This window comes from Lampetra planeri, chromosome 2 (assembly GCF_965212315.1).
Source record: "Lampetra planeri chromosome 2, kcLamPlan1.2.h2, whole genome shotgun sequence".
NCBI classification, from domain to species: domain Eukaryota; kingdom Metazoa; phylum Chordata; class Hyperoartia; order Petromyzontiformes; family Petromyzontidae; genus Lampetra; species Lampetra planeri.
Genome location: NC_136108.1, coordinates 9,193,690 through 9,315,659, shown reverse-complemented (window position 1 = coordinate 9,315,659; position 121,970 = coordinate 9,193,690). Strand labels below are relative to the sequence as shown.

General features: G+C 43.1%; 4 protein-coding genes across 11 annotated transcripts; 2 read left to right on the top strand and 2 right to left on the bottom strand.

Moving 5' to 3' along the window:
* Positions 1–11,774: 11,774 nt before the first annotated feature.
* Positions 11,775–23,773, bottom strand: LOC144727196 (speckle-type POZ protein). Of its 3 annotated transcripts, none has more exons than XM_078605871.1 (10): positions 23,591–23,773; positions 19,481–19,586; positions 18,764–18,885; positions 18,433–18,584; positions 16,645–16,772; positions 15,687–15,864; positions 14,441–14,496; positions 13,891–14,013; positions 12,327–12,469; positions 11,775–12,164 (listed from the first exon to the last, which is right to left on the bottom strand). In XM_078605871.1, exons 2-10 carry the CDS (start codon positions 19,556–19,558, stop codon positions 12,020–12,022), a joined length of 1,125 nt encoding a protein of 374 aa, XP_078461997.1. In that variant the 5' UTR covers positions 19,559–19,586; positions 23,591–23,773; the 3' UTR covers positions 11,775–12,019. The 3 variants fall into 3 exon arrangements, with proteins under 3 accessions (XP_078461997.1, XP_078461989.1, XP_078461980.1); XM_078605863.1 differs by having other exon boundaries at positions 23,657–23,743; XM_078605854.1 differs by lacking the exon at positions 23,591–23,773 and having other exon boundaries at positions 19,481–20,423.
* An 8,006-nt stretch (positions 23,774–31,779) lies between these two features.
* SHMT2 (serine hydroxymethyltransferase 2) lies at positions 31,780–44,564 on the top strand. The gene is given in 13 exon segments (XM_078605842.1): positions 31,780–31,803; positions 31,805–31,864; positions 39,074–39,271; positions 39,411–39,490; positions 39,871–40,071; positions 40,580–40,661; positions 40,791–40,913; positions 41,077–41,216; positions 41,608–41,773; positions 41,867–41,966; positions 42,233–42,388; positions 42,523–42,630; positions 43,380–44,564. Coding segments are annotated over 13 exon segments (1,566 nt in total). The 3' UTR covers positions 43,508–44,564.
* A 1,440-nt stretch (positions 44,565–46,004) lies between these two features.
* Positions 46,005–86,791, top strand: PHF14 (PHD finger protein 14). Of its 6 annotated transcripts, none has more exons than XM_078605836.1 (22): positions 46,005–46,355; positions 47,875–47,988; positions 48,391–48,638; positions 51,090–51,329; positions 52,082–52,345; positions 52,527–52,674; positions 54,076–54,235; positions 54,375–54,486; positions 56,443–56,580; positions 58,417–58,563; positions 58,891–59,161; positions 61,551–61,657; positions 63,063–63,158; positions 65,010–65,113; positions 65,417–65,548; positions 68,318–68,471; positions 70,160–70,219; positions 70,359–70,421; positions 71,250–71,365; positions 78,534–78,651; positions 82,220–82,264; positions 84,440–86,791. In XM_078605836.1, exons 1-22 carry the CDS (start codon positions 46,304–46,306, stop codon positions 84,533–84,535), a joined length of 2,985 nt encoding a protein of 994 aa, XP_078461962.1. In that variant the 5' UTR covers positions 46,005–46,303; the 3' UTR covers positions 84,536–86,791. The 6 variants fall into 6 exon arrangements, with proteins under 6 accessions (XP_078461962.1, XP_078461961.1, XP_078461965.1 ...); XM_078605835.1 differs by having other exon boundaries at positions 58,888–59,161; XM_078605838.1 differs by having other exon boundaries at positions 46,006–46,122; positions 58,888–59,161.
* On the bottom strand, positions 85,783–119,515 carry LOC144727170 (solute carrier family 35 member B1-like). Its single transcript, XM_078605841.1, has 10 exons — positions 119,263–119,515; positions 113,549–113,641; positions 103,347–103,441; positions 102,058–102,188; positions 100,592–100,622; positions 99,114–99,277; positions 96,618–96,744; positions 91,221–91,327; positions 87,632–87,785; positions 85,783–87,081 (listed from the first exon to the last, which is right to left on the bottom strand). Exons 1-10 carry the CDS (start codon positions 119,484–119,486, stop codon positions 87,035–87,037), a joined length of 1,173 nt encoding a protein of 390 aa, XP_078461967.1. The 5' UTR covers positions 119,487–119,515; the 3' UTR covers positions 85,783–87,034.
* Between the last annotated feature and the right edge of the window lie 2,455 nt (positions 119,516–121,970).

Below are 121,970 nucleotides of genomic sequence, written 5' to 3'. Positions count from 1 at the left end.
GGCCAAACATCCCGATGACTGCGCCTCCTGACAAAGAGTCCTGGAACCCTGAGGCTTTGCTGGATAAAGGACAATATTGTTATGCATACAGTACTACAATAATATACGATTCATGATTAAAAAAAAACTCATTGTTGAGTGTAGAGATATGCGTTTAATCTGCGAACGCATAAAAAGCCAATCGGGATCAACACAACTGATTAAAAGGTGTTTGGAATGCCACCAATTATCTCCGACCACCAAGAGGTTTGTAATAGAAGTCGAAACAAGGACAATACAGTGCAGCAATGGTGAAGGCACCTTGGAAGTTTAGCATTTGAAATAATCTCTTCTATCAACCACAATCTATCCACTGCTAGTTGAACGCATCCCCACATTGTTGTCATCCCCCCACCATCTTGCGATGCCACAACTCATCACATCACTCCATTCCCACAGCAGTCACCCTGCCGAGTGCGTTCTCTCCTTTTGTTGCTATTCCATCACCAGTTCCATCCATGAGCCATTGTACCTCTTGACAATGTGTCCTGCCCCAGCCCCCACTACCTTTCTCAGTCAACGCGAAGTCTTCAGCGTGCTTGCTTTTTGTGGATAGGTCATGGCTTGATATAATGTGTAGTGAGTTCAACTGAGTCGCAGACATACTCTTTGGAGGCCACACATTTATTGATACCAACACAAAGGAGTAACTGCCCCTTCACCAGATAACAACCTATGGTGGTGGAACACCAGGCTAACGACACTAAATACACTGGGAGTAGCTACAACGGACAGGACCCCAGCTTGGGTCCAGGTTCACGTGTTGGTGACTTCACGGACGTCGAACGTAGATCTTCAGCATAACGACAGCAACGCTGAACCCCGGTCCCTCTGGGGACCCGGCTTATATCCTCACTGGTCGTGGCTGGCCCCGCCCTTGGCCACGCCCACCTTCTCGAATCCTCGAGCAGGATCTCGCCCCGACACGTGACCACTCCTAGCCCCCCACTTGGTGCCCGTGTGTAGACTTTACCAGTCACGTGTCCTCCGGGGTCAACCAGAGTGCCATGGCCTATAGTAACCCGATTCCATGGCTGACACTCTCACACCCCATCCTGTAGGGGTCGGCAATGTAGGCTGAGCGTGGTGCCACTCAGCGCTATCCATCATCGCACGCCGTGCCTCTCTAGGGCCGGCATTGCAAAGACGTCCGCGATGTCACTACATCTGCATTCCTCTTTCCGTCCCTGAGTAACCCTCAGCATGCACCGCTCCACGATTTTTTTCCTTAAATACTTTTCAGCTTTTGTTCCGTGTTCTTGTTTGAGAATTCTTATTTATCACCAGCATCGCCAGTGCTATGGTAAAAGCGATGGGCCTCGTGTATTCTGTGCAACGGCATGGACCATAAATAGCTCGGCACACACCCGGCTTGTTGATGTCCAGTTGAACGATGCAATGCGGTAGCACTGGAACCTTAAAGCCGACCCAAAATCCTGGCTTCTCGAGTTGCCACACATCACTTCCCCATCCATTTGCCTCAATACTGCAACTGTCCGGGAAGCACAGCAAATCGTGGAAAAACGAACGTCTCCCCATCCACTCGGATCTCAATAAGTCCCTCGCCAGCACTCGAGTCGCGCAAGCCCTTTTGGACCCACGCGCTTAAAATTCAACAATGTAACTTCAAACGTGATATTCTTGGGTCTTTCGGTAAAGTCACGTAGATAGGATCAAAGAAAATAACAAAAAACTACGAAGTGTCGATCAGCCCTGATCTCAGAGAGAATAAGATTGCTCTCCTGATGACGATTGCTCGTGTTGCGATCGAAACGTCGTAGTTTTTTTGTTATTTTCTTTGAACCTATCTACGTGACTTTACCAAAAGACCCAAGAATATGAATTCCTGCAGTCACGAAAGCTTTAAGTCAACATTCAAACGTGATTCTTGGAAATCCGAATGAATTTCACAAGGCACAAACGCCTCATGAAAGACACGATGCAAAAGGGACCTGGATTCGATCTTCCGCAAAGCTTATGGGTGACCCTAAACAACATCCGGTCGATACACAAAAAATGAAAAAAAAACTCTCCAGTGTGCGAATGGGGTCACCCAGAACCATGGAACAAAGAACAATTCAATACCCAATTCACAAAAATAATGGAGGCATTAGTGATACAATCTGCTACAGCTGACGCAGTGATCCGGCTCTACCATCTAAAGAAACATTCTTGGAGTTGCTATACGTCTGCACATATGAATAAGAAGTTTGTGAAACTTGAATCGATGTGGTCATCTAACCTATATAATTCATTTTTTGTCTGTCCGTCCGTCCGTCCGTCCGTCTGCGTACGCTCCCTTGCGGGGGATGTAACTCTCGGACCGTGGGGTTCGGCGAGATTAAATTTTGCAGGTGGGCACGCCCCCGGCCCCGCGGTAAACTTAGGCATTTCCGATTTTTCGTCTCTAAACTTTAAATCGGACCGATTATCGATTTAGTGCGATTTCTATTTAGTTATTTATTTAACGCTTTATTTATTTATTTACTCTTGCCGGCCGGCGCGGACCACGGCGGTTGCCCCTGGCAACGGATAGCAACGCGTTCGCTGCGGGGTGGACGCCATTTTGAATTACCATAAAAAATATGCGCACGCATTAACACGCGATTCTGAGGTAAATTCATCAAAGTTTCACGCCCTCTTCACTCCCCCCCACCCCAATGTGTGCAATTACTATTATAGGGTCGGTAGATAATAAAATTATAGCGATTAGACAGTATTATTGTAGCGCGGGGGGGGGGGGGTTAACGGCCCCAGCACCCAGCCTCAGCCGGTTGGGCAATCTAGGCGAGGCCGGAGGCTCTGCACGGTACTAGGCCTCGACACGCAACTCTGTCATGCGTCGACTTTGTGGTATAAACTCGATATACCCAGCGTTGCCCAGGGGAAAAATACATTTAAAATCTTCTGAAAACTTTAAAACATAACATCCCAATGAAAATACAACTGTGTAATTAAAACTCTAAACCCGACCGCGCCAAGAATCGATTCTCTAAATCGCGAAAAGGTTGTAGATTCATTTAGAATCGCCTTATTTCCGTTTAATATTAGTTGGTTATAGAGTTGATATAAACTGCTACGAATGGGAAATATCCGGCGTTGACCGGGACTAAAATATAATTAAAAACTCCTGAAAACTTTAAAACATAACATAAGAATGAAAATAAAACTCTGTAATTAAAAATGGAAACCTCCTATGCGCCAGGAATCGATTCTTTGAATCGCGCAAAGGAATCATCGAAGGTTGTAGATTCCTTTAGGATCGCCCTTAACATGTGGTGAGGGGGAGAGTGGTGAGGGGAAGAGTGGTGGTGGTGAGGGGAAGAGTGGTGGTGGTGAGGGGAAGAGTGGTGGTGGTGAGGGGAAGAGTGGTGGTGGTGAGGGGAAGAGTGGTGGTGGTGAGGGGAAGAGTGGTGGTGGTGAGGGGAAGAGTGGTGGTGGTGAGGGGAAGAGTGGTGGTGGTGAGGGGAAGAGTGGTGGTGGTGAGGGGAAGAGTGGTGGTGGTGAGGGGGAGAGTGGTGGTGGTGTGGGGGAGAGTGGTGGTGGTGTGGGAGAGTGGTGGTGGTGTGGGAGAGTGGTGGTGGTGTGGGAGAGTGGTGGTGGTGTGGGAGAGTGGTGGTGGTGTGGGAGAGTGGTGGTGGTGAGGTTGAGTGGTGGTGGTGAGGTTGAGTGGTGAGGGTGAGGTTGAGTGGTGAGGGTGAGGTTGAGTGGTGAGGGTGAGGTTGAGTGGTGAGGGTGAGGTTGAGTGGTGAGGGTGAGGTTGAGTGGTGAGGGTGAGGTTGAGTGGTGAGGGTGAGGTTGAGTGGTGAGGGTGAGGTTGAGTGGTGAGGTTGAGTGGTGAGGGTGAGGTTGAGTGGTGAGGGTGAGGGTGAGTGGTGAGGGTGAGGGTGAGTGGGGAGGGTGAGTGGCGGTTGTTAGTGGTGATTAGTGAGGGGTGAGTGGTGAGGGTTAGTGGTGAGCATGAGTGGTGAGGGTGGGTGTTGAGCGTGAGTGGTGAGGGTCAGTGGTGATTGTTGAGGGTGTGATTGGTGAGGATGAGTGGTGAGTAGTGAGGGTGAGCGGTGAGGGTGAGTGGTGAGTGGTGAGGGTGAGTGGCGGTTGTGAGTGGTGATTAGTGAGGGGTGAGTGGTGAGGGTGAGCGTGAGTGGTTAGGGTGAGTGGTGAGGGTGAGCAGTGAGGGTGAGCAGTGAGGGTGAGTGGTGATTGGCAGAGGTGGGACAAAGTCATTGTTATGCAAGTCCAAGTCGAGTCGCAAGTCATCAAATTCATGACTCGAGTCTGACTCGAGTCCAAGTCACATGACTCGAGTCCACACCTCTGGTGATTGGTGAGGGTGTGATTGGTGAGGATGAGTGGTGAGTGGTCAGGGTGAGTGGTGAGGGTGAGTGGTGAGCGGTGAGGGTGAGTGTTGAGGGTGAGTGGTGAGTGGTTAGGGTGAGTAGTGAGGGTGAGTGGTGAGCGTGAGTGGTGAGTGGTGAGGGAGAGTGGTGAGGGAGAGTGGTGAGGGAGAGTGGTGAGGGAGAGTGGTGAGGGTGAGTGGTGATTGGTGAGGGTGAGTGGTGAGGGTGAGTGGGGAGGGTGAGTGGCGGTTGTTAGTGGTGATTAGTGAGGGGTGAGTGGTGAGGGTGAGCGTGAGTGGTGAGGTTGAGTGGTGAGCAGTGAGGGTGAGTGGTGATTGGTGAGGGTGTGATTGGTGAGGATGAGTGGTGAGTGGTCAGGGTGAGTGGTGAGCGGTGAGGGTGAGTGTTGAGGGTGAGTGGTGAGCGGTGAGGGTGAGTGTTGAGGGTGAGTGGTGAGTAGTGAGGGTGAGTGGTGAGCGTGACTGGTGAGTGGTGAGGGTGAGTGGTGAGGGAGAGTGGTGAGGGAAAGTGGTGAGGGTGAATGGTGAGGGTGAGTGGTGAGGGTGAATGGTGAGGGTGAATGGTGAATGGTGAGGGTGAGTGGTGATTGGTGAGGGTGAGTGGTGAGGGTGAGTGGGGAGGGTGAGTGGCAGTTGTGAGTGGTGATTAGTGAGAGGTGAGTGGTGAGGGTGAGCGTGAGTGGTGAGGGTGAGGTTGAGTGGTGAGCGGTGAGGGTGAGCAGTGAGGGTGAGTGGTGATTGGTGAGGGTGCGATTGGTGAGGATGAGTAGTGAGGGTGAGTGGTTGTTGTGAGGGTGAGTGGTGAGTGATGAGGGTGAGTGGTCAGGGTGAGTGGTGAGGGTGAGTGGTTGTTGTGAGGGTGAGTGGTGAGGATGAGTGGTGAGGGTGAGTGGCGGTTGTGAGTGGTGATGGGTGAGTGGTGAGCGGTGAGGGGTGAGTGGTGAGGGTGAGTGGTGAGGGTGAGTGGTGAGGGTGAGTGGTGAGGGTGAGTGCTGAGTGGTGAGGGTGAGTGGTGAGAGAGTGGTTAGTTTTGAGGGTGAGTGGTGAGGTTGAGTGGTGAGGGTTAGTGGAGAGTGGTGAGTGGTGATTGGTCAGTGGTGATTGGTGAGGATGAATGGTGAGTAGTGAGGGTGAAGTTGAGTGGTGAGGGTGAGTGGTGGTTGTGACGGTGAGTGGTGAGGGTGAATGGTGAGAGTGAGTGGTGAGTGGTGAGGGAGAGTGGTGAGTGAGAGTGGTGAGGGTTAATGGTGAGGGTTAGTGGTGAGAGTGAGTGGTGAGGGTGAGTGGTGATTGGTGAGTGGTGAGTGGTGAGGGTGAGTGGTGAGGGAGATTGGTGAGGGAGGTTGGTGAGTGGTGAGTTGTGAGGGTGAATGGTGAATAGTGAGTGGGAGTGGTGAGTGGTGAGGATGAGTGGTAAGGGTGAGTTGTGAGTGGTGAATGGTGAGGGTGAATGATGAGTACAGTCAATATGCACTGCTGTTATCATACCAGGTACAACCACCACAATATGTACTCCTCTCATCATAGCAGATACCACCACAGCAGTATGCACTGCTGTAATCATAGCAGGTTCCACCACAATATGCACTGCTGTCATCATAACAGGTACCAACACAGCAGTATGCACTGCTGTAGTGATAGCAGGTACGACCTCAGTCGGTATACACTGCTGTAGCGATAGTAGATACTGCTATCGAGTTGGTAGATACCGCTATAGTAAATACTAAAACAGTCAGTATATACCGCTACAGTCAGTCAATACTGCTACAGTCAGTATATACTACTATACAGTCAGTACATACTACCACGGTGAGTAGCTACTAGAGTCAGTAGATACTATTATAGAGTGAGTAGATACTGCTATAGATTTTGTAGTTACTACTATAGTCAGTGGATACAACTATAGTCAGCAGATACTATACAGTTAGTCGTTACGAGTATATAGTCGGTAGATACTACTGTAGGCCCAGTAAATACTACTATGGTCAGTAGTTATTACAGTCACTAAATACTACTACACAGGCAGTAGCTACTACTGGCTCAGTAGATACTACGGTACAGTCAGTAGATACTACTACAGAGTCAATAGATACCACTTCCTCTGTTGTATGTAAGGTGTTGTTAGTATATATACCTACGAGGGGTAAAGATATTTTTTGAGGGGGGGGGGAGACCACAATTTTCGGAAACCTTTTGACATCAACTATTTACCCCACACTTTCTACAACTTTTTGGACTTGTGAAAGCCTCTGATATATTTGTTGGTGGAGAAATGTACAAACAGCCCACCGGGCTTTGACAATACCTTAGTATCTGTGTATATATATGTAAGGTTTTTAAGAAATATATTTTTCACCCGGGCAAAGCCGGGTACTTCCGCTAGTGCGATATAAAGCTGCACTGGCTGAAATTGTCAGTTTGTATTTCTGCATGTTGTTGTTGCAACGCGTTTTCTCAGTGGTCCGTGAAAAGTACACGTCGTGTTGAGTGACCAGAACGACACGTACTGCCCCTTCGAGCTCAGTTGTTCCCCTAACTGATAAATGGAGGCTAATGAAAACACTGCTCGTACAGACGTGTCTAATGCCAGACAAGACATTGATGTATGGCACCATTTACTGCAAATGCGAGCTGTTACCTGAGCAAAATGTAACCGAGCAAAAAAAGTACCTTTAAAAGGAATAAATCCAACACTCAGTTCGGCAGAAAATACTGAACGTATGATCACCAAAAATAGAATGCGACTTATAATTACACAAATTAAACAGGATGTAATTTGCGTGGAGTGGTGGCACTAGGAAACTGACGAAGCAACCAGTTCAATTCCCAGCCACAGTTAACATCAGTGGGTGAAGTATGACCGACATGGTGTGTGGTGAGGCCTTCGTTTAAGCAGTGGGTTGACAAAACGCTGTAAATGATGAACAGTGAACACATTACAATTCTCAAGTGAACTGTTTATCAACACATGGTAAACATGCCTTTAAAAGTGGCAAGGAAATATACACTTTAAGTTTACCTTTGGCTCCAAAATACAATTTGTTCAAATGTTGCTGTTGGGTGTAAATTGAAATTTGACATATACACACATACCTGTAACATTGCCACAATAAAAAAGATATTACAACTTAAACTGGACATATTTCCAGGTACATTCATGTTTATTCAACTTTTAAATACACTGCAAAATAGATTCGAAGCTTTCGTGACTGCAGGAATTACTCGGTAAAGTCACGTAGTAATTTCTTTCTACGTGACTTTACCGAAAGAACCAAAGAGTAACACTGCAAAATGTCACAAATGAAAATATTAACATCAAATACAATTTTAATGAAAAAAAATGTGGAATGAGTGCTGCAGAGCTAGAAGCAGCTTTTTTTCTAATATCCAAATACTGGTTTCTAGAAGAGATCAGATAACGCCAATATATTTACCATATGAAAAGGGTTTATATTGCCATTTATAATGCAAATCAATTTAGAAAACACGTAATATACAAGAATGGTTCATTTTGCCATTCCAATCATCTGCTGACAATTCATTGTAAAAGGGCCTTACAAAACATTTATATTACATCCAGAACAGTATTATCTGTAATGGAAAAAGATAAAAGGTCAAACATTGGGGCACTATACCGCATTACTAGCTTCAAGTTTATATTTTTGTATTACAATTGTAGCAAAAAAACTTAAATTAAACCATTATAACATATTTTCATCTCTGAATATGCAAAAAAAAACTTGTGGGAAGAACTCAAAACTGTCTTGCATGCAATCACACTTTTTCAAAACACACACTTTTTACAAAGGCCATATTATTACTGCAATTATATATATTTTTTGGCAGTTACAGTATATCTATTTTCCAATAAACATTTACATTTGGCGCAAAGTATTTTCAATTTCGGAAATCATACAAGGCAACAATTTGAAGAGTACATTACCGGTCACTGCCCGATATATTTCAGGGGTCAATTAGTCCACCACACTCTTCTAAGAGTTTTTGTCACACTCACTCATGACAGCATAGACTTGCTGCAGATGAGAAACCCAATCAGATTTCAATGCTTTAACTCTCACACCATGGCAACAAAGAACTTCCCGGAATCACCTCATCCGTTTTTAAACGAATCGGTAGAGTGCACTGTACCATATACATCTTTAGCATATAATATATTTTAAGGACGAAACTAAAATATTAAACAAATACAAAATAAATAGACTGCTTACAACACTGGCTATCGTTAATTATGCATGTATTAACCAACTTGTTTTTGTACGTTTAACACGTAAAAAAAACTCCAACATTCTTGTCGTTTGCATTTGTTCATATCCCAAACACATACTTTGCATTAGATTGTAATATTCTTAAAATCGACTCAAATCCATGACACTGCTCATGTGTTGTACTTTCACATTTTATCCTGCAGCTTTGAATATGATTTAAATGGTGCTTCAAAATATGTGTGTCTAATCCTTCAAAGCTTATGCACTTTTATGTAAAATTAAATTTTTAATGGGAGGTTACATAAAACAGCGCTGATGCGAAAATTATGGTCCTTCCAATCACGTAAAACTCTGGGTTGACCTGATGCTACGAGTGGGTAATAAATGAGATTCATACTAAAAACAAATCATGACAATATAATACAAAACAATACTTAGAAAACAGCACGTCTTGTTTCTGTGAAAAAAAACTACAACATTGATGGAAATAAGATTTACTCTTGCTGTAAGCCAAACATCTCTGGGTCATACATGAAAGCCCATACAAGCAAAAAAGTGAAATGTTATGAACTGTGTAACATAGCCAAATTGATGCTCACTTGCCTTTTATTACACCGCGCACTTCATCCATGCTTTGTTATACGCAGGATGGACGACTGCAATATTATCTTTGTCAGTCTTCAAACTTAGCAATCATAGTAACTCCTGTCCTAGTCAATGCATAAGCTGTCTGTGCAATGAAAAATCAATCTGAAAAGTCTGCCTCTTGAATTAAGGCCTTATATGGCTTGGCACATTCTTATCTTTCAGAACTGGTTGTTCCCTATACCACTATCTGTAACCTTGAGTACACACACACTGGACGAATACTCATCTCGAGTGTTAAGGTAGACATTTCAGGGTTTTTAGACCGTTCTGTTTTTACTTAACTAAACAATTGAACAAAATTGTCCTGCCAATAGGGAGGGACAATCACATCGAACGTTTAATTTTACACTTTCTCAATTGGGATATGTCGTGGTGTTTATTAGGTTGTAGTTTTCCACTTTTTCTAAATATGTACTTTTCGATTTAAAGCTTTCGTGACTGCAGGGATTCATCTTCTTGGTTCTTTCGGTAAAGTCACGTAGAAGGGAAGTAATAAAATAATAGAAATAAAACATAATAAAACAATTCTCACGACGTTTCGGCCACAACGCAAGCAGCCATCCTCAGGCGAAGAATGAAACACCCCAAGCTTGGAGCGTATATTTAAGCTGGGTTAGAGGGGGGGGAGGTGGGAAGAAGAGCGCCTAAACAAAATAATTTGCATATCAAGAGGAATTCAGCATATGGAAAATGCGTAGGAGGTGGGCGGGGGGGGTTCCAAATCAATACTATGCCCGTGCATTATGCAGGATTAGCAGCATCAAAGGGGGGGGGGGAAGTGGGGGAGCATTAACAAAGGAAAGGAATGTTAATAGTATGTAGCTGTAGTTACTAAACAACCACGTAAAAAACTACAGTATAAACTGCATGACAAACTAAAGTATAAACTACATAGCATCATCAGTAAACTTACTATACTCTACAATAAGCTGAGTTACTAACAGTAAGTAATACATGAAAAATTCTACGTTGTAAAAAATTATATAATATGCTTCCATCTAAACTTTATTCTCTTACATCACACGCGTCTATACCGTACTATATACTTCCATAGGCAAAACCAACATTAAATTACATACTGTATTGCTATAAACCCACACGGATGCTTATCTAAAACCGGATTCCCACCACCATCCATCCCAGAAGAATTCCCTCATCAAGACTCTATATCATAGAGCCCAATGCATCTCCGACCATGAACACATTTCCAGTGAACTCAAACACGTACGCCAAGCTCTTAAGGCTAATGGTTACTCCGACTACACAATCCGCAAAGCCATCACTCCAACCACCAAGAAGGATCCTGTTGAGGAGCCTTTCAAGACCATCACCTTACCCTACATTGCTGGGGTCACAAAAAAGATCTCCAAAATCCTGATTAAACACAAGATCCAGGTCCGATTCAACACAGTACATAAAATCCGTGATCTGGTACCGTCTGTAAAAGATGTGGTTCCAGACATACAGTACCCTGGTGTCTACAAACTAAGTTGCCTCTGTGGTAGCAGTTACATTGGGGAAACCAAACGACATGTCTCGGACCGCATCCGTGAACATAAAGCTGACCTGAAACACTGTAGGACAAACACCTCAGCCGTGGCAGATCACTGTTACAACTCAGTGGGCTCACATGACATTGACTTCTCCAAGACAGAGGTTCTCTGCAAGCCATCTGGCTATCATGAGAGATTCGTACATGAGGCGATCCACATTTACAAACACAGAGACAATTTTAACCGAGAAGATGGATTCTGGCTTAGCAATCACTGGAAGGACGTAATAAACCATTTTGATACACATTAGGGTGGGTAGAATAATACATAGTGTTATATTAAAAATGTATAAGGTATAGGGTGGTTTATAGCAATACAGTATGTAATTTAATGTTGGTTTTGCCTATGGAAGTATATAGTACGGTATAGACGCGTGTGATGTAAGAGAATAAAGTTTAGATGGAAGCATATTATATAATTTTTTACAACGTAGAATTTTTCATGTATTACTTACTGTTAGTAACTCAGCTTATTGTAGAGTATAGTAAGTTTACTGATGATGCTATGTAGTTTATACTTTAGTTTGTCATGCAGTTTATACTGTAGTTTTTTACGTGGTTGTTTAGTAACTACAGCTACATACTATTAACATTCCTTTCCTTTGTTAATGCTCCCCCACTTCCCCCCCCCCCCTTTGATGCTGCTAATCCTGCATAATGCACGGGCATAGTATTGATTTGGAACCCCCCCCGCCCACCTCCTACGCATTTTCCATATGCTGAATTCCTCTTGATATGCAAATTATTTTGTTTAGGCGCTCTTCTTCCCACCTCCCCCCCCTCTAACCCAGCTTAAATATACGCTCCAAGCTTGGGGTGTTTCATTCTTCGCCTGAGGATGGCTGCTTGCGTTGTGGCCGAAACGTCGTGAGAATTGTTTTATTATGTTTTATTTCTATTATTTTATTACTTCCCTTCTACGTGACTTTACCGAAAGAACCAAGAAGAGAAATATGTACTTGTTTATAGAGTCGTAGTTGTATAGATGTAGCAATATATGACATGGTAAAGTGAATTTGGCCACCTTTCTGTGAAAGTAAACATATTTGCTTAAATTTACATGATTTTCAATGCAGAGGAAAGCTGGTAGTCTGATGCAAAGTCTTCACGGTTGTTTGCATGGAGGCCACAGGTAAATAACCGCACTGTGCAGCTCAAGTGTTCCTGGTCGTAGATGTTCTTTGCCTGCCACTGTTAAGTCTGCTTGAGACGCTTGCGTGGAGGTCCCAGCTGTGGAGACTGGGCCGTGGCCAAGGCGCGGAAAGCATCCGCAACCAGGTGAGGATGAGACAAAACCATGGACTTCCAGCCCGCCGTCTCCATTACGTCCGTCGCATGACTGCAAGTACAAGTCAGGGTTAAGTGAGCTCATAATAAGCAGTGTCTATAAGGATTGGGGCAAACGGTTAGTCTCCGTTAAAAGGGACTGTAATGCAAATTGCCATGTAAGCATCATCAATGTTATGCAGCTCAGTGACAGTCACACTCTCACGAGACTTGCCTGTTTATGAAGTCAATGGCCTGGGCCTTCAACTGCTCTGCACTGTGCAAATCGGCCAAGATCAAAGTCTCCGCAACATTTTCCACCGACAAGTTTGTGCATAGTGCCTCCTCGCACATCACCTTCAACCTCTCTAATGCATACTTGAGAAAAGTAAAAACAAAGTGCAATTTCAGTATTAAGAACACTATTTTCTCTACCTATTTCGCTTGTATAACATTCCCTCACCCCAACTACTTTGAAAACGCAGTATAGAGCAGTCAAATGTTTGAGAATTTTTTTAAAACATCATATTTAAGTTTTAAGTCACGCATTTGTTTCGATTTAAAGCTTTCGTGACTGCAGGGATTCATCTTCTTGGTTTTTTTCGGTAAAGTCACGTGACTTTACCGAAAAAACCAAGAACACGCATTTATTGATCTCTACTATAAATAGGGTCATTGTCCTAAACTTGATTATATTGGTTACAAAGTCATGCAAATTACAAAGGAGGTGAGGTGTTGTTTGCCAAGAGCTTAGTTTGGTTAAGCTGATAAACAATGCAACTGCAAGTCACTATATTTCAACTCAAGCAGAATATTAAACTTTAATGAACAAAGCTTCAACATGCGACTTTATACGATTTGTTTTCTTATTTCATTACAATTGCTTTAAGAACTATTGCATAGGATGCTCCAGAAGGGAGAGTAATGACCCTTAACTGATTATCTGGCAGATATTCAGGAACAGCAGGATATCCGTTTCCTTAATAAAATTATATTTGTTCCAATTTATTTCTATACAGCCATGCTACATCAAATAATATTTTAAAACACTTCCCTTTATTTTATTACTAATTGTATCAATTGTTAATGTGATTAACAAAAAACCCTCAATACAAGAACACATAGCCAAATGGTTGCACTTAGGATAAATATGCACTTCAATGCACACGTACTAGCCTCTAGCATGGATAAAGATCCCACGTATAGCCTTGACAGACTGTAGGGGCAAGTGCTGTTAGCGAGCACCTATGAAGGCCGGAACGGTACACGAGGGGGTGGGTGGCCAGCACCACGCCCGACCGCCTTTGTCTCCCTAGCGGTGATGTTTACACACCGCACCAGGTACTCATTTGAGGCTGAGTCGACCTAGGGGAGGCCCAGGACCGGTTCAGATAATCGTCACTGGTGTTTGCCGTGAGCGGGAATCGAACCTGGGTCGCCAAGTTCGTAGTGCAGCGCGCTAACCACTACACTACCGCTCCCCACAAGCATGGACTAATAACAGTTTGACATTCAATTCAATTGTGAAATTGCATGACAATTGAAATTTTTGTTGAAAATTCAATAATCTCCCAGGACATAAATTCCAAAACCTGAAAGCACAAATGTGAAGTCATCCTCGTAGCTTCTTGTTTGTATACATGAACATCCACATCATATACACTTGCTATTAATATCATTTGTGACATGGGCTTTATAAAATGCCTAAATGCTCTTTTAATATTCACTTGCGACCTACAACTGCATACGGATACATCACAAGGTGGTGCGATCTCGTGTTAATATTTTAAGCGTGTAACCTTGTCAGCAGCGGCCAGCAAGTCATCAGCCATCTTCTCGAGGTTTGGAGCCCGTCCCGTATAGACAAAACGCATCATTTCCTTGAACACGTCAGGCTCTACATCATTAATCTCCACTCGATTCTGCAAGGTAGCAACACAATATATTCAAATTAACTTCGGCATATATTGGGAGACAAAAAAATAGCATGAAATTAAATAAACATCCTTTATATCTACACAACACATGTAAAGTGGCTCCATTAAAGTTGTATTCAACTTGCCTATGACTGTATTTATTGTGCGTGATAAATCCATTCTTGACACACATGCAATGGCCTTCTGTGAAATGTTGTATGAAAGACAGCTATAAAATACAATCTTACATTCCCTCGGAATGAATACTTTTTGATAATAAATGTGCACCGCTCCAAAGTGTTACTAGGGTAATAGTTCAACATTTGGCACCACTCTCAAGAGATACTTATCAACCATCAATTGTGACAAATGCACCTTGGAAATGTATGATCGCAGTATTAATGTGCTGCATCAAGATTGCAATGAAAGTTACCTTTTTGCTCTCTTCCATTTCATGTTCAAACATAGCATTAAAAACGAGTGACCGACCTGAAAAAGGTAAAGCAACTGTTTGCAAATACAGTAAATTGGAGAAACACTGGAATGTGGTACAAACACATTTAGATGTTATATCTAGCAATCAAATAATCTAGATACAAACGAGGTAAAATACAGATCCATATTTTATTTCATATGGCATATCCATTACTGATTTGCCAAACATGGACACAAATAAATGTTGTCCAAATTAGAGGCTCAAAACCGACACCTTAACTGCATCGTGTAAAATGAATTCCTGCACAACGATATCTAGTGAAGTAAATAAAAGCGGAATTAAAACTTTAGTAACAGGATTATTAGATATGTTTATCTCTTACACAATACAATATTACATTTATACACATGTAGTGACATCGCGAATGTCACTGTGTAATGCCGGCTCTAGAGGCACGGCGTGCGATGTATTGCCATCGCGGGCACCACGTGTATGTGGGTGCAGTACTGGCCCGAGAGGGGCTCGGTGAGCGCTGACAGTGCCGAGTGGCACCACGCTCTGCGTGCAGTGCCGACCCTTACAGGATAATGTGTGAGAGTGCCGGCCATGGAAATGGGGTTGCCAAAGGCCATGGCACTTGACCCCGAAGGACGTGACCGGTAAAGTCTACACAGGGGCCCCAGGTGGGGGGCTAGGGATGGTCACGTGTCAGGGCCGGGAACATGCTAGAGGATTCTAGAAGGTGGTCGTGGCTAAGGGCGGAGCCAGCCACGCCACAAAGGATAAAAGCCGGGTCCCTGAGAGGGACCGGCTGCTGTTGTTCATCCTGAAGAATCTACGTTCTACGTCCTACAAGAGTCACCAACACGTGGACCAGGATCCAGGCCAGGGTCCGGTCCGTCGTAGCTAATTCCCGTGTAATTAGTGTAGTTAGCCTGGTGGTCCACCACCATAGGTTGTCAATGTGTTAAGGGGTAGTAACCCCATGTGTTGGTTGAATAAATGTGTTGCATCCAAGAAGCGCGGCTGCGACTCAGTTGAATTCACTACACACATTTACTGATGTATCCTTTAACAAAAAGCATTACAAATTGACATAAGCGTTTGCCAGTGTTAGTTAATAAAGTTCAGTGTAAAACAGGAAATGGCTGTAGTTGATTACCACAAATAAATTACAGTATCATTAATTATATGGTTCTATTGTACACTAAACGACGCATGTGTTGCTTGCTGTGGCACAGACCTGCCAATACGGCCTTGTGTGCTTTAAACTCCTGGCCACCAACACGAAGCAGGCAGTCTGTGAAGCGGGAATTGTCCCAGATCTCCCCGAAGTCAACTGCCAGCCGGCAATCTGGCACTTTCAATGTACTCATGCTGGATTGACCAGAGATGTTCACGGAATCTTGCACCACACTAACCTGCATTGACATCAACCAGCTTTTGAGAAGGCATTTTTTTTTTTTTTACAAAACCTCACTTAACTACACATTTTGCATGAAGATGTAGGCTTTTGTTCAATCAAGCAAGCAAATCTGCACAACATGGTATATCAGAACAAGCGTTGCGAATAATGCCAAAATAGTGGTCCGTGAAATGTTTTTAATATGAATAAATTTTCATTCTATATCTTTGTCAAGTTATTGGACACTGTATACACAGTTTCAACAGGTAGTGAGGCCCCTAATTATGGGTTCTGCACAACAACAGATGGAGTGAACAGCCCTTCTTGATGTGTTTCCTTTCATTATCAAAAATACTTGTATTTTGTAAAGGATTTTAAAGGAAAAAAATGTAAATCTGGCTGATTGAAAGGACCCCCCCAGGGGCAAGAAACATTTACATCAAACTGGCTGATGTCCGAGAATAAGAAAAGGAATTCATGTGGCGACATTTAAACAAAACACTTTTTGTAATACCTGACATTCTAGTGTATAAAAATGTATAGGTTTAAAAATAAACACTATCCAGAGGGAGAAAACCTAAAAAATTTACGCTTGATTATTTAATTGTTGTGCTATGTTAACTCTAGCACTAGTGGGGGGGAAAAGTGCTTGGAAAACTCATGTTAACAATGTCCTTGTATGGAACAGGGAAAGTAATTATGACAACCTTCAATTAAGTAGAATCTTGACTCCAACTGTGCAATTGTAATGAATAAAATAGAAAATTACACATTAGCTGCAGCATGTCATACTTACTTCACAAAAGAGTGTCAGTTTGTCATCTGGAAGCAAGCCATTAGATTCATCAAGCAAAAAATCTCTTCTAATGAATTTCTTAAATCCCCAGTCTTTTCCTTGGACAAAGCGGTATGCTCGCTGGCTCTCTGTAAAAAATACATTTCAAACAATATTCACCAGTTCTTACATTAAACTGTGGTAATTTCATGTAATGGGGAAAAAAAACCTGTGAATTATATTTTCAAAGTGTAAAGAGAGCAATGTATTCTTAAGCCCTGCACCACGGTGACAGTCAACTACCTCGCCTGGTATACAGGAGGTCGTGGGTTCGATCCCAACCCTGAGGCCTGTATATTTGTAGTTTGCATGTTCTCCTTGTGGTTGCATGGATTTTTCTCCAGGTCTTCCGGTTTTTCCCCTCCATATTTCTAAAAATCCATTGAGAGTATTTGGCTGCTATACATTTCCACACAAGCCATTGCGTTAAGTTATCGTTTGTGGCCAGGTCACTTCTGAATAAGAGCTATATAGCTCAGTGGGCCTTACCTGGTAAAATAAAAATAGTTCAGTTTAGCTTTTAACTTCAAGGTGGATGAAAATCAGACCTGGATTTAAGTGCATGAAGATATAGTTCATATAGATTAGGTGAATGTGTTTGTGTATTAATAATGCTTGTCTTTGAATGTTTGTGGACCACAATGTCACACCATGATAGCATATATATCTAATTTGTAAACTTGTTTGTGTGATGTGAGTTACATATCAACATTACCAAAGACAACAACCAAAGCAAATAATCAGAAAAAAATGCATGAAAGTTAAAAACAAAAAGATAGTTTTAAAAAATTGGAGCATTTAGATTAACTCTCAGAAAAATGTTAATAGCCTTAGCAAAGCACAGTAAATGTATGGATGTCACCACTTAAAATAGTTATCTAGCATTGAAAAAGTATCTTGAAAGTAATAAGGCAATTATAAAACAAACAATATGAAGTGTGAAATGGGATGAAGATGCCAACCTTTGTAAAACCACCATAAATTAATAAAAAAATGGATGAGAATACAAACAAAAATAATTAAGTTGTAATAAACAGTGAGTGCAAGCAGAAAACAGCAAGCTGTCACTTGATAAATTACAATGGAATAACACATGGTGAAGATTGTAAAACTAGAAAAAGAAATGTCCGTGAATGACGATGTCCAAGTACACTAAGCAAAATATAATTATTATTGGAGGGTCAATCATGGAAAACACAAAAATATGGAACAGGATCAAGAGCACTTTTGGAAAATGAATTTGATAATGAAAAGAAAAGTTCCAATGTGCTACAGGATGAAAGATTTCAATCAGTGCATATTACCTACTACGAAATACTGATTCCAAATAGAAACACTGACAAATGGAACAAAACTACAAAGTACATAAAGTGTGGCGAGAAGTATGTTGAGAATTACAGTGAGAAACTGAAAGAGGAACACGTTGGTCAAATCAAAACGGCAAATTAGAGACATCATATTGACTGTTGTAAGTATAGAATGGGCTTGGACAGGACACATCGCTAAATGGAATGATGGTTGATGGATGAGACTGGTGGTCGAATAGGAGGAAAAGTAGAGTACATGCCCAAGACGATGTCAAACGTAGACACGGGAATATTACATCAGCTCATGTGAAGGACGAGGGATGGTGTTCGTAAGGTTTATAAAATGTTTCAAGCAGTCGATAAATAATGGCTGATTATGACATAATCATGTTACCAAATACACACATGATGTGAATTGACACTTAAATACAAGTAGTTTTACCCATCGCCTTGGTTTCCTCTCCCTTGGCATTAAGAATAGAAAACTTGAACTTGGCACGGACTTCACTCTTGGGACAGCTGACCAATAACAAGTACAATGATAGGTAATCTTTACTCTCTTCGTCGAGACCCTTGGGGTTTACGCGTAGGCACCTGATTGCACATATAAACCGACATGTACATTAATTAGGTGTGTATGTACGCACAGACTAAATTACTAAAACAATATAGTATGAACTAAAACGTGTACTATGCAAAATTGTTCTAATAAATCACCTCCATGAGCATTGTGATTTTTTGTAATGTCATAAAATAGCCAGAATTTACTGTACCATTTCAATTTGTCATTGGTGCCTGCTGAAAATGTAGAACTCTTAAGAACTTCACCCATTTCTTCACGACAGAAGCTGAAATTGTTGATGGTCCACATATAAGAGAACTTTACGACCTTAACCTGAAAAACACAACGAGCACATAACAGGTATAAAGCTCACTCATTACCATAAATACATGACCATCGACAAACCCTCAAGTATTTCACCCACACATCTGAATATTGTGCTCAAAAACACAAACTGTCTATAAGGAAATAAACATTACTGTAAATGAAAGGGTCCTAGTGTTCTGGGATTACCTTGTATGTTCATTACCGCGCAGCGGTAACACAACAGGTCTCAACATGTCATAGATTAGATGGTGTAATAAAAGGCCATGCTATTTTTTTTTTTATAAAAACTGGTGTCCTTTTGTAAAAATACACCACCAGTCAAAATCAGAGACAATTAACTAGTATAATGCTGTTAGTGCAATTGTATGAACTTTGCAATCTGATGGACAAAAATAGCTTGTGCAATGGCAATCCATTATTGCACTTATACATAATTATGAAACCATTTTGGATGGCTTTGCAATGAACAAAAAATGTGTAAAAGTTAAATAAATTAGCTAATGGGGAACTGTCCGTATTTTAGAAAAACCCATGCGCAAACTTTTATCGGCACAAGATGGAGGGAGACCTGTTGAATGCGATTGGCCACAGGGAAACGTACCTGTGTGTAGCACCAGCTTTCTGCGATGGGCGCATTGGACATTTCAGACGGAGGTGGGGGGCTCGGGGCCCTGGACATGTTTGCATTGAATGTGAGGTCCCGATATCTACAAGGAACATCATAATCCCACAAATTGAAATACAGTATTAGATTTTGGCCAGCTAAGAAAAAGTAATCATCTTCATCAGCCATGTTCAATTCTCTGCTGGATGAAGGCCTCCCCGCACCATCGCCATCCCTCTTTCTTGCAATACCACAATCACAAGCAGATCTGTTCACTCGATTTTCTGCAGTGGTCACACTCTTGGGAGTGTTCTCTCCTTTGTCTGCCATTCCATCACCAGTCTTGTATTTAGTCCACACATCTTAATAATGTACCAATCATCCCTTCTTATAATCTCCCACCAAGTCCACTTACTTTCCTTAAGAGTCAATATTGGCTTTTTAATTTTCTATGTCTCTATTCCATGTGTTCCTCTTTCTCTCAATGTAAATCTAAGCATGTACCTCTTCATGCTTATTTGTATAGTTGTAAACATGTTTTTGGATCTGACCATGTTTTTTTGTTGAGATACATTAGTATGTTGCCTTTATCAAACTATAGTTTATCCAAAAACACTGCACGCTGTTGCCATCTGCTTCTTTATTAAATAATGTTGATTCCGATCAACATTCAATAACTGCACTAAACATTCTGTTCCAGATGTGTCCCTCTAACAACGATTTACTTTTATTTCACAATAAGATTACTTTACACAACTGCACATGTCATGAAAAAGATAACGAAACACATTCCGATTGGTGTTGGGGAATTTATTGCCAAATGCACTTCACTTGTACATTTCCTTTGCCCCAACAACCTGTTCAGGCTATACGGGGGGATCGTTGTAAACAAAGGACATATGTACCAATGTAACTACTTGAAATTAATCTTTATAATTATATTTATATTTATTAGACTACTGATGAGAAAATGTAATGTCAGAAAAGGAGGAAAACATGAAGAACAATATGAGAACGAAATGTCCAGGAGTCAGAAGTGAATGAATAGAGTAAGATGATGAATCTAAGTTAACAAATGAGAGTACACGATATAGAATATTTGTTTGAGGGAGGGCGCACTCCGTAACTTTTGTAATCACACAAAATTCCAAGCGACAAAATGTCAATAGCTTCCACGCATCCACACACACAAATCGACACTGTTTGCGATGTTTTCAACAGAAAAAAAACACAATAGCATCTCATTAACTAAATTAACCACCAACATTACCATTACCAACAACCGCAACTCCACAACCACCAACAAGGCCCTCGCCACTACCAGTAACACTACCAACAAGCACAATTACCAGCATTACTATCAATACCACTACCAACCATCAACACCAGGTAAATTTCAGCATCCACCAACAAAGCCCTCACCACCACTAACAGCACTACCACCATAATCCATACCATCACCAGAATATTCACCAACGCAACCTCCACCTTGATGCCAGGTGAAGAGTCGAAGACTCCATGGCAGGTGACAGGCCATGGGTTAACAGATGGCTGGTAGATGTTACCACATGTGCTCCCCACTGTGCCAACCTCCACCACTAAATCACTACCACTGCTAACAGCACCACCAACAACAACACGACAAGCAAGACTACAAGTAACCACTTATATTATCAACACCATCACAACCCCCATCATCACAATCGAAACCTCCACAAAGTATCACTCCTAACAACACCATAAGCCCCCATAGATGCTCCTGTAGCCTTAACAGACTGTAGGAGCGACCGCTGCTGTTGGCGAACACCGATGAAGGCCGGCAGGGCACACGAAGGGGGTGGTGGGTGGCCAACACCACGCCCGGCCGCCTGTCTCCCTAGTGGCGATGTTTACTACGCACCGCACCGGGTACTCGTTTGAGTCCGAGTCGACCTAGGGGAGGCCCAGGACCGGTTGAGATAATCGTCACCGGCGTTGGCCACGAGCGGGAATCTTTTCCCACAGATGTTCGTTCGGCGCGCTGACACCACCATCACCGCCAACCCACATCGTCATCACCTCCACAACCAACCACAATAACCACCACCAGCCAACCACGACCATCAAACACAATAACCACCACCAACCAACCACGACCACCAACCACAATAACCACCACCAACCAGCCACGACCACCAAACACAATAACCACCACTAACCAACCACAATAACCACCACCAGCCAACCACGACCACCAACCACAATAACCACCACCAGCCAACCACAATAACCACCACCAAACACAATAACCACCACCAACCAACCACCACCACCAACCACAATAACCACCACCAAACACAATAACCACCACCAGCCAACCACGACCATCAAACACAATAAGCACCACCAGCCAACCACGACCATCAACCACAATAACCACCACCAGCCAACCACGACCACCAACCACAATAACCACTACCAGCCAACCACAATAACCACCACCAAACACAATAACCACCACCAACCCAACCACAACCACCAAGCACAATAACCACCACCAACCAACCACGACCACCAACCACAATAATCACCACCAGCCAACCACGACCATCAACCATAATAACCACCACCAACCAACCACAATAACCACCACCAACCAACCACAATAACCACCACCAACCAACCACAATAACCACCACCAACCAACCACAACAACCACCACCAACCAACCACAATAACCACCACAAACCAACCACGACCACCAAACACAATAACCACCACCAACCAACCACAATAACCACCACCAAACAACCACAATAACCACCACAAACCAACCACGACCATCAAACACAATAACCACCACCAACCAACCACAATAACCACCAGCCAACCACGACCACCAAACACAATAACCACCACCAACCAACCACGACCATCAAACACAATAACCACCACCAACCAACCACAATAACCACCACCAGCCAACCACGACCATCAAACACAATAACCACCACCAACCAACCACAATAACCACCACCAACCAACCACAATAACCACCACCAACCAACCAACCACGACCACCAACCACAATAACCACTACCAGCCAACCACGACCATCAAACACAATAACCACCACCAACCAACCACGACCATCAAACACAATAACCACCACCAACCAACCACAATAACCACCACCAACCAACCACAATAACCACCACCAGCCAACCACGACCATCAAACACAATAACCACCACCAACCAACCACGACCATCAAACACAATAACCACCACCAACCAACCACAATAACCACCACCAACCAACCACGACCACCAACCACAATAACCACTACCAGCCAACCACGACCATCAAACACAATAACCACCACCAACCAACCACAATAACCACCACCAACCAACCACGACCACCAACCACAATAACCACCACCAGCCAACCACAATAACCACCACCAACCAACCACGACCACCAAACACAATAACCACCACTAACCAACCACAATAACCACCACCAGCCAACCACGACCACCAACCACAATAACCACCACCAGCCAACCACAATAACCACCACCAAACACAATAACCACCACCAACCAACCACGACCACCAACCACAATAACCACCACCAACCAACCACGACCACCAACCACAATAACCACCACCAAACACAATAACCACCACCAGCCAACCACGACCATCAAACACAATAAGCACCACCAGCCAACCACGACCACCAACCACAATAACCACTACCAGCCAACCACAATAACCACCACCAAACACAATAACCACCACCAACCCAACCACAACCACCAACCACAATAACCACCACCAACCAACCACGACCACCAACCACAATAATCACCACCAGCCAACCACGACCATCAACCATAATAACCACCACCAACCAACCACAATAACCACCACCAACCAACCACAATAACCACCACCAACCAACCACAATAACCACCACCAACCAACCACGACCACCAACCACAATAACCACGACCACCAGCCAATCAACCACGACCATCAACCACAATAAAACAAAACCCGCACCACCACGGGCCACGCGCAGCCAAGTCGGCGAGGTGACCGAGTGGCGGTAGCGTACGGGGGTGCGGGGGGGGTCGGCCGGGGGAGGCGGCGGCGGAGAGAGACGCCCGACCCGACCACGCACGCAGGGGCCCGGAGCTGTGCAGCAGCAGCGGCGGCGGCAGCAGCAGCAGCGGCGTTGGCGGCCTCCTCCACTTCAAGCAGCGGCCTCCGTGGCCCCTCTCGGCCCCCCGCCGTGACAACATCCGGGTCAGCGACAGTGGGGGTGGGTGGGGGGGGTGCTGTGTGTGACGTCACACCCGAGGGTCGATATTCATCGATTGAATTAGAATTCTTTATCTTCTTGGTTCTTTCGGTAAAGTCACGTGGAAGGGAAGTAATAAAATAATAAAAATAAAACATAATAAAATGAAATAATTCTCACGACGTTTCGGCTACAACGCAAGCAGCCGTCTTCAGGTGAAGAATGAGACACTACCAAGCTAGGAGCTTATATATATATAAACTGGGTTGGAGGTGGAAGAGCGCCTGAACAAAAATAATGTGCATATGAAAAGGAATTTAGCATATTCATGGAAAATGCGTAGGAGGTGGGCGGGGGGGTTTCAAAGTCATATTATGCCCATGCATTATGCAGGATCAGCAGCACCAAGGGGGGGTGCAGGGAGTAGCATTAACAAAGGAAAGGAATGTTAATGATATGTAGCTGCAGTTACTAAACAACCACGTAGAAAACTAAAGTATAAACTACATAAAAAAAACTAAAGTATAAACTGCATAGCACCATCAGTATACTTACTATACTCTACAATAAGCTGAGTTACTAACAGCAAGTAATACATTACAATTCTACGTCGTAAAAATATATAATATGCTTCCATCTAAACTTTATTCTCTTACATCACACGAGCATATACCGTACTATATACTGCCATAGATAAACCCAACATTAAATTATATACTGTATTGCTATAAACCACCCTATACCTTATACATTTCAACATAACACTATGTATTATTCTACCCACCCTAATGTGTATCGAAATGGTTTATTACGTCCTTCCAATGATTGCTAAGCCAGAATCCATCTTCTCGGTTAAAATTGTCTCTGTGTTTGTATATGTGGATCGCCTCATGAACGAATCTCTCATGATAGCCAGATGGCTTGCAGAGAACCTCTGTCTTGGAGAAGTCAATGTCATATGAGCCCACTGAGTTGTAACAGTGATCTGCCACGGCTGAGGTGTTTGTCCTACCGTGTTTCAGGTCAGCTTTATGTTCACGGATGCAGTCCGAGACATGTCGTTTGGTTTCCCCAATGTAACTGCTACCACAGAGGCAACTTAGTTTGTAGACACCAGGGTACTGTATGTCTGGAACCACATCTTTTACAGACGGTACCAGATCACGGATTTTATGTACTGTGTTGAATCGGACCTGGATCTTGTGTTTAATCAGGATTTTGGAGATCTTTTTTGTGACCCCAGCAATGTAGGGTAAGGTGATGGTCTTGAAAGGCTCCTCAACAGGATCCTTCTTGATGGTTGGAGTGATGGCTTTGCGGATTGTGTAGTCGGAGTAACCATTAGCCTTAAGAGCTTGGCGTACGTGTTTGAGTTCACTGGAAATGTGTTCATGGTCGGAGATGCATTGGGCTCTATGATATAGAGTCTTGATGAGGGAATTCTTCTGGGATGGATGGTGGTGGGAATCCGGTTTTAGGTAAGCATCCGTATGGGTGGCTTTCCTGTAGACAGAGTGGCTCATTGAACCATCAGGTCTCCTTTTGATTAGGACATCCAAAAAGGGTAGCTTGCCATCTTTTTCGACTTCCATGGTGAATCTGATGGCTGGGTGTATGGAATTGATGTGGTCGAGAAATTGGTCTAGAGCAGGCCGGCCATGTGGCCAGATGACAAAAGTGTCGTCTACGTACCTCTTCCATAAGGTCGGGCGTAGAGTGGCAGTCTGGATGGCGTCCGTCTCAAATTTCTCCATGAAGATGTTGGCTACAACCGGATATAGGGGGGAGCCCATTGGGGTGCCCTCAATTTGCTTGTAGAAAGTTTCATTCCAGGTGAAGTATGTATTGGTTAAGCAGTGTCTCACCAGGGGGGGTACCCCAGCATTCAGTCCTTGATGAACCAAGTCTTCAATGATTGCGATGGTGTCAGGTACAGGAACCTTGGTGAATAAGGAAACCACATCAAAACTGACAAGCAGGTCGTCTGGGGACAGGGCAATCCCCTTGATTGTCGATACCAGGTCAGTAGAGTTTAGTACCGCAGAGGTGTTTTTTCCAGTGAAAGGCCGTAGGATTTCAGACAAAAAACGAGCCAATTTATAGGTGGGGGAGTTGATAGTAGAGACAATGGGACGAAGAGGTGTATCTTCTTTATGTATCTTTGGTAAGCCGTATAATCTTGGTGGCCTGGCTGCAGAAGGTTTCAACGAGAACTGTTTGGTCTGATCAAATAATGCGGTTGAATCAGAAATGATTTTGTTGGTTTTAGTGACGAGGCTGTTGGTGGGGTCTCTTTTTATTTTTGTATAGCTGCCATCGTTGAGTAGTTCTTGAATTTTGTTGTTGTATTCTATTTTGTCCATGATGACAGTGGCATTGCCTTTGTCGGCTGAGAGGATGACAATGTCATCCCTCTTTTTTAATTGAGCTAATTCAAAACGCTCATCTTTGCTGATGTTGCTAGCTGGCATCTTAGCGTTTTTGAGGGTTGCAGAGATTTCGGATCTTGCTACGTCTGCAGCGATGTGACTCAAGCTAACTAAGTTGCCTCTGTGGTAGCAGTTACATTGGGGAAACCAAACGACATGTCTCGGACCACATCCGTGAACATGAAGCTGACCTGAAACACGGTAGGAAGGACAAACACCTCAGCCGTGGCAGATCACTGTTACAACTCAGTGGGCTCACATGACATTGACTTCTCCAAGACAGAGGTTCTCTGCAAGCCATCTGGCTATCATGAAAGATTCGTTCATGAGGCGATCCACATATACAAACACAGAGACAATTTTAACCGAGAAGATGGATTCTGGCTTAGCAATCATTGGAAGGACGTAATAAACCATTTCGATACACATTAGGGTGGGTAGAATAATACATAGTGTTATGTTGAAATGTATAAGGTATAGGGTGGTTTATAGCAATACAGTATATAATTTAATGTTGGGTTTATCTATGGCAGTATATAGTACGGTATATGCTCGTGTGATGTAAGAGAATAAAGTTTAGATGGAAGCATATTATATATTTTTACGACGTAGAATTGTAATGTATTACTTGCTGTTAGTAACTCAGCTTATTGTAGAGTATAGTAAGTATACTGATGGTGCTATGCAGTTTATACTTTAGTTTTTTTTTTATGTAGTTTATACTTTAGTTTTCTACGTGGTTGTTTAGTAACTGCAGCTACATATCATTAACATTCCTTTCCTTTGTTAATGCTACTCCCTGCACCCCCCCTTGGTGCTGCTAATCCTGCATAATGCATGGGCATAATATGACTTTGAAACCCCCCCGCCCACCTCCTACGCATTTTCCATGAATATGCTAAATTCCTCTTCATATGCACATTCTTTTTGTTAAGGCGCTCTTCCACCTCCAACCCAGTTTATATATAAGCTCCTAGCTTGGTAGTGTCTCATTCTTCACCTGAAGACGGCTGCTTGCGTTGTAGCCGAAATGTCGTGAGAATTATTTCATTTTATTATGTTTTATTTTTATTATTTTATTACTTCCCTTCTACGTGACTTTACCGAAAGAACCAAGAAGATGAATCCCTGCAGTCACGAAAGCTTTAAATCGAAATATAATTCTTTATTTACACCTCGAGGGAATCTGACGAGCTTGTGAAGCTCTTTTCACACAAATGTCCAGTAAGGGGGGGGGGGGGGGGTCATTGCCAGCGATCGCTGGGCAAATGTTGATTTACTTGCAGAGGGAGCCGGCCGTCGAGAAAATGTCAAGGAATTAATCGATGGCTATGGAGTAATTTGGGACGTAATCGACGGTTTGACATCGGGGAGGCGATGCCACGCCTGTCAAACTCTCCCCGTGCCCTTATAGGTCTCAACGTTCATCCTACAGAGTCCCCATCACAAGGGAGAAACACAAATGGACGAATGTTTATATTTTTTGTTGCCCGTATGGACCTGAAAACTCAATTTCCCTGTACAGTAATACGGGGCAAAACCGTGTGGGTTGACACGGTACGCGATTATTCTTTTGGTCTTTCGGTAAAGTCACTTAGATAGGTTCAAAGAAAATAACAAAAAATAACAAAAAACTACGACGTTTCGATCGCAACACAAGCAAGCGGTCGTCATCAGGAAAAGGGGGGTTAGCTTCTAAAGGCAAACAGTTTATAAAGGTTTTAAATGGGCGGAGCCCAAATGTCATCAGCCAATGTTAATGTGAGCGGTGGGCAGCGACGGCCATGGTGGTGGGGTTTCCACCAATCAAAGGGCTGCCAGGGAAAAATTAGCATGTTAATGTGAGAGATTAGCATGTTAATATGAGATATTAGCATGTTAATGTGATATATTAGCATGTTAATGTGTGAGATTAGCATGTTAATGTGAGATATTAGCATGTTAATGTGAGATATTAGCATGTTAATGGGAGATCACCGAGCAGCAACCTTGAGGATGGTGCACGAGGTGGCTGTGTTAGTGTGAGAAATTTAATCTGTTCATGTAAATAAACTGGCTGTGATGTTCCCACCCTACCACCTTCCGATGTTAGTTGTTATTTTCGGCTCTGATTTTCGGTATGCGATTCTATCAGTCACCGAGGACGATGAACAAAGTGGTTTACTAGCTTGTGCAGCGGTTGATTCGCTAAGACGATGTTATTGTTCGTGGAGATTCTATTTGTTTTTCAACATTGACGCTGTCGGGTTGGTTGACGGCACCGGTGGTTGTTGATGGTCATGAATGCGTCTCGATCGTCGACATGAGTGTGACTCCACGTGTCTGATTTCCAGATTCAGACTTTGCAAGCAGCGAGTATTGGTGACTACGGTATAGTCTACTGTGTTTGAACACATTCCTGCGGAGGGAGCTGGCAGGAACGTTGGGTTGCTCGGTCAATGGCCAGGGTCAACGGCGGCGTGGTGTATTCCGCAAATATGGCCGACTGTGAGGGCGGGCACAAGCCGGCGTGAGTAGGTTAAACGTTGAGTTTTATAAGGGCACCACGTGGTGACCAGCCCCTCCCCACCCAGCCCCACTCCTTCCACCCCCCACCCTCCCCACCCAGCCCCTCCCCACCCTCCCCTCCCCACCCAGACCCTCCCCACCCTCCCTTCTCCATCCAGCCCCACCCCTCCCATTTTTGGATGCACGACGGACGGACACAATAATCCCCTGTGGGCTGGTGGAACCAGATGGTTCCTACCAGTATGAGCCTCAATGTTCACGAAGCCGGGTCCACAGTTGCCCATCACTGTATCACCGCTGCTGTCAGTCACATTAATTTTCATGGTGACATAAAACAACACACATTAAAAAAAAGATTTTTCAAATGCCCCTACCAGAGATTGTGTTGCCTTCTTGCACATCCCTACTTTTGTATAGTTTAAACGTTTTCCGGCCTGCGCTATTACTCTGTAATGATGGTGGGGTGGGTAGGGTGTTCCTCCTCCTCCTCTTCAGTTTTAATTAACCTCTATTCTAATGTTTTAATCGCTTCCATCACGTCTCATGGCCATGCGGTGCATGCCAGGAGGCGTAGCTGGTGGGCGATGCGGGGGTGGGGCCTGGGGCGAGAGAGGGGAGGGGTCAAGTGGGGGGCGTGGTTTAGAATTCACGGCGTCAAAACGGAGCATCAAGTGATCCTTAGGGGCCGTCAATAAATGACGTCACGCGATTTTGGACGATTTTTGACCCCCCCCCTTCGTCACACGACTTCCCAAAAAGTCAGGCCCCCCTCAAATATGACGTCACAAAGCTCAGTCCCCCCCACCCGCCAAAAAATAAATCATGCTTCTAATCGCTTTAAACTATTGTCATTGTAGTGCGTATTTAATTTGGCGCTGCACTCTGATGTTGTAGGAGAAAACATTGCAAGGATTCATACTCTTAGGTTTTTTTTCGGTAAAGTCACGTAGGTAAAAAATAAAAATGAATGAAAATAAATAATAAATGAAAATAACTCAATTAAATCACGAAGCTTCAGAGGCAACACAAGTCTCCGTCTTCAGGTGGGACCGTCACAGCTAAATTTACTGTATCAAGTGAATCGTAAATTTAGCTGTGACGGTGCCACCTGAAGACTGAGACTTGTGTTGCCTCCGAAACGTCGTGATTTAATTGAGTTATTTGAATTTATTATTATTTTATTTTTTACCTACGTGACTTTACCGAAAAAAAAACCCCTAAGAGTATGTATTAAAAAGTATATTTCAATAAGTGCTGTCTATATTTATTTAAAGTTGCGCATTTTGATGTGACGTCACATTTCTCACCCCCCCCCCCCCCTAGGTGCGTGACGTCATTTATGGACGGCCCCTTACGGCGGTTCCCCGGGGTTACCAAATAATACAAAACTGGCCGAGGCAATGAAATATTTTATATCTGGGACACTATTTTTTTCCAGGGGTGTAGTTAACTTCCTCGACTGGGGTACCAATCGATCCGACATCGGTGCCACTCCGCGATGTGGAAACGCAGCGAGGACGATTGCGTTGAGACCCTGAAGGCTCTCGGTACGCACGTGGTGGTGGTGGTGCATCGTGTCCAGCTCCAATTTTGACTTAAGACTTTTGTGACTGCAGGAATTCATATTCTTGGTTCTTTCGGTAAAGTCACGTAGATAGAAAATAAAATACTATTTTTTTTATTGAAAATAACAAAAGCAAAAAACCCACGACGTTTCGATCGCAATAGAATTAAAATTGTATTGTAATTTGATTTTCTACCTACGTGACTTTACCGAAAGAACCAAGACTACGTGTATAGCTCGTCGAGATGAGTCGATTGACCCATCGCCGACCATCAACACAGACTAAAGGTAACTGCATCACGGACATCATGCGAGAGCCGGGGTACTATGATACTACCCCAGGGTACCGCCACACGGTTCAATTGGTGATGCACGCGTTGGTTAAGTGGCTGTAACAGCGCACAATTAATAACTCGAAACATTCAAGAACACCGCCTTGAAAGGAGAGAAAAAAAACATTTGTAATTTGGCGATATTTTGAGTAAGGGCCCTTCTCTGGGTTAACTGAGCGAATATGTTTGGGATCAACATCTTTGATCCACTGATCCAAGTTGTGTTTTTTGTATGGGGTGCTTTCTTCAAGTATTGTGTTATTGTGTGTTGTTACGATGTTGATGCGCGACCTTTTCCATTCGGAACGTGACGAAAGTACACTTATATATTTTTAATTGTTTTGTTCATAGAAATGTTTTGCTGCAACTAGATTTCCATTGTATGTACGTTGCACTTCTTTCGCACCGTACGTAGCCAACGCAACCAAATGGACATGTATTACCCAATGGGTTCTACCCGTGCCAAAATGAAACCAAACCTCATACATTGCACACACACACACACTTTGAAGTGCTCTGAAAAAGGACCATTCCCCGAACCGTCGCCTATCATATACGTGTCCATTTCAGGCCGCAGTGGTGTCGGCGAATTGGTGGAGTTGTGCCGTTATAATTAAACACAAACCGCCGGTAAGGAGGAGGATGAGCACTTGTCCACCAAGATAGATGATGGTGATGATGATACTCCTAGGTTTTTTCGGTAAAGTCACGTAGGTAAAAAATAAATAAAAATTAAATAAAAATAAATAATAAAAATGAGAAAAATGACAAGAAAAATAAATTAAGAAATCACGACGTTTCGGAGGCAACACAAGTCTCCGTCATCAGGTGGGACCGTCACAGCTAAATTTACTGTATCAAGTGAGGAAAAAATCCAAGAGGCAAGCTCTTAAATACAAATTAAGTGGGAGGGGGGAGGGGCTTATCTCAAACGTCGTGATTTATAATTTTATTTCTATTATCATTTTTATCATTTGTTTTTATTTTTCATTTTTACCTACGTGACTTTACCGAAAAAACCTAAAGAGTATGAATCATTGCAGTCACGAAAGCTTCAAATCTCGAAGGTGATGATGATGTTGTATAACTAGCGTAGGCGTGACCGGCTGGGAGGAGGAGGAGGAGGTGGGGGCGGGGCGAGGTTTATAACACGCGGAGCCTCGTGTGCGCATGCGCAGTGCCGTGCAGCACGAGCACGGGGAGGATGGTGCCGAGGAGCCGCGTGTCACGGCTGCTGCTGGGGCCGCTCTGCGCGGTGAGTGGTGGCCTGGGGTCGTGTCCATCATCATCATCACCACCACAACAACAACAACAACACCAACACAACCATACTGACAGTCTTACAAGAGCGGTGGTGTAGTGGTTAGCGCATTGCGCTACGAAACCCGGCCACACGGGTTCGATTCCCATTCGGTGACTATTATCTGAACCTGTCCTGGGCCTCCCCTAGGTTGGCTCGGCCTCAAATGAGTACCTGCTGCGGTGTGTCAAACATCAGCACTGGGGAAACAAAGGCGGTCGTGCGTGGTGCTGGCCACTCGTGTGCCGTGCCCGGCCTTAATAGGTGCTCGCTGACAGCACTTGCCCCAACAGTCTGCTCAGGCTATACTGGGGTATGTTGGGGGTGGTGTCTTTGGGTCTTTGGTGCTGCTGCTGTGGGTGGCAGCGAGGTGTTGTTTTCGCGTTTAACGTGGTCGTGCCTCGGGGGCAGCGAGTCGTGAAACGTGGTGGCGATGCTGCTGACGTCGGCGCGATGCGTGCGGTGAATGCTGAGTGGGTGGCCAGGGGTCGCAGCAAGATTGCCATCATCATCAAGAGTGAGATGGTGATTGTTATCAGCAGATCTTCTTCATCAACAGGCTAAACTACGGACCATCATCGTCGCTGCCAGCGGATCGTAATATTATAAATCATCAGGGTGATCTGGAAATGCCATTTTTATCATCAATAGCATCCCTTAATCTGTTTGTCATCTGTGCAAACATGAATGACAATCATAACGTGATTCACATCACCTATCTATCGTAAGCATGCAGCAGCATGTGGGACGATTGTCATGGTGGTGTGAGGGTCATTAGCTTAATCATACTGATCCCTAACTTAAGCATCCTAGCGCATTGTAGGATATCGTCATCGCTGTCCGGACCACGTTGACCGACGGGACACCACAAACTCTATCATCAACTTTTAACACAACTTAATCACCCCAACAGAGAACGAAGTTGCCATGTTCGCCACGTTATTGGACCATGTTGTGTAATTAGCACTGTTGTTTTGGCAATTGTCAATCTCAATGGCCCTTTCACTTAAAGTGAAATTAAACAATTGATTTTAGTTTATTCGTTATCAATATTACTATCGAATTGAAGCGGTCTACCTCTCAAAACGTTGCAATTTGTTGAAAGTTTTTATCTAAACGTTTGCAATTAATTAATCTTAACTCTTGGATCTAGAAGAGAAGTTCCATTGCCGTTTTAACAGACATTACCATTGTTCTAAACAGCACCTTAAACAAACTTGGCGCTGTGGAAATTTCCACCTGACGGCTTCCCTCTGTAGTCAGGTTCGTGGAATGTACGAAGATGACCCAGAGTAATGTAGAGGGGCCACACAATCCCAGTCCAGTACCAGTGACCCACGGGACCCCGAGGCGTTAGGCCAGGGAAAGCCGGCTTATGCAAGGCGAGCGGAGTTGCATCAGCCCACTTCCCCCCCCCACTCCGCCTTCCAGCCGCTCACCCACCACTTCCAAAAAGGGCCCTCCCCTCCCCGTCATGATTTCATACACATTGATTTCCACTTTTATTAGATTGTTATATTAAACCAGTTCTCGATCGATACCACAAGCTATTTCGGTTTTTCATTTTAAAAGGTGCTTGTGGTTTTTAGGCTTTTGGTTTGATTAAAATGTGTTCACACTTGAAATACATTTTCTATAAAACGTTAAGGTGTAGCCCGACATTGACTTGTTAGCACCACTGCCAACAATGGAGCTCTAGAAGGTATTTTATTTGGCCGATTCTTCCACACTGAACAAATGTCTTTGAAGAGACTAAAGTATCCAGATTTTACACAACCTCACATGGTCTGCCAATCCACTAAATGGTGTATCCATTTATTAAAGAAAGTTGGCCATTGATTTAGGTGCGCACCAGGAGATCGAACCAGTGACCTGGATTTTAAGTCGAGTGTGCTAAACATTAACTCACAGAAACATCCCGGGAAGTTTTCCCATACTGTATAATGCTGTATCCAAGGTTTTCTAATATTGTGTGAACAGGGTGTGGTGGTGCAGTGCACGATGAACCTGGCGATCTGAGTTTGATTCCAGGCCTCAGCGAATTATAGCACTTTCTGTAAATAGTGACAAACAGGAAAATGCATTTAGGCCGGAAAAAATATGAGAGTAATAGTGGCGAGTTTTATCTGGACTGGTCATGGGTCCCCACTGAATCAACCCGCACTGACCCAGCGTGTTGGAATAAGTCAATACAATTATCATGTTAACTGAACGGCTTTGGTTTATTGAAGGGCTATGAATGGTATGTATTTACGGGCAGTTTAGTACCGGAGTGCAAAGCACTGCACGGATATTTATGGTCTATAGAGCAAGGGTAGAAAATAGGTGTGATAATTGGGTAACGGTTGTTATTTATTCCTGAATGTCTTTGGCACATTCAGGACCCGAATAAACAGAAGTCAAAATCGTAATTAATTTATTTTTGGCGACTCCGTCCCACCGCGCACATAAATGTCGCGACCCACCTGGCGCGGATAATTCTGTTGTCACGTCGTTGCCAAAATTGCCGTAGTCATAAACAAAACTTTTTAACTTTGATTAGCGCATCGTGTAGAGCTCGTCGAGAGGAATAGATTGCCGTATCATTCACCTTCAACAGACATAAAATGACGTCACAACGTAGTTTATGTGAGAGGTTAAAACATTTAAACCTTATGGCAGGACCCCATAAGCCCCCGGCTCTCGCATAAACATTATATTATAATGTCAACCAAAACTTTGCTCTTTTTAAATCCTGTATATTAAGTTCACTTGCTTGCGCGCTTACAACCGTGCAAATCTTTCGGTCGTTTTTTAACCCACTTCCCGTTATCCAATCGAGCTGACATTTTGCACACACTCGTGTGTGACAATTTCTTTTCGTGAACATTTTTTTTTCCTAAATTTTACACTTTTTAGGTAAAAAAAAAATATATTTAATTACCAATTGCTTAATGGTGGCAGGCAATCATCTGACCCATAGGTGGCAGCCATCTCAAGCCAGAGGACGAGAGGACTCTAGCCGCCCGTTTCAAACACCAATGTGGGCTGGGTTGTGGCCCATTGAACACGCATATAAAGGATTTATAGTGAAAAACTTTGTTTTTACGGGTTAATTTTTTCACCAATGGGTTTGAAGGATGGTGGCAAGTGTTGTCTTGTTAAACTATGCCTTTAAAACTGAAAACTACTTAGCTGCAGTCAGGGCCGGATTAAGGCACGGGGGCTTTAGGGGCCGCAGCCCAGGGTCCTCCGCCAGCTGGAGGGCCTCCAGAGATTGAAGTGAAAAGTTATTTCATTTGTGAATGCTTGCATTTTTATTTGTTGTTAGCCTTGTAAAAAACAAATCGTATTTTTCTTTAAATTTATTTTCCTTTTGAAAATATTACTGGAGGCCTCACAGTACCTGAAGCCCAGGGGCCTACACAATCTTAATCCGGCCCTGCCTGCAGTACCTCTTTAAATACCTAATCGAAAACATAATTTACACCTGTCAATCATCGTGTTTCTCAGTGTAGATTTGTGAACACACTTTGTAAACAGTACATAAAATAGTACGCATTGTCAATGCGCTGTTCATATTGTAAAAAGCGTTTATACCAGTGTTACTCTACAGAGTAGTGGGTCGCCGCTCCTCTTATCTGCATTGATACGAGCGGTATGTGGGGACTATGGCTTCACCGCAACAAAAACCTATCTACACAGATGCATACGGACAAGAGACGTACTGTATTATCAAACAGGAGGAAGTAACGGTGCAACGCATCTCATCTGTTAAGTATCTGCAGGTGGTAATAGGATTGTTATCGATTGATTCTGGCTGCAGACATTGGTAGGTCGCAAATAATAATGAAGATAAGAGAGCAGTTTCACTCTTATGCATACCGCTATGACAAATAAACCTTATGGCGGTACCCCGGCTCTCGCATAATGTCCGTGATGCAGTAATTTTTTGTCTGTTGGTCGGCAATGCAGCAATCGACTCATCTCGACGAGCTGTACACGTTGCACGATGGTGCATACGAGCGTTCAGAGTTCCAGCGCAATCGTCCTCGCTGCATTTTGACATTGCGGAGTAGCACTGATTTTGGATTGATTGGTACCCCAGTCGCAGAGTGAACTACACCCCTGGAAAAAAGTGTCCCATAAATGACATTTAATTGCCTTGGCCATTTAGTATTTTGGTACCCTGGGGTACTGCCATAAGGTTAATTTGTGTCCTTGTTCATCACCCACGTGGCTGGTGGCACCACACCCTCCCCTCGAACCACCAATCACGAGTGCTCACTGGCCAAGCCCCCTGGGGATGATATGCATGCGTTTTGTGTTGCGATTTACGAAGTTTCCAATTGCCCTCTTACAAGTAGCATATATTACTCCATTTACATACACAAAATTATTGACAAAAATATTACATCTCTAACACTGCAGCGACATTCAGTGTTCTGTATGCTACTCCCCTGCATTCACCAGCCTGCCCTGAGCAGTGTGGTGAAGTATGGCCACATAACTCCTATGGTCCACAGGAGGGCCTCATCGAATAGTGGATTTATAAAAGGCCTGTATATGTACCTACTAAATGCATTCATATGAAAAAATAAACTTGTATGTGTAAATAATTGTCTGGCTCCAGAAGAGGATTTTTTTTGTATTGCTAATATAATGAGCCAAGAATGTCTGTGTGTAACGCACGTGACGTCACTCCATGTCGACCAGCCCCCCTCATTAATAATCATGAACAGGTGGGGTCCTCCACATGGACGCCCCCCCCCCTTCAATAATCATGAACGTGTGACTTCACTCCGCAGTATGCGATGACGATCAACAAGTCGCAGGGTCAGACTTTTGAAAATTTGGGTATTTATCTCAAAGAACCCGTTGTTTCCCATGGCCAGTTGTACGTGGCTCTGTCTAGATCAAAATATCGTCAGCGGATTAAAGTGTTCAACGATAGTCAACTACAGGGAAACCTTTTGAACAGTGATTAAAGATTCACACAAAATATCGTATACCGAGAAATCTTCCAAAGACCTTAATTTCATTTTATAAGTTAAGAAAAATGGCTTTACTTGCTACATTTACTAACAAAATTAAACAATCACAATAAAACGTTAATTTACATCTTTAATATTACAGCTTCCGTCCTAGGACGGGCTAACAAGCTAGTGTGATATAATTATCCTCTTGGCTTTATCAATGTTAAACTTTGAATCAACAGCACATGAGCTAGAAAGCAAATTTTAACTCCTTGATTTTATACTATATAGTTTAGAGTTTTGCAGATAGTCAGTAACCGACCGAGCTTTTTGTGCCACTTTGTTAGGATGTGCAGTGGTCAAGGGTTATGTAGATTGCACTATTTTGGCGTGCATGTGAAATGTGATGTTCTATTCAATTCACAAGTGCAGGCTCAGGAAAACAAATAACCTTATCTCAGTTTGAACTGTACCCAAATTCAGTGTTGACCATTCTGTTCATGGCATATGCTAATTGGTAACAGAAAAAAAACACCATTTAATAGGAAAAGGATGTTGAGAAAGATATATGCAATACCTCTGATGAATTGGTGTAAGTTTCATATGAGCAGAATGGTGCTATTGGTTTTTCAAACGTTAAGTACTGTATTTTACAAATTATAAGGGAAGTGTCAAAGTGCTTCACTGTCCTGTGAGAAGTTTGAAACGAAAATTGAAGGATTAAAATTCACCTTAATCTACTGAGCAGTAACTTGTGAGAAAATGTCAATTTCTAAATGCATCCTCATAACGAGTCTTATTGTGATTCACAACATGGATTATTTGATCAAACTAGTTGCTGTGCAGTTGCATTGCTTTCTTTACAGATAAGTTGACCTTTGACATTACCTTGAGCTTGATTTTATAGACAGATTATGCAGCAGTTTGTACTGGCCGCATAAACGTTGTGTAAAGTTATGTTGATAAGCGCTTGCTCTCTAAAGAACTTTTCTCCTGAATTGTGTTCTCCTATTGGGGCGAAAGAGCAACATCTTATCTATTGCAACAGAACAGTTTCTTACACATGACATGTATTGCCGTCATGATATGCCTAGTAATAAAATGTGCGTTTTAACAAAAGGTCTTTTTTGTAATAGATTAATGTATACATTGTATATATAGTGTTGAATAACATGTGGTGTCAAATTTTCCACACCTGTTTGGTGGTTTATTTATGCATTTTTTCACCTGTCAATTAGTACCTAAAACATGTAGAAAACAAGTTCAGATTTTAGCAGTCAAGTTGAAAACTATTTGTAGTCCATTCAGTGTTGATTAAGGATGCATCAGTTACATTGTGTAAGCATGCAGAATGTCTGTTAACTATTGTTTAAATCATGCGTTGATCTTATTCCCATGTTACTTGACTCTTAAACATAGTGTTAAGCAGTAATGCACATTTATAAGATACATCATGGGACCTCCAGTACCAAAATATGAGAATAGGTTTTCCCCTTTTTGGCAACAAAATGGGTGTTAGGATGTTAAAACACCAAACTTAAACCGTTTACAAGGAATCATATCTGCATTAACCACAATACTTGTGGTCAGAATGCAAACAAAAAAACACTGATAATATATGGCATTGTCTTGGAAACTGATTGGTCCACACCAGATACAGCTTTTGGCGTCTAGAGGATGCAAAAAGGCCTTTTGGCATTCTCTGGTCTCACACCGTTTTGAGACTAGGCTCAAAAGAAAGTTGTCTCTGGTGTGGACCAATCAGTTTCAAAGACAATGCATATATTATCAGTGTTTTTTTGTTTGCATTCTGACCACAAGTATTGTGGTTAATGCAGACATGGTTCCTTGTAAAAGGTTTCAGTTTGGTGTTTTAAAATCTTAACACCTGTTTTGTTGCCAGAAAAAAGGGGAAAACCTATTCTCATTCATAAGATGCTTAAGTAATGTTTTTTTTATCAAAGGAGCAGTTCTCATGGCTTTGAAAGCTGAGTGATTAATAATCTTAATTAGGTTTACATTTTTATAGTGTAGCAGTTAGCGAATTAAAAAGAAATGCAATGACTAGGATCCATGATCTAATTCACCTTCTTTTGATTAGCACCTTGGGAATGAAAATTAGTATTTCGTAATGAGAGTTTGTTCATGAACGCCACCAAATTTATATCTGGTAATTACAACCGTGTGCTGTACCGTCCACCTTCTGCAGCCAGTAAAAGAATGCTGCCGTACATCGCTGACATGGCTAGCATCACGTGGCCAGCACATACAGGCAAGGTCAAGCGTGGCCGAGGGGCCTGGCTGGACTGGCCAGGAAAGCCTGGTGGACAGCGATCCCGAGATGTGGGCACTCGTGCAAGCTGAGAAGGACCGCCAGTGCCGTGGACTGGAGCTCATTGCATCAGAGGTACTCGTGAGACTCCTGAGTTTGTGGGTGTGATGTTGGCTTGCACATGCTGAGGGCTCAACCTAGTTATGTTTAATGCATTCCAACAACCCAAAGGTTGATCACATATTCATATTTTTCATTGTTGTTGTATTTGCAGAATTTCTGCAGTAAGGCTGCACTGGAAGCTCTTGGCTCTTGCTTGAACAACAAGTACTCTGAGGGTTATCCAGGAAAGAGGTAAATTGAATGTTGTGTTGCCATATTTTTTGGTTGTTTTTATATAAACATTAAATGTTTAAGAAATAAGACCTATACTTATATATCATGTTATTTGGCTTGTACCACGTTTTTTGGCATAACGTACAACATTTTGTTCAATGTTTTGGGATCCTGTTTAGGAACTGTTGTGCGAAACAGACATCATGCCAAACAATACCCAGTAGAACTCGGAAACACTGAATAGCTTTCCAGCACAACTGCGATAGTAAATGCACGTACTTTACAGTGCGTCTTCTCTACATGTTACAAAATATCATTGAGGGATTTTTGGTTAGTTGGATATGCATGCCAGAATTGTTTGCACATTTTTTATGCACATCCATGTTGTCCAATTGTAGGTACTACGGCGGAGCGGAGGTAGTGGACAAGATTGAACTGCTGTGCCAGCGGAGGGCTCTAGACGCATACAGGCTGGACCCAGAGAAATGGGGTGTCAATGTGCAGCCTTACTCTGGCTCGCCGGCAAATTTCGCCGCCTACACGGCTCTTCTTCAGCCGCACGACCGCATCATGGGGTTGGACCTGCCCGATGGCGGACAGTACGAGATGCAGCTCTTTGCGGTGCACACCAATGTCGCGACATGTGCACATTAATCTGAATGCAGTGTCTGCCAAATAGTGTTTCAGAAGTCACTCCATATTGCCTCTGCTCTGATTACATTAATGCTTGGCTTGCTTTCAAATATTTAGACACTGTTACAGTGTAAACTTTGGCTTAAAACTTTCGTGACTGCAGGAATTCGTATTCTTGGTTCTTTCGGTAAAGTCACGTAGATAGGAAAAAAATATTAAAATAAAAAATGAAATAAAAGCAAAAAACCCACGACGTTTTGATCGCAACACAAGCGGTCTTCATCCGCCTGATGAAAACCGCTTGTGTTACGATCGAAACATCGTGGGTTTTTTGCTTTATTTTTATTTTCTATCTACGTGACTTTACCAAAAGAACCAAGCATATACTGTTACAGTGTGCCTCATAACGATATTTGAAAAATAATTACGGTACCAGTTTTGCAGATTGTATCTCAGCGATGTCTCTTATTTCAGCTTGACACATGGATACATGACGGATGCCAAGCGCATATCCGCGACTTCCATTTTCTTTGAGTCAATGCCGTATCGGCTCAACGTGAGTAGTGCATCGAACTATAGGATTTATCTAAATAATGCTGTGTTCTTTTTATTTGAAAATGTAACCTTGACTCCTAATTTGTAATGCAAGCCATGTGTACCATTTACAACCCTGCGTTTGTTACAGCCGGCCACAGGTCTGATTGATTACGATCGTCTAGAGGAGAATGCACGACTCTTTCGGCCACGGCTCGTCATCGCCGGGACCAGTGCATACGCACGCCTTATAGATTACGAGCGCATGCGCAAGGTGAGACAAAGGCCTGCAAGTTCCATCACTTCACCTCAACGGGACATATTATGCATTACTTTCACATTTTGAAGATTTTAGTTTTTGTTTAAAATTCTGAGCTGCACAAAGTGATTCCTAACCTTGCTGTTTTCTCAACCTGTTCCTGCTGTGATGCAATCAGATCTGTGATGGCTTGAAGGCATATTTGCTGGCAGATATGGCTCACATCAGTGGGCTGGTAGCATCTGGCGTTATCCCCTCCCCATTTGAGCATGCTGACGTGGTAACCACGACCACACACAAGACACTGCGTGGCGCTAGGTAATCGTGGTCTTGCAATTATAAATGTGCATGCACGTGTGTGTCCGGCTGCAGACCTCATTACAATTTTCACTCAACCATGGGCTCCGTGTGTCCCTGTGGTTAATTATATTAGCGATATTTAATTAATTTGAGTACTAAAGTCAACTAATTATCTCTACTGCGGGTGCTGAAGGTCAACTTCACCGTTATATTTATGACTCACTAGAATGAAATGTATCTATGAAAATAGCAGGGTGCTAGAATATAAAACGTGTCCTAATTAGAAACATCTCAAATTGATTGTTAGCACTTATAAATGGAAAATAATGCATTTTGTGAGTTTGACGCATATTAGCCATACCATTTAATTACCAAAACGGTCTTCTGATGTGTTTTTCCCCCTCCCCAGAGCTGGAATGATCTTCTTTCGAAAGGGAGTAAAGGAGGTTAACAAGAAGACTGGAAACCAGATTATGTACGATTTAGAAGACCGCATTAATTTTTCGGTCTTCCCATCACTTCAGGGTGGTCCCCATAACCATGCTATTGCTGCCGTGGCTGTAGCTCTAAAACAGGTGCGGCATCCAGACAACAGCATTACTCATCTGCACTGTCACAAGGAGTGCACATTTTTGAGAATAATTTTCAACATACCTATTGCTTTCTAGGCAGCGGAGCCCATGTTCCGGGAGTACCAGACACAAGTCTTGAAGAACGCCAAAGCTATGGCAGCAGCTCTGCTTCACAAAGGATATACATTGGTGTCAGGTTCGTTGGGTTTAACCTCATATTTTAAACATACCATTTTCATTTGAAGGGTTAAATGAACACTGCTTTTAATGCTGTTTTTGTATTTGGTCCTGTTATGTTTGTCTTTTCATATTCCACAAGATGGGAACTAGTTTTATTTGTGGCCTTGTATTACAATTTTTTTAGGTTTTGTTCAGTATCAAAAAGTCATAATTGACGTTGTTTAGTAGTGTTTAGGGAAGACCAGTCGATACTATTTAAATGAAAATGTTTTTTGTTTGCAGGAGGAACTGATAATCACTTGGTGCTGGTTGACCTGCGGCCAAAGCAGATGGACGGAGCACGGGCCGAGAGGGTGCTGGAGTTGGTCTCGATCACTGCCAATAAGAATACTTGCCCGGGTGACAAGAGTGCACTCACACCCGGTGGGCTGCGGCTGGGTAAGCCAAGTCATTTTTTAATGCAATGTGGACTCCGTTGGGTATCTAACACAGATATGTGGGAATACGTTTTATCGCTGTGGACCGGCTAGAATCTTGTGTAAAGTTGAAAACCGAAAATCCTTTCATTTTAGGTGCCCCTGCATTGACGTCTCGTCAGTTTAAGGAAGCGGACTTTGAAAAAGTGGTGGACTTCATTGACAAAGGAATTGCCATTGCCAGCGATGTGAAGAAAAAAACAGGTTTGTAAAAATAAACAAGTCCTATTTGCTTTGGAAACTCATAAACTGTTAGAAACCATTTGAAAAAAAGTGATTAAAATAGAAATCAGAATGCGATGGCATATGGCATCAATAAAGGGAGAAAACATTATTTAGTAAATTGGAAATGTGGCCCTCGGAGAACAAGATGGAATAATAACAAACACAAATTCGATATATTGGTAAGAAAAGGGAGTTTGGCAGGACACCGCGAGAAGGGATGATGGCCAATGGACGAGACTGATGGAATGGTAGCTAAAGAAGAGAGCACGCTCACGGAGGATGCCCAACACAGATGGAGTTGGTGAGATCAGCTCATGTGAAGGACAGTGATGAATGGTTTCACACTTGTCATCCAGCAGTGGATATATCAGGGCTGCTTATGACAGTATAACCCTGCTACCAAATGCACACATGACTTGAATTGACACGAGTAGATATAGTTTTCCCCTAGTCTTGTTTTCTTCTCCCTTGATATCGAGACTAGATATCGACCATTGTGGCGATGCAGCGATGACATCAGCTTATGCGCATGTGTGAGATGAATTATGACATCCCAAAATTGTGGGATGGTGACTGGGTGGGGGGGGGGCATTTATCCAGCAGTGGATTGAGCATAGCTGCCGATGATACTAATAAACTAAAACATCTAATGAATGTGTTTTTAATGATAAAGGAATTTTACCTGGTTGGCATTTGTACTGATAATTATTTGTGGGTTGCTCTTGCAGCAAACTTGAAGGAGTTTCGAGCCAACCTACTGTCTGACGGCGAGACCATGGCACGTGTCACAGAGCTGAAGGTGCAAGTGGAGAAGTTTGCACGCAGCTTTCCCATGCCAGGGTTTGATGACCATTGAGATCTGAAACAAGATAAGGGGGAGGATATGTTCACAGATGCTGCTTTATATCATGACAAATGAGCACAGTTCCCACTCATTTACCATAACCTACATTTACAATTCACATTTTTTTAAAGCTTGATGTTTGATATGCGTTTAACATCTATCACCAGCAAGTTTCAGAAACGGATTTAGATTTTGTAAGTGAAAGTGTTAGTAAGCTCACTTATAATTAAGCTCATGAGTGACGCTTATAAGAAATTGAAAATGCATTAACGTATTTGGGCATTACAGAGTTTATTTTTTAATGTAATTATAATGCAATAGAGAAGGTGATATTTTAAATTTGTCATAGCTCATTCATATTGACCATTACTGCTCCACAATAAAACACAATTACGTGGGTGAACAGAAATTGTTGCTGCATAACAAGCTTGGAACTAATAAGGTTGTAGGCATTTTCTTTAAGCTCATCAAGATAACTTACTGTATTAACAAAGACACGTGATAAAAACACGCATCCGAATGTAAAACACATTACGATTGATGGTTTTGTGTTCAAAGTGATCCATCCAGTGCTTTACTAAAAGTTGCAATTGTGTTATTGTTTCGTTCTTGGCTTGTGCTGATATTAAATTGCAGTTAGTATATAGACCTATGCAAACGTTCAATACATGTATGCACTTCCTATAATGTGCATACATGTTTAGAGATGCAGTTCCCATAGTAGCTTTGTAGTTTTCATCTTGAACCGTTGACTAAATCTGTCCCGTTCATGTATTGTAGTGCAATACATTAGCTGCTGGAATGTCAATGTAAAAATACATGTAATACAATCATGATTTCATGGACACAACACATTAAGACCAACATGCAAACATGGTTTTGTTTAAACGTTTGAATCCTCAAGTTTTAGGTGATACGGCGGTGGACAATTTTAGCCCAGCATCCATGACATGAGAACGAAACTCGCCTTACGAGCCAGATAAAAATACTGGCGACTTAGGTGATTGTCATTTGTACGTGTTTTAAATGCATATTGACGAATTCCATGCAAATAAAATTATGAAATGCGTCATTGTGTTGTTCTTATAAGAGACTAAACCTGGTGATGTTTGGTCAGATAAGAGAAGGGCTTCATCTAATAATATATTGACAACTGAAAATAGCAACGCATAATGGGTGATATTGCCTTAATGTGATAAATATGCACTTTTAAATCGTGTAACTGCATTTTACCATGGGAAGCCTAACTCGAGCATCTACTTTCTAATGAGGGTCTTGCTACAGTGGGGTGTTTGGCCAATTTCAATCGTGATTCGCTTCAGATGAGTGGAAACCTCTCGTACCCGGAATAAAAAACCAGGCAAGCTCCGCAGAGAGAGATTCAATAATCCATTGCTCTCCTGACATTGGCTAGCCCGCAGCCAGCCCCAACATACACCACCTGCTATTTCAAAGAAGTTTCTCATTCAATTACGAAGGAGGCTCAATCCTGGCAAATGTAAATTATTTTATCCAGGAGGGATACATTTATCCCCCCGGCCAGACCTAAAAGCACAGTTCCAGGGATAAAGGTAAGAAACTGGCCCACGTCAAATCGCACCCTGCGATTATGTTATGCGTTTTGAAACCTATTCGCATAAATATGCAACCACTAGAGGCGCTACATTCACAATCGCAAAAAAAATCGATTATAGAAAAAGAAAAGCGGGCTACCAATTGTAACAATTCATAGAATCGCTACGTGCATACCAAACCATCAAGGCCTTTGTGGAAGTGTATATCATTTCAACAGCATTGGTTTAATGCAGCCCACTGCACCAGTTTCGATATACAGTGTCTCATCAGCAGTTTAACACGTAGGCTTTCGAGACTAATATCCATAAGTTTTTTTTTGGATTGTCAACCAACACCGGGTAGAACGACAACTTGTACACCTATTGTTCTCTTTCAGCCCCGCCCACCCCCCAACACGTTCCATTCATTGGCTACCACATTCAGATAAGCCCCTCCCTCCTTAACTTGTATTTAAGAACTTGTCTCTTGGAATTTTGCCTCACTTGATACAGTAAATCTAGCTGTGACGGTCCCACCTGATGACGGAGACTGGTGTTGCCTCCGAAACGTCGTGGTTTATTATTTTATTTCTATTATTTGGATAATTTAGTTTTACCTACGTGACTTTACCGAAAAAACCTAAGAGTATGAATCCTTGCAGTTACGAAAGCTTCAAATCTAGAATGTATAATATAGTATGTATAATATAGTATGTGTAATATAGTAGGTAATGAGGAGCTTCACGCAACGCCGCCCTGCCCCCTATGACTTCACAGCTGAAGCCTGAGAATCCAAGGGAAGCCACGCCCTCCCACATTTCCTACTGCACATAGGCGCCGCTCGCTCCGCCCACTGCGCCGGCGCCTCGGAATCGCCGCCTTCCCATTGGTCAAACTCGCCTTCAAGCTCCGCCCCCCCCCTCCTCACTCATCCGCCGCCCGCCGCCGTCCAATCGCGGTTGAGATCCACGCCTAAGCGCGTTGGGAAATCGGAGCGCATGGCCCAGCCGGAGCCGAGTCCGACATTCCGGCTTTTGTGGCGGTAGCAACAACAACAATGAAAACAACCCCACAGTAATGCAGCCACCACCACAACTACTACTACGAACACCAACCAACGACTAGAATAGCGACCCGCACACGGACACACACGTGCTTATTTGCTTGCTACTTGTGGCGGACGCGAGAGCGCTGCGCCGCGCCGCCGAATCGCGGCCGGGGTTGGGTGGGGGGGGAGCTCCGCGGAGAGCGTCCAATGCCTGGCGGGGCCGACGGGGACGACGTCGCGTTCATGTTTAAAGCTATGCGTGAGTGGCCTCCCTCGGCCTCTTACACACACACACGCTGCCGGGTGTCACGCCACTGCTGGATGTGGACAGCCCTTTATTGTTGATGCCACTGTACTGGGAGGGAGGGAGGGATGGAGGAGGGCCTTCTCACGACCGCCGCCGTGGTTATTTGCAATGTTCACATTGGGAACGCCGGTCCCAGTGCGGGTCTGGATTGCAGGGCCGTAAAACGAACCGACTGCAGTACAGCTGGATTTTTCTGGCCTGTCCTGCCTTCTGTGGTCCACCGTATTGAAGCTGCAGCTCATCACTACCCGTGTGCGTGGTGGTGGTGGTGGTGGTCACCTATTCAAGCCCCTATGCGGTATAACGAGGCGAGGATCTGGCGAAATTGGGCGCATTCGGCGTGATGTGATCATAGGTCTGTCAGCTTGTGTTTCATGGGATTCCTGGGGTTGGGCACCATGGTGCATTGCCACTTGGGATTAAAATCACGTACAGGTGTACGCATCAGAGGCTACGGGCGAGTTCGTCCACGAATGCAGACAAAAGTGCAATGTGGCACCACACTCGTGTACTGTACTCGCAACCAAAGCCACGTGCACCCCGTTGGTGTACTCGGTTAAAAGTGTAGGCCACGCGAATGTACTCCTAGCTAAAGCCACGTGTTGTTATAAGCACACCCACGTCTGAGCGCCATGTGTACACTTAGTTTAGGTAATGTGCAGTCTTCCACATTACTGTATCGTTACCGAAGGATTTACACTTCACCCATTGGTTAAAAGTTAAGTGTAATTTGTTACACATCCGAGGCCATGCGCAAGTACTCCAATGTAAAATGTACAGATAAAGCCATGCCCATGTACTACAATGATGGACACATACCTAGACCTAGGGGTCATGTGTGAATACGTGGGAGCATGGTGAGGCCATCCAGCAGTGAATTGACCCATGGCTGATGATGGCAGCAAATCTAAATCCATTCGCAAGTCGAGCGTGGATGTAGCAATTCATTTTCAGTCACGTCAAGATATACTTTAAAGCACTTGCAACTGGCCCAGGCGTTTGTAAACACACCGGCCAAAATTCGTGCTATGGGCAATTGCTTTCATGAGTTGTGCGATAACAAACTGTATACAGTACGAGCTAGATTTGTGATGTTGGCGTATTAGCGTGGTTTTTGCCGTGCCATCTCATTGGCTCATTTGAGTTGCTCCAAAAAACAAATGGGCCGGTGAGGAAGAAGCTTTGGGGCTGCAAGATATGGGGCTTAATGCCAACTGAGAATGTAAATAAGCAAAGGAGCGTACACATAGGTGATAAAACATTTTTTTTACTCTGCTAACATTTGCAATTTCCCCACGCATACCAGCCCACAGGCCCTCGGAATGAACCAGGCCCACCAGGCATTTGCCTGGACTGCCCTTTGGCCAGTCCGGGCCTGATAATAGCCTTGTGCAAGTGCAGCATCTAATGTCGTCGACTAATACACAGTATTAACACGGGTCGTGTTTTTGATTTTGTAATTCTTTTGCAGTGGAGAGAGACCCGAACAAGCGGCGTGTCAAGCCAGTGCAGAACCAGCTGCTGGAGGCAGCATTTGGTTACGACAGCTCAGACGACAGCGATTTCAATGTCGATGAGGCGTCAGGTAAATAAAGACTGTGGTCTTGGATAACCTCAATTCACCTTCATGTTCATCTACAATGGAAAATACACATGTAAAGATCACCCCTCCACCACTTACATGTAAAGATCACCCCTCCACCACTTACATTGTTCCAATTTAAAGTCACAGGTCAATAACCTATTTGTATATTTTTTTAATGGCCCATTTGTTTTGTTTCTGGTTTGTTCAACATCATTTGTAGTTGTGTTTTCTGTGTTATCCTAAATATACCATGAGCACATCACGGGTGTAAATTGTAAATAATCGTTTCTGCACAATTGTATTTGTATCGTGTGCATAAATATTGATTTAAATTGAAGAATTTGTGCATTGGTACATGTCTGTTATGAACTGAATGCATATAAAATTAAATGTCTTGGTTAGGTTCTTCTGGTACAGATGGTAGCGATGCAGAAAGTAAAGCTTCTGAAAGCAAAGAAGAAAAAAAAAGCAAAGATTCTGAAAGTGAAGACAGCGAAGAAAATGGCCATGGGAAAGCAAAAGAAGCAGAGGAGGACAAATCCAGCTCCGATTCGGATCAGAAGGAAGTTTCAAGAAAACGTGAATCTGGAGCCAAGGGGAAAGAAAAGGGTGGACGGCAGCAATCGAAGGGGAGTGGTGACGCTGCAAAGGTATGTAATGGGGAAAACAAATTGCCTTGTGCCATCAGTGGTACTTAGCTCTTTTAGACAAGCCTGGAGGCCTAGGCTCTTAAGAGCTTATGGAAGCTACCAATAGAATATTTAGGCAACAATCAATAACGGACATTCGGTTTCAGTGTACGGTGTATGAACACAGAATGGGTTGTATACTGTGTGTTGTCCAACATGATGTCTGGCATTTCGTTCCATGTGCTGGGACCTTTTCCAGTAACGGAAGAACATTCAGTTCCCAAAGAAGCTCCCAGCACGAACTGTTAGCAATGCTGAACACGTAGTTCAGCCTGAAAAGGCAGAGTTATACAGCCCAACCCAAAACCTTACATAAGTATCAGTTTCTTCCATTATAGTAACAATGTATGATGGGATTTTGTATTGTTCTGTAAAAGCACATTCCCTGCATTTCCACGTTTAATCCATTTGAATTAAGTATGAAGCACATACATAATAAACTCACTTCTTGTGGGTGAGGGTGATTCTTGTTAACACTAAAGGACAATGTTCATAATCAACGATTTTTGGGTTTTTTGGGTTTGATTATGAACAATATTGGTCGCGAAAGCCTACGTGTTAAACTGACTAAAGGACAATAATGAGTACCATTGAAAAAGCTGCTCAACGCAAATATTCAACCTGTGGTAGCCATCTTTTTATACCCACAAACCGTTATTGCCAGGCATATTCTTTCACCTGGCTTTTTTAAAGTTGATTGGATGATTGCAAAACCTAACCTCCAGTTTTGGCAGCTTTAAGCCTACTTGTAATTTACCACCTGTGCGTCACGTGTTGTTACATGATTGCATACACAATTTAATTTCAATTCATTGTACTGGTAATTCTACAAGTTGTATTGGCTCAAATATGATTCACCTGAATTAGAAATCCCCAGCGCTGCAGGTGTGTAATTATTTACTGTCATTCTGTCATTTGCACAGCACTAGAGAGATGCTGTTATTTCCTTACAGAACATTTGAAATATTTAAACAATTCTTCCTGGGTTTAATACATGCTCACATACTAAGTGCATTTAAAATGTATGCAGTTTGTGCAAGTTGATATAAATACTCACCACATGTTTGAATTATTTCGGTTTTCAAATTATATTCTTATTGGGAAAATGCCATGGTTACTATGTTGTGAGTGTAATGCGAATTGAATACAGAGGGACAATAGCTGTTTAAGGCTGTGTATCACTGGTATTTAGGGATGAGAATCTTGATAATAATTAGCATATATACTGCATATCATGTGATCATGTTTCAAAAACCTTGCAAAGTGTGTTGGTTCAATTTAGTTTGTGGCTTCTATTTTACTAATAGCAGTCATGCCATCAGATACTGTGCTCAGCACAGCAGTAACCAAATTACATTGTATTATAAGGAAAGCACAAAGCATATTTTTGTTTTATGGGCACATTAAATGATTGTGAACAATTAATAGCAAAAAAATGATTTACACACACCGGGAAGATCTGTTTGAAATGCAATAAACCCTCGCCATGTATGTGGCTTCCCATTAGATTCACAGAAGGGCACCAACATTCTGATAACTGTGTCAGGGTTTGATGAATGCTAAATTGTTCATGCAAAGCAACTTTAATTCTGTAGCTGCAATGAACACTGTGGCTCACACACACACACTCTTAATAGTCTACGATGTTTCCAGATGCCATGTAAGAAGACAGGCCTACAGACAATACATATAAATTGTTCAGGACAGCCCTATATTTTAAAGGAAAACTTTTTATTTTCTAATCTTTTACATTTGAAGCAATGTACCTGTGTGTGAATAGTGTCTTCACAAACATAACAATGCAGTGTTTTTTGACATGGAGGTCACATCCTAACCTCTGAAAGGTATCGTAAACTATACATTTCTTCTTTTTGGTTCTTTCGGTAAAGTCACGTAGAAGGGAAATAATAAAATAATAAAAATAAACATAATAAAATACAATTCTCACGACGTTTCGGCCACAACGCAAGCAGCCGTCCTCAGGTGAAGAACAGGTCTGTCTTTCAGACGCTGTCTTTCTGAAAGAACCAAGAAGATGAATCCCTGCAGTCACGAAAGCTTTAAATCGAAATTTATACATTTCTTATGGATGTTGTTGACACTGCTTGCCTATTTCCATGGCCTTTGAAATGATAAAATAATTGATAACCGCTGCTGGTTCAGCAGTTTCACTGCTGGATTATTTTTTCCGCCTGAGGACGGTCGAAACAAAGAGTATGAATTCCTGCAGTCACGAAAGCTTCAAAGCAAGGTGGTAAACATTGTTTATTAAGACTATGATAGAAATTGTTCAGTGCAGGTACACGAGTTATTTATGAGAAGTTATATGAGTGTTGGTATTATATGGCACATTGTGAGATCGTTAGAGATTGTATTTGGGTATTTTCGATGTTTTTGTTCTTTTATTTTTAGAAGACCAGCTCTGGGGAGTCGGAAAGCAGTGACAGTGAGAGTGCACCTTCTGCCAAAAACTCGAATGATGATGCACAATCAGCCAAGGATCAAAAAAGAAAGTGGAACTTTCGCCGTAAGCGCAGTACGCCAGCCGTTGTGCTGACAGAGCAGGACCTGGGCAACATGGATGACTATGACAGCGAGGACGACAACGACTGGGACCCCGAGAAAGTTGGCAAACAAGGGGGTGGATCCGAGGTACTTGTACACACGGCTAATGCTAATACTGACATTAATCTATGGTTGTATGCATTGCTTTTAAAATAATATGTACAAAAACAGCCATGTTTCAATCCATTGCTTGATGAAGGCCTCCCCATGCCTTGTTGGTCATGGGGGTTGTTTGACAATTGACCACGCTGGTCAATTTGGGTTGATGAAGTGCAGGGGGGGGTTGGGCGCTTAGAACATGTTCTGATATCACTTGCCACTGATGTTAACCATGTACAGGAATTAAGCTCAGGTATGCAGGTATACAGCGCAGTGCGCTCATCACTGTAATATATAGAAATATTTTGATTTCCAATAGGGGATATCTTAAAAAAAAAGAGCAAACAGCCTCGGTTCTTCATTATGTGAAAAAGGTAAATACAATTATTTTACTTAACCTTTTGTTTATTGTCCAATATATAAGAACTAACCACAATTATTTAAAATATGGTTGTTGAATTAATTCATTGTCAAATTATACGACTGTATGGTAGCTGGGATATGAAGTTGTGAAATTGGTTTTATTGTTACAATGGCATAATATTGAATCCTATATGTTTAAAGCCATATATACCTTTCAGTATTATTTCTGTGTCGGTATAAAGTAAGGTGCATGTGCATTTTTTGGTTGAGTGTGTGAATGGATTTTTCTTGTGGTCGACCTGCAGCTTAGCTTTGACATTATAATAATAAATGTGTTTTATGCTCGAACATTTCAAACCCCCTGTGGAACTCTCCAGTCGGAGGGCTCGGACGGCAGTGATGAGAAAGGGCATGGCGGCAACGATGACAGTGAGAGCGGCAACAGCAGCGACAAGGACAGCAAAGGCAGTGATGATGGCAGCGATGACGAGGAGGATGAGGACGGTGATGAGAAGGAGAGTGCAAAGTCAGAAGAGCAGGAGAGTGGCGATGATGTGTCTGGTTCGGAGAGCACGGTGGATAAATCTGTTACCATCGGGGAGCTCATTGAGAAAGTAGCAAAGAAAAGGACCAAAGCTGAAGTAAGGAAATGTTTCCTCAGCAACTGCAGTGGTTGTTTAATTTATGAACCTGATAATATAACACAAATTAACCTATTTTATCTATTATAAAATGTATGAACTCATTAACATTCCCTATTTCAGTTTTTAAATATTTCAATCTGTGGAATGATGTTTTGTTACTGCTTTAATGTTTATGTAGGAGTCTGTGACATCCAGTAAGACCTCTGGAGGCAGGTCTTCACAGAAGATGCAGGAGGTGCTGATCTGCAGCGTGTGTCTTGGTGAGAATAGTGAAGACAGCAACGAGATTGTCCAGTGTGACAACTGTGGAGTCACAGTCCATGAAGGTACGTGTTATATACCAGCACCATGGTGGCCTATGTAAAGTGCCATTGAGTATGTAAAATGTATTTTTATCTTTTGAAGCATCGTGAATATTATCATGCTTACTCTTTGGTTCTTTTGGTAAAGTCACGTAGGTATAACATAAAATAAATAAATCACGATGTTTCGGGTGCAACACAAGCGTCCGTCATCAGGTGGGACAACCACAGCAAGAAACAATTGCTGAAGTGGGAAAAATGGGCTGCTTCAACAAGAGGCCATCTAGGGAAGATAAGGGGGGGAGGAGCCAGGGAGGAGAGACAGGGAGGGTCTCCCTTCCCCCCTTCTCTTGCCTATATGGCCTCTTGTTGCAGCAGCCCCTTTTGCCCACTTCAGCAATTGTTTCTTGCTGTGGTTGTCCCACCTGATGACGGACGCTTGTGTTGCGCCCAAAACGTCGTGATTTAATTTATTTTATGTTATACCTACGTGACTTTACCGAAAGAACCAAAGAGTATGGATCCCTGCAGTCACGAAAACTTCAAATTATTATGCTTGTTTACCCATGAAAGCCTCATATAGTCTCATGACTATTATTTAGGAGTCTTTCCAAGTTTTTGCAGGAGGGGCGATGATTGCTATGTATATTCCAATATATTCAATCAGTGTATTAGAATGAAAATAAGATGAAATGTTATCTCATTTTTATTTGGTATTTTCTCAGTTCTCATGATAGACATCCTGCGTAAGATATCTTTCCTAAAAATACCACTTTTAATATTTTAGATAAAGCTGCCATGCTGAACTTTCTTTGTTACATTTAAGGCATCCACACTGTCCAGCTTTTGGAAACTTTTTTGATTTTGTGCAAACAGGGTGATGTATGAAGCACATGAGCTTGCATGACAGTGATGAAGTGCTGTGCACTGCCGCCTGTTAGAGCATGCGCTGATAGTCACCCGGCCAAGCACACGCGCGCTCCACGTTGCCATGTTGTTGGTTTACTTCTCACTGCTTTAGATAAATCGCTGCACATCACACAACCCAGCACAAAGAATTCAGAAAAAAAATCCAGTTCACTCTTACAAACAAATAACCCCACTGGAATATAAATGTATATTATTCAACCACAATAATGTTTGCAGCTATGTGTGTAATGTGAAAATGAACATACAAGAAAATGACGGCAGTATTTTTAACTTATGATGTGGTGCAGTTTTTTTCACTCACTTTGTAAAAAAGCTAGTGCTTGCGAAACAAGTTAATAATTGATTTGCATGTGTAAAAAATGTAATTTTAAACACGAAGTTGTCATTTGTGTTTTTATAATTTTAGCAATTAAAATATTTTTGTATTTGTAAACACATCTGCCAGATTAGTCAGTGGATGGTGTCTGCTTTTGCGAACATTTCCCTTGTGTTCAGCTTGTTACGGTGTTGATGGCGAGAGCGAGTCCGTGATAAGCTCGACCTCGGATAACTCAACAGAGCCCTGGTTCTGTGATCCGTGCAAAGCCGGCGTTGTGCCCAGCTGTGAGCTCTGCCCTGCCATTGATGGCATCTTCAAGGAGACAGATGCTGGCCGGTGAGTCATGGGTAGTGTGTGGTTAATGAAAAGGGCCTTATGGCATCAGCTTTGAGTGATTTTGGAGAGCTAGCTATGAGTGCTATTGAATCAGTTTTTTTCACACTGTGCTATAATGCTACTTGTTTCCCCTTTTCAGATGGGTTCACGTGGTGTGTGCACTCTACGTTTCTGGCGTAGCATTTGAGGACGTGGAGAGGCTAAGGCCAGTGACTCTCACCGAGATGTCATATGCCAAGTACGGAGCCAAGGTACTGTTGTCATGTGGTATTTATGGTTATGTTGGATTTTTCATTTCTTCCAAATGCTTACAAAATTTACCTTGTATATTACATTTTGATCCACAGCAATCTGCATCTTTGTTGTGTATAATTTACTTAAATAATAACTTAAAATAAAAATACTTGATCAATCACATGTGTTTTTTTGTTTACAAGTTTATTTGTATGGATATATTTTTTTTATAGGTATGTTGAGCAACAAAGCAAATAACATTGTCTCATTGTAGCAGTGTGTTAGAATGAATACACTATCAGTAATGTTGAATGAACCTTGCTCAGGGATGTAGCTGTTTGTGTGTGTGCTCTGTAATTATTTTAAATTCCTCTATTCACTGAATTCTGATAAAAATGTTACAACAGCCCTTTTTTTAACCTTGCTCACTGATCATTGTGCATAAATAACCTTAAAATATAAAAAGCATAATCTGAACCAAAAAATGTTCGTTCTGGTGACATTTGTCGGCTTTCTGAAAGGCCATACCGTGTCTGCTCCAGTAGTTTGTAATATAATACCAGAAAATGCAATTCAAGGCCAAATTGAAAGCTTTCTGCAAAGTTGGGCATGTTTCATGGCTTTTGTGTCTGCTTCTACACATTCAATTTTGGGGCACAATTTTGAAATGACATTGTTCAGTAGCTCCCTGTCATCGCATGGATATCAAAACAGATGGGTTAGAAAAATATGAAGAAAATCACTTGTTCAGCCTAAAATGTCTACTACATTGGCTCCACATACAATCTGTGGTTTTATGCTTCAGTGAAGCAATCCTATCACAAGTGGAAACTGGGTTGTAAAAAATATATAACAGAATGTTAGAGTTAATGCTCCTAATAAAATCTGATGGAGGAAATGTTTTGGGTATTTATGCACAAAGTGCCTCTTTATGTTTGTGTGCAGTTTTTATGAAATTGTAATTTTAGTTCAGTGCTTTGGAGGTATATGTACTCATAGCATTATACAAACTTTCCCACCTTCAAATTGAATGCCAAATTATGAGTTTTCTCTTATTTAATAAACCTATTAAATGTACTGCATTAAGCATAAAACTAAATAAATGTTTTCAATATGGATAATGATAAGTAGACAATATGACTTCTTCACATCTATCCCTCCATGTAAAAAATTATGCAATTTATACGCATTATTAGCCACACGGCTTTCTGTGCATGTTAATCAGTATTGGTTCAACACAAACTGGACGGATTTTTACATTAAATTTCTCATCAGCAGAGTGAGGCTTGCTTGAAACAATGTTGTTGAACTGCGAGATGTTTATAGGAAAGACCTCTGTTAGACATGGGTCATAGTCAAATGCAAAACTATACAATACAAAATCATCTTTAAGCAGGTCTGTTAACCTACCTATTTTACCTTTAAGCTTACTTGAAAGCACTCTTGGCCTGAATTTCAATGTGGAATAACTGTTGTAATAACACAAGTATTAAACAGTGCAAATTATTTGTTATTATTTTCACATAATAGTTACTGCTTTCACTGCATTTCTATTTTATGATAAGGTTTTGAAATACATTTTTAAAATGTGTTGTATACTATTTGATGGTTTTATTACAGCTGTACATATTATTAAAAGTAATGTTTCTTTATGCACATGTAGCAGGCGAGTAACAATACATCCTGGATTATTATGACTCATCAAACCCAAGTATTTATCAAACACCAGTGCCCTCAATGAAAGGCACTGAGGACTTTTCTGTATCCACCAATCTGAGTTCACAAAACAGATCATGTATGTTTCATGTGTCTTTTGACTGGTTGATATGTGTGTAATTTGTGTGAATTGATGGGGTAGGGTTCATGTTCAAGTAAATTTTTTAGGTATAGCCCTGTGAGCTATTCGGCTCTTGAATGTGAAGGTACAAAGAGTGCCAGACATAACGTATACCGATGGGCTTGTGGCTGTGCAGGAGTGCATGCTGTGTGAGGAGCGCCTGTTTTCCCGTACCGGAGTGTGCATCAACTGTGATGCGGGGATGTGCCGGAGCTTCTTCCACGTGATGTGTGCCCAGCGCGAAGGTTTGTTGTCGGAGGCTGCTGCAGAAGAGGTGAGACTCATTTTGCTTAGAAACTCTTTACAAGGATGACCATGAGCAGTGGCGGCAATTTCAGGACATTGCAGAGAGGGAATGTGCAAACTAACAAGATAAAAAAAATATTGCATTTACTTGATTGTTGGCTGCTTTCCATGGTTATTAGCGCTGCCCAGTAGAAAAAACGGAGTGAATGTTGACTAATCGTCAATATAAAGCCTACCACTGTTGTATATATTTGCAAAAGAATGTGCGCACATAGTACGTGTATCCATGTAATTTAAATATGAATGTACATGTACATATATGAATACATTAAAATCACTCCGAATGTGTCCAATCTCAAAAGCTAAGCAGAATTTTGAGCCTGGGCTATCTTACAAATTGCAAGGCTACTTTGTAGGGAGGAGCAGCCAGTGGAGCAAAATGTACTGTTATGCTGTAATTCCATGATGCCTGCATTCACCAACCCACACTGACTAGCGGAGTGAAGCATGGTCAGATAAGCCACACGATCTGCTCGGACTGGAGAGGCACTCATCCAGCAGTGGATGCACATGCGCTGTTTATAATGTGCGAAACAAATTAGAAAATGAGAAGTCTACAACCACTTAGTATTTCTATCAGCACAATAAAAATATCACGTTTATTTCCTACTAGCCTTTTGCCGATCCTAGGATGGAAGCTGTAATATTTACGAAAACACTGAGCAGAGTATAATTGTATCTTGTGTAAATTTAATGGCAGTGAATCTTGGACGAAAGTATGTCATCAAACACTTCACTGCATTTCACTGTAGCACTGTATTAATGGCAGTGAATCTGGCACAAAATGAAGTAATAAAACACTTAATTTCATGTCACTGTAGCACTGTATATAGTTGACCTTAAATTTGTTCAAATTCACTGTTCTGATACTTTATTCTCTTCTGCTTTCGGTCGCTGGGGTTGAAATTAATTGGAAATCGATAAAATATCTGGAAAATTACCGAGAAATGTCTATTTTACCATAATGTAGAAGCATAAATTAGACTTACCTTTTGTGTCAAGTGCTGAAGAAATAAATAAAGACACCAAATCCACTTTGTTACTGCGTATAATTATTTATTAGATTCACTTTGAATAAAGAAACGTGACACTTAAAACGAATTTGCGAAGAAAAATAAATCTTCTGCGTGAGTGTAAAAATCCACCCGCTCATGAATATTAATGATGGGGGGAGGGGTGCGGAATGTGGAGTGACGTCAAGCACGTTGCACACAAACAGACATTCTTGGCTCATTATAGTAGTAATTGGGTAACAGTTGGAAATGATTAACATCACCACATACATTTCGAGAATAGATAAAGAGTGTAATCTTATCAATATAACCTCGCAGTGTCAAAAGCTGTGTCTATTAGGTAATTTGAGCATGAGCATTGTGCAGTACCATGATTATATGAAAATTTTTCGAATCATTGTAAAGATATTTGTTATTATAAGCTGACCTGCATGTTGTGGAAGATTGAGTTTATATTTTCAGAGATTACATTCACTTACTTTTCACGTATGTTTTTAGAACAATCGTGACTTTTTTACGTGTTAAACTTTTATGACTGCAAAGTTTTCATTTATATTGTTATTTGTGTATGTACTATGTTTGAATTTTCGATGAATAAAACCCTACAATATCAACATACAAATTTACAGTTTGTTTAAACTACTACATTTATCTAAACATTTGCTACATTAATTAATTCGATTAACAGAATTCCCTCCGCTTTCTGGTAGTTACACGGATTTATAAATACAGTACGTTAATGTAACTGCATGTTTGCTTTTACATTTAGCTGATTCGTAGTCTGCCCACAGGAAATTGCAGACCCATTTTTCGCTCACTGCAAGCAGCACGCCGACCGTATGGACAGGAAGTGGAAGAGAAAGAACTACCTGGCCCTGCAGTCCTTCAGCCGGCAGATCCGCGAGGAGAAGGGAAAGGCTCACCCGGGGGACATGCAGGTTAGTCAGCATTGAAATACGAGCTGCATTGATTCATGCATTGGGGTGTTTGCAGGTACGTTTGACGAATGCGGGGGTGGGATAGTGAGGATGATTGTAATAAGTCGTGATGAGGTCAACGTGGGTTTGCATACGACTACGGATATTTTCAAGGGATGTTTCAACAAGCTTAATATTCGTCAATTTTCTTAGACCTTTAACCGGAACTTTCAGCACACCTCCAATTCGCATCGTAAATGCTACGAGCTTTTTGCAATATTCGGCGCTTCCTTGAGCCGCGCGTTCAGTGCGCTGCTGTCGAACACACTGGTGTGCAATGTGCAGCAGGCACGCATAGATGCAAAGCTGCAGCTGTACCGGGCGCGCTTCGAGCTGGCGAAGGGAACGCGGCCCAGTCCTTGGGTTCCCCGCGAGAAACTGGCACGCCCACTCACCAGCAGCGCCTCGGCAGTGCGCGCGCTCCTGCACAAAGCACAGCTGGCGGGGGTGTCTACGGACATCATGCCGGCCGACACCACGGAGCCCGGCACTGGCGACGGCCGCAGGAAGCAGATCCGCCACCCCACGCTCACATCCGACTTTGTCACATACTACCTGGGTACCTGCACGCATATCAAACCACAATGCCTCTCTGCCTGATGTGTCCCCCAGTCCCTCGTGTTGGCAGTTATGACTCATTTGGTCCCTGGCCTTTGGCACAAAGACAAGTTTATTTTGTTACATTTCATTACCATCTCTCTACATGTAGCAGATGTGATTCGTTTCAAGATAGAATATCAAGGGAGAAAGACTGACCATACCAATATGTGTATTCGGTTTTCCTCTATTAACCACTCGGCAGACAGGGCTGTGCGGTTGAGTGATTGATGCAATACTGTTTTTTTATCATTGATAAATGTATCCTCAGAGCTGGGTAGGCTAAATTAAAAGTAACAATGGGTGTCTGGTGGATTAGAGGTCAGAGTGCTGAGCCTATACTCTTGAGAACCTGGGTTTGAATCCAGGAAGACGTATGAAGTTGAACTGGGTTTCCAAGTGAGTAGATGGTCTCAGTATTATCATCATTTACTGCATAAAAAAAAAGATAAATGAGTTTTTTTGCACTTGTGGATGAATCACAACTGCTAATATACACCATCAGTTTGATTGCCATGTCGCAGATATTACTCTGTAGCAGGTTAGATCGCGTTATTTATAAATGTGTCGTAACCCTCCACCACCCAACACGGCCAATCAGCAAAAAAGTGTCACGTTGACAAAAGACAAATAGTTTACTATTTTAGCCCACCGGTGTGTTGAAGAGTGAATCCACAACATTTACAGTTTTTGAGCACGACGTTTCGCTGGTAATTACATCCAGCATCATCGGGCAATTCGCCAGAATTTTGTTTTGGATTCACTCTTCAACACACGGTGGGCTGAAGTAGTAAATTATTCGGCTTTTGTCAACATGACACTTTTTTGCTGATTGGGCGTGTCGGGTGGTGGAGGGTTACGATACATTCATAAATAACGCGATCTAACCCAAAAACGTTTATTATGAATAATATTGGTCGCGAAAGCCTACGTGTTAAACTGACTCTGTAGCAGGTTGAGTGCAAAAGTGCTCCACCCTCATTTGGATAAAAGGGTCACTTGAAAGGATCCTCCTGTAGTTCTGTGATATCCACTTCTGCAGACTACCTTCTGTTATGAGGGGTTGCACTTTCCTGAGGGAGTACCGATTGTATTCTTTATCTCATGGCAGTATGCCAGTATCACTCTTGAGATAAAATTGTGGTAAAGACGAAAAATTTGCAAGTATAGAATTATTTATTTATGTAAGCATTGATGATTAACCTGTGACCAATAACTTTGCTGCTCATGATAATCATTATTTGAAGTGGTTACCAAGGAAATAGATCCAGAACCTCAGAATGTTTACTCAATACATCTTGGGTTTTTATATGTGCATTTAATTTGTTTTGCTATCTTTGCTGAAGTCGCTTAGATTTGCATCTGCCAGTTGTCATCAAGTGATACATTTGAGCTTGGGATTTTGTATCAGGTGTGGAACAGGAATCTTGGTAGAACAGTGCTTTAAATACAAATCCACATCCTGGAATGGAATAAACATGTTGTACGAATAAAGCCATTAGCATTAATCAATCACATCATACATAAGCAATTTGTCTACGTTTTACTATCTTATATTTTATATAATGCACATTCAGAGTGCTGTATCAGCAAGTGCAAAATAAGCAGGCAAAGAATTAAATGCCGCATATCTTTTAATTATGTTTCTGCAGCCTTTACCGGAAAATATACACTTTCACATCTGCACATCTTGGTGACTTTTATCTGTGCACGTCTGCCTTTCTCATGTCTAGACTTCACTATTATAGTCAACTGCACTGTTTTTTTTACCTTCAAAGTAGGTGCACTTAAACCTCTCACTCAGGCTATACTGGATGAGCAGCCACGATAAACAGTGAGAGATTGGGGAAGCTTGCTATCTGTTTAATCGCTCTAGACCACTGACACCCGTACAGAGTTGATAAATGAAGCAATTAATAGAGTTTGTTTCACTCTGAAGTTATCTTCTTCCTGCACTACACAATATGATCATCCATTACGATGGGCTACTTTATTTATCTCTGGTCATTTTTTATAGACTGCTTGAAATTCTGCTCCCTCCTGTGGGCCTTTTCATTTTGTGTCTCAAAAATATAAACACTATATTACACATGCGCTCAGCGTTATTTTGGAAGGTATTGCAATGCGCATCACGATTTTCACTCTTGTTAATATGGATTATTGAACAAATGTAATGTCAGTTTCCTGCCAGAATGTCAACAAAAAATGTTGTATATTACGATAACTTCTGGAGAAATGTTGAGTTACATTATACAATAGAGTTTAGCAGTTGGCGTTTAAAAAGTAATTATTTTTTGGACTGCATTATTTGCATATTTTTCTACATGTACGTATATCTCTTTCTCCATCAGAGCGGAACATGCAAATGATGCAGATCCAAGAGAATATTTGTGACCAGCGGAAGCTGAAGAATGAGCTGCAGAAGCAAGAGAAATCTCTGCGGACCAGCTATGGTGGGGTACGTCATACAATGCTGCTGCTCTTAGCTCGCAGCATAGAGAAGAACTGTTAAACAATTGATTCACTGTCCTTTTCATAACAATCACGTGTTCATTAGATACTGATAGCTATCATTTGAAATGTAATGCTCTCGTGGTATTTGTTCTGTCAAATGTAGTAATTTGGTTAATTTATTTAAATCCCATTGCGAGTGTATTTGTGAATGTTTTGGTGTCCTCCTACTTCGCAAATTCCACATCGGATCTCTGAACAAAGGAGATGGTTTACTACGTAAATAGTTTTCTCTGGGTATTTAAGCCAATTGTCTCATTGAAGTGGATGTTACATACCCTGTAGCATCATTTAACATCATTTGTGTGTAGGCCATTTAAGGTTTAATCCTAATTTTTTTATATAAAAAAATACTCTACTGTTAAATAAAAACACTGCTGCTAAATAACTATACTAACCCAATTTTCTACTTGTAAAATAATTAATTGCAGTGTATTCTCACGTTGTGAAATAAATCATAATTTTTAAAGATATAATATGCCAAGTAAGTCTACCAATGTGTATCTGCCCTGGGTATTGTTTCCATCAAATGTGTCTAGGCTATTGTAGTGTTGGGCAGTGTGGGAATTTGTTACCATGTGCATTTGACTCAATTTATCCGAGAACATTATTTGATTAAGGCCATGATTATATGCAGTGTGAGACTGCAAAGACACCTTACAAATGCAAGTGTCAGCTCTTTTTGCTGCTTGTAAAGTACATAGGCTTACTTTGTGTGATATCTACACAATATAAAGAACATATGTCCTGCATAGTGTTTTGCAAACATTTAATTTTGAAAACCAGCTGTCTTAAACTCATGTTCTGTTATATTTAGATTGTAATATATCAATATGCTGTATATTAGACTTCCCTGTAATTGTAATTTTTTAAATCCTTAAAAAAATTTTGTGGTGTCCCCTAATTTTTCGTAAGTTGTGCTCTCAGTGTCATCTCATTAGACGAAGAATCCATTTGGATCTCTTCCACAGCAGTGCAGCGCCATGTTACAGAATAGCTGAAGCAAATTGATTTCACAGAGCTACCACTTTAAAAGACCTCTGGTCCACACTGTAGGGGGCAGCGCTTTCCCCATCCACACTGCCACAAAGGGTAATGTTCAGCACATGACAGTCAAATCAATATTTGTCATTCTAAGAGCTGTAATTTAGCAAAGTAAAGTGCAAAAACAAATGAAATCGTTTATTTTTGTGTATGCAGTCATTGGTGCCCGGGCTGAGACTTTTGACTCATTACAGTTGAGAACCTGGTTTAATCACAGGTGGCTCTCTGGATTCGAACAAAATGATTTCTGCAGTACCAGCTCACATCTGAGCCACCCAAAAAAAACCTCTTCACTTTTTCTCTTACAGCTTATGGAGACCTTGGACACCTTGAAGAGTCTGAACAATAAACTCCAGCGAGAAGGGCATACCTTGTGGAGCACCCTAGGGCAGATCACTGGACAGGTTTGCCTAATTAAGCTTAAACACTGGGTGGCTTCTTGTTGTATTGTTCTTGATGAATTCCGGGAGAAACTGTAAGTACCTTGTGTATACAGCATAACTACAATAACCCCCCCCCCCTCAAATCGTTGCACCTGATGAGTTAATGATGACGTCACCCTGCTGCTGCTGCTCTATATAAGAACGGGAGACAGAGCAGAGCCTCACCATTCTGGCGAATTGCCCGATGATGCTGGATGCAATTACCAGCGAAACGTCGTACTCAAATTGTAAATGTTGTGGTTTCACGCTTCAACACACCGGTGGGCTAAAGCAGTGAACTATTTGTCTTTTGTCAACGTGACACTTTTTTACTGATTGGCTGTGTCGGGTGGTGGAGGGTTACGACACATTTATAAATAACGCGATCTAAACCCAAAAACGTTGATTATGAATAATATTGGTCGCGAAAGCCTACGTGTTAAAATAACTACCTTTTGGCAACCTTTTTAAAATGTGTACATTTAAACACTGCTGAGTGGAAACCATGGTGTGAATTATAAAAATCACAAATATTCCAAATAAAGGGAGGCAAACAATGTTAGACTGGACATATTTACATTCATAGTAATACCTTCGGCAGCATAGTGAATCTATACATTTTTTTATGCCGTTGAAAAGTAATGAAGATCACCGTGAGGACATAAAAATCCATCCCAGAGAATGCGAGCAAAATGAGATGTGCCGGTGATGTATAGGACAGTATCCGTATCTTTAAAGGGAGCCCTTTGTGTTGCCGACCAAGGCCGAATTCAAACAAAAGCTGCTCTGCATGCGGCGTGTGCGCACGTCCCGGATGGCTGAGCAGCTGCGCCCACGTGGGACGCCTCTCGATGCGACTGTGATGGATGTGCCCGCCGAGCCAGCGAGATCGGGTGCAGATTAGCCCTGGTAGCCTGGAGCCTGGCCAAATAAGATAATTTTTCTAATTAACCTTCAGAGTCCACAAGCTTGGCCAGCGTTACCATGCTCGACTCAAAACCACTAACATTCATCTTGTGCAGTGCAGGCTCCAGCCCTTAGGAAATCTATCATGGGTTCAGATAAGGCAGAATGGAGCACACTCACAGTTTTACTTTCGCGATTCATGAAAACTTTGCTCAGATTTCCCTCACCAGAAGTGCGTAGTCAAGATTAATTAGTAACAAAAACTTTTGTCAGTGCAGAATGCAAATGAGAAGGGCTTTACAATTAAGTGGCAGCTTTGAATTTGATCCCACTTTTATGGGATTTTGTTTTGTCATAAATACTTTAAATTTATTATTCAAGTTAATTAATCAAAACCTTGGTGCCCCAGTGTAAAGTACATTATTTGTAAATGTCCTAACAATATATTTATTATATATACATATCTGCAGAAATCCAAGCACTGAATTATTTTCTTACATATCAAACCAATTCTGATAAATGGTAAAAGATGTCACATTCATCAGAATAATTCAAAGCATTAAAATTGGAAATTGTAAGCCATCATTGTGATTGATCATACATTGCATTGTGATATCATTCCTAAAGGACTCCACTTCCATGCGTATGCATGGTCAGTTTACTTGAGTGATAGGTTTGCATTAATACGTCTACTGCTACACATTGAAATGTGGCACAAAATATTGCATTGTAGGCAGCGGTTGAGTGTTGTACACCCAATTTGCATATGTATTCCCAGCTGAGTGCCTTATCTGAAAAATCTTTATAAGAAAGTGATACTAGACAATTCTGTCAAAATGGCAAGTAGTTAAGACGATTCTAAGCTTTTGTATGTTGCTGTTCACAGTTGCGTAGTGTTTAATGTGTCATCGCATTTTTTACTTGCAGAAACTGACGCAGCCTTTAGTACTGCGAGTACTGAGGGAGCAGAAAAGCAGCCTCATGAAATCGGGTCAAGAAGCATCTGTGTCCCTCCCTCAGATTCTGCACAGGTACCTAATATCACAACACTGGAAATAGCCCTTGAGGGTCAGAGAGCTTTCGTGCACCTTGATTTTATATACGTGTTAATCGGCACAGTGAAAATTAGTTCTTGGATTAAATGCACTTGCTACATCTAAACCAAGCAGTTTTCAGAATTAATTATTTTTTCAAGTTACATATTCAACATGTTGCATCGATTTACAAGTTGATGGATAAATACTGTTACAGGTTTTTTTGGTGAAAAATGTATTTACTTTGGAATTGAAACAGTAAATGTATGTGTTGCCTGCATGTGCTACCACCTGCCCCAGCTGTGGCATTTGCCAGGAGAGCAGTGACCAGCACCTGCTCACACAGTGTGACACCTGCCAACGCTACTACCATCTGGGCTGCCTGGACCCCCCTCTTACCCGCATGCCACGCCGCAGCAAGAACAGCTACTGGTCAGACAGTGGGACACACTGGCATTCACATTTCTACGATGTTGAAAGAGCTTCTGCTTTTTGCTCCTACATAGAGCTGAGAGAGGCCTTTGCCCCAGCAGTATAAAGTTACAGGCTGATAACAACAAATCCCGTTGTGCCAAATTGCTACACGGCTATGTTTTGACCAATGGCTAATAATAATAACAATAATTGTTTGTGGTTGCTTTGTGAATATAATCCAGTGGCATTATTTTCATGTCTCGTTCAGCACGATGCGAAAGGGTCGGCACGTTCATGCATTATCTCTGATCAGGATGTGACACTTTATAATAAATAACTGCCCAACCACTTAAATTGGAAATCCTTATTCTTTCTAAAGCAAAACATGGTATATAGTTGGGCATCAGGGTGGTGCATATTTTATAAAGAGTAAAAGTGTTTATGCATTATAGGTTGGCAGGGTGGCGCAGTAGCAACACTTGTGCCTCACAGCAAAAATAGCTGACTCCGGCGCCTGTGTGTGGAGTTTGTGTGTTCTCCCCCTGTTCTGGAAAGATTGAATTCGGCCTCTCCGGTTTCCCCCTGAAGGTAAAAAAAACCCCATACAATGTAACTGAAATTGGCCGAATGATTACCTACTAATAACCTAATTGGGATTACGCATAATTACATTGCCCCTACTTAAAAAAAAACTTGGCAGGATCCGCATGAAAATAAGTCTTATGACTCAGTGAGGCCTTTCCTGGGTGAACTATCATAAGAATAAATAGTTACGTCTGTCAAGATGATCTAGTATGAACAAAACTTTAATATAATATAATGTATTGTTTCTATCGGGACTGACTCAATAGAAAAAGTTGACAATTTGTTTAAAGGGTTACACAAAATCTAGAGACCCACTTTAGTGCTAAGAGGGCCAGGCTTGGTGTCCCAGGCTTGGTGTCCCACCCAGCCTTGCCAGGTGAGGTGCTCTGTCCCTAGCAGAGTGACTAAGTGACTGTCCGAGCCCCGCAGTCTCATCGCTGTCTTAAGTTGTACGGCTTCCTCGACTGACCCAAAGGGCTGTGGATTATAATGGCTTCTGCCTTGTTAAACTTCGTTTATTTTTTTGGCTCCGTAAAATAATTTGTACCAACTTGTCCTCTATCTGTTTAATGCCACAATAGTACGTTGGCGCATAACAATTATGCTGTTGGCTGACAATCTGCACAAGTCAGGAAACATTAACGTTTGCAATTATTGAGCATTCGTCTTATCAGAATATAATACCTAATAATTGTTAAAAATACAAAATGTATTAATCACAATTATGACAATATATGTTATTTCCCTTTGCCTCAGGCAATACTAAGCAGAACAATGCTGTAATGTCCTATTTATGATGTTGCAATCATCAATGACACTTGTATTTATTTGACGCACCACAAAATATCACCGAATGTTTTGTATTTTTCATCTTGCGAAGAATGTTTGTTGGACTTTAAATGTCAGCGCATGTGCTTTCACTTTTCTCAATACAGTAGTTTACTCATGCAAACAATTCTCATTAGGGCGGATCTTGACCAGGCTCTTAAAGTGTTAATTAATTTATATTTGTCCTGCCACTTGGAGTCAGTTTGATTGATTATTATTATGGCTTCTTCATAATTGGAAGCACATAGTTTGTGCTAATTATTATTAAATTACATTTTAGCAACCCTACATCAACTCTCTAAGCCAGTGAACTGTAAAAATTTGTGTTACAGATCATGACGTTATGTAAAAATACTTTCCAAATTAATTAAAATATTTTCATACTTGAGTTGATTTTTCTTTATAATATTTGAGTTTTTATGCTCTTTGGTTTTTTCGGTAAAGTCACGTCGGGCGCAACACCAGCGTCCATCATCAGGTGGGAAAGCATGGTCTGCTGCTGAGGCAGACTGTTTAAAAGGTTTGAAATGGGTGTAGCTCAAGGGTGACAAAGAAGTGGCCAGGGCTAGTGATGTTAATGTGAGAAATTAGTATGTAACTGTAAGATAGGAGAGCGGCCTCATCGACGAGGGCATGGAAGTGGCTATGTTAATGTGAGAGATTAGCATGATGTTAATGTGAGAGATTAGCATGTAACTCGGCCTCCTCGACGAGGGAGTGCAACCCAACGGGTGTAATCCGAAGGGCCTGTGGGTATGAGAGTGCAATCCAAAAGACATGTGAGCATGAGAGTGCAGTCCGAAGGCAAGAGAGTGCAATGCAACGGACATGTGAGCATGAGAGATCTAAGAGAGAGGCACAGAGAGAGACACAGAGAGTCGAAATAACAGCTGACATATGCAGGTTGGATGGAAATATCACAGTCAGTTAAGACTTTACCTGGTTAATAACGTCCTTCCAATGATTGCTCAGTTTGTACCCATCCTCTCGGTTGAAGTTGTGTCTGTGTTTATATATCTGGATGGCTTCATGAACAAATCTCCGAAGGTAGCCGGTAGGTTTGCAGAGTACCTCCGTCTTGGAAAAATCTATTTCGTGTGAGCCCACAGCGTTAAAACAATGATCGGCAACGGCAGAGGTATTGGTCCCTCCGTGTTTCAGATCTGCTTTGTGTTCACGGACGCGGTCCGACTACTTTGAAGGCACGTAGTCAAAGGCTCCTCGGAGCGACTGAGGTGTGTGTTAATGAGTGTATCACTCAATGTATATGGAAGTGTCGTTTGTCTCTCGCTAAAGGAAATGGTTCTCCCACCCGTTTACTACACGGAGATGTGAAGGTTTCTTGCATGTCGCCATGTGAACGTGGGCACGCAGGCAGTGCTCGGAGTGTGACAGGTCGGGTAGTAGCTCGTCGGATGGTGACGCCACCGCGGAGACGCTGCTGGACAGCATGAAGCGCTCTCGGCGACAGGTGAGGGAGCCCATCAAGTTTACGCAGCTCCCCGACTCCCCGTCCGAGGACAAGAAAGTAAGTCTCTCAGCTGCATGCATCGCAACCTCGCGTGTGCGCTTGACAGGAGTGTGCTACAGCACGTTTATAAAAAAGAATTCTGCGTGAGTGCATTGTTGAAAACTTTTAAACATAACTTTATTAATTGCAGGGTTCTTAAAAAAAGTCTGCATATAAATACGTGCAGAATCTAATGATGGGACAAATAATGAGCCGATTACATCACTGCAACAGAGCCTGTTTCCAAATGTCTCTTGTTTAAAATAAAAAAAAATATTCTTAATGACATTAAGCACAGCTTGAAAATCAGTTGCATCATGCAAATGGAAAGTATTGTTTCAGATGATGAAGCTTAATATGTAGATGCCTTAATAAGTTAATATAATTTAATTACACAAATGAACACTGCCTTGTTATAATGTTGAATTTGTCGTGTCATTTTATCTTTCTTTTTCATCTCTTCATGTAATTGATGTTGATATTCTTAAACTTTGGAATAGCACTGGCATTTATTTTGTTTGATGTACACATTTGTGTGCAAACCAAATATCTACACTAACATAAAATAATATTTTGCTTGCCAAACGCAAAACTGGATTTTAAGTCTCTACTCAATGACCGAACGTACTTTGTACACGAGTGTGAATAGTTTCTGCCGCTAACAAATGCAGAGACATAGGTCAGTGAGCTGCCATTTTTGGGGGATGTTGTTACATTTGCAGTGAATGTTAGTCTTTCTCGGCACGGTGCCACCAGACTATCGTCGCGAAGTTATTTTTGTTAAATATTAAAATATAGTTCTCCGTATGCATCTACAGTTTTCTAGGTTTTCGTTGCAAAACATCGTTATGCATCTCAGTAAGCTCTCGCTTAAGTCAACAACACGAATTGAAAACAATATAAGTTCTAAAATGTTTATTTTTGGCATTTGTTAGCATAATTTGAAATATCAATCTTGTTAAGTCTTTCAAGATAGATTTGAAGCTTTCGTGACTGCATGGATTCATATTCTTAGGTTTTTTTTTTTTCGGTAAAGTCACTTGATGCAGCTAATCTGGCTGTGACGGTCCCACCTGATGACGGAGATTTGTGTTGCCTCCGAAACGTCGTGATCTTTATTTTATTTTAATTTATTTTTTTATTAATTTTGATGTTTTACCTACGTGACTTTACCGAAAAAAAAAAAACCTAAGAATATCTTTCAAGATACACTATATTTTACAAATCCTCAAGGCTAGCCTGCAGTACAGACATTCACTATTTATGTGATTAACGGAGACCTCAATTATTAATATTGCCTGGTAGGAGCAACTGCATGTTTTTAAATACTAAATTTTCTCAAATTCTTAACTAATAGCTATATTGTTTGCACAGGAAGCATGTTATATACAGTATATATAATGTAATAGCCATGCAAGTAGTATATCTCGATTTCCCCTGTACGTTTACCAGGTCTGTTTTGCAAATTCTATTAGAATGCAGATATGATCCTTACTCCTGCTGTGCCATTTATTTTGTTCTTGCAAATGGACCATCTTTTCGGCATGGTATATTTAATGCACGATTTGCATTTGTCTTGGGTTTCCCTCATTTCTACCCTTATTATTTCGGCACTTACTTTGATTACCTTGAGTTATTGGCTTATCTATTGAATCCTTCAAATCCTAAGAATCTTACGCTCTCTGCTTTTTTGTATAACATAACAGCATCTACAGAAGCAGCAGCGGTCAACAATGTGCCCTAAAAAAAGGTGTGCGATTGGAAAGGTAGGTTGTGTTGCTCATAGATATGTGTTGTGCACTGAAATATTTTCAGTAATGCAACGAATGCTTTCTGTGTTATTGCATCATGCCATTGCTCACTCCGAAAGCTCACAGGCATCTTCACTTTCATTTACTTTTCAAGAGACGGAAAAGAGGACGGAAGAGAAAAGCAAAGGAAGAAGAAATTGAAGAAGAGAAACCCAAGGTATGATGGTGCATAGAAGAGTAATGCACCACGGGTGTCGTTTATTGGTTTACACTTAAAATGTGTCTTGTGAACATGACAATACATTTTGATTTAAAGCTTTCGTGACTGCAGGGAGTCATATTCTTGGTTCTTTCGGTAAAGTCACGTAGAAGGGAAATAATAAAATAATAAAAATATAAAACAAAAAAAATTATCACGACGTTTCGACTGCAACACAAGCAATCGTCATCAGGTGTGAAATCCACAGCAAGTCGAAACGTCGTGAGAATTTTTATTGTTTTATATTTCTATTATTGTATTATTTACCTTCTCCGTGACTTTACCGAAAGAACCAAGAATATGACAATCCATTGTTTGCATGCATCTCAATTGCATATCAATAGGAAAAGGACAGCACAGGGAAAATGTACGAAAAACATTCCAAAAAGATCCTCCGTCTTCCTTTAAAATGAAGTACAGTAAAGTGGTTTACTAAGCATACCGTTTGTAAAGTCTCTTATTATATGAGAAAACAAGGTTGTATGTGTAACTGTTTTCTTTATGTAAATAAATACACCTGAAAGGTGCCCATGAAAGAGAGTAGTGCAGTATAAGAATGTGAATCATGTTGCTCTTAGCTAACACATTGACATGAATATTCGCATGAATAACTGCATTGGATAATGTGTTTGAGCATATGCAGTTTTCACGCTGAATAATGTTGTAGTGGGTCACCCTGGGGCTGGGCCACAGTTTCTAGAAATCTACGTAACTGACGCCAAATGAATTGCCACGCACCACGTGTGTTTGTCTGTGTATCTGCCAAATCCCCTCATCCCCCTGAAGGTTTGTCCCAAGCCAAGAGAGCCCAGGCATTTCGGTGCAAAAAAACCAAAGGCAGAAGAGCAGCAAATACAGTGCACGACATGTGGCACCTCGGGGAGCAGCGACACCACAGTGAGGTGCTTTGCCCGTCGCATTGCGTTCTTCACTCTTCAACATGCCTGGCATCGCTTACCCAGAGCCACACTCACAACTAACACGTTTATTCCGATTTTCAGTGTACCCCAACTTATTTTTTTTTGCTCCCATACTCAAATTCAGTTGTCCAAAAGCACTCTTCTCTTATTTTCATCCATCTCTTCATTTAATAGTTTTAATCCTGATCCACCTTCAAGGATTGTTGTAGGTATCTGAATTCTGTTGTTTTCCAACTGTGTCCCTCCAACAGTTTCTCTTGTGTAGTGAACTTGTACGTGATTGCTAATATTTATCTTGGGCTCTGCTTTGCAGCCTTCCTTATTGAGTTTCGAAATAATTTCCTGTAGCTTGTTTGCACTGGCTGTGCTATCAGAAAATCTGAGACGTAATTTTGCAATTTTCGTTTAATGCCTTAATTTTCTCATCGGAAAATATATATTCTCATGTTTGTATGATAACTTTGGCAGAAGTGTGTCTTCTGGTCTTTATCCCCATCTCATTTGTATTCGTTACTGTCTTCATGCAGTCTCAGTGTAAGTTTTAGTTTTGTAAATGGATTTATTATTTGAAAATATTTAGTTTTATACCTGGTGTTGTTCATACCTTGGATAATTGTCTCAATTTCCACTGGGTCATTTGCCTTTTTATAGTCTACAGAAGTTAGACATTGGTATTTTATAATCTTTATTCTTTTCCATCTTATAGATAGTATGTGTTGTGGTTTTTGGTAGAGAAACCATTCCTAAACTCAGCTTGCGTATGTGTTTGGGTGGCCTGTGCATTGTTTTTTTGTCTTCCCGATAATCTTTGCGAACAACTTGGATACGTGTGATACGTTCCTGCACGCTACCGATTACGTGTTACAACTTTTATTCTCGTGAACAATTTTCCCAGTGTAATTTATTGGTATCTCGAGTGTTTTTTTACATGTCCGTTAGATTGACAATACTTCAATTACGTACCATTATAATACACTTATTGTGAATATTCCAGGTAGTAAGCCCCACGGGCAGAGAGGGGGTGGGGGGGGCTGGTGGCACTCGAATCGTCTTCACAAGAAATTGAAGCAGGCTGCGTGCCGACTCGGGCTGGTTACAGTTGTACAGACTTAAGTGCTACACGCGGCATTGCGTTTTCTCCCAAGCTCATCCCATTATATCAGACAAGATGGTGTCGGGCCGCGGACCATGAACTAATTTCTGAGAGGTTATTGGTGCTGAAAGGGCTGCTGAAGGGAGCGGCTATTTTGCTGTTGGATGATCGCATTAAATATCAGCGCACTTTGAGCAGCCATGTGCATAATGCAGTATCCGGCATCAAGTTTGGTACATGTGTAATTATTCGCTTTCGAAATGATATATGGGGATTTAATGCAAGATTCATAAAAGAACACAAGTTTGCATGAATAGCGAAGCGGACGCCTCACAAAATAGAATTGAGTCTGTGTGATGGATAGCTGTGTGACAGCCACAGGTTTTCAGAGATCTCTCCGTCAAGTGCTTTCTGTAAAGAGTATGCAAGAAATGTGGGGACCAGGCACACATTAAATTTACCGGGAGACACAGCACTGCATTATGATGAACACTTTATGTGAATTACATTTTTGCACAAGTCATCTTAAAGTTTTCTGCTGGTCATGCTTTATGCATTTTTGTATCATTATGTTTATTGTCACGTCCTTTTTATCTGTATTGTTTAAAATTTATAGCACATAATGTCTTGTGAACATGGTACTAAAACTGTTGATGTAATTCTATAGTAATGTACTTTGCTTTTTTTTTTATTGGTGGGAGAGTTGAGACAGGAGGTCGAAACAGCAGAGGCTGTTGGGAGAGGGAGAATAAATTTCGATTTAAAGCTTTCGTGACTGCAGGGATTCATCTTCTTGGTTCTTTCGGTAAAGTCACGTAGAAGGGAAATAATAAAATAATAAAAATAAAACATAAAAAAATTCAATTCTCACGACGTTTCGGCCACAATGCAAGCAGCCATCCTCAGGTGAAGAACAGGGCTGTCGGAAAGACAGCGTCCGAATGAACACCACCAAGCTTGGCAGCGTATATTTAAGCAGGGGTTAGAGGAGGAGAATACGTTATCTCAGAACTCATCAGTGTGTGTGTCGCACACTCTGTGGTCTCTTCACAACAGCTTTTAGCTAACCATTGAACAAAGACGGTCACCGCATCACACACTTTCAGATGCGCCTATGCGGCCATCTGCAACGCTCTTCCTTCTGATATTAGGAAGCCACTGGAGCTATGCACTTTAAAATCTAGATTGGAAACAATTTCTCTAGAACTGCTTTTTATGTTTAGTTTGTTGTCCTTCCCCCGCACCTCCAATAAGCACGGTTGTCGACGTACGGTGCGAAATAAGTTCAACATACAAGGACTGTGATCACATGACCACTTCCTTGGGCTCGATGATGCGTGGTGGTAGCAGCACGGTGTTCATGAATGAGTCTGCATGTATTCATACATGCGGGCCAGTGACTCCTCTTTTGAGTACGGTAATCAGCAATGCAGTTGGCATATATACAGCATGACATAAGTTCCTGAATGTGCCTCATGATTAAAAGGGCAGCAACGTAAGTTACAGATGATATCACAATTTAACCTCTTGCAGCCGGACTAATGTTGGGAGAGAGCCTCTCCAGTTGTGGGGGATTTCTGGCATTTTGACTCAAAGCTTTCGTGTCTTCAGGAATTCATACTCTTTGGGTCTTTCGGTAAAGTCACGTAGATAGGTTCAAAGAGTATAATTTAACTACAATTAAATTAACTTTGCACACATGTAACATCTAACACGTTTCATTAACACTCAATAGCTTGCTAACAATTAACTTATCATTTAGAGTATAACATTTACAATTTAAAAAACACTTAAGTCACTACAATTTAAAATGAGTCGCATCATAATGACACTTAGGTAAGGAGCCGAAGTTCACTGGATGTGGAAAGTTCCATTTCTTATCGTGTGTTCATTAAATAATAATTACAAAATTAGATTTGTTAATACAGTAAAAAAAACACAAGTGATATCTTGCGGATAACGTGGATAGCCGACATCTCTTGAGAGTACGGCTTCACAAATTGACACGGTGTGCACGATAGCACACACTCAATTATTTTTACGTGCATTTTCAAAGTGAATTAAATTCTTGTTTTAGTCAAACATGCATAATAGCAAAATAAATGTATTTAATTTGTGTGCATAATGTGCAAATTGAAAGTGGAACGTCATCATTAGTTGCCCCTGTTATAGGATGATATGTGAGGATTGACTGCAGAAGGCCGAATGGCTTGCCACGCGCAGCTTAATTAATTAGCATGGGAGCAACGATCCAGTCAGTTTTTTGGTTTCTTTAATACTTGAAAACGATTATTAAATAATTTTCTGGGAACCCCTATGGCTTACCCAAATTTCTGGCTTACCCGAGTCCAGATTTTGCGAGGTTTTACTGTGAACTAAACTTAAAAGTTTCGAGTGAGGTTTTACAATTAAAATCGCATTGGAGAATGCTGCATAATTAATGTCCTCTGCTTTCCAGATTAGCGAAAGCTCACTGAAATGCACGGTTTAAAAACGCGAAATATCGACAAAATCCCCAGCCCTTTCAGATCACATGAACCCAGTGGCCGTTTAGAGAGCAGACAGCGTCACGGCAGGAGGCCTCAGACAAATGGCCGATGGGCCGTAAGTGATTAGGCAATGGGATGTGTTTGAAGAGAAATCCGTCAAAGTGGCGTTAAAGTCGTCTAGACATAATTGGATTTGTTAGGAGAGCGTTGGGGGATTAATGTTGCAGAGCGGTGGCTGGCTTCATACTTGGAGCCATACTGAAACACACGCGGTTTTTAATTCTTTACTAAATGAATGCAGAACAATATTTTGTGCCGCATTACGCCACTACAAATCACTTTGTGGGCAACTGAAGCAAAGGGTACGTGCTGGTTTAATTTCACTGTCTAAAAGATGCTGCTCACTGCAGCTCAGGCTTCATGAAGACTTGATTTGGCAGTATTTTATTTTGCCATGTCACGTCTAATTGCGTTGTTTGTGCTGGGCCAATAATTTTAATGTATTACAGCACTTTCCATTGCTTTACATAAATCTGCTGTCATGGTAATTTCCTGTATTTCAGTTTCTTTGGAAAGGAAACCCCTCTTTTCACATAATTTACCTGTTTGAGATTTTTCTCAAGTAAATATTGATAGAACTTAAGGAAGTAGGGCTGTTATTTCTAATACAATAACATATATTGGCTTGAAGTAAATTACATTTACGGATGTATATTTGCTTTAAATATTGATTGCAGTGAACATAATATGAGGAGGTGTTGAAGTTATACATTACAAAACAATTCCCCCAGTTTGATGACATAATAGTATTGTTCTTTCAGTTACATGGACGTACATTTTTTGAAGTGAGACGTGACAATTAATAACAAATCATATTGAGCAATGAATTATACACTTCAATACAAATGCAGGTTAGGGAATAGTTTTCAGGCATGTGGAGAGTTTGTCTAAAGAATGAAAGGCTCACATTTTGGACAGCAGTTAATCTTTTGCATTTTATGTTCACCCAGGAAAGTGTGGGATTGAAAGCTTGACCTTGTGAAGAGTTCCCCTTTCCCCGGTTAGCAGCGGTGCTCGGCTGAGTGATTTAACAGCGAGTTGAGCGCTGATATTCACGCCTGTGCGTTTATCCCCCTGGCTGGAGCCATCTGTCCCCAAAACGTTGGTCCTAAATCAGCCCTACAAATGCAGGCAGCCCCAAACGCCATGCCACTACATCGCATTAGATGTATTAAATAACTACGGCTCAATGCATTTCAATTTTGAATTAATGTAGCAAATGAATGTTTTACAGTGGCATTGTGTGTATGATGAAATGTTAATGGTTTGGTAAAATATTGTTACTGCGGCGGCAGCTGCCATGAAGTGATTCAGTGGTGCTCACTTTGTTATATTCCTGGGCATCAGATGTTTATCCTGTCCGGATTTACAATTCAAGCCCTTTTAGATTCATTGTGCGACCGGGATGTCCAAATGTGATTGCGAATAAGGAGAAGGCTTGTTTTTTAAATGAACTCTGAGTTATTACTGGAATTGTCAGAGCTTAAATCAATATCAAGGTATTCTATGGTTCTTTCGGTAAAGTCACGTAGATAGAAAATAAAGTAAAAGTTTAAAAAATATAAAAAACTCAGGACGTTTCCATCGCAACACAAGCGGTCGTCATCAGGCGGAGAGAAAAAGGGGGGGCAAGCCTCTAACTGCAACTGCTTATAAAGGTCTAAAATGGGTGCAAGAGCAGTGGAGTAGCATGAATGGACGAGCCAAAGTTGCGAGTGGGCGGGGCACAAGAGTCGTGGTGCCGTGCTCGTTCGGCATAGTCCAAGTGTGTCAGCAGCATGGGCGGGGCAGCAAATGTTAATGTGGGAGAAGACGGGTAGAGAGAAGGGGCAGAGGTAGGGGGTAGAGAGAGGGGGTAGAGATAGGGGGAGAGAGGGGGTAGAGATAGTAGAGATAGGTGGTGAGAGAGGGGGAGAGATAAGGGGAGAGAGAGGGGGTAGAGATAGGTGGCGAGAGAGGGGGAGAGATAGGGGGGAGAGAGAAGGGGGGTAGAGATAGGGGGAGAGAGAGGGGGAGAGAGATAGGGGAGAGAAGGGGGTAGTGATAGGGGGAGAGAGAGGGGATACAGATGGGGGGGGGGAGGGGTAGAGATGGGGGGGGGGATAGAGATGGGGGGAGGGGCATCGCACCTCGCTCCACACATCCACACGGCTGATGGTGGAGGTTGACAAAAAATTACTATCAGTACTTGCAAAAATGTAACGACATGTTTCGGACCGCGTTTGTGAACATAAGGCAGATTTGAAACACGGTAGGACCAATACTTCTGCCGTAACTGATCATTATTTTAATGCGGCTGGCTCACGAAATTGATTTCTCTAAAACGATGGTACTTTGCAAGCCTCCTGGCTATCAACAAAGATTCGTTCATGAAGGCATCCACATATATAGACACAGAGACAATTCCAACCGAGAAGACGGTTATAAACTCAGCAATCATTGGAAAGATGTCATCAACCACTTTGGATCATGACTTGATTTGTAAGTTCTTGTCAACTTCCACCATCAGCAGGGTGGATGTGTGGAGCGAGGTGCGATGCCCCCCCCTCCCATCTCTACCCCCCCTCCCATCTCTACCCCCCCTCTCTCTCCCCCTATCTCTTTCCCCCTATCACTACCCCCCTATCTCTCCCCCTCTCTCTCCTCCTACCTCTGCCCCTTCTCTCTCCCCCTGTCTTCTCCCACATTAACATTTGCTACCCCCGCCCATGCTGCTGACACACTTGGACTATGCCGAACGAGCACGGCACCACGACTCTTGTACCCCGCCCACTCGCAACTTTAGCTCGTCCATTCATGCTACGCCACTGCTCTTGCGCCCATTTTAGACCTTTATTAGCTGTTGCAGTTAGAGGCTTGCCCCCCTTTTTCTCTCCGCCTGATGACGACCGCTTGTGTTGCGACCGAAACGTCGTCAGTTTTGGGTTTTTTATATAAAATTTTTTATTTTATTTTCTATCTATGTGACTTTACCGAAAGAACCATAGAATATGAATTCCTGCAGTCACTAAAGTTTTAAGTCAAAATTTAAATATTAAGGATTATATAATTAATCAGTAAGCACATTGCTTGTGTAATAATTTAAATAAAAAAATGTAACTGATGAAAATGAGAATGGATCAAGGTATAGAATGTATTTTTACCATATGGAATACACAATCACGCAATTTCTTATCTTTAAACATATATAACTAGCATTGAAATAAAAAATTGTGCATTTCCTCACCATGTCTGCTGTTTTATAATTGGAAGAAAAGCTAAAATAACCAGTTTTTTCTCTTGAAATTGCATATCTTGTGGAACTTTTTGGACTAAAAAATCTAATAAAAAAAATATTTCTTTGGTGCATCATACATTTCCATTAAACAGTTTATAGACAATAATGAAAGGCGGAATGTTATTGCTGAAGATCTAACCACAAACCCTTGAATGGTAATACAATGAAATGCTGAGTAGAAACATGATCGCTGCGTGTTGTGCGTGTTTCTTGTTTGTACTTCTGTTGCAGGTGTGATCAGTGCACCCTGAATTACCACTTTGGCTGCCTCAACCCACCCCTTAAGAAGTCGCCTAAGCAGTTCGGTTATGGTTGGATATGTCAAGATTGCGACTCCACGCCATCAGAGGTGAGACCTTAATTTGGATCCCTTGCCAGGAGCAGTGCTGCTTTCTTTGTACCTGTTACATGGTCATCCTGACATCAGCCACCGCTCCACTGCATTTTTTATCAGTACTTGCAAAAATGTATTTGTAAACTCACTGCAGCATCAGTGATTGCAAATTGTAAACGCGCCTGCGTCATTGTGTAAATGAAAGCATCCGTTTTTTAAAACCAGGTCATGCAGAAACATGTGACTAAGGCTGTGAATTAGTTATACATTACTACATTCATGGAAACTTTAAAATAAATGTTTTGTACACAATGGTTTTGATAGAAATGATGCAGGATGAATTTATTTTTCTAAAAGACAATTGAACAATTTCTTTGACATTGACCATTACTAACATATCATTACTAACATGTTTAAAACAAAATCTGAGACTACTAGGTTTCTTTGGGAGTTTTTATGTATATACATAATTAAATACAACGCAATTAATAGATTATGTACTACCATGTTTGAAAACGAATGTGTACTTGCGATTAAATGTAAGACAGAAAATATCAGGAATACATTCTAAATGTGCCACACACGATATCCAAAAGGTATAACTATTAATTCTATTTATCTGGCATTGTGTTGCAAGTATCAATTCAGAAAATAGCATCTATTTGGATCTGCTTTTGGTACGAGAACTCTCAAGCTGAGTGTTTTTTTTATGTTTTAATAATGTAACACATTGTACGGTGTTAAAAACACACTTAAATAAACACACTGACATTTAAAAAAAAGTCTGAATTATGCATGTACCTCAATGATTTATATTCGGACCATAATGTAATTTTTTAATGTGTAAGCATCAACCTCACCAGTAATAATTGTGTAAGATAAGATGGTTTGCTTTGCAGTAAAGTGGTTCACTGCCATGAACCAGGGATCTCTCTATTTTAATGAGTAATGCCCCTTGTTGAATATTTATGGTGTCATTTTAAACATCTCATTTATAGTGCGGTATAAGTACACAGCTGGACCTTAACCAGCATGAGAGAATGGTTATGTTTATGGGTTCTTGGCCACATTAACGCTACAATAATAACGTGTAGTGTTACTCTCATATATTGAAATACCGTATTTTCCTATAGCTGCTAGGTAATTAGGTCTTTGTTTTAGCTGGGTAAGAGCAGGGTGACAGTATTGCAATTATGGTGGCACAAGTGGGTAATTAGGCACGATTTGTTTGCTTGTTAAGGGCAGCCTTGTGAAAGTTCACTGCTGAGATGAAATCAATAATCAGGTTCTCAGTGCCAGATAGGAAACTGACATCTGGTATCTATAACCCAGCTTGATACAATGCTACGCACCACCCACCAGCAGCACTCTTAATTAGTCATTTAAGGTCAAAAATCACCAGGAAACAAAATGGCATTATATTTCTTTCACATCCACCCTTTTCTTCCCTACTTCCATGTCATTTTGTCATCACAAATTAGTTTGTCGCCTCACACTGTGGCTTTATTGAGGAGTTGCATGTGCCGTCCGAACGAATTGAATGAGGATTTTTTCTTGTTCCTTGCATTAAATAATAACAGCGCGGTCTGTGTACTTGTACAGTGATGCAAGGGAAAGCTTAACTTCTCACACATGGGATACCGTTAAGAAATACTGCTCTCGTGAGAGTGTTTATGTTGACACAATGTTAAGCGATTGCATATATGACGGGCTGAATGTTGATAATATAAACTGCACTTGGTAACCCACGGTGCTTTTTCTGTGATGTCTTCTTTATAGCACGTGGGTAAGTGTCGCCTTTGGGCGTGTGCTGTTCTATGAGTGGATCGACAATTTAAATGCAACTTGCCTTGTATTTGCACTGCTGCTGCTTACTGTTGGGTAGTATCATGAACAGCATTTCCAACAAATTTTACTCTGAAAGTTTCCAATTGCAGCTTTAATATTGCATAACAGTAGGTGCATGTTTGTCCACGTACTTTTATAGGATTGTACCAAACACCTTTTAGTACGTTTTATACATTTTTTTTTACTAATCCTGCATTTATTTGGTGTATTTAATTATTTTTGTGATTTATTGTTTGTTGTTGTTTTATATTTTATGTAAACATTTTTATTTTGGTACCTTCTACGTTTTGATGCCATTTGTTTTACCATTTTATTTCTGTCCCTGCGGTGATGACGAATTTGCTGCCTATTATCCCGCCTCTTATCCGTTTGTTGGTTAACCTTTACATATTTGTATAAATGTTACATATCACGCCATCAAGTTAGGATTAGCGTAGCAAGTATATTTCCAGTTGCCAATTAGATTGTCTACATATATAACTATAGGAGCAGGCTTCTGAAAGGTCATCATGTGTATTGAGATTATATGTGATGTTTTCCTGCTAAGACCCATACTCAAAGCATACCTTGTTTCAACTGATGCTCAAAAGGGAAAAAAATCTAGCCCAGGACTGCTACAAGAGTCCCAGACATCTTCGTGAATATCTGACGCTTTGTGTAGTCCAGCCAAAAATTTGAAAGACCCTCCAGTTATGTTGGATGTTACATTTCCAAAGACTTTGGTGTGACTGAACATGCGGTAGTGTCAAAAATCAATGACGTTGGCATTATCGTGGATAGCACAATGGCAGTTGACAGGTAAGTGATGAACGGAGTACAAAACAAGTTCTCTCATTAAAATATATTTCTCGCATGCCATCAGAGGCAGACATCGCCCACTGTCTGGTGGTAGTTTGGTTGGAATCCACTGTGATTATCGTACACTACCTAAACATTTAAATGGAAATTTTATTGGCACTGAATATAAAATGCATTTTATCAATTGTTCTCCACATTTGTTACCCAACTTTTTGTTTCATTTGCATTGATTTCCCTTCTGGGCTTGAAAAATTATAACAGAATGTTTATATTGTGACTAACGAGTGTCGTTCATGATACAGCTTGATATTGCGTAACAGTGAAATGATAATCTCGGCATGGTCACCAATAACTGAACACACAATATATCATTAAATTGTTTCACTTCGTTTTGAGCTGGAATAAGCAAATCCGTGTTTTCGACCTGTGATGAACACACTTTTCACTTTGAGCGGTTCCCAAGTAGATAAAGAGGTCCATTGAAGTGCCTTAAGAAGTTGTAGCGTCAATTTTCGGAGACATTCTCTGAGACGCAGTGATGCACTGCTAGCTGCAGAGCTCTGAATGTGAATTTATTCACCTATGACATGTCATTAGCACAATAGAGATAAAGGCTACAACAAATATATATATTTTTTATCTGATTTACCTTTTTGTGTTGTCACGATAAAAATGCTATTTCAACTTGTACATGACCATTGGCATATATTTGTGGTTGTTGATCATTTGGAACAAGACCCTTCCTCTACCCCAGTAGTTCTCAACCCATGGGTAGTGCTCCTCTCAGGAGGACACAAAAGCTTTTCATCCAGTCATTTCCTCTACGGTTGGCTAGAAAGCGTGCGTGCCAGCAGACCACATCCATGTGCAAACATGTAATGTTGCTGGCCGTGTTGCTTCACTCTGACCCTCTCCCGTTGTCGCTGTCTCTGTTGAGGCTGCCAATCCAGGTGGAATTTGGTACACGAGGGCCGTTACGGAGGTAATTTTTTGTTACCATTCATCCGTCGTCCTTGATTTTGTGAATCCATTTCAAATGGTGCACATGGTAAATCGGCAGCCCATTTCCACGTCTGAAGAGTTTGGCTATACGTGTTCGGATATCCCTTCGTATGGGTAAATTGCATATGAACCTTATGGTGGGACCCCGGGGTCCCGAATAAACGGAAGTAAAAAAAAACAATGCAATTAATACATTTATTTTTGGCGACTCTGTCCCACCGCGCACATAAACGCCGCGACCCACCTGGCACAGATCATTCTGTTGTCGTGTCGTCCAAGCGCAGCGAGGACGAATGTACAGAAGAAACAAAACCTTGAAACTTTCATTAGCGCATCGTGTAGAGCTCGTCGAGAGGAATCAATTGCCGTATCGTTCCCCTTCAACAGACATAAAATGACGTCGCAACGACGTTTATGCGAGAGCCTATGTGACCCCGGGGTCCCGCCATAAGGTTCATATGATCAGGATGTTTTTCTTTTTTATAAAGTGCAACTCTACAATTAAATCTTTAAATGTGTTTTGAAGTGATTCATAGACTGGTTAAGTCGAGGCTAACGTTGTTAAACACTCTACATAGGCAACTGTAGCCGGTGAGACGCCTGCAATGTAACACAGTCAACATGAAGGTGTGTCTACATAATTACTCTGCTTCAGCTTTTTTTTTTAACAAATGACACGTCAGAAAATGCAGTCTTGCTTAGCTGCTCGTAACATTTAAAAACCACTCTGGCGTGTAAACTACCTTTTGAGTATCAAGATTGCCCCGATGGTTCTGCGATGTTTATTTTCCTCCTGTTTAAATCACAACATGTTTATGGCCGTAGCTTATTATGCACATCTTACACCGTGATGTATATTGCTGCTACACGTATGAGCTATTATTATTGTATTTCATAACAACGTGTAGATTATGTCATTAATATGCCACCAAGCACTGTTGGGCTGGAGGTGTCGATGAAAGCTGCCATCGCGTGTTGTGATCCCAATGCACGCATCGTTACCTATAAGGCCTGCACTCTTCCTCTCACATGGTGACAAGTACCACAAATAATCTCTGTGTAAAGCTTAACTGCATTGCATACTTTTCGATTTAAAGCTTTCGTGACTGCAGTGATTCATCTTCGTGGTTCTTTCGGTAAAGTCACGTAGAAGGGAAATAATAAAATAATAAAAATAAAACATTCTAAAATAATTATCACGACGTTTCGGCCACAGCACAAGCAGCCGTCCTCAGGTGAAGAACAGGTCTGTCGGAAAGACGGCTGCTTGCGTTGTGGCCGAAACGTCGTGAGAATTATTTTATGATGTTTTTATTATTATTTTATTATTTCCCTTCTACGTGACTTTACTGAAAGAACCAAGAAGATGCATTTGCATACGTTGTCTTGCCAAAGCAGCGTTCTGTTAAATGGTTTCCTGTTTTCCAGAGAGTACTTAACTGTGTATCCGAATGAATGTAATGAATAGAAGTTTATAGTAAACACGAATATTGAATGGTGTTACAGTATCAATGAAGTATTTTGTGTTTGTCTTGTAATATTTCTATTCGAGGGTAAATAGTATCTACAGCCATTGTGGCAATGAAAGGACATGTTTCAATGTATTGATGAAGATATATTTTTTGATTGGAAGTATAGTTTTATTTATTTAAGTGCTGTATTATAAATGTGATATTTTCGGAAAAAATTTAGGGAGGCATTTATATAAATGTATATGAACATTAAAATATCTCATGGCTCTCTATGCACACAATGTATATATTACTTTTATTTTAATGATGAGCTTCCATCACCTGAAAATGCACATGTCTGTGCGTAATTATCCAATAGACCTAATTAGAGAGGGATAGTTATCGTCTAACTTTTTTTTAGAAACTACATACAAAACCATAAGGAAAATTAAAGAATATTGTAAAATCAGTTGAATGATTGCATGGGCAATACGTATTTTAGTTATATTTGGAGATCAGTTGGATTTAACGTTTTAATCATTCTCAAGGATGACACCGTTCTGGATTTCATCATTGCTTCTGCATGTTTTTTTCCTTTTTCCGATGATGAATACGTGTTCCAATTCTCATCTCTCTGTTTTCATACGCAGGTCTCTATCCGGTTGCTTTTACATGCAACGCTGATTTGTCGTTCTTTTTTGTAGGATGAAAACAACGACGAAGACCAAAAGGAAGACGAGAACGGTGCGAAAGGAAACAAGGAAGAATCCACCTCGCCTGCCATGAAGAAAAGCGTGTAATTAAAATTGTTAACCTCAAGTTGCGTGTCCTTTTATCGCCTGCAGTTACATGAAGCGTAGAGCATCTTAACAATGTGGTGTTGTATAGCGTCAATATTTAGAAATGTGTTTGCATTCTGTTGGTTCTGACAATATTTCCAGGGGAACAGTTTACATGAATTTCCACACTACGTGTCATAAGACTGAGATTCAGAAAAATGGGTCAGATGCTTGTACAAATTGAGTACGAACGTTCCAAGCTGCACATGGATACAATGCATTCACCACTATTAGCGATGTTATTTTTTACATAAGTTACCCTCGTTCGCAATGTATTTTCCATATTGTTTCTAACATTTTTTTAAATTTTCACATTTTTTATTTTAATTCCAGCCCATTCAGATACCCTTAAACAGCCTCCTTCAACACGTAATTTTCGTCAAAACGGCGTCCAAGCAGATGCTCCTTTAATTCGGGAAGCTGGGGAAAGTCACTGCATTCCAATTTGTGGAGAATAGGCAGAATGTGGTAGTTTGACAGCAGCCTTTGCAACTTGCATTGTGTGCTCTAGGGCAGAGGTCCCCAACCTTCTTGGCACCAGGGACCGGTTTCGTGGAATACAATTTTTTTCACGGACCGGGTTGGGGGGGGGGGTCATCATTGGGTCTTTGCCCCTTTTCAAATAAGCTCTCTTGCGACGTTTGTTTCTTACTCATTTTGGCTCGGGGTTAGCAGCTTGTGGGCTTACCAACACTGTGACTGAGACAAGTGTGGGAAAGAGGCGTGGACGGAAGTGGTAAATAAAATAATGGGCGGGCCACGCGTGGACTCGCCGCTCACCTCCTGCTGCTGTGCGACCCGATAAATGACAATGCTCTCGGGCATTGTCATTTATCAGCTCTCATCTTACCTTGGTGCTTTTCTTTGATAGACTAGTGGTCAGTTGATGGAGCAAGTCTGCATAATTAACCTATGATCGTCTCCTTGTGTGGCGTAAAGTAAATATGCAACACACCTTTAGCATCCCAAAAATACTGAACATGATCTTCTCTGCAGAGCACTTTGAATGTCTTGCGTTTGGGAGAAGTTGAATGTTTCTTCTGCATTGACCACCAGTTGATCTCAGAGTCATTATCCTAAATTCAGGTCTCATCACCAGTAATAAATTGACCCTTAAATCTCTCCCAGTCTGCCTTCATTAGGTCAGGATTGTGATGAAAAGTTATTAGATGTTGTCCTCTTTGTGTCGCCTTGCTCATTTGCCAATATGAGATTCCACCAATTTCACACCCAAGGTGGCAGCTAACTGCAACAGTAAAAAGCTGATCTTTCAAAACCAAGTCTTGGACAGCCTCAATGTTTTTCCTCATTTACTGAAGTCGCAGGCTGCCCTAACCTGGGGTCATGTTCAGGAGTATTTCTGCCACCCCAGAATTATGCAGCTCAACTTTTAACGATGACGTATGATGGTGTCCCCCTTCACATTTTATATGAATTCAGACATTTCCGTTGGCTCAGTGTGTTCTAGTATAAAAAAAGTTATGACAGGAACCGCTTGATTTCATCTGCCATCATAGTATACCTGCAGTTGGTGGACAAATTAGGAACAAATCAATCTAGTATATTGTTACCCAACTGTTTTGAGTAATCTTAACATAAGTTGCAATACAATTAATGGTCTGGTATTTCCTTGATACATTTGGCTCGAAATATTGTGCCACCCTTACATTTTGTGCTTTATTTAAGGCACTTTGCAATGCTATGGTATTGAAGTGCCCTATAAATGCAAGCTCTTGATCCTTTAAATTTAACTGAATATTTTCAGTATTGTTACAATGTTGATAAAAGCATAGTGGTTCATCAAAAACCTGCCCAAACTGCTCACCTGAAACCTGGAACGTGTATGTAATACGTGCAGACAATGTCCAACACGTGTTTCTTATAAAATGCCTTCCATTGTTTTGTGGCGAATGACAATAAAAAAATAAGGCGAAAAGTGCCCCACCCCCTTGCTCTAGATTATTGTAAAAGTAATGCGTTCAAGCAATGAGTAAAGTGCCAGATGAAAACTATATGCTTTATGACACAGACGTGTTACAATACCTGGACTACAATCCTCTTGCCACATGTCATGGGTCCATGTTATTTGTAAGAATTCTGATGTTATTTCACTCGTACATAATTTGTAATTTACACAATGTTCTGCCACCTCCATGACTCATGCACATTTCCCAAGTAAAAAATAAACAGTTGGGATTTATCCCATTTTCGCTTTCACACTATGCATACGCGCCTTCTTTAAATCTTGCAAATCGTGTGTGGATTTTTTTTTAACAATGATGTGCTTGCAAGTTCTCAGCTGCCACTTGTGAGACTCAAGTTATTTGCTTTATTTTTGGCTTCGTGATTAACTGCATGGTAATCACAATATAAGTCTTATTTAGCGCGCTCAAAATAAATCGTGATAACATGTTACTGCTATAATTTAAAGTGTAGAAAATAATGCAATTTCATATCGGGTTATCGCGGTGTTGACAAACGTCCAAACTTAGCATCCAAGCCAAGACCTGCAAGAGAAAAAAAAAACAGACGAAGGCAAATTAATGAAAGCAATCATTGCAAATCTCTGGAAGCATGTTCGAGAGATGCTTTATGTTGCAATATGTGCAGGAATATAGACACTTGGCCTATATATAGGCCAGGAATATAGGCACTTGGCCTATATTCCGGCATTCCAGATGCACGGGTTCCCTTCCCTCAGATTATTTGCAACACTCGCATATTAGGATGACACACTGCATTATACGAACAGTGCTATTGTGCAAACCGGAAGTTAATTATATGATCGGTTAAATACATTGTGTGCATCTTTTTACGGACACAAATGTTAATGGTTACTTCAACGGCTTCGGTCATGACGTTGAAACGTTCGTCAAAATACCGCCGCCAATTAACCGTTTTAGCAGTACTTATATGCTTACGTTCCTTTTTGTTTTAACACACTTTTTTAATGGGTTAACAAATGCGCAAATGGGAAGTATCAATGCGGATTTATGGTGCAGATCTTATGCAATGGCAATGCAATTTAGCGTCGTGAAATTGCAAACAAAACGTTACCTAAGAATACGAGCACAGCGCCAAACCACTGCGGGCCTGTCATTGGGTTGCCAAAGAGAACGACGGACGTGAGGACGGTGAAGAACTTGCGCGTGGTGGTGAAGATGGAGCAGGTCAGAGGGCCGAAGGTCACCACCGTCATGAAGATGAATGCCTGCGTGGAGGGGGTTGATACAGCGTGCAATGGGTTCTCGTCATCTTCGTCTCGTACATGTTTATACTTACACAGTTTATATATATGTATGTATGCAAACCCACGCTAATGTACAGCACAGTAAACCATTTTTTTTTTACTGCAGACAATTATAGTTGAAGCATGATGTTTTTTATATTGTTCATTTGTTATGCATTAAAAATAACCAGTTTGTGCTATCACAAAAGAAAAGGTTTTGCATATACTGAAAAGCGTCTTATTAGGGTTAAGTCGTTTCCATCGGTTATAGCTGACTGCAATCAGCCTGGTGGATTACGTGTAAGTGTGAGATTAAAATTTTGCCTCATAAGTAATTTTGTACAGCCATTTTACAGTAATTAGAATGGTTCATGGTTATATACATACCAACTTTTATTAACGCAAACTGCACTCAGATGCATTCGCCAGATGCACAAAACTGGAAAAATTCAAACATTGTAAGCAATTATCGCAAAATCATTTACGCTGCTATTTTATTGCTGTAAAACTAATTTGTTGTAAAGTTGTATCAAAGCATTTTCAGTCCGGTATGACGTTAAAATGAACGTGTGTATTTTAGTGATAAAAATATGAATGTTAATTACACATAAAAATATATTTTTAAATAAATGATTCAAAATAGTAAATGGTAAACCAATGTTTGTTAAATTGTTACACTTGTGATTACTTGCCTTGCGAGGAGAGTGTATCCTCACGAAAGATGCACATTACTCATGCTAAAAAGGTTCTGCTATGAAATGGCCAACACAACTTAAATAGTCTTACGTATTTTATTTGCGACCAGTTTTAATTTCTACATCACTGTCACGAAGTTCTTACGAAATGAAATTATGCTCCAGTAATAAAGTCCCGCAGCCGCTGATTTTTTTCGTGATTGCATGGTGACATTTCTGGCCAGAAGTTTCACTGCTCACTGACATACACCCGTGGCATGAAACAGCTCGTATAATCTTTGCTAACCACTTTAACGCTTAATAATGTTGTATACCTAAATGTTAAACCATGCCATTGCGCTACATTTATTTTCTCAAATTATATGTTTCTCTGAATACTTTGCGCTGTAATTCAGCATGTCGGTTTCGAAACTGCTCAATCCCTATTTCTGAAGTCTTCACGAGTATGGAAATGAAGGTTTATTCAAAAATAACCACAGACCATATGGAACACATGTAATTGCCTCCCAGGTTGACATTTTTAATATGATGTAAAAAAAAAAACCTTGTGGCAATACCATCTGGGCACCTTAACCGATGGTTATGGGGTAAAGTTGTGCACACTGAATCCGTTAGCAAATGAAACCAGTTTAGCGTTACTCAAATAAGGAAAGTCTCCCATGCGTCTGCAATCTCAACCTGAGATCAAGGGGCCAACACCCTGTGGCTTTTACACAAGCCCCAGGTCACAATCGACAATGAGGAGCCGCGTCTCATTATACGCGAGTCTCTAGGCAGCAACAGCCTCGCATCTCATCAGCGGCAAGCGTCGATCAGCCGTATGGCTCGAAAGCGTGGCCTTTTTTTAGCATCTGCGTTAAACCGTATGGAAGGAAACAGAGCCATGTGGCACACGCCATATTGGCTGCTTAAGGGTCAGATTTCCATACTCTTGACTAGTACAAACACATTCTTATCACTACTCTGTCTCATTATAGTTTGTGTTTGAACTTGTTTTTTTTTACATATATAGACACTATTTTATGCACTTCTTGACTTTGGTTGTTTATTTGTCCCAATACAGTATTGTAAAGAAGGTACCAGGCAGGCTACGGTCTTGCAAGGTATTGTTCACACGCCACTGCTAGCGGAAGGGCACTTGAGTGGGTATTCATTCTAGATTTGAAGCGTTCGTGACTGCAAGGATTCATATTCTTGGGTTTTTTCGGTAAAGTCACGTAGGTAAAATATTTAATAAAAATTTATTAAAATAAAATAAAAATCACAACGTTTCGGAGGCAACACAAGCTTCCGTCTTCAGGTGGATTTTTTACCTACGTGACTTTACCGAAAAAACCCATGAATATCGAGTGGGTATGTTGGCCTCCCCTTGATGCCGGCCAGACGTCACAGAAGAGGTTGCAGTACCCGCTCGTATCGTACACGATTTATATTACTGCTTTGTATTACTGTACTTTTAATACTACCGTATATTTATTGCACTTTAGATATGGGTGCTGATTTACACCGACTCGATTGTGTTCGTAATGTTCAAAAGAGACGGTTTCCATCAAGTGCACTTTAATTGTTTTGGTTAAGAATGGCATTACGTCACTTGATTCGCACTTTTTAAACAAAAGTGTCGATCCATAAAGGGGCCGTCCATAAATGACGTCACGTACCGGGGGGGGGGGGGGTGTCAGACATTTGTGACAATGTGTGACAAGAGGGGGGGGGGGGGTGTGAGAAATGTGACGTCACATCAAAATGCGCAACATTAAATAAATATAGACAACACGTTCTACGTATTCTTTGGTTCTTTCGGTTAAGTCACGTCTAAAGATAAAATAATAAATTAAAATAATAGCGACGTTTCGATTGCAACACAAGCAATCATCATCAGGCATAAGAGAAATAGCAACACAAATCTAACTAGAAAACTATAGACAGACATACAAGCAGACAGACATCACAAGGACACACAGAGAGAGGACACATATCGGCTCTGCTTGTATGTCTGTCTATAGTTTTCTAGTTAGATTTTTGTTGCTATTTCTCTTATGCCTGATGATGATTGCTTGTGTTGCAATCGAAACGTCGCTATTATTTTAATTTATTATTGTATCTTTAGACGTGACTTAACCGAAAGAACCAAAGAATAATTCCTGCAGTCACGAAAGCTCCAAAAATTAAGAACGTTCTACTTAATTAAATAGACTTTTTAATAAATGTCTACAACATCAGAGTGCAGCGCCACATTAAATACGCACTACAATGACAATAGTTTAAAGCGATTTGAAGCATGTTTTATATTTTTTTTGGGGGGGGGTAGAGCTTTGTGACGTCATATTTGAGGGGGGGGGGGTCTGACTTTTTGTGACGCCGTGTGACGAAGGGGGGGTAAAAAATCGTCCAAACTCGCGTGACGCCATTTATGGACGGCCCCAAAGGTGTTTTTGGGTTAGATCGCGTAAATATAAATGCGTCGTTAAACCCGCCACCACTCGACACAGCCAACTGGTAAGTGCCAATTCGTTACTACTTCAGCACACCGGTGTGTTGGAGAGTAGTAAACCCACAACATTTAGAATTGGAGTACGACCTTTCGCTTGTAATTACCGGTACCTTTATTATGGATAATATTGGTTGCGACAGCCTGCGTATTAAAACGTAACGATAACACGACCAAACGTTCACAAAGCTGTCGTTGTCCTCCTTAACCCCTTCGGCGCATTTCACTTGCCTGGCCCATTGCACTGGTGGCTGCGAACAGCGCCACGTGGAAGACGATGTCGGGATGGCATTGTGCAAACAGGAGGAAGTGCCAGCCTTCCCCCGTAAAAACGACCGCTACGGGTGGAGAGACAATCGGGAGAGGGCATTAGAACGTTTCAAACCATGTGTGGCACGCCGAGTAATTTCTTGCAGGAACTCAAGCTTTTGCCAACGATTGCTTGATTGGTATGTTGCTGAAATGGAATCCGGTGCCACGGGCGCGGCTTGCCACGAACCTTGGTGCACAGATAGAAACGTAGCCCCCCTGTCCAATTCTAGCACCCCCCACCATTGGAACCTCATTTGCCAGTAAAAAAATATGATAATTGTTTTTTTACCCTTTTATCTGGCAACAAAACTGACACATTTTTTTACAAGGAGTCATGTTTGCATAGACCACAATACCTGCAGTCATAATGCAAACAAAAAACATAACTCTGATAATGTATGCACTGTCCTTGAAGTTGATTGGTCCACACCCGAGACAGCTTTCCTTAGATCCTAGTCTCACATGGGTTGGACCAGATGACGCCAATTTTACCACCCCCCACCATCCTTTGTCGGCCGGTGGCTGGGCCCCCTCTTGGCGCTTGCTCCTCATGTCCCGTTGCATTTGCGTTCCCTGCTCACTCGATAGCTATGCCCCAACGATCATATTGCGATGTCGCAGCAATGTTCACACAAAACATTATGAACGCAGCAAACATGCTCTGCTAACACACATCCTAAAAGTCTACGGATTGGAACCACTCGGTGTAGAACACGTGTCCTCTTGGACACGCGCAGTACAGTACTGCTTGTCCACATCCCTTGCCATGTTATACGGGGTGGTCCATTTGTAATTTTCCTGTTTCTTTTCAAGAGGCGATCTAATATTGTCAAAGCGACGGCTCCATATCGTTACAAGGATGCAGAAAATGGAGGTGGTTAAGCATGGATGGTGGGAGAGATGTTTACCCTATAATTTAAATTATTTAGTGGGATATCTATACATGGATAACCATGTATACTCTCATGCTAGTTGTACGTGATACAGTTTTCACTTATTTTATGGCTATTTAAAATTATAGCTTATTGAATCATTTGTTTTTGGCTGGAATAGTGAAATCGACGGCTTGACACGAGTAATTAACACGAGGTGACACGTTGAACAAGTGTTTAATTATTTTGTTGATAATGTCAATATATCGCCAATGATTAATAATTGTGAATGCATATTAAGTCGATGGGTATTTCAAACGGGACCTAACCATGGGATGATGATTCTGAGGAATGATTGACTTTTGGAAAAATTACAGAAGAGTGTATGCACCTACGTGGGCCTAAGTTACTGCGTGAACTGTTTCCAGGATAGATCCATCCCACGTGACCACGCTATGGCTACTGCCCTCTGACCCACGGGAAGGACCGATGGTATCCACTTTCACCATTGCAGTGGTTGGGAACCTCTGTGCTGCGACAGGAGGTTTCAGGCAAGCCAAATTTTGTTGTCGTTATAAACACCTGACTTCTGCCGGGATATATAACGCTGCTCCATGCACTGTATTCACTTACATCCGCTGTGCATGGCAAATTAAACTGCCAGGGAGTGCATCATGAAGCCGACCAACAACTACCGGTGTCTGATGCACTGTTTACTTTCATTATGATGTCTGCTTCTACCTCTTCTCGAATATTGATTTGTTTTTTTTACCGATGCTGCAAAGGTGTTGGGTTTGTTATGCAAGTGGGAATAACATTTACGCACAGAGGACCAATGTGTACAAAAAATCGTGGGGTTATGTTACGCTCTCAGTATTGAGCTTGTGGACATAGAACCACAATAGGAACCTTTTTCACATCCCCCCTTCTCTCCTCTCGCGTAATGTAAATCCAAATGGATGTTTACGATCCCTGCCAAACCTCAAAGATTTTGCCGCACAGACAAAGGGGGGCAGAGCTCGCTGTCGCCATCTCGCTGTGCTGTTGGCCGGAGATGCTGGTAATTACCGAGCACGGCATGCAGTAGCAGACAGCGACAGATGAGGGACAGGTGCGGAGATCAGTGGGTGCATGCACCTATCGCCAAACAAAACACACCCTGAAAAATGTACCTTATTAATGCGAACATGGCAGTCATAATTATCCTCTTTAATGGCAGCCATGCTAATGCGAAATAAAAAAACACACAACAGACCGTTGACTCAAAATATCCCAACAGTGATAGCATTGAACTCTCTTTTTTTTTAAACGTAAATAAGTGAAAATAAAGTCTAGAATGAGAAGTGCAGCCTGCGAATCATCATGTTAGATTTAGTTTCTCTCCGAAGAAGTGTGCAAATAAACGGCATAATAAGTGACAAATGCAGATTGTTATGGAATCCCAGGGTGTTACATCTCTATTTGCAGGCACGACATGATACCGGCCGTCCATGCCACCACTGAGCCTGCTGGCACTTCTGCAAAAAAATACTTAAAGCAACTGTGAGACGCACGACAAAGTATGCACGATACACAATGCGTTACCGAATGTGAGCAGTGTGTGTGTGTATGATTGTTTTATTGGGCAATGGAGTTGATGGTGATTATTATCACCGACTAAAACTCGCTACAATTGTGTTCTAATTATCGTGTGTGACAGCATTGTTGTATTCGATTACAACACGTTATTGGAGTGGATCTGGAGATTCGATATTTTTTTTAATTCAGTAATTCTCAGCATTTGCCATATTTTACACGAAAATGTAGCATTCTCAGTTCATACTGAAGGTGTGAATTATTGCTTTCGACGTCAACATCGCGTCCGTTTAGCCACCTTCGATGTAAAATGTCTAACGTGCTCTAGTGATGACGTAACTTTCCCATAAATCATACATTTGTGCCGGCTTGAAGCCTATTTGTAGAATTGGTTCCTTACATTATAATGCGCACTGCGATCAGTTTCAAAACCGCTTCTCCTTTTTCTTGCCTGAATTTAAAAGGCGACATCAACCAGCTCGTAAATATGTTTCAGATTTTTATCGGAGTGCAACGACTGTGAAGCCTCAACCCAGGGCAAGCACGTTACGTCGTGCGCATATCCGTCAAGGTCCCCCATGCAATTTAAGGCGTCATTGCTACATTCGCAGGGAATGAAGGCAAAGAGCTATAAGCCAGGGAGTTGCATGGGACACGCGTGCACGCACGCAATTGCCACCGGGGCTCTTTCCGTGTGTCACAAATAGTGGCCGCGTGTTGTCAACGCGAGAGAAATCTGACACGAATCCACATGGTGGTCTAGATGTATTGTGACCCCCCCCCCCCCCCCATTTAATTCTTGAAAACTTAATATTTGATAATTGGTTTTTTACCCTTTTATCTGGCAACAAAACTGACACCTTTTTTTTACGAGGAGTCATGTTTGCATAGAACACAATACCTGCAGTCATAATGCAAACAAAAAACATAACTCTGTTAATGTATGCACTGTCCTTGAAGTTGATTGATCCACACCCGAGACAGCTTTCCTTAGAGCTTAGTCTCACATGGGTTGGACCAGATGACGCCAAAAAAACTTAATATTTGTTTTAATAATGAGGTTTATTTAAAACAGAAATTAATATGCAAAGAAAAAAACATGTTCGGGGTGAATAAATTGGGGGGGGGGGGGGTCACAAGACATCTGGACCACCCTGTATAAGCAAACGTCGGGGGGGGGGGGTTATTTGAGTAATTAGGTTTCGCCGTCTCCTTTTGAGTGGGCACACAAGACGAGGCAGCGAGCGACGAGCATCTCCGCACAAGCCCCTTTCTCATTTACACGCGCGGCATGCCGTCCCGAACACTCCCAGCCTCGCCACGGGCTCAGCTGGAGGTTCGCGTCACTCAAATCACCACGCGATTATTTTATTTATAGGCCTCGCTCGAAGAACGCCCATTGTATGTAATGGGAGCGTTTCGTGTTTGATATAAAGTTCAATTATCGGGGAGGAAAATGAATGTGTGTGTGTATATAGATGCAACAAGCGAAATGTAAATTAACAAGAATAATCCCGCGTAGAATTATTCTTGGATTAGCCAATAGCTGCAAGTGTGATTCCCCACCCCCCCACACCAGCATCTACATTTGTTTTTAATCACTTTTATGAGTCAAGAAAGTGTATCTGTTAATTGACCAGCGCAAACCTCTGTGCTCGTCAACATCATGGTGACATTTAATCTAATTAACTAAGTCTGGGGGATATTTTTAATGCAATATTATTTATTTGGGAAAATATGTTTCAATCCTGCAGATCACTACATCATCAATTGATTTAATGTATTTTACCGTAATTGATAATTAATACATTACTAAAGAAATGTAACTACACCGCATTCCAATTCCACATCAGTGATCTGACTTGTAAATACATAGGACTAAAAAAGTAAACGTATAAGGCAAACGATGGTATTTGTAAATAGAAATAATGAACAGTAATATTTTTTCAAAATGTACCAATGATTATAACAAAAATGTATGAAAGCGTGCGTAATCATCGGGGCATTGTCAGTTCGACAAGGTGGCTCAGTGTCTCATAGGAAGAAGTCCTTGGGTTCAACTCCCGCCTCAGGCAGCAGTGCACCCACAGATCAATGCACATGACCGTCCATGCAAACAGACCATCTCAATACAGGAAAGGTAGAATGGCAAATAGTGGTACTAATTTGGATTTCAAAGCGTCGAAACACTGCAAGATAAATGAGCGGACGACGCCTCCTTGCGCAAATTCGTCTCCACGTAGAACAGTTTCACTTCTTGATGCAGCAAATCTGGCTGTGACTGTCCAACCTGATGACGGAGACTTGTGTTGCCTCCGAAACGTCGTGATTTTATTGTTTTATTTTTATTAATTTTAATTTCATTTTTTACCTACGTGACTTTACCGAAAGAACTAAGAGTATATATACAGTTTTACTTTCCTACACCAGGGACGTTCGGTCAGCCATTGACCTCACCGCACGTCACTTTCCTACACAACCCATGATCTTCACGGCCTTGGAGGAGTGCATCATCTCAGCAGCACTGTCTCAAGACAAGCAAACTCTGCACCGTTTTCCACGTACAGTGTCTCATCAGCAGAGTCAGCCTTGTTTGAATTATATCTACTACAGGCACTTTCGGAGGAAGCTGAACAGGGTTACCATATAAATCTAAACAGCACGTGCAGACCCAAGACATATATAACAGTACTAAAGAGAAACCTAAAATGCAAGTTGGAGCAGATCGAGCAGCGGCGTGACACACCACACGGCCATCTCAAGCACCGCCTATCTGCCCCAAATGGTTTCAATCAAGGCGTCTGGACCACGGCCCACCATCTGTGCCCGCGTCCTCTTTTCACGACGCAGCGTGCGGTGGGATTCTTACGCAGGGCCAGGGCGAGGGAGGACCAGGCGTTGACGTGGAACATCATGTGGAGGAAGGAGGTTTGGTGCCGCAGCTTCATGTGCTCCTGCAGCACCCCCGTGAGTCCATCCAGCACCAGGGAGCACAGCTTGGGGAGGCACACAAGACAAAGGTCCCCCGTGTAGTTTACACGGAGTGTCGGGAAAAGTGAGCGCATATCAAGGCTGCCATAGCGCACGAGGGGGTGGTGAGGTCTGCGCCACGGCCCGGACGCCTTTGTCTCCCCACACAGACGTCCATGCCCCCTAACAAGGTTTTGATTGTCAGTGGCTTTTAATGGGAGATGCAAAGAATGTCATGGATCATCATTGCCCCCCGCCTCCAAGTGATTCAATGAACCGTCACGATTTGCGGCAGTGATTCAAAAATCTGTTTCTTTCTGTTTTGTTTTGTAATGTTGTTCGCTCCATTAACCTCAAAATGTAACATTAACGTGTTCATTACTTCTCCTAAATTGTAACTAATCGATTCTCCCATGCACATTTCTAAAAGTTTCACGTGAGCAAAATTATCTATTTTAATTGTTGATTTACACATCAATGAGTGCCTATCAGATGCCACTCGAACGGTAAAGAGTGCAGAGGAGAACCCACGTTCATGCTTCGGTCTCCACGCCACGAGGCGCGACTCTTCAGAGGAACAGCAGATGTCACATTAACTCGGAGGGAATCTGTCGCTAAGATGTGAATATGGCATCGTTATGGTAGTTTAAATTACATGGACTGCAATGCTGAATCTGCCACCCCCTGCTCCTATCTTATTTGGAACAGGAGTCCAACCAAATCAAAGCTAGATACGCCCTTCACTCTTCGTGTCAATCGATTCGCGGTCACAATAACTGTTCAGTTGTGAATTTATGTTGCCAAATATTTCCCAGCAGTAACCGTGTCCAAAACGTGCAATGTTCCCGAACTCAACCCGCGCACCCGATGAGCACCCTCTGGTGTCCCTTCATCACATAGCATGTGCAGTATCCACTGAACCTGCAGTAGCAGTCAGTGACATCCTACGGCTGCTGAAATGTGCTTTGCATCGTATGCAAATTGAAATATTTGAACGGTATTTTTTAAATTTCGATTTAAAGCTTTCGTGACTGCAGGGATTCACCTTCTTGGTTCTTTCGGTAAAGTCACGTAGAAGGGAAATAATAAAATAAAAAAAATAAAACATAATAAAATACCATTCTCACGACGTTTCGGCCACAACGCAAGCAGCCGTCCTCAGGTGAAGAACAGGTCTGTTGGAAAGACAGCGCTGAGGAAGGCTGCTTGCGTTGTGGCCGAAACGTAGTGAGAATTGTATTTTATAATGTTTTATTTTTATTATTTTATTATTTCCCTTCTACGGTATTTTTAAAAATATACATTCACATATAACTAATATTCTTTGGGTCTTCCGGTAAAGTCACATAGATAGGTTCAAAGAAAATAGCAAAAAATAAAAAAAAACTACGACGTTTCGATCGCAACACAAGCGTTCGTCATCAGGAAGAGGGGGGTTAGCTTCTAAAGGTAAACTGTTTATAAAGGTTTGAAATGGACGTAGCCCAAATGTCAGCAGCCAATGTGAATGTAAAGAGCGATGAGCAGCGACCGCGACGGTGGTTGGTTTTCCCACCAATCAAAGGGCTGCCAGGGAAAATTTTGCGTGATAATGTGAGATCGTCGAGAGGCCTCCACGATGGGCGCCCTGAGGTGGCTATGTTAATGTGAGAGATTAGTATGGTAATGTGAGAGAGATTAGCATGTTAATGGGAGATCGCAATGCAAAAACAATCCTTCCCAAAATAATTCCCTCATCAAAACTCTACACCATAGAGCCCGATGTATTTCCGACCATTTAAACCTTTATAAACAGTTTGCCTTTAGAAGCTAACCCCCTCTTCCTGATGACGGACGCTTTGTGTTGCGATCGAAACGTCGTAGTTTTTTGTTATTTTCCTTGAACCTATCTACGTGACTTTACCGAAAGACCCAAAGAATACGAACTCCTGCAGTCACGAAAGCTTTAAGTCAACACATATAACTCATTACCAAATACTGCACCCCTTGCAAACACACCCTCTCACGCCCTGCATGATGAATCCAGGTCGTGCCAATCACCCGAGCTCAGCAACCCAACATCACAAGCCCTCCTGAGCCACATTCGCCACCCCTCGTTAGCTCCGTTGAATCACGTCGCCGTGAAGCACGCCACGTGCGCACGGTGGCAACGATCAACCCCCCCCCGCGCCCCTGCTAGACGCCGGCTTCGGGCGCACGACTCGAAACGCAACGACCTTAACGATGCCGTGACAGATGCCGCATTAACGCGCTTGCGCGGGCACCTGTGCCTGGGCCGGACTGCCCCCCCCGCCAATCCGCCTGCCCGCCCACCCCCTGCGCGATGCCAACGTGCCAGGGCACAGAAGCGATTGCCAACGACGGTAACAGCGGGACAAATTGACGCCTCGCCCACCAGCAGGAGCTCTCCGACCCCCACCCCGCACAGCGCAGATGTCCCCGCGCGCGCCGCGCCGTCGCGGTACATGAACAGGGTGACCCCCGTCACGATGAGCAGCACGCACAGGTACTTGGCCACGGGGTATTTCTTGCGCGCAAACACGAGGCCCAGGAGGAACACTGCAAGGCAGAGGGGAGGGGGAGCGGCGTCGTGATTTTGTTGAGGGCAATTGCGCCCGCAGAGATGCGGACGCGTTTAGCACACGGGGAGGGTTCGGAGTCACGTGCGGTGTGCGGTGGCTGCTGAACGTGGCGGACGGCCCTTGGCTGGACAGCGAACGGCGAAGGTGAATCAGTGGGGAAAACAATGATAAATGTTCACCGTGCCACTGCCGTTTACGCAAACAAGGGGGTCCGCGTTTCGTAGCGGTTAATGCTGTCATTGCGACCATTGCACACACTGCCTTCGCGGGTATGCGCTCTGTACCGCTGTGAATTGTGCCAAGGGGCGTGCGTTGTAGTGGCCTTTTTGTTGTAAACAAATGCTGCCATCTGCTGAAAATCGAGAGCTCCATTTGCTGTCCCCTTGCGAACAATCAACGGTGCTCTATGCTCTCATGCAGCAGCAATAGGTGTTTGCAGTATGGGTGTAGCGACCCATGCATTAATCTATTAATGTTCATTTTTAACATCAATGTGTTTATTTAGTTCATGTTATGTGCAATAGAGCAGTGGTACATTGATCAGCGTGCCGTGCTATAAACCCGATTCCTGGCCACGGTACCCACCCCCCTCCCATTACCAATCAACATTGACCACCGTGGTGAAGTATGGTCAAAATCCCCATAACTGGATTGAGAATTCTAGATTTGAAGTTTTCGTGACTGCAAGGATCCATACTCTTTGTTTTTTTTAAGTAAAGTCACGTAGGTGAAAATAAAATAAAAATTAAAATGAAAAACAACTAAATTAAATCACGACGTTTCGGAGGCAACACAGGTGGAACCGTTACAGCCAAAATCACTGTAGTAGATTGAATTGAGTTGTTTTTCATTTTTCTTTTTATTTTATTTTCACCTATGTGACTTTACCGAAAAAACCAAAGAGTATGGATTGAGAATGGCTGAAATCGATTTTGATATTTATCTAAATTATTTCACCTCAATGTTAAAACGTTTACTCTTTTAAACGCTTGTCGATCCTCAATCGCGACAATTCATCGAGTGGCCACGGCGTGATTCTTGTTAAACCCGCCGTTTGTTCGTCACCTCGCGTGGACCAATGCGCTGCACGTTTTTTTTGTGTTGAACCTCTTTCGCACCGTACGCAGCCAACCGTGCTATAATCGGAGGTGCGTCGCTAACTACGTTTTCTTTCGGGCGTGTGTAATGACTTCATTGCCCAGCGGCCGTGATTATGTGAGCGGACAGATGTTCCTCGTTTGTGTCAGGAAAGCAAAACACATTTCAAGGCAATTAACGTGGAAGACCTGACCTGAGATTGGTTTACATGACTTCCCCAACACCTAAACACACAGACACACAAAGACGCGAAGGTTAATACGACATTAACCAATTCCCCACTCGCATTCAATTACTTTGGTTCTCAAAACAAGGACAAGTCTGATGCAACATCACTTTGTCCCATCGAGTGATGCTAATTCAGCCATTCTCTGTGTGCATTCATCGCTTTCTTCACCACTGGATTCCCATCAACATAATTTGCACAGTTGTATTTGTATGGGTTGAGCATTTTACTGTCTCGTAAATGGAATTTGTCTTTCACTGACACTACTGCGGTCATTCACTGTTGTTGTGATAGCAGTGTCCTGACTATAGCTGTAATTGAATGTAATTTGTCACATGTAGATTAATTCGATGTGTGAAAAAACTAATTCAGTCCATCCTAAATGCATTTATTTTAGAAACATTGAGGATGCGTACATTTGTATCCTGATTGTGACTAGGATAATGTTTTTGTAAGAACGTACACATTTGGTATTCATTTTTGCATGTATTTCCTGAAGAAAAAAATACATGCAAAAATAATTACTACTGTGAAACCATAGTAAACAATAAATGTACCAAATCTGTATATTATTATAACAATAACTCAACTCAACAATCTTACAGTCTCATACCAGATATTAATAATTCGTTGATTGTTTAAGAGGTATGAAATATACTCTATCCCATATTCTAAAGTGCCAAAAAAAGAGAATTTGCCTTTCATATTCTTCATTGAAATCAAGTACATATTATCATAGCACGGTTGGCTAAGTACGGTGGGAAATATATTCAACAAACATACATAATGCTGGCTGCAAAAACAGAAAGATCTGATTGCCAATTGCCACTGGCAAGCTGTGTAAGATTGGCGACTCGTGTACAAGCTGTAGCTCTCCGATGCGTTCTCGCGTTCGGAGAGCTTACAACTTGTGTTTTCTTCATTAAAACAATAAATAGAGTCTGCTTCGGCACCAAACACGCACGTAACAAAAACAACTAAGACCACCAGCCTACGGGCGTTCTGGACCAATGTTTCCCAGCAGTATTTGTTTCCTTCGGAAAACCACATCTCTGGGTTCCATTTTCAGAGCATCATCTGCAGAGTTCGGCCTGTTAAATAAAATATGCAGATAGCTGATGTTGCCGGTTAATGCATTTCATTGCTGTGTGAGATTCTGCATAATGGACTCCAATCACAGTTGCTTAGCGCTAGCCCAAACACCCAAAATGCTCAGCAGCTAGTAACCAACAGCGCTATTGATGGTGTTAAGAGACAGGGGTTAATACGTTCCTCGAACTGAGCAACGTTCTAAGAAACTGGGAAAAGTGACGATGCCATGGAATTCCAAAGTGGGAGCAGTGCGAGGAGTGAACGCATGCATGCTTTGTGGGAGTGTGAGTGGGGTGAGCGCATTGCATGTTGGGGGGCGGTGAGGGGGGTTGGGGGGGCACCTGTGTGGGATAGTGGATGAACTGCAGGGCCACGTTCCCAGAGACCATGGCCCCCAGGCAGGTGAGTGCGCACGCCATGTACATCCACTGCGCCGTGTGGTCCACGCCCGGGGAGGGTGCACAGCATCTCACTGAGCGTGGCAGAGGAGGACACCGCCGCACATTTGCCTTCCTCCTTCTTGAGTTCTCTGCCTGAGGTCAGGTTCAAGGTTCAAGTTCCCTGCATTCTATTTCATTGGCATAGAGTGCTTGGCATGGGGCCCTGGTGCACAAAATGAAAGCACGGTGGCGAGATGTTAACTATCTCTCCTGCTATGCAAGAGGTCGTGGATTCGATCCCGACCCTGACAATGCCTGTATATTTGGAGTTTGCATGTCTCTTTCCCCGGGTCCTCTGGCTTTTCCCTCCACATTTATAAACGACATGCGTTAGAGTATTTGGCTGCTATACATTTCCACATGATAAGCCACTTTATTTAGCTATCATCTGTGGCCAGGTCGCTTCTGAAAAATAACTAAATAGCTCAGTGGGCCTTACCCTTGTAAAATGTTTTTATATCTCAACGAAGTGGCTTATCGTGTGGAAATGCAGAGGAGCCAAATATTCTAAATACAAAACCGGAAGACCCGGAGGAAAATCCACACGACCACGGGGTAAACATGTAAACTCCAAATATACAGCAGGGGTCAGGGTCGGGATCGAACCCACGACCTCCTGTACACCAGGCCAGGTAGTCAACATCTCCATGGGGAGAGAGACACGCAAACTCCAAATATACAGCAGGCGTCAGGGTCGGGATCGAACCCACGACCTCCTGTATACCAGGCGAGGTTGTTGACATCCCGTGACCATGGCGAGATGGTTCCACTCTCCCCTGCAAACGAACGGGTCCCACGACTCTCGTCCCAAACATTTAGAATTTGACCTCCATAAATTGGAAGAAAAATATATGCATGTAATTGGGATTTTAGCGAGGGTTGGGGTTAGGTAAATAGATTCATTTAGGTATGCAACAGTGGAATGACAAATAGTTGTGAAATTAATAGAGTTATGGTTAGGTACAGCTATATACGCATGCATATATGTAGCATTAGGGGTTAAGGCATATAGATACGATTAGTCCAGATCTAAAATGTATTACAATGCACATTTAAAAGCCTTGTTTTGTGTATTGGAATTCAAAATCCATATCATATACAGCAGTAGTATTGTTACATTGCACTATTAAGGTTTCCTTTGCTTGTAATGAGAGCACCTGCAGATGCGCGTGTTGGTGACACACACTCACTCATCTTGGCAAACGCAGCGCCACTTGTGCACTGGATGAGCACGAGGGTGAGCGCGAACGTGAACATCTCCCCGTGCCCGTAGCGGCCCCGAGTGCTGTGCAGAAAACACAGAGGGCACAAACACCGGGCACAGTAATCACAACTACCAGCCATGCACACCACAGAGACACCAGCCATGCATACCACATAGCCACCAGGCACATTAACACCAGCCATAGACACAACACAGACACCAGCCACATTAACACTAGCCATAGGCACTACACACACCAGACACATTAACACTAGCCATAGACACAACACAGACACCATCCACATTAACACTAGCCATAGGCACTACACACACCATCCACATTAACAACAGCCATAGGCACTACACACACCAGACACATTACCACTAACCATAGACACAACACACACCACATTAACACTAGCCATAGACACAACACAGACACCAGCCGCATTAACACAAGCCATAGACACAACACACACCAACCACATTAACACTAGCCATAGACACAACACACACCACATTAACACCAGCCATAGACACAACACAGACACCAGACACATTTCGATTTAAAGCTTTCGTGACTGCAGGGATCCATCTTCTTGGTTCTTTCGGTAAAGTCACGTAGAAGGGAAGTAATAAAATAAGAAAAATAAAAACATAATAAAACAATTCTCACGACGTTTCGGCCACAACGCAAGCAGCCGTCCTCCTTCGCCGGAGGACGGCTGCTTGCGTTGTGGCCGAAACGTCGTGAGAATTGTTTTATTATGTTTTTATTTTTATTATTTTATTACTTCCCTTCTACGTGACTTTACCGAAAGAATCAAGAAGACCAGCCACATTAACACTAGCCATAGACACAACACACACCACATTAACACTAGCTATAGACACAACACACAACACCAGACACATTAACAGCAGCCATAGACACAACACAGACACCATTCACATTAACACTAGCCATAGACACAGCAAACACACCATCCACATTAACACAAGCCATAGACACAACACACACCAACCACATTAACACTAGCCATAGACACAACACACACCACATTAACACTAGCCATAGACACAACACAGACACCATCCACATTAACACCAGCCATAGACACAACACACCCCAGCCGCATAGGCATAAGTCATAGACACAACACATCCCAGCCGCATAGGCATAAGTCATAGACACTGCAGACACCGACCAAAGAAATTGGACACCACAGCCACATTCACCACAGGCGCCACAATCAGAAGCGCCACAGATACCGGTTTGCATGCACCACAAAACGCGCTGTCGCTGCGTCTCATGGCAAATGACAGCGCAATAGCCCGAAAGCGCACGCGGGCTTGTCGACTTTGCACTTCCATACAATTTTCTTTTTTTATGGAGTAGCCTACTGATGCACTATGGGTTTCATATCAGAAAAAAAAAACGCACTTACATAAAATAATGGAAAAAAGAGAAACCGGCGGTACGCCTGTAAATGTGAAAGTTGACGTGTCAAACGCGCCTTATAACTGTGTGATAGGACGTGCAGTCAGCGTCGCTCTCCGTGGCGCTGGCATTATCTCATTCGCGCAGGCTTATTCGCCCAGTCGCTTTGCTCACCATTCCAACGCTTATCGTGTAAATGCAGGAATGGTGGTGGTGATGATGATAATAATAATAATAAGAAGACACGCCGAGGAAAGAAAGACCGAGCAAATGATCCGGATTGTTCCGCGGCACAACACAACGCGCCGGACTTGGCGAACGCAGAGAATCGGCGTGCGTGCAAGATAAAGAAGCCTCCACCACCCACAACGTCTGCACAAGCCCCGAGCGAATTGGCGAGAAAGCGACATCTATGAGGCGCTTAACCAGCTTAAGCCCGAAAGGGGACAGGAGGGAATGCGCGTGGACATTAAGTGACCGAGACATCAGATAACGCCGGCCCACACCTGACGTTCAGACCCCATTCGTATACAGCCGTAACCACATCAACAACGACACGCTTATTTCACGCTCGCAAGTAAGCTGTTGATATCTGTATACTTTACTCTCGACCTCCCCCCCCCCCCCCCGAACATCACAATCTATTTATTTTTCCCTGGGGACTTGCGACTTGGAGGTCAGTCTAAAATATGTTTTGCCTATTGACCTATAAATCCTGGTACCTGCCCTACCCATGGATTGTGGGCAGAGAATGCGCATGGGGGGGATACGTGATCGTGAGACACTGAGGAGGAGACGACGGGTCTGGGTTTCACCGTGAAACGAGCTCCTCAGTTTGAGCTGCTCGTGCTGTTGTGAGTTCGTGGGCATGGAACGGACCCGTGACGTCGTTTCTTAAGGCCCGTGGTCACGTACAGGCCGAACACTTCGAAAAGGCGAGCAAGCGAAGCGTATCAAAATGTTATTTTTTTTCTTCTTCTACCTGGCAACATTGTGCGTGTAATTAATACGCTGAGCGGTTGTCTTCAAACGAACTCTGAGCACGCAGTCAATGACTGCAGGCCTGTAGTGATGCAAGTTTATGGAACGGAACAAGCCCTTTCAACCTCCCAGCACGTGGAGCAGAACGTCGGACATCACGTCACAGAGCTCTACTGCACAATCGCGACGTCCTACGCAGAAGTGGCGTTTCAAATTTCGAGTTTCAAGTTCATTTGGTATAATCAGCTGAGCGAGAACTCAAGCGATCAGGACGTCTCCTTTGCTGGTGAATTTGTCTGGTGAATTTGTCTGGGGAATTAGTTTCCTGCCAGATTGCTGTGCACCGTAGAGTTTCGTCCCAATTGAGTAATTTGGAGGGGAACGGCACAGCTGAGAGAAGGCACACCACGCACCAGTAGTTTGAGCACGAGAACAGTTTAATTCACTTTCACACCACTGAGGGAGCATCCCGACGCATATCTGGAGAAGCCTGCGCTGCAGCACCGATGCACGGTGGCCATCTGGCAAGGGTTAATACTCTTAGTTATTTCGGTAAAGTCACGTAGGTAAAAAATGAAATTAAAATTAATAAAAAATGAAATAAAAATCACGATGCAGCAAATCTGGCTGTGACGGTCCCACCTGATGACGGAGACTTGTGTTGCCTCCGAAACGTCTTTATTTTTATTTTATTTTTTATTAATTTTAATTTCATTTTTCACCTACGTGACTTTACCGAAAGAACTAAGAGTATGAATCCTTGCAGTCACGAAAGCTTCAAATCTACATCTGGCAAGGGTTAATCACGGTGAACGCCAGCAGAGGGCAGTATACTCTTGCTGATTTCGGGCTCTCGGTACCAGGTCCCGTTTAAACCACACACACACATACCTTGGGTGTATGATGGAATAAATAACTCGACATGCCGTTCTGTATCTCTGCATACATTTTTTTCTGGGATATGCCCCTAGTCCATCAGAAATGTTAATTAGCAGAACTTGTTAAAGAAAGCAAACCCCTGGACTGGTTTAGATCTTCTAGATCTCATCAGGAGACATAGGCGTTACCTTCCAGACATTGGTAAAATGTTCAACGCATGCGCGAGACGAGAGCGTTCACATGAGCAACCATGGTGTGTGTACTTTTCACTGATCATCGTGAGTATTATTAGAGTAATACAGTACAGGTAGTCCCCGAGTTACGATGGTCCGACTTACGATATTTCGATTCTACGATGGCGATAGCGATACGACAAAATTGCCATCAACAAGCTAACATCGTTCAAGTATGCAGACGACGGACAGAATATTGGTGAGTACAGTACAATATGATACGGTACTATACGTTCAATGCATGTGTGATACGTAGCTTTAGCGATTTCATTTTAAGGTTACCACGATACGATACGTTCAAAGCATGTTAAAAGTTTTTTTTTTTATAGCAGATAGGATTGTTTCCTGAATAAAACTTTCTATTAAATTGCAGTTCATATAGGTAGGCTAAGAATTTACCTTGTTTTTTATTTTACATTTCACTGTGCAATACAGTATTGTAATTAATAAATACATGCAGTATATAGTCTATACAGTACGGTACTGTAAATTGCTCTGTTTTGCTAAATTATCACCATTGTTTAAGACTCCTGGGTAGGCCAGGTCATCTTCGACTTACAATATTTCCGACTTACGATGTGGTCGTCGTAACGCATCTCCATCGTAAGTAGGGGACTACCTGTATTGTAATTAATTTAGCCAGGAAAGTCTCACTGAGTTTCAAGGCATCTTTCCAGGAGGGTCCTGCAATTGGGATGTTCTCCAATTTCATTTGTTTTTAAACAATATTTCGTTTCCTGTGGAAGGAAACCAGGGTAGCTGTAGAAAACCCCACAACGCATTCGAGGCGGTCACCAACCAACTCTCATGTTTTGCCCACTCTACAAATGAGGTTCAACAATTGCACATTCTGTGCTGCCACCTCCTGGCCGCGTCCGGCGCAGTGAGTGTTGGGAGTTTCATAATTCTCCGTGTGATCCATCAACTATGGCGCAAAGCACTTGTGGCGCAAAGCACTTGGTCACTGTGGTCACTTAGTCACTTGGTCTTTGTGGTCAAACTGTGGCGCAAAGCAGTTGGTGACTGTGGTCAAAGCAGTTGGTGACTGTGGTCAAAGCAGTTGGTGACTGTGGCCACTAAGTGACTTTGGTCACTGTGGTCAAACTGTGGCGCAAAGCACTTGGTCACGGGCCTGAGCCACCCCATCTGGCACCACCACTATTGACCACCTTGCTTTCCTAAAGTGCACTGTCAGCAAAACAATGTTTACCGGACATTCCTTTATTTGGCTAAACCTGACTGCGCTCAAACACAACTTAAAATATATGCTGATTTGGTCAATTCGTCATCGATTTGGCTGTTCCGTGCATTAGACACCCATGATTTCATGACCTATAATGTGACTCCCTTGCGATTTGCGAACATGCAAGAGTTAAGTGGAATTGGAAAGCGGAGCGGGGGTGGGGGTGGGGGGTGGAATTGATCATGCAACTGGGCTCGAGTGGGAATTCGAATGCGTTTTTTTCCCCTTCTACATTGGCTCAACGACCCGACGGGGTGGGTAGCGAGCCTGGCGAGGCAAGTCGCGTGGTGGTGGTGGCGGCTGCGTGTTGGGGCTCAGATAAAGAGGAGCTGCAACACGCGTGACGAAGCACACGCGGCTTTCGCCAAACCAACCCGGGCCATGCAACGGAAAGACAAAGCCAGCCAGCCACGCACCCCATCCCCTCCCACACATGACCTTGAACGACCCACGCGCTCAAGGGACGCGCATGAATGAAAACATTATCATCAGGCCACTACCCTTTATTTACCCCACGGGAGTCTCACAGAATCTCGCGACTCTGCTTTTTTCAATGCAATCCTGCATTGAGATGTTTAGCCAATTTCTTTACATGTACAGGATATGTAAAGACATAATCATTCTCAATCCGCCAATAGATTGAAGACCTGAAAACGTAATGTGGGTGATGGGATTTGATTCAACATATTTGGTGAACGGGGTGAGATGGGTGGGCGGGGAAGGGGGAAGGATAGGTTCTGATATTGCGGCCGATGCATGCCGTGGCTGGGAAGCGAATTCTCTCTCTATCAGCTCTCTCTCCTGTTTAATTTATCCAGAAAAAACCCTCATTGAGTCCCCAGGTGGCATGGTGGAGTAGTTGGTAACTTGTGTCTCAGAGCAAAAAGGCCCTGAGTTCGATTTCCGACTCCGTGCGCCTTTTTAAAGAGGAGTTTTTACGTCCTCCCCGTGTTCTGCATTCGTTTCCTATGGGTCTTCCGGTTTCCTGACAACAAACAACACGTACATTGTTACGAGTATTGCCATGCCAATGCTGAAATATTACCTACGCATTACTCAATTGGGATTGCCAAAGCAATATCGCCCCCTACTGATAAAACTTGACAGGGCCTTCCTGACAAAATAGGGTTCAGCAAGGATTTCCTGGGTAAACAAGCATAATAATAATAAATACATACTGTATAAATATGAATCCTGCAATGGGATGTTTGGCCAATTCCATTCGCGTTCGGCACGTTCAAGCTAACTGGCGTACCCTCGAGAAAATCCATACTCAAGCGACGAACACTCAAAGCTCCGCACAGATTAAATCCGTGACGATACTGCCTTCTCCTGGCCACTCGCAGCATTACTTAGCATTAAGCATGAGCTTGTTAAGCAAGCATTCCCAACCACATACTCGTTCTACGCAAACGGAAATTACATCAATTTGGTACATTTACATAATCACATTCCAGCGTTAGCAATCAAACATAGAGAAACAACAGCTCAGAGACGGTTTACAATTTCAGTGCCAGAGGCGGTTGTATAAAGGCCCGTGCAATGGGCCTTATTCCCTTGGCCATTACTAATTTATCCCCTTCTGATTAAGTGCACTAGTTCCCAATGTGTTCAATACTGACTTAATTAATGGCCTGTTGCTGATTTGTGAACTCCTGCTCAGCCCGCGCGTGATTTGGCAGCTCTTGGCAAGTCCTGACGTGGTGAATTAATGTCTCATTCGACAAAGCCTGACGTTGCCAACGCCAGCGAGTTAAAGTGAGAGTCAATGAGAGGAGAACGATGCACCCCCCACCTCCACCTCGTGCCCGGGAATGCCCCTGGTCGTGGGTATGGGAAGGAGTTGATGGTGGAGTCGGTTGGGTGGCGCCGAGTCAGGAGAGAGAGTGGAGACGGGAGGCATTCACTGACATCGACACGTGACCTCGCATACCTGGTTCTACATCTACTGACCACGCAAACCTGCCCTCCATGCACACATTTGCTAAAGTACACATCTGAGCCTAATGCACACATGTCCTCTTACAAACAACTGTTCCTCCACACACACACCCGTCCCTGTCCACACACCTGTTCACCCGTACACATGCACGTCTTCCCACACTCATGTTCCTCCCGACATACCTGTTCCCACACACACCTGTTCCCACACACACACACCCGTTCCTTTCCACACACACACACTGGTTCTCCCGTGCCCCCGCACCTGTCCTCCCCACACACACATACCTGTTCTCCCGTACACATGCACCTGTTCCCCCATGCGCACCTATCCTCCCACCGACATGAACGCACATGAGGGCGTGGAGATGCACGTAAGCATGCAAAGCACGCGCGGTCGTGCACAGAGGGTAACGCATTTCTGGAGACGTTTTATTTGATCAATTTAAGCAATTGTCTATAGGATCATGAAGTGAAAACCATACCACGTGAAGTAAATTAATTAAGCAATGTCCGTCAAAGTACGAAAGGTAATGACGCTTGAAAGTAGGCGGCACGCGAACCCGCTGGGCTGAATTAATGCGGCTGAAATTAAAATCACTGGAGCATAATGTAAAAAAAAAAGATCGACTTTCAATTAAGGTTCTCGGGAGTCAAGAAGAGGATTTCACACTTGTCACCACGATGCACTTGCCTTCCCTGACACGTTCATGTCCATTACCGATTTTCTCGCACTGGCGTTGGAGTCGACGGCAGACGTTCCATTACCGTGTCAATTGCCAGTCAGTCGCCAAAATGCCATCGCCAGCAAAAAAAACAACCGGGGGGATCCTTAAAGCCAGCCATAATTATCCCATTAGTTTCGAATAAGTGGTGTTTGTTTTGCATCACCCTATAAGGGTGCCCTTCACCTTTGCTCAATGGTATGCAGACCAGAATCATCAGTGGGATTCCATGGCAAACTGTGCCCTACCGCAGTGTTTTTTTTGGACAGACAGTAAGGCAGCGGTTTAAGTGAGGGATGCGTTCCTGAAATGTGCGACGACGACAGCGATTTACAGGGTAGGGTGGTGGAGGCGAAGGCTGAGGAGGTGACGGATAACGAGAGCGACGTGTGAGTTGGAGCGACGCAAATCAGGTAGAGGTGTTAAGAATGTAACGACGTATTTGCGAAACTACGTGAAAGGTGGATACGTAAATCGGGGTATTACCGTACGATGAATCGTAAATCACAAAAGCGCTCTAAGTCGGTGTTTCTCAAAACCCCAGTCCTCACGTTGCCTTCCCCTTCTCCCCCACCCACCCCTTCTCCCCCACCCACCCCTTCTCCCCCACCCACCCCTTCTCCCCCACCCACCCCTTCTCCCCCACCCACCCCTTCTCCCCCACCCACCCCTTCTCCCCCACCCACCCCTTCTCCCCCACCCACCCCTTCTCCCCCACCCACCCCTTCTCCCCCACCCACCCCTTCTCCCCCACCCACCCCTTCTCCCCCACCCACCCCTTCTCCCCCACCCACCCCTTCTCCCCCACCCACCCCTTCTCCCCCACCCACCCCTTCTCCCCCACCCACCCCTTCTCCCCCACCCACCCCTTCTCCCCCACCCACCCCTTCTCCCCCACCCACCCCTTCTCCCCCACCCACCCCTTCTCCCCCACCCACCCCTTCTCCCCCACCCACCCCTTCTCCCCCACCCACCCCTTCTCCCCCACCCACCCCTTCTCCCCCACCCACCCCTTCTCCCCCACCCACCCCTTCTCCCCCACCCACCCCTTCTCCCCCACCCACCCCTTCTCCCACACCCACCCCTTCTCCCACACCCACCCCTTCTCCCACACCCACCCCTTTCCCACACCCACCCCTTCCCCCCACTGCAAATTTGCGTCATTGGCAACCATCAGGTGTGTCGGAATTCTATTTCCATACGAGTGGAAAATAATCGTAAAACTGGAAAGACAACAACAATGGTCAGAGGTGGGGGGGTGGACGGAGTCATGAGAACTTGCTTGCGAGAAATACTGCCCTCAATCAATCCATCGAGTGTTTTTTTTTACTTCCCTATAAATAACCAAGCTAGTTTCCTAGCCCTTGTTAATCTACTGCCGGACGAAGAACCCTTCCCTCCCCCAACCTCAACTCCGGTCATGTACCGTTTCACCGTTCTTCACCGCGCTTGCGACTGAGAGTCGGTGAAGTGAGCATCCCAGGCCCAACTGAAGTATCACCCGCCACTGATGCTAGCTCGTGGCTGGGAATTCAACTCAGTTTGCTGGTCACTCACTGAACGAGAGCACGACTAGTCTCTAAAATGGAAGCATCTCTCTCTAAGGCCACGAGGCTACCCTTCAGCCACGAACTGCAGTATCGGGCTATACCCACAGTGTAGATTCTCCTCCTTACATCTGATGCACTCTTGGAGGCAACACATTTATTTAACACCTACACACGGGGTAACTGCCCCTGAACAGAATAACAACCTGTGGTGGTGACCACTAGGCTAATTACACTAATTACAACATAACTCGCTACCACGGACCGGACCACAGCCCGCGTTCAGGTCCGCGTGTTGGAGACTCGGTAAAACGTAGGCTTGGCTGGCTCCGCCCTTGGCCACGACCACCTTTCATAATCCTCTAGCAGGATCTGGACCCGGACCACGTGACTACCCCTAGCCCCCACTTAGGGCCCCTTTGTAGACTTAACCGGTCACGTGTCCTCTCAGGTCAACCAGAGTGCCATGGCCTTTAGTAACCCTGGCACACCCACACCCTATCCTGTAGGGCTGGCACTGCACGCCAAGCGTGGTGCCACCTAGCGCTATCAACCAGCGCTCACCAAGCCCCTCTAGGGCCGGTACTACACCCACATCATAGTGGTGTCCGCGATGTCATTACATCGCACGCCGTGCCTCTCTAGGGCCGGCGCAGCACAGTGACATCCCGCGATGTCACTACATCACCCCCCCCCCCCTTCGTAACACTCAGCCGTCCCAGCTGTTAACTCCCCCTTCAAAACGGACAAAACGAACAACCCCTATGTGTGCCTCAACAAATAAATACCCAAATCCCTCTATACAATATAAACACTATCTACAAATAAACAGGAACTAACGGGGAGAGGGGACGGAAGTACAGAAGAACAATAAACAAAAGCAAGGGAAGAGAGAGAGAGAGAGAAAAAATGCAGTAAAACACGAACGCTCGGGACCCCCTCCATCACCAGCATCTCCCACCCTCACCGTGTAACAACACCCGCAAGCACAATCAAGGCTAGGTTCAGCCAATAACCAATACGGCCTGCTGAGTGCGACAACCAACTGACGGTGTGGGAGTGCGTGTGTATGGGGATCACGAAAACCGAAGAGTCTTTGATAGAGTCCTTGTGGCCGGGCCCCCAGGGGAGGTGGGCTTACTCTCCCTGGATGTCCCTGGGGGAATTTGCAAATGTCCCATCGAACCCGGATACGCACGAAGAGCAGTCGGCCGGGCAGACGGGCTCTCTTCTCCCGAATCCAGTGGAGACGGCGCAGGTGGCGGCTTTGGGGACGTTAAACGTGCGGCACCTGAGGACGGGATCACATGACTCCCCTGAGGCCCAACCTCAGCGGGTACGCACCTCAGCTCGCCAGACACATCTGACACTCGGCCCCTGCGTCGTGGAGATGGGATGAATTCACGCGGTGCGATGAAAGGCTTGAGGCGCGAGGGATGTACAAACCAACTCCGGCAATCCAAGCGAATCTGGACACACTCGGGGCCGAACGACCTGAATCCCATCAACCGGCCCCCTCCAGGGTTTAAACAATTTGGGTGACGTTACCACCGGTACCTGTGGACAGTGCAACCAGACTCTGCTACCTGGAACCCACTCTTTGTGCATAAAGGTGGGAACCTCTCAGTCGCTCATTTGCCAATTGCCACGAATTGGGAATTTCTCTCGAAGCCTCACGCACTTCCGAAAGCTTCTAAAGGGTAAAGCGCATAGAGTCAGAAATGTTAGATTTAGCCTTGTTTGGCGCGGCTCATAATTGGACATCAATCGGGGGGTCGTGTTCTCTTCCGTACATCAAAAAAATGGTGAGGGGCCATTCTATAGGCAGCCAGGACTCCGGGAACATGCGAGTCCCAGTCAAGCTGGGACTCGCTGACCTGATGGCTCAGCATAGAGGTCAGAGTCCTGTGCAGCCGCTCCACCATTCCATCCGTCTGGGGGTGGTATGGCGACGTACGTACTTTCTTTGTTCCCAACAAGTCGCACACCTCCCGCAGTAATTTAGAAGAAAATGTGTTGCCCTAATCGGTCAGAAGATGCTCAGGGGCACCCTTGTCCATCACATAGCCATCGAGGAATGCCTCGGTGATGGCCACCGCTGATTGGTTGGGGAGCGGCCAGGCCATCGGCCAGCGTGAAAAATACTCAACACCCACTAGCAAATGCTTATTCCCACGAGGGGTAGTGGGAAATGAACCAAGGATATCAAGAGCGACCAGCTCGTTTATGTGGGAGACCTGAATGTTTTGCAACGGTGGACAACAGGGTTTAGACGGGGGTTTCCGCAGCGCGCACTGCACACACCCCTTCAATACATCTGCGACGTCTTCCGCCATTCCAGGCCAGAAGAAGTCGAGTTTAAGTGTAGCTTGCGACTTATGCACCCCCAGGTGCAATAATCGCTCGTGCACCGCCCAGATGACTTTACCCTGTAGGGCAGTAGGCACAACAATGTTGTAACGGCGCAACCCTCTGTCCCAATGCATGAGCAATCCGTCTCTGAGGATGAAAGAGGCTACACCCCGTCGATCCCCCCCCCCCCCCCCGTCAGCCTCCTTGACACTGCGTCGTAACTTAAGCAGGGAAGCATCCTCAACCTGGAGGCGCCCCCACTCCACATGGTCCAAGCCAATGATGGTGTCACACGCCACAGGACCATCGGCTACCTCAGAGTTTTCAACCCCGGCGGATGCCGCAAGGAGAGGGGGCAAGTCCTCAGTAGGGGTTTTACAACGCCCCAAGCCAAAGAAACATGCACACTCGTCGCTCATTGGTAATTGCAACAGGGCGTCCGTGTTCGTGTGTCGGGTACCTTTGCGATAGGAAGCAGTCAAGGAATAGTCCTGGAGTACTTCCAACCAACATGAAAGTTGGCCAGACGGCTGCTCAATACGTAGCGCGTACTGTAGCGCTGCATGGTCAGAACGCACCTCAAAGCGTCTGCCATGAAGATAGGGGTGATACTGTTGCACAAAAAAAACAATAGCCAAGATTTCCCGGTGTGTAACACAGTACCGTTGTTTGGGCGGAGACAGCACTCTGCTGCCATATTCGACAACACTTTCGACTCCATTGACAACTTGAGACAGAGCAGCACCAATTCCAGGCGTTACTAACATCTGTATCAAGGACAAACGGCAAAGAAAAGTCGGGGTAGTGGAGGGGCGTTCACCAAGTCATCTCGGAGCGCAACAAATGCGGCCTCCTCCTCCTCCCCCCAATGGAACTTCTGACCTTTTGTGTGTCAAGGCATGGAGAGGTTTGGCGATAGTGGTGAACCTGGCGACAAAATGGCGGTAATATGAAACTCCGCACCCCCCCCCCCCCACCGACGTGGGGGTCGGCCAAGTACGAACACACGCGGTTTTGTCCGGGTCCATCGCTATCCCTGATTTACTGACTATGTGACCAAGATACCGAACATATTTTTAGAGCAGGTGACACTTCTGCGGTTTAAATTTGAGGTTCGCCGCATGCATTTAAAAAAAGACAGCACATAACCATTCAAGATGTTCTTTAAACATACGGATAAAAATGATAACATAGTCTCACTGGAGGCCAGCTAGAACCAGTTCCATCAATCGCTGGAACATAGCTGGTGCGGAATGAAGACCGATCGGAAGACGATTGAATTCAAATAAGCCTTGCCGTGTACGAAAGGCTGTCTTGGGCTTAGAGGATTCATCTAGCGGCAACTGCTAAAATCCGGATAGGTCAAGAGTCAAAAAATAGCGTGCTCCCGCTAGAGCATCCAGGGAATCGTCCATCCAAGGAAGAAGGTAAGCGTCAGCCACAGAGATCTTATTAAGCTTACGGAAGTCAACACAGAAGCGCAAACTACCATCCAGCTCTTTAACAAGAACAATTGGGGCTCCCCACAGGCTGGAGGACAGCGAGATATCGGAGGCCAACATTTCATCAACCGACAGACGTACGTGTTCCTTTTCCGTCGGGCTCAGCCTGTAGTGGAGGAGTTCTGCGAGGCGGGTGTGGGCTGCGCGGCCCTCTTACCCTGACGGCGGTGAGCTGTCGCGTGGATGGTCAACGCGATGCTCTGCCGACGGCGCCTCACTTCCTTTCTCCGGGGTCACTATCCCTGGGGCTGTTTGATGGATAACTTCGTCGTCCTCATCGTTCGACGTCCTGGAATGTAGTCTGCTTCGCGTAAACATAACCTAACTCGGCTAGCTTACTAATAAAAGAACGTTTGGCCACTTCCGACACCAGTTTTAGTGAGTTCAACTGAGTCGCAGACGTACTATTGGAGGCAACACATTTATTTAACACCAACACACGGGGTAACTGCCCCTTGACAGAATAAGAACCTATGGTGGTGACCACCAGGCTAACTACACTAATTACAAAATAACTAGCTACATTGGACTAGACCATAGCTCAGGTCCAGATCCATGTGTTGGAGACTCGGTAGAACGTAGGACGTAGAAGAAGGCTTCTTCAAGATGAACAACAATGCCGGTCCCTCTGGGGGACCCGGCTGATATTCCCTGCGGCGTAGCTGGCTCCGCCCTTGGCCACGACCACCTTCCAGAATCCTCGAGCAGAATCTGGACCCGGACCACGTTTCCACCCCTAGCCCCACTTGGGGCCCCTTTGTAGACTTAACCGGTCACGTGTCCTCTCGGGTCAACCAGAGTGCCATGGCCTTTAGTAACCTCGGCACACCCACACCTAATCCTGTGGGGCTGGCACTGCATGCCAAGCGTGGTGCCACCTAGCGCTATCAACCGGTGCTCACTAAGCCCCTCTAGGGCCGGTACTACACCCACAAAGTGGTGTCCGCGATGTTGTTACATCGCACGCCGTGCCTCTCTCGGGCCAGCACAGCACAGTGACATTCCGCGATGTCACTACACATCCATACACTGGTACCCATTCACGTCAATTGACGAGACCTGGGCAGGTAAACGTCATTTGTTTGTGCAATTCACAATCAAGGGCTCAAGCTCCGAATGATCACCATCATCATCAGCTATGATCAATCCACTGCTTGATGAAAACCTCCCAAAGCCATCTTCTTCTCTCACACTCCTGCAATGTAACAACCCACCCAGCTCAGAGAGCTTAGAATGTCTGAGCTGGAGACGATCTGATTTCATCACTCCATATCAAACAATCATCTTCACTAACCTGCTTCCGTTCCTCCCTTAAAACCCATCTCTTCTCCCCAGCTCTCCCCTACTGCTACTCCTTGCCCCCCAGCTACGATCAGAACTACCCCAACCCCGATCATCACCCCTGTCCCGATCACTACCCCTATAACTATACACCCAACCCTTCCTTAACCACGCCCACCTGTCCTCCAAGCTGTCACCATAACCACACCAGCGCTTTTAATAACCCCACTATTTATTTCCACCACGATGATCTTATGTGCAATTTTGTATTTGTTGTAAAGCGCCTTGGGGGTAAGGTGCTATCGAAATCGATATAAAATGATATATCCATAGTGGACGTCCTCTCAGCGTTGCTGACACCTGAATGGGCGGCAGCAACATGCCGCACACATAACGCAGACAGCAGCCAAGCTCACACCTTCCCGTCGAGTCCTCCTCGCCATGTTACCCACCCTATGCCCCCTCCAGCCCCATGTTTAACCTCTCATCCTCTTGCTTCTTTAGTTCTTCTTCCTAAAGTTATTCAAACATTACTGTTCCCTCTCTCAAATGCCGCTGTTTTAGTCTCAGCCACCGGCCACGTCTTCAGTTCTGCATATTAAACTAAACTATGCAACTAAACTATTTTTTGTTTTAAAAGGTACGGCCCACTGAGCCATATAGATCTTTTTCAGTAGCGACCTGGCCACAAATTATAGCTCTCACGTGGCAATTTATGGCAGCCAAATATTCGAAACGCTTGTTTCTAAATGTGGAGGGAAAAACCAGAGGGAAATCTATACGACCACGGGGAGAACATGCAAACTCCAAATATACAGGCATCAGGGTCGAACCCACAACCTCCAGTATACCAGGCGAGGTAGTAGTTAACATCTCGCCATTGTGGTGCCCATATTAATCAGTGCATTTTATATAATATGACATATTGATCGGAAATATGGACCTCAAATGATAAATTGAGCAAAGAAGCGGAGTAAGCTGCACGCTAATGTGCATCGCGCTCGTCAATCCAATGCTGGACGAAGCCCCCCCCCCCCCCATACCGTGCAGGACTTTTGACCATACTTCAGCACGCTGGTCAATGCGAGCCGTTGAAGGTGCGCGGGTGAGTGCTGCACAGACCTCTGCTGCCGACAGCGCCCACTGCACGTGTATGCTTGCTACGTGGTCGCCCATCCTAGCACTATCCAGGCTCACAACCCCACTGCGCTCCCAATGTCGGATAGAATCGGACACATCCGATTGGATCGCAGGCATTCCATGGACAGAAATATATTCTTCTTGGTTCTTTCGGTAAAGTCACGTAGAAGGGAAATAATAAAATAAAAAAAATTAAACATAATAAAATAATTCTCACGACGTTTCGTTGTGGCCGAAACGTCGTGAGAATTATTTTATCATGTTTACATTTTATTATTTTATTATTTCCCTTCTACGTGACTTTACCGAAAGAACCAAGAAGATGAATCCCTGCAGTCACGAAAGCTTTAAATCGAAATAGAAATATATTTTTAAAAAGGCGCGCGTGAATCAGAAGACACACCACCTCTCGTCGAACAGTGCACAAGACAAAGATCCCCCATATAGCCTTAACAGACTGGAGGAGCAAGTATTCTTAGCGAGCACCTATAAACGCCAGCAGGGCACACCAGGGGGTGGGTTGCGCAGGAACGGTTCAGATAATCGTCACTGGTGTCGGCCGCGAGCGGGAATCGAACTCGGTTCGCCGGGTTCGTAGCGGCGGCGCGCTACCGCGGGCCACACGTGCGTCACGCACATGGTCTCTTGCAGAACGCCGTAGTAGAAGTAGCAGACGAACACGCCGAGGAAGCACACGAGGAGCTTCACTCGCTCGTTGGCCATGGCGCCGTGCAGCCAAGCGCACGGCCTGGTAGCGGGGTCCTCTGCCAGGTGCGCCACGGTGGTCGACGCGTCACCTCCTTCAGGCTGGGCGAGGTGGCACCGAGCGGCCTCTGCATGCTGTGTGCCTTCCTGGGCCATGAGGACCACACGTTCTGAAGTCTCCAAGCGGCGACCTGATCATCGCGACACGCAGCACGAAGAACAGCGAGCTCAGGATTACAGCTTTCCGACTAATTCTAGATTTGAAGCTTTCGTGACTGCAAGGATTCATATTCTTGGGTTTTTTCGGTAAAGTCACGTAGGTAAAAATAAAATAAAAATCACGACGTTTCGGAGGCAACACAACCCTCCGTCTTCAGGTGGAACCGTCACAGCACGCTCGCTGTATCAAGTAAATGTTGCCTCCGAAACGTCGTGATTTTTTATTTTATTTTAATTTTTTACCTACGTGACTTTACCGAAAAAACCCAAGAATATAGCTTTCCGACTATGACGTGAGCTATAGTCCTCGCAGGACATCTAGGTCAAAGTGTTTAATACATGTGTGCACAGCCCTTTGGTTAATCCACTGCTGGATGAGAGCCTCCCCACGTCCGTGCCGCGCGCGGGTCGTGGGTGTTATTTGACCATATTTATTCATGCGGGCCAGGGTGGGTTTGTGAAGGTGGGGCGCACAGATGTAGCAGCACAGAGGTTCAGTACAGCAGTTTATTTTGCTGCACTGCCCTCTGCTACTCACAAGTAGCTCCGGAAACATATCAAAGCACTACCCAGGCCTAACACTGCTTAGCTTCTGCTTGGTTCTTTCGGTAAAGTCACGTAGAAGGGAAATAATAAAATAAATAAAATTAAACAATAAAATAATTCTCACGACGTTTCGGCCACAACGCAAGCAGCCGTCCTCAGGTGAAGAATGAAACACCACCAAGCTTGGAGCGTATATTTAAGCTTAGCTTCTGATATATGACAAAATAGGTCCCATTCTAGGTGTTTTGGTCACAGTCGTAACACTTGAAACACATTAATTACCCAGGAAAGCCTCTGAATCTCAGAACTATTGTTAAGAGGGTGTTGCATTCAGATATTTTGGCCATTGCAATTGATAACCGCTTGGCTTTGATGGGGAAAAAACAGTACCTGGATAACATCTGCCACGCATATAAAAGAGGTGAACACTCAGGCAGTGGCGGAGCCAGGATTTTCAGGTAGGGGGGGGCAACCCCTCCAGCAATGAAAAATGATAGTTGTTCGTAAGTAAGGACTTGTCCCTTGATTTTTTATTCGACGCGTGTGTGATCGGCATCGCGCTCGCTGAAGGTGAATGCCTTCAGGGAAGTCACGTACTGGAAACGCAACTGCGCACAATTATGTGAGTCACTTATAACTGCTTTGCCGTTACTTATTGCCAATTATAGACTCAGACTATTGTCCTATCATCTCATAGAGTCCCTGGCACGTAATAATATGCTACACAGTGGCAGTGGGGGTCGTAAAATGCCTATTTATTACGAATAAACCCCAATGATCCGATCGGAATTAGGGATTTCGGTCGGATCATTGGGGGGGGGGGGGGCATATGCCACCCCCCCTCCCCACTGGCTCCGCCACTGCACTCAGCACTCCTGGCTGCACTGACCAGCCCACGCCTACAACATCTGGCAAGCACTGGTGGCCATCTATTCAACTACAAACCCAAACTAAATTCTGCTTAACCTCTCAGTTTCAGCGATGAGCAATTCCCTGGAAAGTAGTTCCTCTGTGAAACATATCAGCTGATGGCTTCACATATGGGTTAATCCATCCGAGGGGGAAAAAACTTCCTCTAACAATACGTAGAGAAAAATCTGTATTCTCTTAATGAGGAAACATTCCTGGAATCCCTTGCGTCGAAGATCCCACTAAATGTATAATCCCAGCACATTTGATAAGAAGCTTATGATTTTTTTTCAATCAAGAATGAATTCAGGAAGTAAAAATTACATGAACTCACCTTGGCATCTAACCAAGAAAGCTTATGAATCACATGCAGGACCAAGCATAGCTACTGCTTAGTTTGTAGCCTGGATATGACCCGACGTATCTCCCATTTGCAATGAGCAAGACTGGTGGTGGAATGGTAGCCAGAGGAGAAATACGCGTCAAAGAGGACGACCACTTAGGAGTTGGAGCTATGAGATAATTTAATTTGCAGGAGGGATGTGGATGGTAGTAGCAATGGACAGTAAAGAAAGGCAACGATGTGAGGAGGCCTTCATCCAGCAGTGGATGGACAGTGGCTAATGATGGCGATTACGGGCATCTCGCTTAACGAACGAGATAAGATCCACGAAATATTGCTCGGTAAGTGAACACTCGTTAAACGATCTTCGTTTTCCCATTGACTTCCCTCCCATGTTGAAAGCTGAGCTACGTTTCAACCCGAACATTTAGGGCTGTGTTAAAATATACAGTAATGCAACATTTTTGAACAACGTACGTTTTGTTGCGTGAGAAATACAAATTCTAATTTTAAAACAGAGTAATACAACATCTAATGTAACACTTACCACACACGCAGAGCCAACAGTGCTAGCAGGTGCCTTTCCCCATGCCTTTCCTCAGCGTCTGCAATTAATTAGCGAC

What these genes read in the sequence shown, in the direction of transcription:
- PHF14 (XM_078605835.1), top strand. Translation starts at nt 46,304, where the DNA reads ATGCCTGGCGGGGCCGACGGGGACGACGTCGCGTTCATGTTTAAAGCT. An exon ending in GTTCATGTTTAAAGCTATGC is followed by an intron (nt 46,356 to 47,874) that starts GTGAGTGGCCTC and finishes ATTCTTTTGCAG; the next exon opens with TGGAGAGAGACCCGAACAAG. An exon ending in CAATGTCGATGAGGCGTCAG is followed by an intron (nt 47,989 to 48,390) that starts GTAAATAAAGAC and finishes TGTCTTGGTTAG; the next exon opens with GTTCTTCTGGTACAGATGGT.
- LOC144727196 (XM_078605854.1), bottom strand. Translation starts at nt 19,813, where the DNA reads ATGGCAGACAAAGGAGAGAACACTCCCAAGAGTGTGACCACTGCAGAA. An exon ending in AAAGCTGGTGCTACACACAG is followed by an intron (nt 18,886 to 19,480) that starts GTACGTTTCCCT and finishes TGTGTTTTTCAG; the next exon opens with GTTAAGGTCGTAAAGTTCTC. An exon ending in TGCTGGCCGCTGCTGACAAG is followed by an intron (nt 12,470 to 13,890) that starts GTTACACGCTTA and finishes ACTTTTCTCAAG; the next exon opens with TATGCATTAGAGAGGTTGAA.
- LOC144727170 (XM_078605841.1), bottom strand. Translation starts at nt 119,486, where the DNA reads ATGGCCCAGGAAGGCACACAGCATGCAGAGGCCGCTCGGTGCCACCTC. An exon ending in TGCCCGGCCGACTGCTCTTC is followed by an intron (nt 103,442 to 113,548) that starts GTGCGTATCCGG and finishes TTTTCTGCACAG; the next exon opens with CACTCGGGGCCGCTACGGGC. An exon ending in CGCTGTGCTCGTATTCTTAG is followed by an intron (nt 87,082 to 87,631) that starts GTAACGTTTTGT and finishes TTTCTCTTGCAG; the next exon opens with GTCTTGGCTTGGATGCTAAG.